Source organism: Oncorhynchus masou, chromosome 21 (genome assembly GCF_036934945.1).
Source record: "Oncorhynchus masou masou isolate Uvic2021 chromosome 21, UVic_Omas_1.1, whole genome shotgun sequence".
Classification (NCBI taxonomy): domain Eukaryota; kingdom Metazoa; phylum Chordata; class Actinopteri; order Salmoniformes; family Salmonidae; genus Oncorhynchus; species Oncorhynchus masou.
In genome coordinates, this window is record NC_088232.1 from 29,167,454 (window position 1) to 29,311,632 (window position 144,179).

General features: G+C 43.3%; 2 protein-coding genes and 2 long non-coding RNA genes across 5 annotated transcripts; 2 read left to right on the top strand and 2 right to left on the bottom strand.

Annotated features, from left to right (window-relative positions):
- Positions 1 to 818: 818 nt before the first annotated feature.
- LOC135508063 (phospholipase DDHD1-like) lies at positions 819 to 43,822 on the bottom strand. Of its 2 annotated transcripts, XM_064927989.1 has the most exons (14): positions 42,568 to 43,822; positions 40,086 to 40,265; positions 33,571 to 33,672; positions 28,748 to 28,876; positions 24,936 to 25,083; positions 11,131 to 11,240; positions 10,332 to 10,438; positions 7,682 to 7,944; positions 7,427 to 7,502; positions 7,149 to 7,298; positions 6,786 to 6,850; positions 6,508 to 6,680; positions 5,798 to 6,007; positions 819 to 5,472 (listed from the first exon to the last, which is right to left on the bottom strand). In XM_064927989.1, the coding sequence occupies exons 1-14, from the start codon at positions 43,400 to 43,402 to the stop codon at positions 5,291 to 5,293; spliced, it is 2,730 nt and encodes a 909-aa protein (XP_064784061.1). In that variant the 5' UTR covers positions 43,403 to 43,822; the 3' UTR covers positions 819 to 5,290. The 2 variants fall into 2 exon arrangements, with proteins under 2 accessions (XP_064784061.1, XP_064784062.1); XM_064927990.1 differs by lacking the exon at positions 33,571 to 33,672.
- Positions 43,823 to 47,528: 3,706 nt separating this feature from the next.
- LOC135508066 (uncharacterized) lies at positions 47,529 to 57,099 on the bottom strand. The gene is made up of 3 exons (XR_010450749.1): positions 56,995 to 57,099; positions 48,261 to 48,442; positions 47,529 to 47,854 (listed from the first exon to the last, which is right to left on the bottom strand). It is a non-coding gene; the product is annotated as an uncharacterized LOC135508066 (long non-coding RNA).
- LOC135508065 (uncharacterized) lies at positions 56,394 to 116,238 on the top strand. Its single transcript, XR_010450748.1, has 3 exons — positions 56,394 to 56,672; positions 110,590 to 112,324; positions 114,847 to 116,238. It is a non-coding gene; the product is annotated as an uncharacterized LOC135508065 (long non-coding RNA).
- A 10,944-nt stretch (positions 116,239 to 127,182) lies between these two features.
- On the top strand, positions 127,183 to 140,481 carry LOC135508067 (bone morphogenetic protein 4-like). The gene is made up of 4 exons (XM_064927991.1): positions 127,183 to 127,481; positions 131,936 to 132,058; positions 132,746 to 133,110; positions 138,777 to 140,481. The coding sequence occupies exons 3-4, from the start codon at positions 132,753 to 132,755 to the stop codon at positions 139,640 to 139,642; spliced, it is 1,224 nt and encodes a 407-aa protein (XP_064784063.1). The 5' UTR covers positions 127,183 to 127,481; positions 131,936 to 132,058; positions 132,746 to 132,752; the 3' UTR covers positions 139,643 to 140,481.
- The last annotated feature ends 3,698 nt before the right edge of the window (positions 140,482 to 144,179 follow it).

Sequence of the window (144,179 nt, forward strand, 5' to 3'; positions counted from 1 at the left end):
TTGCAAATGAGAACTTGTTCTCAACTAGCCTACCTGGTTAAATAAAGGTGAAAAAAAAGGAGTTAGTACTGGACAAAATAAATGAAGGGTCGATCAAGTACATCACTCTATAAATCCTTTGTAATAGCTCAGATATACAGACCACTGCAGGGCTGATCAGTAACTGACTCATGCTAATTCTTGCCTCATTGTTAGTGGAGAGAGGAAATGGACTTGGGAGAGGTCTCTGATGACCAGATGGTCAACGGGAGTCATTGATTTAGAGGAACTCATGGGGAGGATTGCCATCTTGTGGCAAAACCTAGAACCAATGGTATTGCCAGGTTTTTTGCCATGGGTATTGCAGTCCAGTGTTTGTTGCATTCACTTAACTTGTAACTAATCCCAACTCTGCTTTCAGATATTGTTTAAGTGCACTTGGATTCAACTACTGTACCAATCTATATACATAAAAAGTGTTACCCAATATCTTCAATCACACAAAACTCTATTCATAAACTATCAATCAGCTATTGTGGTGTGGTTGGGAAGTCTGTGCAGTGCAGAGGAAAGAATTTGATCTAAGGTTCAAAGAAAACAAATAGCAGTATAGTGCTCCAACAGAACCTGGAAACTAGCGAATCGTTCCTGCTTAATATTTTGACAATATCTTCCTCCCTCAGCCTCGTCCCAGACCCCCCTCCCACACATTTTAGCACTTCTCATTCAGGCAGACAAGACAGTCCAGAAGTCAGTACAGACCTTCCTCTCAGATATCATCATCATCATTGAGACATGACAGAACAACTTTAAAAAGAAGCAGATGGGAGAGTACAGAATAAAATAAGAAAAATGTTTTAATAAAATAAAATGTTTTGGATGGCAGTTTGATTACAGGCATGGTGGGTTATTGAACAGCTCTAGGGAGTCACTTTTCCAGCAGAAAGTCAAAGTCAGTCTTACTGAAAAAGGTTGAGTTCATACAGTCGACTCAGACAATGCAGACATTCCAAGATGGTACTTCTCATTCTGCGGACATAATCTGAAAGGCGAGAGCTCTGGGGCATATCATTAGGTGGAAATTGTTTTGTAACAGGAAAACAAGGCGGTACTATCAGAACTTATCTAATAAGAACACTGACGTCTATATTTCATCCCAAACATACTGTATTCTACAGTGTGCCCTACTGAACACAACCGGTTTGACAGATGATACCTTAGGGTTCAAAGGTGAACCAAAGCTCTCAAACTGTGGGTGACTGTGATAGACCAGCTAGCAACTGTACTTTGACTTCCCTGTGGCTTCACTAAATGTTCAGAGCTGAGATGGTCAGACAATATAACAGACATATCCCTGAGGTTTGTGAAACCTCCCTGACAAGAGAGTCCCAAGACCATTATCAAAACAGAACCTGCACATCAAACTATTTAAACTAATTTCTTCAGCCAATATATTTCCGAACACAGTTGACATTCGGTGCTTGCCTGTATTTGAATAAGGTTCACCTTGTGATAGCTGGCCTGATGTATCAGAACTTTAACCAACCACAATTATGATAGCCCCCTCCAACCATCATTCTAAACCCCATACCCAGCAGGTATCATTTTAGCATGCAGAGACATCAGTTCAACTGTCCTTGACCAGTATACTTAAAACAACATGTTGGGGAGTGTTCAAAACCTTCATAAGAGAGAATTAGTTGCATGACTGCCCAATGTGGAAACAACTTGATTTAAATGGCAGAAAAGAGGCATAGTCTTTCACCTCTGTCAGACATTTAACAAACACACAAAAGCAATAAGATCCATGTCTAAAGCGCTCCTGTGACATTTATAGCCATTGAGAAAGTGTATCCACCATCCACATTCATTCTGAACAACTCCAAGTCATTTTCCCTTACTGCCCATGACATCAAGAGTTGTTATCTGGTCCTCTTCAAGGCAGCCTGGTCTGAGTCCATTTGATTTGATTCACAGAATAGGCCCCACTAACATTCACGCCACTCTTCTGCAATGATCCCAAATGAGCACATTCAAAATAAAAAATAAAAGAAATCCATTGTGTGGATGACTAGACACCAGCCCTTAGCAAGAGTGTGTGCTATACATATTATTATACAATTAATTTGACTGTTATTCGGATAACAAAGCATAGGACATACAGGGAACGCTACAAAGACAATGTGCAGTGAGCAGCACACAAGTTGATTTGAGGTTAGTTCCATTTCATCATCCCGCATCTTATTGCAAAAAACGGTTTATTTAAAAACATGCCGTGTGTTGTTTTTTTTAGATAATGAGCAGCCAGTGCCAGACCATTTGAATGCAGCTTTAGGATTTCAAACATCTGTTGGCAACACTGCAATAACCCAGATGAGACACATTTACATTTAAAATGACCAGATGGGATGCAAAGTGATTCAGGCATCATGTTTCTCTTTGAGCCATAAACAAATGTACTGAGCTTGTTTAGCTTTGCATATTGTTCTTGGAAAAAGTGACTAAAGCTGAATAACTAACCTGAAGCCCTTTTGTAGAAGGAAAACGCCCTTGTATTTCAACATGCTCTGTTCATACTGGCTTAGCCATTAAGAGTAAAGCACTCATAAAATAACAGTAATATTTGGCCACCTGCTGAATTCCCTGTTCCCTTAAAGGCCCAGTGCAGTCAAAAACTTAATTTCCCTGTGTTTTATATACATTTCCACACTGAGGTAGAACATTTTCAAAACGATGATAATGCCCTTTTAGTGTAAGAGTCGTTTGAAAAGACTGCCTGTTTTGGTTGGATTGAGTTTTGGCTTATCTGGTGACATCACCAAGCGGTAAATTAGTTAATAGTCCAATAAAAAAAAGAGTTCCAAACTTATCTGCCAATAAGAGATAGTTTTCAGTTTCCCCTCCCCACTAAGACCACTCACAGACAGTCCTTGACAAATTCTTGTTGAGAAATTGCTCTTTACTAAGAAGCAATTTTTTCCTTTTTAATTAACCAAGTACTTAATTTTTACCCCCAAAATTATTTGATATTGATAAAACAGCAGCATTGGACCTTTAAGGGATCTATGTTAACACTACTATATATTTGAAAATGATCATTTAGAAAAAATTGGATAAAAAATATATACATCCTCTTTCCATTTTATTGATCAGGGAATCAATGTAAATATTTTAGTGCCTGAAGGTCAATTCCTGTTTATAACCTTTAAGGTTTCTTAGGAGAGTTTCTACTGGCTCAAACCTGTGAGTGACAGCTACTCCTTCTAACCACAAAATTAACTTGGCAAGTCAGTTCAGAACTAATTCTTATTTACAATGACAGCCTACACCGGCCGAACCCAACCGACGCTGGGCCAATTGTGTGCCACCCTATGGAACTCCTAATCACGGCCGGTTGTGATACGGCCTGGATTAAGCATTGACATGATCTCTCTTTGACACTTGAATTGTATACATTAGGAGCAAATTAGACTTCAGACTATCCATCTGAACAGAACTGACTTCACCTGTGTTTTGGTTAGAATGAAAAGTTTCTCTGTAACATAAAATGGAGGGTACATTTCAGAGCTCCATACAGGGACCTAACATTGCTTCTCGGTGACTAAAAGAGAAACTAAATTACATTTAATGACAATAATGTAAGTTACTAGTCAAGGCTGGCTACAGGCAAAATGACACTCACCAAGCTTGACTTTAACATGGACGGATGTCTGTGTCACTTGAATGTCCTGCTGACATTGTATGAACGTCATCTGAAAATCAAGTGAAAGTCAAGCCAGTGCCACTCACTCCCTGGAGCCAAAGATGAGACCTTCAAATGTACCTCAAAGAAAACAGTTTGCCACACAGCACCATTCAGTTACTAAAACCAAAGACATAAGGTAATGCTGTTACACAGTTGAAGTCGGAAGTTAACATACACTTAAGTTGGAGTCATTAAAACTTGTTTTCAATCACTCCACAAATTTCTTGTTAACAAACTATAGTTTTGGTAAGTCGGTTAGGACATCTACTTTGCGCATGACAAGTAATGTTTCCAACAATTGTTTACAGACAGGTTATTTCACTTATAATTCACTGTATCACAATTCCAGTGGGTCAGAAGTTTACATACACTAAGTTGACTGTGACTTTAAACAGCTTGGAAAATTACAGAAAATATGTCATGGCTTTAGAAGCTTCTGATAGGCTATTTAACATCATTTCAGTCAATTGCAGGTGTACCTGTGGATTTCAAGGCCTACCTTCAAACACATTCTTAAAATAAAGTGGTGATCCTAACTCACCTAAGACAGGGAATTGTTACTAGGATTAAATGTCAGGAATTGCAAAAACTGATTTTGGCTAAGGTGTATGTAAACTTCCGACTTAAAATGTACGTCATCTAATAACTTTGTTGTATAAAGAAATGAAAATGTTTTTTTGCAGAGCTTTGTGTGAGGCTCATGCTCTCACTACTGTCACTCGATGGTCAAATGGTAATGAAAAGGAGGAACACTAACTCGAAGTACAGCGAACGAGTTCGCCTCACACTTCCACATTTCCAAAACAAATAAAGAAAAAACAAACTGTAGTATTATTTTCTTAGTGAAATATATTAACATTCTATTATAGAAATAACATTTAGACCCCTTTGAAAGTTGCATTGAGTTCGCTCAGACAGTAACATACTTTTTGAGACAAAGCTACACAAATTTAATTTCCTTCATAAGTCTTTCCATTATTTGAGGGTCCCAGTATCCAGCCCAGGTTCTTGTCGATGGAAACGTAACTCAGGGTAAGAAGATACAGACCAGTGTGGATGAGGGAGGTTACCGAGAGGTCCAGGCTGGCTTGTGCATCCCACAGCTCCATAAAGAGTCTGTGGAGGAGAGTAGAGCTTTGGGTTGGGCTGAACTATGGCTGAACCATGCCTGCTACACATGAGGGGGGGGTTGGAGATGGCGGGGGGAGTTCGAGACTGGTATATCTGAGAGGGCAGCAGTTTCAGGCAGAGACTGTGATCTTAAGAGGAAGAGGAGACGCCTTTGGGAGCGTGCAATGAAATAGATGGAGGACTCTACTATCCCCCATGCTTCACAGACCATGCATGGGAACTGGTCATCACAGTGACAGGCAGGCTGCCCCCTTAGGGGGCCATAATCCAATGTGTCACCCTTGGGTGAATGGGTATCCATCCTAAACAGTACGAAAGGAGGTCTGTGTGTTAGTAGAAGTGTGTCAGTATAACATTAGTTAGAGAGAATGGAGTAACAAAGGGTGATAGAGATGCTATGTGTGAGTGTGGACATGGCGAAGTCGCTCTGTGTGTTTACTCTGGGTCAGGACTGTCTGTGGGTGGCGGCACGTTGGCCTGCTTGTATATGAACGTCAGTAGGAAGAGCGCAATATCATGTGAGACCCAATAGGCTGTATGAGAGGTCACCGCTGACCAATAGCGGCTCTCCACAAGGCCCTCACGGAGTTCAAAGTCGATGCGGCGCTCCATTTCCACTGTAGAACAAAGAGACTCACTGTGAGAATACATTTTAGACTAACTACTGTATACCGCATTGGCCTAACTGCTACACATTCAAAAGGGTACTTAAAAGTTAACATGGACAGTGGCTTGCAACTGTCAAGCATTCTTATTGATGCGAATTAGCATGATGTATTCCTTCTCCACAATTTTTTAAATAAAACAAATAACTTTTAGGGGGGTTGAAAGGGCACTTGTTATTACATGGATCACGATACAATTATTCCTGAATCCGTAATTTTTTCCCCACTCAAAACAATTGTACACAAAACTATGGGATTGAAATGTAGTTCAACTAACCTGAGGGGTCTATGAGTGTGGAGGGGGACTGGGACAAGGTGGACGACAGGCCGTAATCTGATTGGCTATCGACGGTCCTCTTCGGCTCCTCCCCCTCTGGGGTCCCAGCCTCGATGGCACAGGACACTCCGGAGGGCGCAGACCGAGAGAACCGAGAGAACAGGATCCCTCCTATTCCCTTCCCTATACTGTTACCAATACTGGCCGCTCCTAGACAGACAAGACAGAGAGGGTGCAACAAAGGTGAGTGAAGTAGACCCAGTACTACAGCTCTAGTCTTTACATGCTCTCTCCACAAGATGGCAGTGTTACCAGTGTCATCTCCAATGATCAGTCAGGTGGGTCTGTGATGGAAATATTGTAGAGGGAGTCCAATAATAGATGTCAACTCCATCACAACAGCCTGGGAACATGCTGAAGCACATTTAAATGGAACCACCTGCTTTGTCTGCTCAGGACATGTTGTGCTGTCTACGAATACCTGCTGTACAAATGACTGGCTGTAAAATCTATGGGAACCTGCTGAGTGAGGTAATCTTACAATGAAGTTGATTCTTTCTGTTCAAGCTTTGTTTGAATCTGTGTGTGCAGGTAATGAAGGCACTCCTATTCAAGCGTTTAAGGTCAAAATAATGTGCATGCAACATGCATGGTTATTTGATGCAACAAAGTTCTATACAGAGAATCAACCAGATGACTGACAGATGTACCTAGTATGCTGGCCTTGCCCATGCTGGCAATAGACTCTCCATAGTATTTCCTGGCCAGGACAGGGGAGGTGGAGGGGCTGGGGATGCTCTCTGTGTCAGACGTCGGGTCCTTCTGCGGGTTAATGAAGGTGGGACGGATCTCATCGTACGGCGTGGGGTCTATAGCACTACACCTAGGACAAGAAAAACATGTCACTGTCCATAAAGTAAGTACTAGTTTCATAAGTTCATATGTAACAAGAGAATGAATTAAATTAATGAACTTTGTGAACTCTTACCAGTGTATCTGTGCAGGTGCAATGTTGCTGTAATGTTTAAGGATGAGGGGCTCCAGTCTGTAGGCCTGCAGAATGGACAAACCAATCACAGTCAGTCTAGCACCCAGTCTATTCTCTGGTCAGGAAAAATCCCTCTGTATAATCATCCACAAGATGATCAAGGCTCAGAGCCGAGGGTTAGGACAGGGCTATTCAAATTTGGGCTTCGAGGCTGGTTTTACATTTTTTTCCACTCTAATCAGGGACTGATTTATAATGCAATCAACTACCCGGTAGAAACAACTACCTGGTGTTTCAGCCCTCCAAGTCCAATAGAATAGCCCTGGTGAAGGGCATCGCGGTGTGTGTGTGTGTGTCTCTCACCACGGGGTCCGTGGGGTGGAAGATGTTGAATAGCCTCTGGCAGATGGAGCGAGGCAGAATGTGGTCCTGTTCTCCACTGTTCCCTGGTCTAATCCCTCTCAGGGCCAGGAACACTGCCAGGGGAGAGCCCATACAGAAGAAGTTCTCCACCTGGGGAAGAGGAAGAAACAGACACCATATCCTTCCTTCACATCTTTGCTAGTCATCTTGTTACTTTCTTACAGTAACACCATGGGTTCTGTGTCCTGGGTGATTGCTTTTGAGCAGTTAGAGTGTACCTTAAATTTAAGAGCAGGGAGTGCTAGTGGTTTGGAGGCCTCCAGGCCTTGAAGCTGATCCTCCAGCTCTCGTAACCTGAGGAGGAGAGGGGGAGTTTGAGTAATACTGTTCCTGTAGTATTCAGACCATTAACAAAACACTCATACCACACGCCTTCCTACACACACCCCCCAAGCTGTCTCTAGACACAGTCGAGATTGTAAACTGTGACAGACACCCATCCCATTCCTCCCATGACCCACCACCCTGCCTACCTGTTCCTGGTGAGCTGCAGCTGCTCCAGCAGGCATCTCTCCTCATAGGAGACCCATCTCAGGTCCAGCTCCTCCTCCAGATCCTGATGCTCCTGCAGACAGAACTTCACCGGGTCCCAGCCTGTCATGATGTCAAAGGTGATCACGCAGCCCAGGGAGTGAGACACGATGGACACCTTGCCCCCCTTCTCCTCAAACTCTGGGTTCCTGGAGCAGAACAGGGTGTAGAGGCGGTTCAGCTCTGACGTCAGGCCCTTGGTGATCTAGAAATCAAAAGAAGGTAAGGGGAGGGTCAATTCAAATCTAATTTTATTTGTCACATGCACCAAATACAACCTTACCATGTAATGCTTACTTATAAGCCCTTAACCAACAATGCAGTTTAAGAAATAGAATTAAGAAAATATTTACAAAATATTCTAAATCAAATAAAAAAGTAACAATACATTTACATAAGAATAACGAGTCTATATACAGGGAGTACCTGTACCGAGTCAATGTCCGGGGGTACAGGTTAGCCGTGGTAATTTGTAAAGTGACTTTGCATAGATAAAACAGTGAGTAACAGCAGTGTAAAAACAAAAGGGGGGGGGTCAATGTAAATAGTCCAGGTAGCCATTTAATTAATTGTTCAGCAGTCTTATGGCTTGGGGGGGTAGAAGCTGTTAAGGAGCCTTTTGGTCCTAGACTTGGCACTCCGGTACCATTTGCTGTGCTTTAGCAGAGAGAGCAGTCTATGACTTGGGTGGCTGGAGTCTGACAATTTTTTGGGCCTTCCGCTGACACCGCCTAGTATACACAGTGCCTTGCGAAAGTATTCAGCCCCCTTGAACTTTGCGACCTTTTGCCACATTTCAGGCTTCAAACATGAAGATATAAAACTGTATTTTTTTGTGAAGAATCAACAACAAGTGAGACACAATCATGAAGTGGAACGACATTTATTGGATATTTCAAACTTTTTTTTAAAATCAAAAACTGAAAAATTGGGTGTGCAAAATTATTCAGCCCACTTAAGTTAATACTTTGTAGCGCCACCTTTTCCACCTTTTGTGGAACTTGTTCAGTTTGTCTCAGTTGCTGAATATTGTTATGTTCATACAAATATTTACACATGTTAAGTTTGCTGAAAAGAAACGTAGTTGACAGTGAGAGGACGTTGACAGTGAGATATATAGTGTGAGATAACATTATATATATATATATATATATATATATATATATATATATGTTATGTATTTTTTTTTTTTTACGTAGCTGTCTATTTTATCACCACAAACCGATGCAGGCAATAAGACAGACAGCACTCAACAAGCTTTAAGGCCATAAGCACACAAGAAAATTCTCACCCAGAAGCGGCGCTCCTAGTGGCCGGGGACTTAATGCAGGAAAACAAATCCATTTTACCTCATTTTTACCAGCATTTGACATGTGCAACCAGAAAAAGAAAAAAAACAACTTTAGACCACATTTACTCCACACACAGAGAAGCTTACAAAGCTCTCCATTTGGCAAATCTGACCATAATTCTGTCCTCCTGATTCCTGCTTACAAGCAAAAACTCAAGTAGGAAGTACCAGTGACTCAATCAATATGGAAGTGGTCCAATGATGTGGATGCAAAGCTACAGGATTGTTTTTCTGCCACAGACTGCAATATGTTCCGGGATTCATCCGATGGCATTGAGGGAGTATACCACATCGGTCACAGGCTTCATCAATAACTGCATTGACGATGTCATCCCCAGTGACCATACGTACATACAGTGCCTTGCGAAAGTATTCGGCCCCCTTGAAATTTGCGACCTTTTGCCACATTTCAGGCTTCAAACATAAATATATAAAACTGTATTTTTTTGTGAAGAATCAACAACAAGTGGGACACAATCATGAAGTGGAACAACATTTATCGGATATTTCAAACTTTTTTAACAAATCAAAAACTGAAAAATTGGGCGTGCAAAATTATTCATGAAGCTAACATATCTGCTTTGCGTTTACCTCGAATTTAGAAGACACTGTTGCACAAACATGCTGATTTAGGTCTACACCATCACTGGTATTATCAGGCTGTATTTCTAATTACGCTTGCTCTTACTCAGTACATTTATTAGCTAGCCAGCTCGCTAGCGCTTAGCATTAGCAGCTAACAATCAGCGGCTTACAAGATTTAGGAACAACTTGCTAAGAAAAGACGAACTAGCTTTTCGCAGATGGAAGAAACACAAGCTAATAGTGTCATTATAGAACACTGGTGAATTTATATTAAGAAGCAAAGTGAAAACAGCATCGTTGTCATCAACATTTTTGCATGTGCTGTATTGACCATGCAGACTGAACGTTGAAAATGTAATTGAAGATACTTGCAAGTTGTTCCGCAAATGTTTTGAGTACACGTCCAGGTAATCAGTCTGGCCCCGCGGCTTTGTCAATGTTGACCTGTTTAAAAGTCTTGCTCACATCGGCTATGGAGAGCGTGATCACACAGTCGTCTGGAACAGCTGATGCTCTCATGCATGTTTCAGTGTTGCTTGCCTCGAAGCGAGCATAAAAGGCATTTAGCTCATCTGGTAGGTTCGCGTCACTGGGCTGCTCGTCAAGTGAGATGAGGGATTAAACCCACTGTGTGTGTATGTGTGTTTCAGTCTCACCTCGTCCCTGTACAAGGGGCTGGTGTAGTACATGATGTCCATGGCACTGCTGTTGAGCAGGTCTCTCAGTCCTCGCACCTTGTCTGGGGTGATGGAGTCTACTGTATCTGCAGGAAAACACACAATTCAACCACCAATACCATCTAGATATATTTAAGTATTTTTTATGGGAAAGCCTTTGTTCAGCCCCTCTCGGGGGGTAGCCTAGTGGTTAGAGCGTTAGACTAGTAACCAGAAGGTTGCGAGTTCAAACCCCCGAGCTGACAAGGTACAAATCTGTCGTTCTGCCCCTGAACAGGCAGTTAACCCACTGTTCCCAGGCCATCATTGAAAATAAGAATTTGTTCTTAACTGACTTGCCTTTTTAAATAAAGGTAAAATAAAATAAAATTTAAAAAAATGTATCTATTATATTCAGATCAATAAATCACCTATCAACTTGGCGAAAACAGTTAGTATCTATATCTATTCTATAACTTTACTATGTGCATCACAGACATATTAGGAAATTATAGGGAGTATGAGACAGGACAGGCAGAGGATAGCACATAGAAAAACAATTGTGTATGTTCCATCAGCGTGGGGATCTAAGATTGAAAATCAAAAATTTTCCTAACCCTAAACCCAAAATAGCCTCATCCTCATGGGGATGTTAGAAATGTCCCCACAAGGGAGAATTTTCCTTGTTATACTATCCTTGTGGGAACTTCAGGACCACACGAGGATAGAACAAGACCACACATACAGATATACACAACTCAGAACAGTCACACAATACACACACAAGCATTAACCTTACCCCCATCCAGTGCCAGTTTGGAGCGCCACTCTACAGGCAGAAACTCCACGTGCTCCTCTGTGTGCTCCGAAAAGTGCTTCTCCTCCATCTTCCTTACTGCCTCCCTTAGCCTGGACACACACACACACACACACACACACACACACACACACACACACACACACACACACACCTTAGTTGCCATGTGCACAAGGATTGACTCTGGCTGTTCGATCTTAAAAAGGTATCATTCTATAGATCGCATTTCATCTACGTTTTTCCTAATGCTCTGTGAAATGTTGAAAAATACACTAACAAACAAACATACCAACATCAACACATTTTATTCTGAGCAAACATCCTCGGCAGCAGGTTGTTACCGGTACATCATTACTGCTGGGTGAATGGCTTTACAATATGGTCCATATACACTCAAAGTCAACCAGGGAATCCTTTGTGCATTGTGTTTGCTCTCCCTTATGACTATGTATGTTTGAGAGGACTGACGTGCGTCCATTTTACCACTCACTGACACAGTCCATTCACTCACAATGGCTGCTAGCAGGCTACGTTAGCGTACTACGTTAGCTACACAAACAAAATTAGTGTGGCTGCTGTTGACATTGCAAGGGCGACCGGGGAGTGACTTCGGCCGGAAGGTGAACTGGTCTGTGACGCAACCGGGCGCTAATGCAGTCTATCATGAAGTCTGTCTGGTGGGCTTTTATGCACTTGTATAGTGGGCTTTTATGTTTAGAGGCTAGGTCACATATCATTGGCAAGCAGAATTGATCTTGAGTGGCTAACTGGTGAACGGGGTTGTAGTACTGGCTTTAATAGTCTTAACACAAACCCTTCTGACACATGAAGAGGATCGTACCGAGTGGCTGTCCTTAATGCCCTCAGAACAAGCAGCCATTATTCCTAAATTGAGAGGAGAAGTATGGAAGGAGAGATGGGGGAAGAGAGAATTGGCTGAGAAAGAGATAGAAAGGAAGGGTGATGTCGATTGAAAGCTTTTGAGTGTTGCTCGAGAGTGAGACACAGCCAAGCCTCCAGGGAGAGAGAAAAGGAAGAGAGAGAGGGGGGAGAGAGAGAAAGACAGCTGGCTAGACATGGCTGATCTTTCCTCTTGAGGCTTGTGAGAAAGCCAATAGCCTGATCCTAGCAGTGTAGGGAATGAGGCTTACAGTCGGGGCTGGCCTGACTTGGTCTACTTTTGCTACCTGCTAAGCGTCCCTAAGCCCCTGGCAGAGAGAGGGACAGCACCCTCTGTGTTACTGTAAAGGGCCGGCATTGAGCAGTTGTGTTATTCCAGAACCTTCTCGGCGAGATAGAGATATATATATATATCTATATATGAGCTATAGGAAGGTCTGTCCTTTGTCTGGGTACCAACAATAAGCCTCAAGTCGTAATCACACAGGACTGTAAGTACAGATTAATATTTATGAAACCATAAGAAAATACATAAACTCCAGCATCATCTATTTATATTGTTTGAAAATGTCAACCAAAATGCAGCATCACTTAAATGACTCAAAATACATTTATAAGAGTGTGCACTCCATTCAAAAAAATCATTACCAGGTATTTCATGTCAGAAATGAATGATTAACTGTTGTCTTGTACAAGCAGAGTCTCATTCCAAAAAGTGTCAGTGTGTCTCGTGCCCTGTCATTATCAGTCTGCACAAAATAGATAATTTACTTGATTACTGGGAGGAGATCAGATGATCTCCTATTGAAAGTGTAATTTCCAAAATGTTAGCCTTTTGAGAAAGCAGAAAGCAAATGAAGGAGAACACAAAAGATAGAGATAGGGAAGTTGGAGAGGTGGAAAGAGAGGAGTTGGTAGAGAGTGAGAGAAAGAGAAGATGGACATGGAAGAGCGAGAAGACAAATGAGACCCACCCCACCACCTGGATGCTGTCTTTCTTTTCTTTCTTTTTTTACATTGGATAAAAGACTCAAAGCTAGAAACAGGTATATCATACGTAGGGCTGTGGAGGTCACAAAATAGTCAGGCGGTGATTGTCAAGCAAATAATTGTCGGTCTCACGGTAATTGACCATTAGCACCACATTTAGCATCTCCTAGCTTCCACACATAGCCTACAAGCCAATGATGCAGACCTTTGGAATGTCTACATAAATCCATGTAATATAGCCTACACCTTCACAATAACTCCATTATTTACAGTTGAAGTCGGAAGTTTACATACACTTAGGTTGGAGTCATTAAAACTTGTTTTTTAACCACTCCACAAATGTCTTGTTAACAAACTATAATTTTGGCAAGTTGGTTAGGACATCGACTTTGTGCATGACACAAGTAATTTTTCCAACAGTTGTTTACAGACAGATTATTTCACTTATAATTCACTGTATCACAATTCCAGTGGGTCAGAAGTTTACATACACTAAGTTGACTGTGCCTTTAAACTGATTGGAAAATTCCAGAAAATTATGTCATGGCTTTAGAAGCTTCTGATAGGCTAATTGATATCACTTGAGTCAATTGAAGGTGTACCTGTGGATGTATTTCAAGGCCTACCTTCAAACTCAGTACCTCTTTGCTTGACATCATGGGAAAATCAAAAGAAATCAGCCAAGACCTCAGAAAAAAAATTGTAGACCTCCACAAGTCTGGTTCATGCTTGGGAGCAATTTCCAAATGCCTGAAGGTACCACGTTCATCTGTACAAACAATAGTGCAGAAGTATAAACACCATGGGACCACGCAGCCATCATACCGCTCAGGAAGGAGGCGCATTCTGTCTCCTAGAGATGAACATACTTTGGTGCATAATGTGCATATCAATCCCAGAACAACATCAAAGGACCTTGTGAAGATGCTGGAGGACAGAGGAACACAGTAAAATGAGTCCTATAAAATCGACATAACCTGAAAGGCCGCTCAGCAAGGAAAGAAGCCACTGCTCCAAAACCACCATAGAAAAGCCAGACTACGGTTTGCAACTGCACATGGGAACAAAGATCATACTTTTTGGAGAAATGTCCTCTGGTCTGATGAAGCAAAAATAGAACTGTTTGGCCATAATGACCATTGTTATGTTTGGAGGAAAAAGGGGAACGCTTGCAAGCCCAAGAACAACATCCCAACCGTGAAGGATGGGGGTGGCAGCATCAAGTTTTGGGGGTGCTTTGCTGCAGAAGGGACTGGTGCACTTCACAAAATAGATGGCATCATGAGGAAAGAATGTGGATTTTGTGGATATATTGAAGCAACATCTCAAGACAGTCAGGAAGTTAAAGCTTGGTCGTAAATGGGTCTTCCAAATGGACAATGACCCCAAGCATACTTCCAAAGTTGTGGCAAAATGGCTTAACTTCTTATGGCTGCAGGGGCACTACTGAGTAGCTTGGATGAAAGGTGCCCAGAGTCAACGGCCTGCTCCTCAGTCTCAGTTGCTAAGATATGCATATTATTAGTAGTATTGGATAGAACACTGAAGTTTCTGAAACTGTTTGAATGATGTCTGTGAGTATAACAGTTCTCCTATGGCAGGCAAAAACCTGAGAACAAATCCAAACAGGAAGTGAGAAATCTGAGGTTGGTATATGTTCAACCCATTTCCTATTGAAATCCCCTTGGGATATGAATGAAGATTCAATTCCTAGGGCTTCCACTAGATGTCAACAGTCTATAGAAATTTGAATGAGGCTTGTGCTGTGGGACTGAATGAGAGGGGAATGAGTCAGACTACTGGCAGAGAGACAGTTCCAGGTCATGCGCATACCGCATGATATCTTCCTGCGTTCCGTTCCTCCTCGAGACACAAAGGAATTCTCCGGTTGGAACTTTGAGGATTTATGATAAAAACATCCTAATGACTGATTCTGTACTTAGTTTGAAATGTTTCTTCGACCTGTAATATAACTTTTTGAAGATTTTGTCCGAAAAAAATGGTCGACCAGCACCAGCATTTGGATAGGTGTACCAAACACGCTAACAAAAGCAGCTATTTGGACATAAATAACAGACATTATCGAACAAATCAAGCATTTATTGTGGACCTGGGATTCCTGGGAGTGCATTCTGATGAAGATCAAAAGTTAAGGGAATATTTAGCATGTAATTTATGGTTGATGTTGACTACAACAAGGCGGCTAATTTGACTTGATTGTTCTGAGCGCCGTCTCAGATTATTGCATGGTTTGCTTTTTCCGCAAAGATTTTTATTTTTCTATTTTTTATCTGACACAGTGGTTGCAGTAAGGACAGGTATATCTATAATTCCATGTTTATAACTTGTATTATGATCTACATTTATGATGAGTATTTCTGTTGAATCGATGTGGCTATGCAAAATCACTGGATGTTTTTGGAAATAGTGAATGTAACGCACCAATGTAAACTCAGACTTATTTATATAAATATGAACTTTATCAAACAAAACAAATGTATTGTGTAACATGAAGTCCTATGAGTGTCATCTGAAGATGGTTAGTAATTAATTTTATCTCCATTTGTGCTTTTTTGTGACTCCTCTCTTTGGCTGGGAAAATGGCTGTTTTTAATCGTGGTTTGGTGGTGACCTAACATAATCATTTGTGGTGCTTTCGCCGTAAAGCTTATTTGAAATCGGACACTGTGGTGGGATTAACAACAAGACTACCTTTAAAACGGTATAATATACATGTATGTTTGAGGAATTTTAATTATGAGATATCTGTTGTTTTGAATTTGGCGCCCTGCACTTTCACTGGCTTTTGTCATATCATCCCGTTAACAGGATTGCAGCCCAAAGAGGTATTGAGTGGCCATCACAAAGCTCTGACCTCCACCCTATAGAAAATGTGTGGGCAGAATGGAAAAAGCGTGTGCAAGCAAGGAGGCCTACAAACCTGACTCAGTTACACCATCTCTGTCAGGAGGAATGGGCCAAAATTCACCCAACTTACTGTGGGACGCTTGTGGAAAGCTACCTGAAACGTTTGACCAAAGTTAACCAATTTAAAGGCAATGCTACCAAATACTAATTGAGTGTATGTAAACTTCTGACCCACTGGGAATGTGATGAAAGAAATAAAAGCTGAAATAAATCATTCTTTACACTATTATTCTGACATTTCACATTAAAATAAAGTGTGATCCTAACTGACCTAAAAAAACAGAATTGTTGCTAGGATTAAATGTCAGGAATTGTGAAAAGTTGAGTTTAAATGTATTTGGCTAAGGTGTATGTAAACTTCCGACTTCAACTGTATTTTGTGGGCATGCAATGTTTCAACTGTCTCTCATTCCCTGTAAAACGGGGTTAAGCCACATGAATCTTATCACACCAACGAGATCTAGCATACAAATTCACTGTGTCTGCCTTAATGTTCATAAAACTCCACGGACCCCCTCTTACGCACTGAAACCCAGAAGATGTGAACACTTGGTTACGGCGACAACGTTCTGCCAAGTACACCCAAACCAGTGTGGCCAACGCAAAGCCCAAGGAGCCTGACGCTCTCTGGAAGTTGCTGTAGCACTGCTTGGGATATGTAGCCTATATTGGCTGTTGGTTGAGACGCAGGGCCCGTTCTAGGTTGGTATGTTAGGGTGGGCAACTGGAAAGGTGAATTGGGCAGTTGGAGGTAATAATGTTATAGTTTATTAAGATGCATAAATACACCACACCAAAAGCTTGATTTTATGGCTGTTTTAAAATGAATTTCCTGCAATTCTACATAGTAATGATTTAATGTTAACTACTTGGTTAAACTTCTTTGGGATAGGGGACAGCATTTTCACTTTTGGACGAATAACGTGGCCAGAGTGAACTGCCTCCTAATCAGTCCCAGATGCTAATATATGCATATGATTATTAGTATTGGATAGAAAACACTGAAGTTTCTAAAACTGTTTGAATGATGTTCTAGTATAACAGAACTCACATGGCAGACAAAAACCTGAAATCTGAGGTTTGTAGTTTTTGAACTCAGCCCCTATCGAATTCACAGTGGGATATGGGTTATTTTGCACTTCCTAAGGCTTCCATTAGATGTCAACCATCTTTAGAACGTTGTTTCAGGCTTCTTCTGTGAAGGGGGGCCGGATGGGAGCTGTTTGACTAAGGGGTCTGTTCTCAGTCACGCGCATTTCACATGAGGTATCTCTCGTTCCATTGCTTTTCTACAGACAATGGAATTCTCCAGTTGGAACATTATTGAACATTTATGATAAAAACATCATAAAGATTGATTCTATACTTAGTTTGACAAGTTCCTTCGACCTGTAATATAACTTTTTGAACTTCTTGTCCGAACTGGACGCGCTTTTGGATTTGTTTACCAACGCTCTAACAAACGAAGCCATTTGGACATAAATGGACATAAATTATGGACATTGTCAAACAAAACAAACATTTATTGTGGAACAGCAATTCCTGGGAGTGCATTCTGATGAAGATCAAAGGTAAGTGAATATTTATTATGCTATTTATGACTGAGCGCCGTTCTCAGATTATTATTTTTACGTAAAAAATGTTTGAAATCTGACACACTTCTCCTAAATGCAACCGCTGAATCTAAAGTTCCATGCATAACACTTGAATTTACATCAACATTTCTAATGAGTATTTCTGTGAATTCATGTGGCTCTCTGCAATATCACTGCATGTTTTGGAACTACTGAACATAACACGCCAATGTAAAATAAAACTTTTGGATATAAATATGAACTTTACCGAACAAAACATACATGTATTGTGTAACATGAAGTCCTATGAGTGTCGTCTGATGAAGATCATCAAAGGTTAGTGATTAATTTTCTCTCTATTTGTGCTTTTTGGGACTCCTCTCTTTGGCTGGAAAAATGGCTGGGTTTTTCTGTGAGTTGGTGGTGATAATCGTTTTTGGAGCTTTTGCTGTAAAGCATTTTTGAATTCAGAAACTGTGTCTGGATTAACGAGAATCTTAACTTTAAAATGGTGCCTAATACTTGTGTGTTTGAGAAATTTCATTTATGAGATTTCTGATGATTTGTATTTGGCGCCCTGTAATTTCCGCTAACGGAACCCCAGTCCTAGACAGGTTAATTGATTTTATAGCATGTTTAATCTATACAAATAAATTCTATGAATTGATAGGTCCTCTGTTTTCTTTTATTCTGTAATAGGGTATATTGTAACCATGTGTTTAAGTTAATACATTCAAAGTTGATTTATGATGTAGTGTAAGCTACACAATACAATTAAAATGCCTCCTGGCAACTAAAGTTCTCCTCGCAAACAGTGCGAGAGCAAAAAGAATTAACATTAGGATATAGCCAACAAATATCTATATCACATATTCCTATTAGGCTGTACTGAAATGTTTTGTTTGTTCCTGAACTGGCTAAATGGCGAGATAAACTAACTTGTGGTAGTGAAGGATAACTTCTTTACCATCATTGCACAATCCGGGAGCTGTCCTTTCAACACCACAAAGGGCGCTCCAATGACTTAAAATAAATAACACTAATCAAGATCCATTGCCTATGCCTAATAGTCTTACTCATTACTTAACATTATTACTCATAGAAGATCACTTCTCACAATGGTGCAGTTAGATAAAGTTGAATCAATGTCTAAAGATCACACAATGATTCATTGGCATTTTACATAACAGGACCGAATATAATAGCACAGCAGGCCTATAACGTTACTACTATATTTAAAAATAAAATAAAAAATTCTAATGAGATTTTAGGATGGTTAGCTGAAGCCTAATAGTCACAAAAACGATTAAGCGCCAAAACTCAGAGCGGGCAAGATATACAGTGCCTTCAGGAAGAATACACACCGCTTGACTTTCTCCACATTGTTTTGTTACAACCGGAATTTAGACATGTTTTTTCACTGGCCTACATACAACACCCCATAACGTCAAAGTGGAATTATGATTTAACAAATTCAGAAAAAATCTGAAATGTCTGAAAAGCTGAAATGTCAATAAGTATCCAAATCCTTTGTTACGGCAAGCCTAAAAAAGTTCAGGAGTAAAAATGTACAAATTACATTGAGTCAATCTGTGCAATAATTGTGTTTACCATGATTTTTGAATGACTACCTCATCTCTATACCATGCACATACATAATTATATGAAAGGATGTAGCCTGAGAGAATGGCTGCAGTTTTACGGGCTCCTGCACAATTGGGCTATTCTGTGTGTTTTTTAATGTTTCTGCAACCGTCTCTTATGACCGCAAAGAGCCTCTGGACATAAGATCAGCGATTACTCGCCTCGGACAGGATGAAGATTTTTTATTTAATGAATCGGAGGCAAAGATTTACGGCTCCTCCAGGACCAGGCCCAAATGCCGGTCATTCGCATGAAAAGGAGATGCCGATACAGGGGGCGCAGATCCGGGTGATTAGTGAGAATTACTCGGCGAGTAAATAATCCACCTTTACCATCCACCTTTACCATCCGTCTTACTGGCGAACGTACAATCACTGGAGAATAAACCGGATGAGCTCTGTTCGAGAATATCCTACCAACAGGACATTAAAAACTGTAATATCTTATGTTTCACTCAGTTGTGGCTAAACAAGGACATGGATAATATACAGTTGGCTGGGTTTTCTGTGCATCGGCAAGACAGAACAGACACCTCTGGTAAGACGATGGGTGGTATGCTGTGTCTATTTGTCAAAAACAGCTGGTGTGTGACCTCTAATATTAAGGAAGTCTTGAGGTTTTGCTCTCCTGATGTAGTGAGCACGCGTGCACCCACACGAGGAAAAAAAGAAACGTCCCTTTTTCAGGACCCTGTCTTTCAAAGAATTCACAAAAATCCAAATAACTTCACAGATCTTCATTGTAAAGGGTTTAAACACTGTTTTTGCACGCCCAATTTTTCAGTTTTTGATTTGTTAAAAAAGTTTGAAATATCCAATAAATGTCGTTCCACTTCATGATTGTGTCCCACTTGTTGTTGATCCTTCACAAAAAAATACAGTTTTATATCTTTATGTTTGAAGCCTGAAATGTGGCAAAAGGTCGCAAAGTTCAAGGGGGCCGAATACTTTCGCAAGGCACTGTATCCCAACTAGAAGCAATGGATTTACAGGCAACATCCACACTGAGCTAAAGGCTAGAGCTTCCGTGGCATGGCTTGCAAACTAATACGGATTACAAGCTGAAATACAGCCGCAAGAGCTAAATGCTTTCTATGCTCTCTTCAAGGCAAGCAACACTGAACAATGCATGAGAGCACCAGCTGTTCGGGATGACTATGTGATCATGCTCTCCGTAGCCGATGTGATTAACACATTTAAACAGGTCAACATTCACAAGGCCACAGGTCCAGACAGATTACCAAGAGGCGTACTCAACGCATGGCACCATAGTTCTTTTGCCCAAGAACGCAAAGGTAACCTGCCCTGTAGCACTCACGTCTGTAGCAATGAAGTGATTTGAAAAGCTGGTCCTGGCTCACAAACACCATAACAACCCAAAAGATGATGCAATCTATTACACTACATACTTCCCTTTCCCACCGACAAAATAAATACCTACGTGAGAATGCTGTTCTGACTACAGCTCAGTGTTCAACACCATAATGTGCTCAAAGCTCATCACTAAGCTAAGGACTCTGGGACTAAAAACCTCCCTCTGCAACTGGATCCTGGACCACCCCCAGGTGGTAAGGGTAGGCAACAACACATTCGACACACATCCTCAACACGGTGCCCCTCGGGTGCATGCTTAGTTCCCCCCCCTGTACTCCCTGTTCACGCATGACTGCGTGGCCAAGCACGACTCCAACACCATCATTAAGTTTGCTGACGACATTGGTAGGTCTGATCTCCGACAATGATGAGACAGACGACAGAGGTCAGTGACCTGGCTGTGTGGTATCAGGACAACAACCTCTCCCTCAACATGAGTAAGACAAAATAGCTGATTGCGGACTACAGGAAAGGGGGGGGGGCAAGCACACCCCCATTCACATCAACGGGGCTGTAGTGGAGCAGATAGAGAACTTCAAGTTCCATGGCGTCCACATCACTAACAAACTATCATGGTCCAAACACACCAAGACGGTTGTGAAAAAGGAACCACAACACCTATTCCCCCTCAGGAGACTGAAAAGATTTGGCATGGGTCCCCAGATCCTCAAAATGTTCGACAGCTGCACCATCTAGAGCAGTCTGAGAGACAAATCTAGGTCAAAAAGGCTCCTTAACAGCTTCTACCCCCAACAAATAAGACTGCTAAACAGTTTATCAAATGGCAACCTGGACAATTTGCAATGACCCCCTTTTTTATGCTGCTTGCGGTTTATTTACTATGCATAGTCCCTTTAACCCTACCTACATGTACATATTTCCTCAACTAACCTACACCCACACAGACTGACTTGGTACCGGTAACCCCTGTGTACAGTCTCGCTGTTATTATTGTAATGTGTAACTTTTTGTATTTTTCTAAATTTTTTTGCTAATATTTTCTTACTTTCTTAAAATTCTGAATTGGTTAAGGTCTTGTAAGTAAGCATTTCATGCTAAGGTCTACCTGTTGTATTCAGCACGTGACATACAAATCAGGGAGACAATGAATATCCCTTTAAGGATGGTGAAGTGAACACTTTGAATGGTGTATCAGGACACCCACTCACTTCAAATATTCAGACATCCTTCCTAACTACGTTGCCAGAGAGAAAGGAAACTGCTCAGGGACAACACCATGAGGCCAATGGTGACTTTAAAACAGTTAGAGTTTAATGGCTGTGGTAGGATTAAACTGAAGATGTAACAACATTGTAGTTACCCCACAATATTAACCTAAATTATAGTGCAAAGAAGGAAGCCTGTACAGAATAAAAGTATTCCAAAACAAGCATCCTATTTGCAATAAAGCACTAAAGTAAACCTGTTTTTAAAAAAGCATTGTGTTTGGGGCAAATCCAACACAACAAAAACATCACTGAGTAACACTCATATATTCAAGCATGGTGCTGGCTCCATCAGGTTATGGGCATGCTTGTCATCGGTAAGGACTAAGGAGTTTTTCAGGATAAACAGAATAGAGCTAAGACCAGTAAAAATCCTAGAGGAAAACCTGGTTCAGTCTGCTTTCCAACAGACACTGGGAGACAAATTCACCTTTCAGCAGGACAATAACCTAAAACACAAAGCCTAATAGAGTTGCTTACCAATACACTGAATGTGGCCTATTTACAGTTGACTTAAATTGGCTAGAAAATCTATGGCAAAACTTGAAAATGGCTGTCTAGCAATGATCAACAACCAACTTGACAGAGCTTGAATAATTTTTGTAATAATTTCCAAATATTGAACAATCCAGTTGTGCAAAGCTCTTAGAGATTTACCCAGAAAGAGTCACAACATAATTGACTCAGGGGGTGTGAATACTTAGAAATATATAATTTTCAATACATTTGTCAATTTATTGGGACATGTTTTCACTTTGTCATTATGGGGTATTGTGTGGAGATGGATGAGAACAAATCCATTTTTAATTTAGGCTGTAACACAACAAAATGTGGACTAAATCAAAGGGTATGAATATTTTCTGAAGGCACTGTATATTGTCGCTGTCAGATTAAAACGTTGTCACTCAAAATGTGATTTAAAATGTAAAGGTTTTACAAGAATTTATATTATTGGTTCCCTTTTATGTCTGCAAGACCAATGAAATGTATAAAAAAATAGCTTGTCTTCAAAACTAAGTCCATTAGCTCTCAAAGTTGTTAGTCAAACCCCGTATCTCCACCACGGCTCTTGAAGTGCACGTCTTCACTCCAAAGGAGATTTTTGTTGGTGGGTTCAGAGGTAATTTGCACTTCAATAACCTTCTGCCTTTGTAATGTTATATATTTCATGGAGTAAGATAAGTATTTCTCAGATATACTTGTGCTGTTGAAATTGTTTTTTGAGGGGTGCAAATGAAATGGCTAGGCAGCTAACTAGCCCGTTTGCTTTGGCTAACCCAGAATCTAACAATGTTTAATCTCCTGTTTTTAGCTCCCTATATTATCTCTGCTTGTTGGCCAAATTAACTAGCCACCTTGTCATTGGCATAAAGAGTGACCTGATGGAGAATGGGGCAAGAAAATACCTTTCAAAGTGGAAAGGTGAGGTTCAGAAGAGAATGTGGATGAAGGTAAATACTACATTGGCAAGAAAAAGATGATTAAGTTGACTATGGCATTTGATATATGCACTGTGTGATTATTCCTTACATAATTCTGACCTAAATACTAACTTTGATGTTTAATTCCAGGTCGGCACAATGCATCACCGGCGGCAAACTACCTGCCCTCCAGGGCACCTACACCACCCGATGTCACAGGAAGGCCATAAAGATCATCAAGGACAACAACCACCCAAGCCACTGCCTGTTCACCCCGCTATCATCCAGAAGGCGAGGTCAGTACAGGTGCATCAAAGCAGGGACCGAGAGACTGAAAAACCGCTTCTAAGGCCATCAGACTGTTAAACAGCCACCACTAACATTGAGTGGCTGCTGCCAACAGACGGACTCAACTCCAGCCCCTTTAATAATGGGAATTGATGGAAATTGATGTAAAAATGTATCACAAGCCACTTTAAACAATGCCACTTAATATAATGTTTACATACCCTCATCTCATATGTATATACTGTACTCTATATCATTTACTGCATCTTGCCATCTTTATGTAATACATGTATCACTAGCCACTTTAAACTATGCCACTTTATGTTTATATACCCTACATTACTCATCTCATATGTCAGCATCGCCTACACATGGACCCAGACTAGGTCTCAGATGTAGATACTGTACTCTATACCATCTACTGCATCTTGCCTATGCCGTTCTGTACCATCACTCATGCATATATATATTTATGTACATATTCTTTATCCCTTTACACTTGTGTGTATAAGGTAGTAGTTGTGGAATTGTTAGGTTAGATTACTCATTGGTTATTACTGCATTGTCAGAACTAGAAGCACAAGCATTTCGCTACACTCGCATTAACATCTGCTAACCATGTGTTTGTGACAAATCAAATTGGATTTGATTAGAACTTACTTGCATTCCTAAGATAGCATCTGGTGAACATCATGACGATGCAATTATGTGAAAGCTGTGCCCTAACCAGTCTGACATGATAAACATCTCATAGAATGACATCAATGAGGGCAATCCAGTGTTTGACTTGGGCAGGAGCTCACCGGAGCGGAGTACGGCACCTCAAATGTTCTACTGCTTGAGCTCCTGTTACTCTTATAACATATTAGCTGAAGAGTATTGCGGAGCTCCTGCACCTAAATGTAAACAGTACCAGCACCAAAAATGAGTACAGGTACCTATTTCGGTCTAAGTCAAGCGCTGGGGCAATCGACCAAATTATGAACAAATAAGATCTAGGACAGGAACAGGACACATCCACGTTAAGATAGGTGTGCATTCTCAAACACACGTGTGTGTGAACATGTTCTCAAACTTTGTGGTACATTCCATACCGATTCACATCTCCATGGAAACCCACATCAAGACGTGTGGGCTGAAGCTTCATGCCACCCGATCAGCAGACAGCAGTGCATGTAGCTACATCATCCCACAGTAGATCAAACTGTCCCAGCCTCTCCACAAACAGTAGAAAATCAACATGGCTATGTCTCAAATGGCACACTATTCCATTTATAGTGCACTACATTTGACCAGGGTGAATAGGGCCATTTGGGATGCATACTATGTTACCTCAGAGCCATAGATATAGAGTTCAACACATGACCCTCCACGATGTTGGCAGCACCATGTCTCCCAGTAGAATAACAACAACATGCACACAGTGAATGAGAGAGCACTCACATGCCAGTGTTCTTGATGATGCGTCCTGTGTCCATCTTCTGTCCAATGCCGTGGACCACAAAGACGATGTGTGTGGTCTGGGGGGGCTTGTCCTCCAAGGAGGCTTCCTCCACATAGCCCCGGTGGAGCCGTGTACCACTGCTGGAAGCTACAGAGGGGACAGGGGATGGAGACAGGGTGAACAGGCAGTGGAGAGAGGGACAGTGTCAGGAAAATATCAACATACTGGGTGGCTGCACATTGCCCAACAAATGCCAACAATGTTTCGCTCATCAGCGTTTGTTCACTTGTGTTCAACATTGGTAAAGTCTTGATTCATGATTAAGGCTTGATAGACTCAAACCGTGAAATTACATTTCACAGAGGCCACAATGAAATGACCACACATTTACATTTAAGTCATTTAGCAGACGCTCTTATCCAGAGCGACTTACAACATGCATACAGTTATGGTGATGAACATCCTAGGCCATCCTATATCTGAAAGTAGCAATAAGGTGACTCTTTTGTGATAGTAAATTCATCAGGGACCCCCTCATAATCAGAACACAACTAGAGTGAGATAAAAATAAAAATAAATAGCATACAAGGAGTTTTACTATGACGTCGGCAGTGCATGGCCGGACAAACCAAGTCTCGGCCCTGGGAACGAACAATTTAAAAGGCCCACATTTCGTCATGGGGTTGAGTTTTTGTTGTTGCAGCTTTAAAGCTAATATCCTGCAATTCTACACATTTTGCCACAAAACAGAGAAAACATTGAAGTTTTAAAGCTTAAAATTGTAGTGCATTTATGAAGAAAAAAATAAATACATTTTTTGTCCATTAAAATCACATCAAATTGATCAGAAATAAATACAGTGTAGACATTAAATGTTGTAAATTACTATTGTAGCTAGAAACGGCAGATTTTGTTATGTAATATCTACAGAGGCCCATTACCAGCAACCATCATGCCGGTGTTCCAATGGCACGTTGTGTTACCTAATCCAAGTTCATAATTTTAAAAGGCTAATTGATCATGAGAAAACCATTTTGCAATTATGTTAGCATAGCTGAAAATTGTTGTTCTGATTAAAGAAGCAATAAAACTGGCCTTCTTTCGACTGGTTGAGTATCTGGAGCATCAGCATTTGTGGGTTCGATTACAGGCTCAAAATGGCCAGAAACAAAGAACGTTTCTGAAACTCGTCAGTCTATTTTTGTTCTGAGAAATTAAGGCTATTTCATGCGAGAAATTGCCAAGGAAAAGAAGAGTTCGTACAATGCTGTGTACTACTCCCTTCACAGAACAAAGCAAACTGGCCCTAACCAGAATGGAGAGAGTGGGAGCACAATGGTGCACAACTGAGCAAGAGGACAAGTACATTAGTGTCTAGTTTGAGAAATGTCCTCCTACAACAGGACAATGACCCAAAGCACAGCTCCAAACAATGCAATAACTATTTAGGGAAGAAGCAGTCAGCTGGTATTCTGTCTATAATGAAGTGGCATGCACAGTCACCCGATCTCAACTCTATTGAGCTGTTGTGGGAGCAACCTGACTGTATGGTACGTAAGAAAGGCCCATCAAGCCAATCCAACTTGCGGGAGGTGCTTCAGGAGGCATGGGGTGAAATCTCTTCAGATTGACAACTAGAATGCCAAAGGTCTGCAAGGCTGTAATTGCTGCAAATAGAGGATTCTTTGACGAAAGCAAAATTTGAAGGACACCATGACTTTTTCAATTAAAAATAATTATTTATAACCTTGTCAACATGTTGACTATGTTTACTATTAATTTTGCAACTACTTCATGTATATTTTCATGGAAAACAAGGATATTTCAAAGTGACCCCAAACTTTTGATATATACAAGTCAAAAGTTTCAGAATACCTACATTTTTCCAGTTTTTATTGACATTCACAGTTTAATGTACTCTGAAATTAAAGCATAGAACAAATAAACAATTGGAGACAAAACATAAATAACAGAATTGTACTGTTTATCAAAATGTAAATCTACTTTTGACTCAAAGTAGCCACCTTTTGCAGACATAACAGCCAAACACACTCATAGCATTTTTTCTACAATGGAAATCAAATATTGTTTACAAAGTTCTCCCCAACACTGTTGAAGATGTTACCACAAAACATGTGCACTTGTAGGTTGCTGCTTTGCTTTCACCCTTCTGTCCAGTGCATCCCAAACCAGCTCGATGGGGTTTAAGTCTGGAGACTGTGCTGGCCATTCCATGATTTGTAGCCTACCGTCTTGTTATTTTCATAAGGTAGTTCTGACATACCTCCAGGCTGTTTTGTGTTACTTCTTGCTGTAGGATGAACCCCTGACCCACTTGGCATACACCGGAGGGTATTGCATGGCGCTGCAAAATGCTGTGGTAGTTGTTTTGGTTCAGGGTGCCACTTATTCTGTTCAAGTCGCTGACTCTGGATCCAGCAAAAGACCATCACGTTTCCTCCTCCATTTTTGACAGTTGATGTAACACACTGAGGAACCATCCTTTCGCCTACTCTACAGGGTACAAAAACCCTGTGTGATGAACTGAAGATGTCAAATTTTGATTAATTGGTCCATAAGATCTTCTTCCAGTCTTCAGTAGTCCACTGGTGATGCTTCATGGCCCAGTCAAGCCTCTTTTCTTATTTTGCCATCTTAGCAATGGCTTTCTTACGGCCACTTGACCTGTCAAACCTGCAGCTTGAAGTCTTCTCTTCACAGTTGAAACGGGGACTTGCTTACTTCAACCAGTGTTAAGCTGTGCTTGAAGCGGTTGTCTTGTGAGCCACCTATCTCAGAAACTTGTCTTCTGATTCTGTTGTGGTTTTGGGTCTGCCATATCTCTTCCGGTCAGAGTTTCCTCCAGTTTCCAAGTGCCTTTTGATGGTCTAGGAAATTGTACTCACTGACACCTTGGCTTCTTTGCAATTTCTCTAAAGGAAAGAGCCACACTTTTAAGGGTTATAATTGTCTGTCTGTCTTCCTTCCTTTTTTATGATAGCAATATACTACTTCCTGCAGTACAATACTGTCAAAATAATGAGGATGTAGTAACAGTCTGTTCCAACACTGATTTTATAGTAATCAACAAAAATTGGGACACCTGTAGGAATTGTTAGCATCAACTTTCAAGGCTTAATTTAATTAATTGCTGCAGAACAGCTGTAAGTTGTTAAACCATAGCTTGTTCCCTGAAAAGGTTTTTTTTTTTTTTCAGTAACTGAAACTTTTTTTTTTAAACCTCTGGCAGTTTACCGCTTACCTTTGTACCATTTCATGTTATTCACTGGACTTGAATTGCTTAAATTTCAATAAAACCTGGAATAATGGGGGTGTTCTAAAACATTTGACCGATAGTGTATATAAATAGGGGAAATACTTAAAAGTATTGAGTTGTACCCTGACAGGGTACTGTGGATACCAATATCCGTTAGCCTCCCAGGCCCATGTTGCCCAGGGTTAAAAACATACATTGTAGAATAATATTTTATTGTATTACACCATCTAAACTTTCTCCACGGATCCCTTGTCCCTGTCATTTTTGATCTGGCCGCGGACCCCTACAGTACCTTCAGGGGTCCGCTGACCCCACTTTGAGAACACCTGCTCTACACAAAAGGCAAATAGGATGAGCTGCTTGCTGGCTGGCCGACACAGCCTTTAGGAGATTTCCAGCGGTAGTGGGTTTGTGTGTCAGAGGAGATTGAGAACTCATGCCAGATCCACCTCTTCATCTTCACTTGACTTGATATTGGGGTGGGGAAGGGGAGGAAGGGTTCAACAGAAGAGTGAGCAGTCAGTGACCTCTAACCTTTGGAGAAGCCCAGTTTCTGGGTGACAGTGCGGGCGATCTTGGAGGTGGTGGCATCGCTGTAGAGGTAGACCTCGTCCACACTGTGCCAGTCCACGTGGGTCCGACTCAATTTCAAACTGTGGACAGCTGCAGAGGAAGAAGAGAGATGGAGAAGTAGGAAAGGGAGGAGGGGGCAAAATGGAGGGATGGAAAAATTAGAACGCAAGGAAGGGGGGAACGAGATGTGAGAGCAAGCAGAAAAAGGACAAGAGGAACAATGAACAAATGCAGGGGGAAAGACAAAATACACTCATCAAAATTGTGATTACAAATTCCTCATGGTACAACTCAACAAGGACATAGTTTGGTGTAGTCTAGTGCTCGATCAAATACACCCTAGGGCATTGATCTGCAAAGGGTCACTAGAGAAACAGAAAAGTACGTATTGAAGAAGCACAAAGGTTCACAAAGTCTGCATATTTCAACTGTTACCCGCCCATTGATTGCTTGGGTGCCATTGAATGTGTACAGTAGATTGTGAAATAATATTGTACCACACAATTCCCAATTGGGTCTCTATGGTAAGCTCGATCACCAATGTGGATTGGCTACACTCAGATTGTGCAGATCATACAGAGGACTAGATTAGATTTCAGCCTCATTATCTTAGCGGGCAACAGCAACAGGGCAAGTAAGAGTGAAAACATGAACGATAAATGAAAACCAGTTGACTGGGTTGAGCTGGTCACATTGAGGTTTTATTGCCACAGATTCACTGTATGGTACAGTACGTGAAGAGGTGACCGGGTACTTTGGTATTGGTCCAGACCGAACCCTGGGGTGCATAGAGACAATCAGGAGGGATAAAAAGGACAGTGTTAAAATGTCCAGGACAAAAGGATTCCTAGAAGAGGTGGACATTAAAAGATGTCCTCCAGCGATTGTTTTTACTTATACTGTTGAAAAGTGATATCCCAAGTACAAATACAGTAAAGTACACATAGTAAAAGGGTTAAACAAATATCAAAAGTTTGGACACCTACTCATTCAAGGGTTTTTCTTTTTACTATTTCCTACATTGTAGAATAATACAATGTTGCGGCAGGTAGCCTAGTGGTTAGAGCGTTGGACTAGTAACACGAACGGTTGCAAGAGCTGACAAGGTAAAAATCTGTTGTTCTGCCCCGGAACCAGCAGTTACCCCACTGTTCCTAGGCCGTCATTTAAAATAAGAATGTGTTCTTAACTGACTTGCCTAGTTAAAAGGTTAAAAAAAGACATGAAAAATATGAAATAACATACGGAATCAGGTAGTAACCAAAAAAGTTTTCAACATATCAAAGTAGTCACAATTTGCCTTGACAGCTTTGACATTCTCTCAACCAGCTTCATGAGGTAGTCATCTAGAATGCATTTAAATTAAGAGGAGTGCCTTGTTAAATGCGTTTGAGCCACAGGAAAGGAAGACCCAGCGTTACCTCTGTTACAGAGGATAAGTTCATTAGAGTTAACTGCACCTCAGATTTCAGCCCAAATAAATGTGTCTCCTACTTGAACTCTGAAGCATCTCAACATCAACTGTTCAGAGGAGACTGCGTGACTCAAGACTTCATGGTCGAATTACTGCAAAGAAACTACTACTAAAGGACACCAATAAGAAGAAGAGACTTCCTTGGGCCAAGAAACACAAGCAATGGACATTAGACCAGTGAAAATGTGTCCTTTGGTCCAATGAGTCCAAATTTTAGGTTTTTGGGTCCAACCGCTGTGTCTTTGTGAGACGCAGAGCAGGTGAACGGATGATCTCCACATGTGGTTCCCACCGTGAAGCATGGAGGAGGTGTGATGGTGCTTTGCTGGTGACAGGGACAGTGATTTACTTAGAATTTAAAAGCACGTCTTCACTATTATTCTACAATGGAGAACATAGTAAAAATAATGGAAAACCCTTGAATGAGTAGGTGTGTCCAAACTTTTGACTGGAACTGTATGTTTTGGGTAAAATAGTATTTGTATTTTTATGCAAGTCTGGAGTGCTTTGTACTTGCGCAGGACTAATCATGTGTGAGTGAGAGAGCGAGAGAGGGGGGGGAGTCACTTAGCATGAGCATCACAACGGTATCACACACTGTCCAGAGCGCTCGCTTCCTCAGATCGTGTCCAGATTACTGCTGGTGCATTAGCTTGTTAATGCTCTGAAAACACTCAGCAGGTGTTCAGAAAACTCTTAACTAATGCAGTACAATCTACAGAGTAGGGGACATCAAAGCCTTCAATCACCTTCACTTCCTTCCCCCTCTTTCTCTCCTTCTCTCCACCTCCTAATTGGAGGCATCTGAGAAGTGTTGTAGAACCACCAGCGGGGAATAGAACAGTGTCTTTGTGAGAGTCACGTGGAGGGGTAAAGCAGGACGTCCCTGTTCTAATCTCATCAGCGCGGTGAGGGTTGAGGAGCAGTCATGGATGCTCCAGTTGATCAGTCTCCATTCAGGGCCCCTCAGGGGCCTGATGATCCAAAATGGCTTAATGGAATGACAAGCAGGAGCTCAGGACTTAACCCATGGAGAACAAGCTGTGTTAGATGGCAGACAGCATGGAATTGTTTTCCATTTAGGAGAGGTAACCCATTGGGGCTTAAGAGAGGAGGGATGTGTAGAAGGGATGGGACTGAATCCCAACCAAGCAGCTTTGGACAAAGTAAAAAGAAAACTCTTTCCAGTCGATGGTCATAAGGATCTATTGCATTGGAACACCTGAGGGTAAAGATTTGTCAGTATTGCAGAACTTTTCACCGGGTTAGAGGAGCATGTTTTCATTTATCATTGGAAATCACTTGGGATAACAAGCATGCTTCACAACAAGTATCACACCAAGGTTGGAATCAATTTCACTTAAATTCAGCCAAATCAGGTGGTGAATTTATATGGAATTGACAACCAGCACTATACCACACTACAGTACATCAACTTACGACAGTACTCTACAGAAGCGGTGGCATGCAGCAGGGATAGAATGATCTGTTCTAATGATCAGAGAAGTACAGTAGGGAAAGACAATCTCACCATTTCGCTTACACCTACTCTGAGTCCACTGTAAAACGGGATGTCTTGAGGAGGCAGCAGGTACTCAGTCTTACCCATTAGTCAGCCATAGGAATAAATAAATCATGGCTGACTGGGTGAGGAATGGGGAACGTGCTCATGTTGCCAAATGAGAAGGGAAATGAGATGGACAAGCTTCCCAGAGACAACATCCTGTTTTACAGGGGAGCCCAGGGCAGAGCAGACAAGCCAGCGAGGGGAAGAGGGGAAGGCCTGGATCAAAGCACACCAGAGGATCTAACAGTCAGCCACAGAGAGGTTAAGAGGTTTACATGGGAGGCTTTCCAACTATGCCCCGGAGAGCAAGAGAGGACGAGGGAAGAGGGAGAAAAAGTTGTAGATAGATTTAGAGACTGTGTGAGAGACCAAGAGCTAGAACTATAGTGAAAGAGGTAAGAAAGAGAGAAACAGAGCAAGAGAGCTTCTTGTAGCTTTGTTCCTGAGATAGGGAATTATGCCACTAAACCAAGGCAAAGCTCCTTTCCTCAAATGAATTACTGTTATGTTTAAACAGTGTTATTGTTAGGATGCTAGCTCAGAGCAGTATTGTCTCTTAATTGGCATGGGAGAATTAGTGTGACAATAACAGGATACGCCAAACATTTTAGATATGTTCCTAGCCTCTGAAGGGTTCCACATCATGTAGAGAGCCACAGAGGGAGTACTACGATCAATGCTAGGACACTAGGGTCACATTCATTAACCACAAGATGGAAGAGAACGTTTTGCGCCTGCTGAATGCAGCCCAGTCCTGAATTAGATTGGCCCTAGGGCAGGGGTCAGCAACAGTCGGCCAAAACTGGCCCGCGAGTGATCTTTTTTTGGCCCACCCAAACCTCTTTATAAAAAGGGGGGGATTATAGTTTTTGGTCAAAAGACAAATCGACATAAATTCAGATAAAAATGTGTTTAATTTGGAAATCTGTTCCCATGTACTCCTACGAATAAAAAAAGAGACATGATCATGTCTCAATGTAATCAAGGTATGAAATAATTATTTTGTGGCCTCCCAACCACCCCCGACAAAAATTGTCACTGAATCTAGTTGCTAACCCCTTCCCTACGGTGCTGCAGATATTACTGGCAATAGGAGTCTGCACTAAAAGAGCAGTTATTCCATCCATTGAGGCAATTCTGGAGCTTATAGTGCAGCATGCAGAGCAGTGTGCTATGTGGCCCTGAATGGTGCCTCTGTTGCCTCTAAACGAGAGCTTTGTTCATTCTCTTCAGAGCTGTGGTGGTGATACGGGAGGTTCATTAAGATGTGATCAAGCCGCTAGAGGGAAGGGGAGGCGGAGAAGGGCAGGCTTTTTGGAGAACCAGCTTATTGAGCTCAGATCCTTCGTTTTCCTATTTGGATTTAGAGAGACTGGAAAGATGTTACTAGCTAACTGACTCTCCCATTACTTAACTCTACCACCACAAACAGACAGACCGGAGCAAGACTTGCAGGTATCATCCAAAAGTCCAGAGAGCAGCAGCAGTAACAGTGACATACTCTGGAACACAGGAAGGGGGGCATTCTAATGACTAGGCCCAATATAAACTAAAGGAGTGAGAAGCCAACTAAACTAGAGACCAGTTCTACTAGAGCGGGTTGGGTTGTCTAACTGGACTTAGTTCTAGGGAGAGCTCAAAGGGGTGAGCGAAGATCTAGTTCAATCAAGACCTAAGATCTAGAGGAGAGAGGGAGCAAAGCAGATATAATGTAGGAGATAAAAAAGGCTGGCGTTACAGTACCTGAGCAGCGTTTGCGCTTGAGACATTTAGTTGTAGCACTCGGTTGATATCCACTCCATTTGAAAAGAAAGGGGAGGTAGAAAGGGGGCAGGTGGGAGAGAACTAACAACCAAGAGAGAGTGAGTGAAGGACATGACTTTGGTGTTTTGTCACAGAGGGCTACCCACTGCAATCACTGTTAGACTGGAGGGCGTTTGTCAAGCAGCGCTGGTATCAGGTAGCCACCCTGGGATTTGTGTGGGTGTATAGTACAGCTGTTGGTTAGAAGCTGTTGACTAGTATTCACATCAGAAAATGTCACAGAAATGTGCATTAGTTCAAATGTGATTAAAAAAAGAACTAAGAAAAGTCTGAAGCGTATAGCCTAACCATTAATACATTGTTACATTTCATTAGCTTCATTCAACTGACAAGCAAAGTTCTTCATTTGAATACAACCTGTCCATATGAACATGGCTCTTCATTGTGGTGGCTTAATTAACATGTCAATATTTGCTGTTGCATACAATCTTGAGCTGAGAGGGAACATTAAAACCCATTTGCAGCGCTGTTTGACATATGCCCAAGATGACTGAGGTAGCACCTGAACCTTATTCTTGTTTTCCTGCCTTTAGGGCACTCACGTGTGGACTATATCATGTGCTGGTAATGAAAAGATAGTTTTGCATAAAATCATTTTAAAACATGACAATTATGACTGTTTGCCTCCGACAAAATGGTTGGTCAATGGAGGCTACATGACAATGACATACGACATAACATATTCAGAGTGATAAGAGGGATACATGGTTGTATAGTACTTTCAGCCAGATAGCTGTCATTCATCTTGTCAAACAGGTCGAGTACAAATTGCAAAACAACATTCTAACATATCAAATTTTAAAGTATTTTCCTGAAAAAATGTTGGATGGCTATCAAAGTAAAAGCCAGACTTAGCAGCGTAATATTTTAAGAGGATTTCACAACGATCCAAAAGTGAGTAGGCCGCCTATAGAGAGGTTTCTTAGAAGTAGCCCGCCTTACAGCTTTTTTACCCCCTTGCTCATGTTTAGTCTAAAAAACTAAAGAGATAAATTATTTTAGTGGGTCAGAAAAACTTCAGGGAAGGATATCCACTCCTGAGAACAGAGGCGAGAACCATTTCTGAGAACAGAGAGGAGGACGTTGCCCTCTAAGATATGTCCTAAAGTCCAAGCAACTGCTCACTCCTTCCCACACACTGGCCATACAGTAAGTCTCGCTCTCTCTCACAGCTATCAAGCAACCAGGGTTTCATTTAGAGAAATGTCCTTCCATTAGACCATTGTGTCAGACTTGATATCATCACATAGACTATGGCTGCAGTCAGACTGTGCAGTGATAAGGACATTGGGAATCAGTCTGAGCCCTGACCTAAAAGGACCAGTCACCACTGTCACACTGACTCAGGTAACATGGCCTAGGCCTTGCCCTGTGACAGAGCTGTTTGTGGACCTTTGTGGGCCTTAGCTGATTGAACTGGGTTTATGTTTAAAGAGTGTTAGTCAAAATGAGGGTGCTCCTTATAAACCAGAAGAACCCTGAGCTGGGAGCTCATCTGGCCATGAAGGTATTATGATGTGCTGTGACTGCTTTCATATTTACTCACAGCTATAAATAGGCTGTGATCGGTCCAACAAGAACACCCAGGCAAGTTGTCAAGGGGGAGTTGTATTTGGATAATAATAAGCCTTTAGGATAACGTTGGTGTACTGGAATGTAAATAGTATCATAATCAGTCAAGCAGAATAACTATGGGTGTGGATATGGTATTGAGATGTCTCCAATCCTTTCAGGCATTTGATTACCAAATGAATGTGGATCTCCATTCCGGACAGGGCTATAATTGTACCATTTGAGCGGAAAGATTGTTATATAGAAAGAGAGAAACGCCACCCTCAGAGTGTCTGGAGACAGACATGAATCGGCTGATCCATCTGGGACCACATCACAACAACAGTGGCTGGAAACAAATAGGCTTTATCCTGTTTAACAACTTACAGTCTGGGGCTGTCCTGCTTTATGAAGTATATTACTGTATCATTTCAATTACTACTAATGCAACACTAATATATCCGACTTGTTTTCTGAACTGAAGTTGGCTTGTGTGGCCGTGATTAAATGCTAATCTTGGGTTTAGGGTTTCAATGCGGTACATTTCTGGATGTTGACAATTGGAGACAAAACGGCAGTGTTATGGAGTATAGATTACATTTTGACATGGCCTGCACTGAGCTTGTTTTGGCCTACATCTTGAATCAAAAGGTCCATTGGTGTGGACTTCTCGGTTTGAGAGAGAGCACCATAAACCTCTCAAAAGGAATGACATTCCAAATGCCATATTGGTTAAGAGCTTGTCTACTCCGCTGGGAGCTTTGGATTTAATTGGCCAGGGAAAAGACCAACACAACAGAATGCTACAGTATCTGGTCAAGCACATCACATCCATGCTATTCTCCATCAAGAGTATCCAGCCATCCACCCACATAGCGACATACAGCCTGAGGTATTCAGCCTTTAAATAAACATAAAAATGCATTACACTACTAAACTGTGTGTCTACAACTCTTATGATTAAAAAAAAGTGTATTTTGAATGATAGGCCTTCAAGCTATTGAAAGCTTAGAGAATAAGTATGCTAAATGTAAAATGTCAGTGTGCCATGACGATTGTCCTGGGTTGTAGACGAGAGCTGTGACTAGTGATGGAGGGAAAAACATCTATAGTTACATAGAGATATTACTTGTGAGAATATATCGTATTGCTTTGACAATATCGCAATATCATTTATTTTGCTAGTTGGATGTACCTGCAGCCTATTCACTAACTGCAGTATTTTTCCTTCATAGCTTGTTGTTCATCTTTTTAAATAGGGTGACAATTTGTTTTCAGCACTTTTATTTCAATGACGGATCAAACCTTGTTTTCTCATGGCTCTCTTTTGTCCCTCTACAGCAGACATGTGGTGAGCAATATGTTTGGAACACTGAATCACAAAATCACAGTATCGAATCACAATACCTATCGTATCGGCACCAAAGTATCCTAATAATATCGTATTGAGGTCCCTGGCAATTCCCAGCACTAGCTGTGACATGACATTATGTGATGTTCTGGCCTGTGTGTGTTGTTGACATATGACCCTGTTTGCCTGTGGGGCTTTGCTTGCCGTGACGCTTCAGGTGCCTGACGGACTGAAGTACACCCCACCGTCATGAGCCCTGGCCCAGCCTCCAGCCAGCCCACATGCAAATCTCTCTACTGATTCAAACGCCTTCAAAACACATCCGTATGATAGATTCTCACATCAGTACACAGTCCCTTCACATACCCACATCTCTCTGTTGCCATCACCCACCACTCCAACACAGACATATATACACAGTACACACATATCCACCAGGGATTCTTCCATAATCAGCCTCCCTAAGTGATACACAGCCAGTGCATCTTTAAACACGTCTGACAAACAAAAGGTGTAAAGTGTCCACAGCCAAAAAGACATCACATAAAGCTTACTCGGATCTCCTAACACCTGCCAGGGGAGCCATCAGGGGGTCTCTTGCTATTAACACCCTGCTCCTTAGATTATGGAATCACAGTGAGAGGGTCATGGAGCCCCAATGGGACTTTTCAGTCACAATGCATGGAGCAACTCTGTGCATGTGTGTGCGAGCGACTGAGCATACAGGCCTGCCCTACAGTATCAAAAATGTTTTTGCCAAATGACGGTTTCTGTACAACAAACACTCTCATAGTGATACTTTGTACTTTCTTCCTCTGAGAGGAACTTCCAAGCCAGGCTAGCAAGTAAGACAGACTCTCTGTATTCTGTGAACCAGCCTATTGCCAGCTTCAGTAGCTGCTGAAATCGGGAAACCCGTCCCCGTATAGCTGCCATGTGGGCCACCATCTGTGGCAACTGTCAATTTCCATCCTCAAATTAGATGACAGTGGCAGCCATCAACTACAAATGAAGTATCAAACTGACACAGTCACCCTTTCCCATAGAAGCATGAGGAACCCTTTTTGACTGACACAGCAGCAATAACCAAAGGCAGGAGAGAACAGAGCCCTCATGCCGTCTGCATTATGATGATCTCATGCCGTTTGCATTATGATAATCTCATGCCTACATAACATGCCTGCGAGCCATTGGGAAAAACATTGGGAAATGGCATAACTCCAAAATGTTGGGGGGTTATTTACACACACACACAAAAAAAAAAATCACCTAATCACACCTTTTCATTTTCGTCCAGGCAGGCTAACATGTTTTCGGAAGTTAAGCCTTGATCAGAGCATCCGATTCAGTAAGCTACTGTATATGGTACAATAGACTCTGTCATTTTCAAGACATTGACTTTTGCAGAATGTGTTGACAAATAACTTTGAAGTGAATCCTTGAATAAATTCATAAAATAATGTGGTGAAGCATTAGAACAGTTTTATATTCTCTCAAAGGGTTGACTCATAATGGAAATGATGGTATGTGGCAGTGCTTTCAAAGTTGGACTTGGAAAGGGCTTGGATGTGGGTGCCTACTCGGTAAGTGACACAACCGTTGCCGTAATCCCGATCCCATTTCAAACACACTGATTATGACTTGTGTCCTCTGTGTGTGTTGATATTTGTGTACGTGTGAGAAAGAGAAGGATAGGAAAGAGATGGGGCGGCAGTGTAGCCTAGTGGTTAGAGCATTGGACTAGTAACCGAAAGGTTGCAAGTTCAAATCCCCGAGCTGACAAGGTACAAAATCTGTCGTTCTGCCCCTGAACAGGCAGTTAACCCACTGTTCCTAGGCCGTCATTGAAAATAAGAATTTGTTCTTAACTGACTTGCCTAGTAAAATAAAGGTAAAAAAAAAATAAAAATAAAAATAAAATAAAAAATAGATAGTGAGAGAAAGAGGGAGGAGGAGGGGTAGTAAAACAAGGGAAATTCGGACAAGTGGAGACATTTGGCTTTAGGTTTACAAGTCGGGTTAGAATTACAGTTAGTGTTAAGTTTAAGGGAAAATAGGATTTTGAATGGGAATCAATTGTTTGGTCCCCACATGGATTAGTAGAGAGCAAGTGGCCTCTGTCTTTCCACCAGTTCATGTCTGTGATTAAATTTGAGTGGCGTAGCTAGTACCGTGCAGGTGCTTGAGAGAACATTGCATTGGCAATAAGGCAACCTCCAGTAGCCAGCCAGTCTACTCATGACTATATATACAGTCCCCTATTGCTCCTGAAGGGCGAGACTGTCCTTGTATGAATGAACAGACTGTACTGTTGGACGCATTCTGAACAGGTCTGAAATAGAGGCTAGATCAGGGACCCATTCAAGGACTAAACTTATGTTGATTAACACTGAGTCAGAGAAAGTCATGATCATTCACAATGGGAGGTTAATCACTGTGCAAACATTGTGTTATAGTCCAATTCAGAGTGCCACACACTGAGGAGATGGCGCTGGCCTTGGTTGGTAGGAAAGCAGCACTTATTCTCAGTTCGAGATAGAAGTTGTCTTCAAGCTTAGCATTGAAGTGTCAGATTATTTCTCACACAGATACAGCACACACACCAACACTGGTGGCATTTTCCCTTACACACACTTACACAGAGGCAAACATAAAGGTGACATTCTCCTTCTCCCTCGCTTTCCCTCTCTCACACACATACACACAATCTCTCCTGGTGACACACTGATTTAATACCTCTGGTATCGAAAGTCATTCACACACACATTCATCACAGAAGGAGCAGCCATTTAACAGGGCTGAAGACTGTGCATTCAGGAGGGAATTGCTGACTGAAAGATTCCATTTGTCACTTGTTTTCTGAGTGCACCAACAAGCTATTCCTGAAACAAATTGCTGTCTGAGCCTTGCATGAGAAATACAATTTTGCCTATAATACACTCTGGGCTAACAAAATACAATCAACATCCACATAAAGAATATCTGGTATGTTTCCCCTTTCTGGTCTACAGGGAGATCCTGATAGTTAATACGTTGTGGTTTATGAGTCCCAACAACACTTTTCAGTTGCTGATAAGGTGGGCGATATTTTTAATGGAGTCCATGACTAACCCAGACAACATCTAAAGAGAACCCCATTTGACAGCTGCTACCACACTACATTATCTAGAAGTTCTCTATAGATAAGTACCTTGGTGGAATTATAGTCAGGTTAGTAGTGATTGCCCTGGCAGAATGTTGCAGATTAAAATTGTGAGAGCATGGCAACAGCACTGGTATCCAACCCTGGTCCTGGAGTACAAGCCGATTCAGCTCATCAACAAATCATCAAGACGTGGTTAGTGAAATCAAGCGTTTCAGTTCTGCTCTAGACCAAAAGCTTGCCCAGACTATAGCTCTCCAGGACCAGGGTTGGAGACAACCAGTATTCAGTCTTTAGAATAATGCATTATATACTTGATATAAGCCTACACTTGATAAATATTTATTTAGGCCTAAACCATATCTCCCACAAGCCCTGGTGTTGTCTCACCATCTTTGCTGTCGACTGTTTTGGCCACCACAGAGTCAGAGTCGAAGCTGTCCTGCATTTGCTGCCCAAGGAAACGGGTCAAGTGCTCCACCTCAATGAGGTCACTCTCCTCCTCCTCCAATGGGAGCCAGGTGCCGTCGATGAACCACTGGCCCCTCATGACAGGAATGCTCTCCTGCTCTGAGGGTGGGAGAGAGAATGGAGCAGGGGGAAGTTAGAGATTTACAAAGCATTCCATTTTTCCCCCTTTTCTTTTCAATGTTCCCCTTGATTGTTTACGGGGAACAAAATGCTAGACAATAGACAAAAATTGGTAATGTAGCATGAGCCAGCAGTGAGCCAGCAGGTAACAACTATGTGTGTGTATGTGGTGCTGACACCAAATCCAAATCCATCTAGGTAGTTGCTTTGTGAAGGCTGCAATGACAGGTAGGCCTAATTAGGCACCCTATAAAGCTAGGCATTGGCAATCTCAGTGGAGTGTGGAGGGAGGCGAAGTTGATTACAGAACTGATTAGTTTAGAATTAGTAGTCGTTGGTGAGAGCATGACCACAACACTTAATTCTGTAATGTGTGTTTTTCTATCTAATGGCACAGAGCTTGGGTGTGACTGTTCCTACAAACATGTAGTAACCAACACACACCGTCTATAGTAAATAGCAGCAAAGACAGAAAAAAGCTCTTACGGAAATCACTTTTACAGTAGCCTACATTTGTATTCAGCTTTAATTTATCATTGGATGTGGTACAGAGAGTACAGATGTAGGATAATTAAAATACCAATGGACCCTTAGAAATGTCTTACTCAACAAAACAGACTCTAGTGAGAAGATATAGGCCTGAGCTAGCTAATGCATGTCAAACAGTGATATTACAGGCACAAACATAGTCAGAGCTTCAAACTGACTACAACATTTAGCTGGAAGATCCTAGTAAACCAACTGTCACTTAGTGTTGCCTCAGGCAAACTCAGCGAGATATTTCCTTTTCCCTAAAGGGATGCAACCAGCTATACCACCATGGCTGACTTTTTTGTAAATCTCCATGAATTAGTTGGCACAGTCCAGATACATTCATTTGAGGCAGTGCCCGGGATGGTGGCTAGACTAATAATAGGCCACTTTTGTGGGTTTGTGATAGGTAGCACAAATAAACTTTGGCTTCATTAGGTTGCTTAAAGGCAATGTACTAGTCAAAAGTTGACACCTACTCATTCAAGGGTTTTTCTTTATTTTTACTATTTTCTACATTGTAGTATAATAGTGAAGACATCAACACTATGAAATAACACATATGGAATCATGTAGTAAGCAAAAAAGTGTTGAACAAATCCAAATATATTTGTTATTTTAGATTCTTCAAAGTAGCTATTGGCTCCAATGGCTCCAACGCATTAAGAAGGAAAGAAATTCCATAAATTAACTTTAAACAACACTCATCAAGGCAAAGGAGGAAAAATCCTGGAATGCCTTGATGACAATGCATTTCATTTAACAGGTGTGTGTTGTTTAAAGTTCATTTGTGGAATTTCTTTCCTTCTTAATGCGTTGGAGCCAATCGGTTGTGTAGTGACATGGTAGGGTGGTCCAAATTTGCAATAATTCGGTCACCTACTCTGCGTCTCACAAAGACACAGCAGTTGGAACCAAAAATATCAAATTTGGACCACCCCTACCATGTCACAACCGATTGGCTCAAACACATTAAGGAGGAAAGAAATTCCACAAATAAACTTTTAACATGGCACGTCTGTTAATTGAAGAGCATTCCTGGTGACTACCTCATGAAGCTGGCTGAGAGAATGCCAAGTGTGCAAAGCTGTCAAGGCAAAGGGTGGATAGTTTGAATAATGTCAAATATAAATATATTTTGATTTGTTTAACACTTTTTGTTGGTTACTTTGTGATTCCATGTGTTATTGCATAGTTTTGATGTCTTCACTATTATTCTACAATGTAGAAAATAGTAAATATTAAGAAAAATCCTGGAATGAGGTGGTGTCAAACTTTTGACTGGTACTGTATATATTTTTTAACTTTAGTGTGCTTACTGTATTTGTACTTGGGATATCACTTTTGACAGGTACTGTATGTGGCCTATATTTGTACATTAAAGCATATTGTAGACAGACAGATTGCGTAGTAGGCATGAATGAGAGATGGTGACACCATGCCATCTCTGATCTCGTGAGTGTATACAAGGTCATCTCTGTCGTGACCTGGTAGTGATTTGTCCATGCAGTCTCTCATTGGAGAGATACGCAGCAGGAATTAAGACCAGAGATTATGGGCACCACTCAACATCTGGCACTGATGCGTTTGCTTGCCAGTGGCAGATGAATAGCACTTGGCAACATGGGTTGACGACTAAAATACTTTAAAGTGTAACCCTCTTGCACACATTGGCTTGCAAGCAAAACATACATATACAGGAATGCTGGGTATATAAGGAGGAAAGAGAATGCTTCCTATTGATACTTACGATTCCAATACACAGGATAGCATTCTCTGTCTTTGACATCCACCTCATACAGCCCACCCCTGACACATACAGCCTCTACGTTGATGTTTATTGAATCAAGGTGTCTTTCGTCTGAGGAGTCCGTTCTCTCCATCGAACCCCTGTTCCTATTCACCGTAGTTCTCGGCGCAGGCACTGGTCCAGCTCGCTCGATTCCGTTCGACACCCCAGTTGTCGCTTCCACCCCGCTTGCATTATCTTCCTCGTACGCTTCATCCATTCCCAAAGAACCCTGGCGCTTGGTCGTTTCAGGGTTCAGTTCGCAGAAATTACGAAACATGACCTCAACTTTCAAAGAGTCGTGTCCAATGAAAGGCTTCCACGTTTTTTTGTCCTCTTTGTAAAACCACCGCACTTCTTCGGGTCCCAATTCTGTGACAACCTCGTTATACCGGTTCCTTGAACTACTGCTCCGAGTCCTCTTTCTGCTTTCCAACACCGGGGTGGCGTTCCGGTCATTTTCACTGAAGGCCAGAGAACCGGTGTCGAGGTAGGCTGCGGGAGGACTCCGGTTGTTGTGACAGCCGGGGTAAGGTTCTTCTAGGCCCAGTATCATACAGTCCGGAGGAACCCGGTGGCGGCCTCGCAGCAGCGGCATGTGCCTGTCCAGACCTGGCTGAACTGAGTGCATCCCCGCCAGCATTGTTTCACCAATAGGCTCTTCATAGCAGCATACAAATACATCTTTTTCCAAGTCCCAGTCTCTGTTATTGTTGCCGACTGACGAGACCCTATTCTCAGGGCTCTGTGGAGAGCTGCTTAGCAAAGACGTTTTATTTGTGAAACTGCTCGACATAACTATTGAGCAAGCTATCTTGTCATTAGCTCGGTAGCTAACCGGCCGACCCGGCCGAACTATGTTTTGCTATGCAGCAACTACTGGCAATCCGTCGTATGTTTGACGAGGTAAAACTATTTTATTAATTGACAAGAAATAAACTAGCCCTAGCCAGCTTCCATCCGAGAAACCTGCTATTCTCTCTTCGGCACAACCACCTGACCTACACCTTCTGCAGCGGTACACAGCCCCTTTCCTGCTGGAATCGGTCACTGATCCACTTGGTCCAGTTTAATATTGATACTGTCCTGTAACAAGTTGATATCTCTTTCTTTCCTGCGAGTAGAATTGCAGATTATTTCGTGTCTAAACAACTCGCCGGCTAGCATGGAGACACAAGCGCGTGCGTCAACTAGCTCTCTCTCCCCGTGACAGCTGACGCACGTATCACAAGATTCCTACGCCCAGATGTGAACGCGCACGTAGAATGTACGCGAACCTTCTTCTTCTTCTTCTTCTTCTTCTTCTTCGATTTCATGGCGGTCCGCAAACAAACGTTTAAAGTGCATGCAGGCACCTACTGTGCTGGAATGTACGATCACTCATGATCTGCCCAAAACTGTACTGCCATTGAAATAGAATTCCAAACCAAATAAATTCCCAACTTCTACTACACCCTCCCCAACCCGATTAAACTTTATATAATCCACCCTTAGGATAGTTCAGCATGTCAAAAACCATTTCAACAGTATTTGTGTTTATTATGGATCCCCATTAGCCACTGTCAAGGCAGCAGCTACTCTTCCTGGGTCCAGCAAAAATTAAAGCAGTAATATACACTACCGTTCTAAAGTTCAGCGTCACTTAGAAATGTCTTTCTTTTTGAATAAAAAGCAAAAAATGACCATTAAAATAACATCAAATTGATCAGAAATACAGCGTAGACATTAATATTATAAATGACTATTTTAGCTGGAAACGGCAGATTTTTAATGAAATAGACGTACAGAGACCCATTATCAGTAACCATCACTCCTGTGTTCCAATGGCATGTTGTGTTAGCTAATCCATGTTTATCATTTTAAAAGGCAAATTAAAGAAGTAATAAAACTGGCCTTCTTTAGACTAGTTGAGTATCTGGAACATCAGCATTTATAGGTTTGATTACAGGCTCAAAATGGCCAGAAACAAAGAACTGTCTTCTGAAACTCGTCAGTCTATTCTTGTTCTGAGAAATGAAGACTATTCCATGTGAGAAATTGCCAAGAAACTGAAGATCTCGTACAACGTTGTGTACTACTCCCTTCACAGAACAGCGCAAACTGTCTCTAACCAGAATAGAAAGAGGAGTGGGAGGCCTCGGTGCACAACTGAGCAAAAGGACAAGTCCATCAGAGTGTCTAGTTTGAGAAACAGATGCCTCACAAGTCCTCAACTGGCAGCTTCATAAAATAGTACCCGCAAAACACCAGTCTCAACGTCAACAGTGAAGAGCCGACTCCAAGATGCTGGTCTTCTAGGCAGAGTTTCCCTGTCCAGTGTCTGTGTTCTTTTGCCTCCCTTTATCTTTTCTTTTTATTGGCCAATCTGAGAAATGGCTTTTTCTTTGCAACTCTGCCTAGAAGGCCACCATCCCGGAGTCGCCTCTTCGCTGTTGACATTGAGACTGGTGTTTTGCGGGTACTATTTAACGAAGCTGTTGTTCGAATACCGGAGCCGACAAGGCACTTATCCGGTGTATGTGACAATAAAAACATGTTTTTTTTTTGTTTATTAAAGCTGTTACAGACATCTTTGAGTACAGAACAGATTTTCTTTTTACCCCAATTGTTAGTAGCTACTATCTTGTCTCATTGCTACAACTCCTGTACGGGCTTGGGAGAGATGAAGGTTGAGCTGCAACCAAGCTGCACTGCTTCTTAACACATTGCGCATCCAACCCAGCCTGGCAACCTTGGTTAGCGGGCAACGCTAGGGCATTTGTGCTTCGCATACAATGGAGCCTGGGGGTGAACCCAGGGTCTCTGGTGGCACAGCTGGCGCTGCAGTACAGTGCCCTTGACCACTGCCCCACCCAGGAGGCCCTTTAGAGCAGATATTTAACAGTTTTTTGGATAACGTGGTCACATAAAAAACATTGATATTTTACCTAACTTTGCATCTTCACAGTTCTTCCAGTAAATGTGTTTTTGAAAAATGTATGTGTAAATTGTTAAAGGGCAACTTAAATTCCTCATTTGGCCACGTCTTAGATTTTTTTCAAAAGCTGACGACCATGACTGAATTCAAACGTGAGTTTGTTTTGGGGTGTGTTTTGATATGGGTGTCTCTTCTGTGTGTTCACAGGTGGTAAGAGTTAGCCAAATTATTTCGGCAATTATCTTCAAAGGGCTGGTGTGCAACCGTGGCAAAATTGGATTGACTTTGGATAGCCTCTCTCTGGGGATAGTTAGGGACTGTCAATAAATTGCACAATGTAAATGCACATATTTCAGTTGTCTCATTAAATGCTTTCAATATTTGTATATGACTTCCTTGAATTTAAAGTTGGTTTGAGGTTTTTAAGTCATAGAAAGTTGGAGCTGTTAACCTTTTAAAATTTTGCCCCATCCCACTGGGCACAGACATCAGTTCAACATCAATTCCACATTGGTTCAATGTAATTTAATTGAAATTACATGGAAACAACATTGATTCAACCAGTGTGTGCCCAGTGAGATGTACAAATAGCCCCATAGGGATATCGAATGTCAAACCAAATTGACCATGAGCATTACAATCGGGTCCTGTGCAGCTGCGTTCAGAATTGATGATTACTTGCCAGCTGTGGGCATGTGGGTAGGAATAAAATAAACCCAGCCCACAGAAAACTGTTATGCACCCTTCATTCTGTGACATACATTTTCCTATCATCTCCTTTTTGGAAGAGACTGACTTTATGACCAAAATTATACTATTTACACTTCACAATTTTGACACTAGAATATTATGTACAGTATATAAATATAACAAGTCTGTAGAGCAGTAGTTACAGTATATAGGATGAGCCTTGACTAGAATACAGTATATACACTGAGTATACCAAATATTAGGAACACCTTCCTAATATTGAGTTGCACCACCCTCCCCTTTTGCATCCGGTTAATAAGGACCAACATCACATGTGCACTACTGTAGCACTCACTGTGCACAGGGAGCAGCAACGAAGTCATCATCACATCATCCAAAAACATGGCAGGCATTGAATTAATATAAAATGCTAATATCTTCAGCTGTGAGTGATTCAATTTAAATAATTCAATGGATGTTATAAGTGTCTTATTAGGAATTTTCAAATCTGACTTCTCTATGTGGCCGTGTATGGAAATTATCATTCTGGGCCGGGAGGGTAGCCTAGTGGTTAGAGCATTGGACTAGTAACCGAAAGGTTGCAAGTTTGAATCCCTGAGCTGACAAGGTACAAATCTGTTGTTCTGCCCCTGAACAGGCAGTTAACCCACTGTTCCTAGGGCATCATTGAAAATGAGAATTTGTTCTTAACTGACTTGCCTAGCAAAATAAAAATAAAATATAAATTGCAGTACCAAAGCAAAACTGTAGGAGCAGTCAAAATTGTGCTTCAAGACTGGAACCCTGCCCCCTTGGATTGTTGCTAAGCCTAACCCTTTTCTTAACCTCGTTCTCTTAACCGCCTACGTGAAGTCACCTATGCTGCTGCATTAGTTCAATCAATCAAATGTATTTATAATGGACTTTTTACATCAGCAGATGTCACAAAGTGCTACACAGAAACCCAGCCTTAAACCCCAAACAGCAAGCAATGCTGATGTAGAAGCACGTTAGTTAGTTAGTCCCTGATGTTATGGAAAGATATGCTGGTGTTCCGTTAATATATTCCCTTTAAAAGGCACAGGTTTGGGGTGAAGTTCTTTGTTATATGCGAAGTGAAGGCAGGATTTGTCAAAGACTTCATAGTCTACACAGGGTCCACCACTGACATCCAACGTTATGAGGGGCTTATGAGGACCATGCTTATGAGGACCATGCTGGTCCCTCATCTTGGGAAGGGCCACACTTTGTATTATTTCTTAATTTCTTTCTTTACATTTCTTGGTCTTTGTGTGTATTGTTAGGTATTACTGCACTATTGCCGCTAGGAACATAAGCATTTAGCTACACCTGCAATAACATCTGCCAATTATCTGTACGCGACCAATAACATTTGATATTTATTTGAATTGGTACAACAATCTTCCAGCTTCTGCTCTCCAACAGCACTGGGACCTGTGGCACGGTTTGGTAGAAGAGGAAAGGGATGCCGGCATTCGGAGGCAGGAAGATGCAGAGGGGGAGGTGGAGTTCCAGGAGAACAGGTAACGGTTGGCAGTAAAGTGACATGGCAAACGAGACATCCATGTCCTTTCCACTGTCCATACAGCGATCATGTCGGCCACAGGGAAGGTGGACCACCTGACGGGAGAGAGAAAGATCAAACCAGACTGTGTGCTTGACTATAACCTCAAAATGGGGGCAGTGGATAAGGCGGACATGATAAACAGCTTTGTGGAATGCACTCAGAAAACTGGTATAAGTGATATAAGAAGATATTTTTTAATCTGGTCAACACTGCCGTCCTCAACGGCCACATAGTTCACCACCAGCTAATAGGTGAGAAGATTACTAAACAAGATTTTTTGTAATTGGACATACAGTTCACATACAAATATATTGACAATATCTCACCCACCTACCGACTCCCTCATCATCCTCTCCACTCCCTCATCCTCTCCACTCCCTCATCCTCCCCACTCCCTCATCCTCCCCACTCCCTCATCCTCCCCACTCCCTCTCCCCTATAGGTGAGGTGATTACCTACCAAAAGAACAGAGAGAATCTCATGAGAAAGCTGCTGGAGGAGCACCACACCCTCGGCGTCCATCCACTGAGGGTCGTCCTGCTGCAGACAATCCCCTACGCCTTACTGCACGGCATTTTGCCTGCAAAGTCCCTCAGACTGCTGCTCAAGGCAGTCGCACACAGATGCAATGCAAAGTCTACCTGTCCGGCACAAGGAGAAGGAAGCAGAGGAGTTTGACAATGTACGTGTTTAGTTTGTGACACACCCTTGTGTGTTGTGCCATGCTTTGGGGAGTACCTTATGCTTAAGCACTACTGAGCACCTCTGCAGCAATTACTGACTGACTGACTTAACAGGTACTAAGCCATTGGGGCTGTGGGGTGGAAAAGCAGTTGTTGTTCAATCCCCATATGAATACAGAAATATAAGTTATGCATGTTAATAAGTTGTTAGTCTTATCTTGCTGTTTTTTACCTCTAGTAAACCTAGTTTTAGTTTTTGTTGTTCAACCACTACCAATACTTCAATTGCTTCAATACTAAAGTTGGCCTCAATCTTCTGCAAGAAAGATATACTGTTCTAGTCATGATGTTGTCAAATAAGGTTCAATGCTGTTTGTGTGGTTGGTTTCTGAAAGTACAGAATAAAGAGGAAATATTTGTAATTAGAATACAGTATCAGGATATAGCAATAAAACAATGTTACAATGAAGTAACATAACACTGCTATAAAAACAATAGGTTGCATTGACAAAATGACAATTATGAATGATATAAGAAACAGTGACTGAAGAGCTCCACAGAGGAGCATGGCAGGGAAAAGCTATGCTAAACGGGCCAAATGAAAACACAGGCCAATATAAGGCCAGGGCAGCATAAGCATAATTGAGTACAACACCATAAAGGTTATGAAATTAGTAGCTGTGGTTATAAAGGGGTGCACACAGAATACATTATGCTGCATACATACATACATACATACATACATACATACATACATACATACATACATACATACATACATACATACATACATACATACATACATACATACATACATACATACATACATACATATGGTGTGCTACAGTAGAAACAACATACCACGATATACAGAAATGATTATAATAATGTAATAAGGCACTTACTTTGATAGGAATGCACATGTCTAAAGTTATTATTAGTAAGGAAAACAACAATGAAGACAATTTGGGCACCGGCTGGAAAATGTGCTGGAGGGAAATATTTAGTGCAGTTTCTTTTCTGACTTGAGATGTGCAACTGTTTGCATATTTGATCTGTGGAAACACTGGGGGAGTGCTTGGGCTCTCATCGAAGAGAGAAGTTTGTCCGGCTCATCTAGCTAATCCTCTACTTATATTAGCATAGCATGCCTCAAACGTAAATTGTCCACCACAGTGAAATGGGCTACTTCAATGTGAATTAATGAGGAGGCGGAACACATCAATATTCAGGCTGTTGTTTGAAAATAAAAGTGGTTTGAATACAACTAGAAATTGACAAGTTGAAACATAACCTATAGACAGTGGCGATTTTAGCATGTAAATCTTGGTGGGGCAAACTCCCCCCCCAACATTTTTTAGCTGCATTCCAGCAAAGCCACTGCACAACATAACACTAAACAATACATTTATTGCACTATAACGGCGACAAGCGGTGCCCATAAACTGTTGGGGCCTACATAAAACATAAAAGTAGAGCTTTCCTTTCAGCACCATGGAGTGAATCCTTACCACCGCTGCACCTGGCTGTCAGCGGAGCCTTGTCTGGCAGCGAATCAGTTCATTCAGCCTCATTTACTGCCTTTTAAAAAACATAGCTGATATGGCTGACCATATCTCCCTGGCATAGTACATCATTTCTGCAGCAGTGTATAAGACATTTTTGGACTCACCTAGGACTCACCTAGTTGTGCGCGGCGGTCCTTCGAAGGCAAATTTTGTCATCAAAGAAATTAATTACAATTCCGAGTCGGTAGACTGTTCAAAACATATTTTCCCAGTCTGGCTTCCCAGTTGCAATGCTTGCGGTTAGCCAATGTCACCGATTCCTTCCATACAACTTCTTGTTGAATTAGCGATTTCCAACTTGTTGTGTAATGTTTATGTTCAATGGTCGATGAGCACCGATACGTTTTATCTACAGTTTCTCTTCATTATTTCTCTTCATAGGACAATAATTAAAAAGGATTTGCCAGTAGACTTGATTCAGGAATCATGATGATGACTGCTAGCTAAGATTGTGAAAGTAAGATGTTGACATGATCAGTCCAATCAAAGCTACTGTACATATAACGTGATTTGACGTCATTTCTGTGGCCAATGACCTTGAGCCTTCTTGAAAGGTCACTTCTAATCTAAGTCTATGGCAGGACACAGGAGGGCTCACATTCTTGATGTCTCCCCTTACTAAAAGCAGGTGACGGCGTGTCCCATGAGTGACAGAACACTGAGCCAATCACGGTGCAATGCTGAGTCAATCATGGTACAATGCTTCTACTTTCTGTTGGCCTGCCCCAACACCATAGAAAACACTGAGCTAGGCTGAAACACCTGCATTTTGGAGCTGCCTGTTTGTATGCGGCTTTATTAACTCAATGATATTGTGACACGTATTAATGCCAAAATAATATTTATATATACCAATCATAAAAATAAAAATAAATATGGGGCTCAAAACAGTTGGAAAGCTGCCCTACCTGCTCTGAATGACGGGTCGCCACCACCTATAGATAATTAGCAGGCAGCGTGCCTTGGTTTGAGGGCAGCGCAAGTTAACTGTCCTTTCGCGTAACAATATAGTTCTGGAACAGTGAGTGCCTTCTGACATCAAGCGTAAAACAAACTCACGCTGGGGGGGGGGGGGGGGAGGTTTGTTACAGATATTTAGAACTTGCATGTGAAAAGGTTAAAAGTCAAAGAAGTACAGGCCATGACTTTTTGTTAATTAAAGGTTTGTTAAAAGGTGGTACAGTCTACGTCCATTTAGTAAGATGGCTACCACGACTCACAAGGGTGAAATCTGTGGTGAATCCATATCTAAATATTTTTAAGGTACATCAAATATGATGTGTATGTGTCAAAATAGGCCTTCTGAACTGTAAAGTTGTTTTACTGTGTGTAGACATTTCATTAGATGACTGCCAAGGCCCCCAGGGATCAAATCTGTGCTGGCTCCATATCTAAATATTTTCAGGGTACATGAATCTACATCTGTGCCAAATTTGGTGTATTTATCTCAAAAAGTGCCTTCAGAACTTTAACATTGTATTACCGACAGTGGCCATTTTGTAAGATGGTCGCCTCAGCACCCTGGAGCCAAATCTGTAGTGGCTTCATGTCTAAATCTTTTCAGGGTCCATAAATCTAGCTCTGTGACAAATTAGGTGCCTTTGCCTCAAAGCAGTCTTTCTGAATTGTAAAAAAGTATTTGTTTTTTCTGGGTACATAAATCTACATCTCTGCCAAACTTGGTACGATGTATCATCTTAACTGCCCCCACTACACCCCAAAGTGTATAAATATGTGAAATTTGTCCAGCTGACCCATGTACAACATAGTCTACTGCCACTAGATGGAGACAAACTCTTTTTCTCTGAGTAGGAATAAGAAATTGACTGAGAAAGAGCTCAACAACAGTTTCTTGTAAGTGTTCAACACACCACAAGAAGGCAACGTATGTCTAAAGAATTATTCCTTCCCAAATGTTTCTTGCTCTTTCATTTGGAGATGTTTAGCTTCATTGTCAGTTGTAATAACAGTCACTACATGTACATACTACCTCAATCAGCCTGACTAACCGGTATCTGTATGCAGCCTCGCTACTGTATATAGCCTGTCTTTTCACTGTTGTTTTTATTTCTTTACCTACCTATTCACCTAATACCTTAATTGCACTATTGGTTAGAGCATGTAAGTAAGAATTTCACTGTAAGGTCTACACCTGTTGTATTCTGCGCACGTGACAAATAACCTTTGATTTGACAAACATTGATTTGATTTGACATCGAATTCAGAGATTTAATAAATGTAATACATGTTGTATGTAGTCTGTAGGTAGTCAGACCATAATATCATACACTTATTCAATACTCTGTTCAGCTGTAATAATGTTCCACTTCACTTTGTAATGAATTGTACACAAAAACCTATTTGTCCATGCTTTGTGTGTGTGTGTGTGTGTGTGTGTGTGTGTGTGTGTGTGTGTGTGTGTGTGTGTGTGTGTGTGTGTGTGTGTGTGTGTGTGTGTGTGTGTGTGTGTGTGTGTGTGTGTGTGTGTGTGTGTGAGTGTGTGTGTTTGTGTACTGTACTAGTCATAGTAGTCTACAGGTGAACCCCAGACCGGGGTCTGGTTTGTGGGGAGAGCTAGCATAGGACACAGCAAGAGAGAGAGGCCTGTGCAGCTGTATTTTGAATAAACAAAGATTACCCCGCTGTGTTCTAATTTACTGCAGAGTGGGAATCAAACTCTAAACATGTCCCACCCCTCTGCAGTCAAACACGCCAGTGTCTGGCCACCAGCATCCCATTGCACAACCAAAGCCAAAGAGGGACAACCACAGTCACCTCCTAACATACTCTCAACACTCATAAACTTACGTTCAAGCTTTTTCTCTCTTTTTTTTACACCAACTTAATTTGAATAGTGCTGTTTTTGTTTTAGGAGGCTTCTAGATTCAGCTCTTGGAGCTGTTTATTCTGAGGCCATATGTCTTGTCCTACAAAATCGGATTTTTGGGGGGATACTGTTGTTTTGCTTTAGGAGACCTTAGAATATTAGACTGTCAGAGTCCTTTGTTTTGAGGCCATATGTATTTCAGCAATGTTATCATGTTGAAACGTCCCATGCCAGAAATATTCTTTTTAGTAAGTGTGTGGTGAGTACACAGGAACTCGAGCCAACTCATGAATCATATTCATATCCTCTCTTGAGGATAGCAACACAAGATTGTGGTGAAATTTTCTGAGTGGAAGCCTAATCCACATGAACATCTCTCGCTGTATGGTCTGAGCACTAACAGGCTAAATAGCTATGGAGATGGCCTCCAGATCTTTCCTCTCCCTTATTCTCTCCTTCTCTCTCTCTCTCCCTACTCTCCTCTCTCTCGCTTTTGCTCTCTCTGACTCCTGCTCTCGCACACTAGTTGAGGGCTTCCATTTGGGGATGACATATGGCTTTTATATAACAATTAGTCAAATTCCTCATTCCTGGCAAAGTCAATCTCAAACAGGTTGGCTTGTTTTCCCCCCCCTCCCTCCCTCCCTCCCTCCCTCCCTCCCTCCCTCCCTCCCTCCCTCCCTCCCTCCCTCCCTCCCTCCCTCCCTCCCTCCCTCCCTCCCTCCCTCCCTCCCTCCCTCCCTCCCTCCCTCCCTCCCTCCCTCCCTCCCTCCCTCCCTCATCTCTTTCTCCCTTTCCCTCCCTCAACCCCCTCCTCTCTCTCTCTCCCTCCCCTTCTCTCCTACCACCTGGATGAGTGGATGACGAACAAACTGCACATTTTCCTTCCAGTAACTGACCAAATAGATATTTATAACCAGCTGGTCACCTCCCCCACCCGCTGAGCCCCCCCTCCACCGCCGTGGCTGCGAGAGCTCCTTTTAAAGACCAGTTGTGTCACTCCTGGCTTTGTTCTTAAACAAAGAGAACTGCCCCTCATCTGTCCGTAATTGGACCGACCCTTGGAATGTGCTTGATGTCTCCGAGTGGCCCATTGCCGCTCCAACAGACAGGCAAGGGCCACTCGGGACAGGGAGATGGAGGAGTGGAAATCCCGCTCCCTATCTCTCTCTTTCTGTCTTTCTTGCTCTCTGATCCATTTTGACATAACTGGGAGATCTCTGTAGAAAAGATGACCCCGTGCTAAGTGATAAATGGAACAATCTGCAGCCTCTTCCTGTTGGAGTTGTTGGGTCTTGCTGGGCTGCACCACTATGCTGAACTGTAGGGGGGTTGTGTGTCACTAGTAATTACTAGCTACGTGAGGTTAAAAGGGGATTGAATTATGTTTTCTAGGCCCCCTTTTTTTGAAGATTGCGGATTTAATTGCTGGTGATTTGGTAAAATCACAACCAATACTGAATATTACAGGTTGTTTTGCTAAAAAGGTTAATTTCGTACTTTCATAACACAGCCTGGTCTAGAAATAAGTGAAACGTTGTACTTTGTATTGATGCCAAAAATCCCTCAATGTCATGTTAGTGTCTAGATTTTTTGCTTCTATCAATGCTATAGCGAGTGGTGTGAGTACCCAGGTTTTTTGAACACCCCCCTACCCCAGTTTCTAACCCACCACTTTGGTCATGACTCATTTATTCTCACATCCTTCACCTTTCACCCAAAACTCCCCTCCTCCATGACACGGGCAACACTAGCTAGCTACCCTGGATAAGTAAATAAATTATGTAATGTGTGACTTTCTTTTCTTGCCCCCTCCCCCCCTCTCCCCACCCCACTCACATTCAGAGGTGATTACACCAGAGTTAGAGCAGTTGAGAGCTGTGTGTGGGGGGGGGGTTGCTAGTTTGAGAATGAGGCGGGTGGTGGGGGGGTTGTAGATAGAAGGAAATAAAATGGTGGTGCGTGGGGGGGGGGGAGGCACCGGGCCCACAGGACCAAACCTTTGGGTTTGTCTAGCGCTTCTCCAGCCCAACGGCTCCTCTCTCCCCCCAGGCACCCTCTCCATCCCAGGCCGTCTGGGATCCATGTGCCAGGTGGGTGATTGGGGGGCTGTTGACTACAGCGTGCCGTAGCCACTGCCTGGACCTCCTCCAGGGCTGCCAGCCCTATTGTGATTCAGCTCCCCCTTCAATTCACAGGTCTGATATTCTCCGCCCCGGAGACTAGCTAGGTGAGTGTGTGTTCTTTTAGGGCGGGGGGGGGGCTTCCTTTTGGTTGCTTGGAGCAGACAGACACTAATTGAGGGAACAGCACTGTATGTTGTTACCCCATTAGACACAAATAAAGATGCACTGGTAGATATGTACACGGTATAGCCAGGCTCTGTCTCTTTTGTACTGCTCTTCTGGAACTCTCCTTCCCTGCAGAACAAAGAACCCACCAACCACGCTTTCTATGTAAGCAGGACAAGTCTGTCCACCACCTGGTCTACGTCCTAGCAAAGTGTCCCACCAACCACACCTTCTATGTAAGCAGGACAAGTCTGTCCACCACCTGGTCTACGTCCTAGTAAAGTCTCTCTCTCTCTCTCTCTCTCTCTCTCTCTCTCTATCTCTCTCTCGGCTACATTTACATTTACATTTAAGTCATTTGGCAGACGCTCTTATCCAGAGCGACTTACAAATTGGTGAATTCACCTTATGACATCCAGTGGAACAGCCACTTTACAATAGTGCATCTAAATCATTTAAGGGGGGGGGGGTGAGAAGGATTACTTTATCCTATCCTAGGTATTCCTTAAAGAGGTGGGGCTAAGCATAGCAAGTGGGACCATCATCACAGGATGAAACAAACTTAAAAAGGGAACCTGAGGGGTATACCACAAAGGTAGCTAGATCTACTCAGCTCTGGCTTCATCCATACTACGACAGGGGATATTGCTTGTCCGCCTGCCCTTAGATTTAGCAGGCTTATAACTGCGCAATCATGTCGCACATGGGTATTGGAACGCCAAACTCTTCATTGAGACAATGCTGAAACATCAATCCATGGACGAGTCAGTGCTACATTTGAATTTGTGCTGAAGTAAAAAATTAAAGAAGAGTTATCTTGCAAATTCAGCAGGCTATGGTGTGAAATAGGCTAAAAGTGTCGTCATTATTTGATTACTTATCGTTAATGCTGTCTTTGGTGTTCACAAGCCCCTTTTTCCCCAGTCCTATCGATAAAATAAAAAAAATGTCATACAGAAGTTTTACTGTGCATGAAGTTTCAAATGCATTCTGTCCTTACTAAATGTGAAATGTGATAGATATTTTAACATGACTATTTTATAACACACAAGAAAACATTAGATGAATAAAATATTTAATCAGTCACCTTCCTCAAATGAAGGGGATGATGACACAATATTTGCAAGAGAGAGGGAAGCTGATATCAACTCTTGGCTCAGACCCTTAATTCGGAATAAATGGACTTTTGCCCCGGAGAAGGTTAGTTCTGAAGGATTCGTTGCCGTAGAAATGTACCTGGCTAAAAGAGGAGCAACTTTTTTTGGTAGCAGTTATCCTGAGTTGAACTCAGAGTTGACCAAAGGTTACCTTCGTAACTCCTCAAACCTGATTCGTGGAATAGGGCTCAGTCAGTATCTGTACATGTCGGTTTTGATGTGCACTCACACTGCATGTACGGCAGGTACTCCTTAAAATATCAGCCGTGGAAGAAGAACTATGCATCCGAACTTATTACAAATTCAATTTCAAGAGACAAGAATGAGACACAGTGCTCAAGAAAGGTAGGAAGAAAATAGGCACGGAAATGACCAACTGTAAATGATGACTTGTGGGTGACAGGGCTGCTTTAACAGACAGCGGCGGAGTGGAAAAGTGTCAAAGAGATTAATGAAGTGTGTATTTTCTCTCCTTCACGCCATCCCTCTCTTTCTCTCTGTCTGTTTGTGTGTGTGTGGGATGGGCCGCCACTGTGGTGTAGTTGGCTGAGGTAAGTATGGTGAAGAGACAAAATGGTGACATTAGCAGTACCTAACTTCGTACACATCAAACCGGGCTTTTTGTAATCCTGTTTGGACAAAAACTCTCTAAAAGCCATTTTCTCACCATGTGGTCTCCTCAATCTGCCATTGTTGTGACATGTCTGTCCTCTTCTCTCCACAATTCAAAATGCATCCTCCTCAGTCCTCCATGAAAGTTTGTTTGTTTAACTGCTGTGTGTTTGCCTCACAGTGACCTATGGATTGATGCAATGAGTAACTTTTTTTATCTTTCATTAGCCAGTGAACTTTTGATAGTTGTTTAACAAGGTTGAGTAAGAAACTGACCTGTAAGCAGAGTGGAATTGTGGGAATCAGTGTGGTAGAATTAGAGGGTCCACCAGCACTGGGAAGACCTGTGAGTTTGGCCCCTCTGTAAGGATGTTGCTGTGTGTGTATGTTTGTGTGTGTGCGCACCCGCAGGCTCTGTGTTCTTTGCCTCAATAACCTCCACAGCCCCAAGTGGTCCTACATGTCCAACAGGGGGCCCAGCCCCGGTGTGGATGGTGTGTAATAGATTCTCCATGAGTAAGCTTTCTCCTTTAGATCTGCCTGCCATTTACAGGGTGAATGTTCTGCCCTCCCAACCTCTGTGGCCTTGCGTGGAGACCTACATGTGTCGGTGTCAGTCCGCAGTGTTTTTAGAGCTGTTTAACACTGTCAGGGTTGACTTATCTGAGTGGGGAAAGTTTCAGAGGGAATAGAGAGACATCTAGAGTCGGCCTTGGAATGTTGTTTCAAAATGGCCAGGGGACCCCCAAAAATGCCCCTATGGAACTTCATTTCAGGCATCCACTGTTAAAACTATAGCTACTTAAATGGGTCGAGCAACGCTGACTAGCGGTCTTGCAACCTACATGCTTTTTCAATGAAAAGGTTGGCAGTGTTGGCAGCCCCCTTGTATGATGCTTTGAGATGTAGGCAAGTGTATGTGCTTTTCAAACCCACCTGTGGCTCAAAGTATGGTTGGTCAAATCTCCCCCCCCCCCCATCTATCTCTCTCTCTCTTCCACCCCTGTGTCCTCTCTTCCTCAAGCTTCCTCCCTCCTATCCCCCTCTCCCTCCTTCTCCCCCAAGAGGACAGACCTGAGAGATGGGACCACAAGTCCCCACAGAGGCTCTCAGTCCATCCTCTCTCTCTCTCTCTGTCCCTAATGGCTGACAGATGTTTGTGAGAGAGAGGAGGCTGTATAGCGTGAGTGTGTTTCATGTTAGCTCACAGCGTGATGAGCAGAGAAGCAGCTGGAGATGAACAGAAACCACCCCAGCCTCCTCACAATGCCTCCATTTTTTTGCCCGGCGCTCCTCTGTCTCTTGATTGTAATGCACTCCCGGGCTTTTCCAGCGTAATATATTGCTATTAATAAAGGCAAACAAAGGCTAACATTCTGGAATGGGAGTAGGGAAGGTATTGGATGGAAGGTATGCGGGCTGCTTCTCAGAGAAACAGCAGTCTCTTTAGTTATTCTCACAATAAATCTCATGGCAGTTCGAATAGTTGGATGGGCTTGCTCTGTGGTAACGTTTCCTCCAGTTGATTACAAACAAATTCTCCTCGTTATTGCTTACAGACATGGTACCTTAAGGGTATATGGACGACATAAATCATATGACATGTCATACAATATCAATTTGGACCTTCAGAGGATTTCTTTTTCCACTGAAGCAATAGGAGGGCAGAAAGGGTTCTCTATGTAGCTTGTGAACTCAACTCAGTTCTCTAGTGCTTGTGAACGCAACTCAGTTGCCTGATGCTCATGAATGCAACTCACTTCCCTGTTGCTTTTGATTGCAACTCAGTTGCCTATTGCTCATGAACGCAACTCGGTTGCATATTGCTCATGAACGCAACTCGGTTGCATATTGCTCATGAAAGCAACTGAATTCCCTGTTGCTCAATGAGAAGTTTTGAAGGCTTTGGATTTAGACCAAATTTTTTTTTTCTTATCCTGCCTACTTAATAACATTTTATTTGTGTTCTTGTGAGGGTTTGAGCAATATGGGTCCTTGGAGGGTTTAGGGGAGAAAAGGACAGTGTTGAGTTATTAAGCATCATGAGTGATTAATATTGCATGACGTCGTGTGTTAACCACTTTTACGAGGTGACTGATTACCACCCCGTAGCACTCACGCCAGTAGCCATAAAGTGCTTTGAAAGGCTGGTCATGGCTCACATCAACACCATCATCCCAGAAACCTTAGACCCACTCCAATTCGCATACCGCCCCAACAGATCCACAGATGATGCAATCTCAATCGCACTCCACACTGGCCCCTTTCCTACTTGGACAAAAGAAACACCTATGTGAGAATGCTGTTCATTGACTACAGCTCTGCGTTCAACACCATAGTGCCCTCAAAGCTCATCACTAAGCTAAGGATCCTGGGACTAAACACCTTCCTCTGAAACCGACAATGATGAGACAGCCTATAGGGAGGTGGTCAGAGACCTGGCAGTGTGGTGCTAGGACAACAACCTCTCCCTCAATGTGAGCAAGACAATGGAGCTGATCGTGGGCTATAGGAAAAATGAGGGCTGAAGAGGCCCCCATTCTCATCGATGGGGCTGAAGTGGAGCGGGTCGAGAGTTTCAAATTCTTTGGTGTCCACATCGCCAACAAACTATCATGGTCCAAACACACCAAGACAGTCGTGAAGAGGGTATGACACCTTTTCCCCCTCAGGAGACTGAAAAGATTTGGCATGGGTCCCCAGGTCCTCAAAAAGTTCTACAGCTGCACCATCGAGAGCATCCTGACCGGTTGCGGCACTGCCTGGTATGACAACTGTTTGGCATCTGACTGTAAGGCGCTACAGAGGGTAATGCGTATGGCCCAGTACATCACTGGGGCCAAGCTTCCTGACATCCAGGACCTACATACTAGGCGGTATCAGAGGAAGGCCCAAAAAATGGTCAAAGCCTCCAGTCACCCAAGTCATAGACTGCTCTCTCTGCTACCGCACAGCAAGCGGTACCGGAGCGCCAAGTCTAGGACCAAAAGGCTCCTTAACAGCTTCTACCCCCAAGCCATAAGACTGCTGAACAATTACTCAAATTGCCACCTGGACTATTTACATTGACCCCCCTCCCCCCCTTTTTTTCACTGCTGCTACTCGCTGTCTATTATCTGTGCATAATCACTTTACAAATTACGTCAACTAACCTGTATGTACGCACATTGACTCTACCAGATGATCCAAGATGGCTACTCTGTCCTTAGTAGAAAAAGAAACGCACACCTATTAAGACAAGGTGCTGGCTAGCGGAGTAGAAAACTTGAAAATAAAAGAGAGCCGCACACGCTAGGAGCTCAGACGCAAAAATGTAATTACCAACGTTTCGACAGCCAAGCTGTCCCCATCAGGGTATACCTGATGGGTAATTACATTTTTGCATCTGAGCTCCTAGAGTGTGCGGCTCTCTTTTATTTTCAAGTACTCTGTCCTTAGTAACATACTCCACACACCACACCCACATTAGAAAACCAGACTACATAATACAAGGCGTAAGTTTACATACACTTACGTTGGAGTCATTAAAATTTGTTTTTCAACCACTCCACACATTTCTTGTAAACAAACTATAGTTTTGGCAAGTCGGTTAGGACATCTACTTTGTGCATGACACAAGTCATTTCCCCAATAATTGTTTACAGACAGATTATTTCACTTATAATTCACTGTATCACAATTCCAGTGGGTCAGAAGTTTACATACACTAAGTTGACTGTGCCTTTAAACAGCTTGGAAAATTCCAGAAAATTATGTCATGTTTAGAAGCTTCTGTTAGGCTAATTGACATCATTCGAGTCAATTGGATGTGCACCTGTGGATGTATTTAATGGCCTACCTTCAAACTCTTTGCTTGACATCATCATACGATCACCATCAAGTGGTGATCGTAACTGACCTTAAACTATTTTTACTCGGGTTAAATGTCAGGAATTGTGAAACACTGAGTTTAAATGTATTTGGCTAAGATGTATGTAAACTTCTGACTTCAACTCTACACCCCTATTAGGAAACCAGACTACTACTCGAGAGAGAGCGGCAGAGAGCGAGCCAGAGGGAGAGAGAGGGAGAGCTACACATCACAGGGGGAGAGAAAGAGCTAAAGCAAGCAAGCATCCCACTGAGCACACACTGATTGAATCAACATTGTTTCCACGTCATTTCAATGAAATTATGTTGAACCAACCTGGAAAAGACGGTGAAATTACATCTATGCACAGTGGGATGTTTGAGTAAGAGAGTGAGATAGAACCAGTGCATGTACAGATGTATGTGATCTGTGTGTGTTTGTGAGGGACAGCGGTGGGTTAGTGTGTGAGTCTATAAGGGCAGTGCCTGGGGAGATTGATTGGCTGGCCTCTAAACAGGGAACAGGGGCTTGATGAGAGATGGAATAATAGTGTGGGTTTTGAAGTGGGCAGGCCAGCAGCGTGTTGGTAGGCCTCACTCTGCTGAGCTGAGCAGAGCAGAGCGGGGGACGGGTGGGGGGGCTCATTATCTCTCTCTCCATGTCTGGCCCTTAAGTCCATCTCCTCAGCGCCTGTTCTGTTTGTTTAGAGAGCGAGAGCCTTTTAAGCTACATTTGCCCTAATGAGCCCATTATCTGCCAATGATCCACAAAGGGGGCTCTCCTCTCTCTGCCCTAGCTGTCTCTTTCTCTCTCTCTCTCTAACTCACCTGTGTCAAGCTCTGTCTTTCTCTCTCTCGACCTCCCCTGTGTCGAGCTCTGTCTTTCTCTCTCTCGCTACCTCTCCTGTGTCGAGCTCTGTCTTTCTCTCTCTCGCTACCTCTCCTGTGTCGAGCTCTGTCTTTCTCTCTCTCTCGACCTCCCCTGTGTCGAGCTCTGTCTTTCTCTCTCTCTCTACCTCTCCTGTGTCGAGCTCTGTCTTTCTCTCTCTCTCTACCTCCCCTGTGTCGAGCTCTGTCTTTCTCTCTCTCTCTACCTCCCCTGTGTCGAGCTCTGTCTTTCTCTCTCTCTCTACCTCTCCTGTGTCGAGCTCTGTCTTTCTCTCTCTCTCGACCTCCCCTGTGTCGAGCTCTGTCTTTCTCTCTCTCTCTACCTCTCCTGTGTCGAGCTCTGTCTTTCTCTCTCTCTCTACCTCCCCTGTGTCGAGAGCATCCTGACCAGTGCAGAATTCTTCATGCAGAGTCTCAATTCGGTGTTTGTCCCATTTTGTGAATTATTGGTTGGTGAGCAGACCCCAGACCTCACAACCATAATGGGCAATGGGATCTATAACTGATGCAAGTATTTGTAACCAGATCCTAATTGACATGTCAAATTTTATGTTCCTTTTGATTGCATAGAATGCCTTGTCTCTCAGATCGTTCACAGCTTTGTGGAAGTTACCTGTGGCGCCGATGTTTAGGCCAAGGTATGCATAGTTTTTTTGTGTGCTCTAGGACAACGGGATCTAGATAGAATGCACCCTTGTGTTTTGCATGTCCGTTTTTCCGCTGTCATTGGAATAAAAGATCCACATACGGAACTACCTGCTCTCTGCGCTTGACTTCTCCACCCACCATTCATAGAAGTCATAACAAAAGCCCGCAACAACTGAATGGAGTCAGCAGGAGCAGCGACCACCCCTCTACCAACTATGGAAGAGCGTGTCCATCATCATACAGCTGTCCTCCATCGGATCGGATCAGTGATGGACCAGATGATGGAGAGGATGGAGCAATGGGAGAGGACTGGTCTACCCAAGCTCCCTAAAAGATGACGCCACCCACTCCACCTACGTCGTCGTCTGGGTCCAGCACATTGCGTCTCTCCCCCCCGAGGGAGTATGATGGAGCGGCGGCTGGGTGCCAGGGATTTTTGCTCCAGTTCAAGCTCTACCTGGCTACTGTGCGTCCGACTCCCTCGGGTGAGGAGAGTGTGAGCCTCCTCGTCCCCTGTTTGTCGGGTAGGGCCCTGGACTGGGCCAACGCTGTCTGGAACAGCCCAGACTTGGCTCGGGACCACTACCCGGAGTTCACCCGCCATTTACGAGCTGTGTTTGACCACCCACCAGAGGGCAAAGCGGCGGGTGAGCAACTGTTCCACCTCAGACAGGAGACGAGGAGTGCGCAGGACTTGGCGTTGGAGTTCCGGACCCTGGCTGCTGGTGCGGGGTGGAATGACAGGGCCCTGATGGACCATTACCGATGCAGCCTCCGGGAGGACGTAAGCCGGGAGCTAGCTTGTCGGGACACCACACTCTCCCTCGATTAACTTATAGACATGTCGATTCGACTGGACAACCTGCTAGCTGCCCGCGGGCGTTCAGAAGGGGTCCTGTCAATTCCACCTTCCAGCCCTCCCGCTCCAACTCCGATGGAGTTGGGAGGAGCTGCATCTAGGGGGACCGGAGGAGGAGGCTCCTCCTGCGCCTACTGTGGCCGGAGAGGACACACTTCGGACCGGTGCTGGAGGAGTCCCTCTGGGAGTCAAGCTGGCAGGCGGAACACTTCTCGGCCACCCCAGGTGAGTAGGCACAAAACTCAGCCAGAGCTCCCTGTTGGTCACATGTTTTTGTTTATTTTTTCCCCTGCGTTTTTCCCCTCTCTCCAGCATAAGGCCAGGTCGCAGTTGCAAATGAGAACTTGTCCTCAACTAGCCTACCTGGTTAAATAAAGGTGAAATAAAATAAATAAATAAAAGGCGCTAGTTGATTCAGGCGCAGCTTGGAGTTTTATGGATCGCGGACTCGCCCATAAGTTGGGTATTCGGTTGGTGCAGATAGACCCACCTTTCCCCGTGCACTCCTTAGATAGCCGACCGTTAGGGTCAGGGCTGGTCAGGGAGGCCAGGATTCCGCTGGACATGGTAACGCAGGGGGATCATAGGGAGCAGATTAGTTTCTACCTTATTGATTCACCTGGGTTCCCTGGCTAGCTATTCACAATCCCCTCATTTCCTGGAGACAGGGGGCTCATCAGGGGTGGTCAGACGAGTGTTCAGGTAGGTGTATAGGAGTTTCCATTGGTGCCACGACGGTGGAGAGTCCAGGCCAGGTTTCCACTGTGCGCATTCCCCTAGAATATGCTGATTTGGCTATCGCTTTTAGTAAGAAAAAGGCAACCAAATTACCACCCCATCGACGGTGAGATTGCATGATTAACCTCCAGGAGAACGCTGCACTTCCCCGGAGTCATGTGTACCCATTGTCACAGGAGGAGATGTTGGCTATGGAGACATATGTCACGGAAGCTCTGAGACAGGGGTACATTCAGCCCTCCATGTCACCCGTCTCCTCGAGTTTCTTTTTTGTGAGGAAAAAGGAGGGAGGACTGCGTCCGAGCATTAATTATCGAGGTCTCAATTCGAACACAGTGGGATTTAGTTATCCGCTACCTCTCATCGCTACGGCGGTGGAATCATTCCATGGAGCACGTTTCTTCACAAAACGGGACCTCAGTAGTACCACTCATGTCTCCCTGGTGCGCAAGGTCCTTGGGCGACTGCTGGAGCATGACCTATACGTCAAGGCTGAGAAATGTGTGTTCTCCAAACAAGCCGTTTCCTTCCTGGGTTATCGCATTTCCACCTCGGGGGTGGTGATGGAGTGTGACCGCGTTAACGCCGTGCGTAATTGGCCGACTCCGACCACGGTAAAGGAGGTGCAGCGGTTTTTAGGGTTTGCCAATTACTACCGGAGTTTTGGCCAAGTGGCGGCGCCCATTACCTCACTGCTGAAGGGGGAGCCGGTGCGTCTACGGTGGTCGGTCGAGGCCGATGGAGCCTTCAACCAGTTGAAGGCGCTGTTTATTGAAGCTCCCATGTTGGCGCATCCGGACCCTTCGTTAGCGTTCATAGTGGAGGTGGATGCGTCCGAGGCTGGGGTTGGAGCCGTGCTGTCATAGCACCCGGGCACGCCACCGAAGCGCCGTCCCTGCGCTTTCTTTTCCAAGAAGCTGGGTCCGGCGGAGCGGAACTATGATGTGGGGGACCGGGAGTTACTAGCTATGGTAAAAGCCCTGAAGGTGTGGAGACACTGGCTAGAGGGGGCTAAACACCCTTTCCTCATCTGGACTGACCACCGCAATCTGGAGTATATTCGAGCAGCAAGGAGACTGAATCCGCGTCAGGCTAGGTGGGCCATGTTCTTTACACGCTTTAGATTTACCATCTCTTATAGACCAGATTCCCTTAACACTAAGGCCGACGCGCTGTCCCGTCTCTATGACACCGAGGACCGGTCCATCGATCCCACTCCCATCCTTCCAGCCTCTCGGCTGGTGGCCCCGGTGGTATGGGAGGTGGACGCGGATATCGAGCGGGCGTTGAGGGTTGAACCTGCGCCTTCACAGTGTCCGACCGGTCTTAGGTACGTGCTGCTTGGTGTCCGTGATAAATTGATTCGGTGGGCTCACACACTACCTTCTTCGGGTCATCCGGGGATTGATAGGACAGTGCGGGATCTTAGGGGAAATACTGGTGGCCCACCTTAGCTAAGGATGTGAAGCTCTATGTCTCTTCCTGTTCGGTATGCGCTCAGAGTAAGGCTCCTAGGCATCTGCCTAGAGGGAAGTTACAACCCCTCCCGGTCCCACAACGGCCATGGTCTCATCTCTCGGTAGATTTTCTTACTGATCTTCCCCCATCTCAGGGGAACACTACCGTTCTGGGGGTGTGGATCAGTTCTCTAAGCCCTGCCGTCTCCTCCCATTGCCTGGTCTTCCTACGGCCCTACAGACTGCTGAGGCTCTATTTACCCACGTCTTCTGGCACTACGGGGTTCCAGAGGACATCGTATCTGATTGAGGTCCGCAGTTCACGTTCCTGGGTTTTTGGAGGGCGTTTATGGAGTGTCTGGGGGTCTCGGTCAGCCTTACCTCTGGTTATCACCCCAAAAGTAATGGGCAGATGGAGAGAGTAAACCAGGAAGTGGGTAGGTTTCTGAGGCCGTATTGCCAGGACCGGCCAGGAGAATGGGCGAGGTACGTCCCGTGGGCAGAGTTGGCCCAGAACTCACTTTGTCACTCATCCACGAACATGTCGCCATTCGAATGCATACTGGGCTACCAGCCGGTCCTGGCTCCGTGGCATCAGAGTCAGACCGAAGCTCCTGCGGTGGAGGAGTGGGTACAGCGCTCTAGAGAGACCTGACTAGCTGCCAGGATTCTCTCAGGCAGGCCAGTGAACGGCAGAAAAAGAGCGCTGACCGCCACCGCAGTGAGGCCCCTGTGTTCACACCAGGGGACAGGGTCTGGCTCTCGACCCGAAACCTGCCCCTCCGCCTGCCCTGCCGGAAGCTGGGCCCGCAGTGTGTGGAGCCATTTAAAGTCCTGAGGAGGATAAACAAGGTGTGTTATAGATTGCAACTTCCCTCTTACTATCGCATTAACCCCTCGTTTCATGTGTCTCTCCTCAGGCCGGTGGTAGCTGGTCCCCTACAAGAAGGTGAAGTACTGGAGTCCCTCCGCCCCCTCTGGACATCGAGGGGTCCCCGGCGTACACAGTACAAGCTATTCTGGACTCGAGACGCCGGGTGAGGGTCCTGCAGTACCTCTTGGACTGGGAGGGGTACGGTCCGGAGGAGAGGTGCTGGGTACCGGGGAGGGACATTTTAGATCCTCCCCTCTTGAGGGATTTCCACCGCCTCCACCCGGATCATCCCGTGCGTCGTCCTCCGGGTCGTCCTTGGGGTCGGCGCGATGTGGGAGCCGCATGTCAGGGGTGGGGGTACTGTCACTAATCCCGCCGAAGATGGTGCCTCTTCCTGTTCGGGCGGCCCTCTGCGGTCGTCGTCGCCGGCCTACTAGCTGCCATCGATTCTCTTTCCTTTTGTTTCTGTTAGTTGGGTGTAATTGGTTACACTTGTTTTGAGTTTAGTTTTGTTTGTAGGCTCTTTAAGGGCACTAGGCCCTCTGTATATTGTTCTTTGTTTTATAGTGTTGGTTGATTATTGTGATCTCTATTTTTCCAGACAGTTTTAGTCCTGTTTATTTGGACGGGTTGTTTCATGCCTCCTTGTGTTTTGCATGTCCGTTTTTCCGCTGTCATTGGAATAAAAGACCCACGTACGGAACTACCTGCTCTCTGCGCTTGACTTCTCCACCCACCATTCATAGAAGTCATAACAGTGACGGCTCAGGTTTTCTGGGTCTCTATGTTTTTGGTTGGACAGGTTTCTCAATTTCTTTCTTAGGTTTTTGCATTCTTCATCAAACCATTTGTCATTGTTGTTCATTTTCTTCGGGTTTCTGTTTGAAATCTTTAGATTAGTAGAGAAGCTGACACGTCAAATATACTGTTAACATTTTTTAAATATTTTATTTTAACCCCTTTTCTCCCCAATTTTGTGGTATCCAATTGTTAGTAGTTACTATCTTGTCTCATCGCTACAACTCTGTACGGGCTCGGGAGAGACGAAAGTCAAAAGCCATGCGTCCTCCGAAACAAAACCCAACAAAGCCGCACTGCTTCTTAACACAGCGCGCATCCAACCCGGAAGCCAGTCGCACCAATGTGTTGTAGGAAACACCGTGCACCTGGCGACCTGGCGACCGTGCACTGCGCCCGGCCCGCCTCAGGAGTCACTAGTGCGCGATGAGACAAGGATATCCCTACCAGCCAAACCCTCCCTAACCCGGACGACGCTTGGCCAATTGTGCGAGCGTACATTTTACTTTATTTAAGAAATGACGCCGACAAAACAATAAACAATACAAAACTAACTGTGACGCTTAAGGCTATGTGCCATCAAACAAAGTTAACCTCCCACAAACACAGATGGGAAAAAGGATACCTAAGTGTGGTTCCCAATCAGAGGCAACGATAGACAGCTGTCCCTGAATGAGAACCATACCCGGCCAAAACATAGAAATAGAAAATCATAGAAACATAAAACATAGAATGCCCACCCCAACTCACGCCCTGACCAAACCAAAATAGAGATATAAAAAGGATCTCTAAGGTCAGGGTTTGATACCTGCTTAGTCCAGGAAGTTGTCTAGAAGGTATTGAATTTGTTGTTGCCTAATAGTTTTTTGTTAGGTTTCCACACTACATTCTTCCATCTATAGCATTTCTTAATATTACTCAGTTCCTTTGGCTTTGATACCTCATGATTGAGTATTGCTCTGTTCAAGTAGACTGTGGTTATGCTGTGATCTGATAGGGGTGTCAATGGACTGACTGTGAACCCTCTGAGAGACTCTGGGTTGAAGTCAGTGATAAAATAGTCTACAGTACTACTGCCAAGAGATGAGCTATAGGTGTACCTACCATAGGAGTCCCCTTGAAGCCTGACATTGACTATGTACATACCCAGCGTGCGACAGAGTTGCAGGAGTTGTGACCCATTTTTGTTGGTTATGTTGTCATAGTTGTGTCTAGCGGGGCATATGGGGGAGGGAATGCTGTCACCTTCAGACAGGTGTTTGTCCCCCTGTGTGCTGAGGATGTCAGGTTCTTGTCTGGTTCTGGCATTTAGATCGCCATGGACCAGTACATGTCCCTGGACCTGGAAATGATTGATTTCCCCCTCCAGGATGGAGAAGCTGTCTTCATTAACATATGGGGATTCTAGTGAGGGGATGTAGGTAGCACACAGGAGGACATTTTCCTCTGTTAAGATCATTTCCTTTTTAAATATCGAGCCAAATGTAAAATGTTCCTGTTTTGATTAATTTATTGGAGTGAGTTAGGCATGCTCTATATCAAATTAGCATACTCCCTGAGTCCCTTCCTTGTTTCACACCTGGTAGTTTGGTGGATGGGACAACCAGCTCTCTGTAACCTAGAGGGCAACCAGTGGGTCCATCTCCTCTATACCACGTTTCTTGTAGGATGACAATGTCTGTATTTCTGACTTCTTTGATGAAGTCCAGGTTCCTGCTCTTTAGGCCAAAGGCAGATGACTTCAGGCCTTGGATATTCCAGGATGAGATAGTGAAGGCTTTGTGTTCCATAAAGTGTCCAATGTTGTTGGTCGTGTGGTTTGGCCTCGAGCACTCTCTCTCTCTCTACCTCCCGTGTTGAGAACACTCTCTCTAGCTCCACTGTGTAAGTATGAGCAGAGCCTGCTGAGCAACTGGTACAATCTCATTGGCTTGGGCTAGTGTAAGAGTGGGGGTTGGGCCTGTTTGCCTGCTCACGGCCTGGGCGTATGTGTGACTTCCATGTTGAGGCCCTCTTGGCGGTGTTGGGGTGCATGGGGTGGGCAGGAGGGGAATAGGTCTGATCTGAGGGGGCCTAAATGGGGTGTGGGCATGGTTGACTTCGGGGGGGTTTTGATTGGTTGGGGTGGGGGTATGGATGTGGCTGGTGGTGTTGTGGTCTGGTTGTAGGTCCTCTCGGTATGGGTCCTCTATGTGTAGGTCCGGGGGGGGGGTCTGGGGAGTGTCTGGGGAGTGTCTCGCTGGTCTTGGCGGAGTGTCTATTGATCTATTGCTGCTGTGTGAAGTGTCAGGGCTGTGTTTGAGAGCGATGTCCTTTAGAGTCCGGGCGAAGGTGGACACTGCTGCCTTGTATAGATGAACCTAGTCATAAAGGCTGTTCAAGTCCAGGATGCTGTGGTGGGCCATGTAAACATTTGGTTTTGAGGCACAGTCACGGGAAATACTTGCGTTTACCCGCTCTATGGTAGCAGGGTGGATATAACCACTTGTGCATTGGGGAAAGTCGAAGAAGCTTTTTCAATCACTCTCGAGTGCTGTCGCCACCCTTTCCTGCTGTGCTCTCAGGTCGTTTGTGCCTGTGTGTATTATTATGTGGCTGGGTGACTCTAGTTGGTCCTCAGACAGAAGGTCAAGGGGTGCGCTGGGTGTTTGGACATCAGAGTTTAGACACACTGTGTTTGGGAAAATGATTTTTTCTTGTATATAAATGTATTTCCTGTCCTTCCTGTCCTTCCCTGTGTGGGGCACGCTCTTGCTAATATCTCTCTTTCTCTCTTTCTCAATTCAATTCAATTATATTTCAGTTTAACCTCTTGGAACTCCCCATCCCGGATCCGGGATCGTGACTGAAGCCTCAGGCTCATTAGCATAACGCAACGTTAACGATTTCTGAAAATCGCAAATAAAATGAAAATAATGCATCTGCTCTCAAGCTTAGCCTTAACAACACTGTCATCTCAGATTTTCAAAATATGCTTTTGAACCATAGAAATTGACTAATTTGTGTAAGAGTATGCAAAGCTAGCATAGCATTTTGAGTAGCATTTAGCACGCAACATTTCCACAAAAACCAGATAACCAAATAAATAAAATCATTTACCTTTGAAGAGCTTCTGATGTTTTCAATGAGGAGACTCTCAGTTACATACCAAATGCGCAGTTTTTCCTGAAAGCGTCTGTGTGTAGGAGAAATCGTTCCGTTTTCTACATTGCGTCTGGCTACCGAAACGACCCGAAAATTCAGTCACCTACAACGTAAAACTTTTGCCGGATTAACTACATAATATCGACCGAAACATGGCAAACGTTGTTTGGAATCAGTCCTCAAGGTGTTTTTTCACATATCTCTTCATTGATATGCAGTTCGTGGAAGCTTGCTTTCCTCTCTGTATCCCATGGAAAAATACTGGCAGCTGAGTTTTGCGCACCAATTTCGGCGCAGGACACCGGGCGGACACCTGGTAAATGTGGTCTCTTATGGTCAATCTTCCAATGATCTGCCTACAAATACGTCACAATGCTGCAGACACCTTGGGGAAACGACAGAAAGGGCAGGCTCATTCCTCTCGCATTCACAGCCATATAAGGAGACAATGGAAAACAGAGCCTCAAAAATCCTGCTCATTTCCTGGATGCCGTCTCATCTTGGTTTTGCCTGAAGCTCACGTTCTAGGGCACGCACAGAAAATATCTTTGCAGTTCTGGACACGTCTGAGTGTTTTCTTTCGAAAGCTATCAATTATATGCATAGTCGAGCATCTTTTTGTGACAAAATATCTTGTTTAAAACGGGAACGTTTTTCATCCAAAAATGAAATAGCGCCCCCAGAGCATCAACAGGTTAAGGGCTTTATTGGCATGGGAAACACATGTCAACATTGCCAATGCAAGTGAAGTAGACAATGAACAAAGGTGAAATAAACAACACAAATTAACATGAAACATTACACTCACTTAAGATCCAAAAGAATAAAGACATTTCAAATGTGATATTATGTGCAAATAGTTAAAGTACAAAAGGGAAAATAAATAAACATAAATATGGGTTGTATTTACAATGGTGTTTGTTCTTCACTGGTTGCCCTTGTCTCTCTCTCTACCTCCCCTGTTGAGAACACTCTCTCTAGCTCTTTCTTTCTACCTCCACTGTGTCGAGCACTCTCTCTCTCTCTACCTCCCATGTCGAGAACACTCTCTGTAGCTCCTTCTTTCTACCTCCACTGTGTCGAGCTCTCTCTCTCTCTCTACCTCCCGTGTCGAGCTCTCTCTCTCTTCTACATCCCGTATCGAGCTCTCTCTCTCTACCTCCCATGTCGAGCTCTCTCTCTCTACCTCCCGTGTCGAGCTCTCTCTCTCTACCTCCCGTGTCGAGCTCTCTCTCTCTCTCTCTACATCCCGTGTCGAGCTCTCTCTCTCTATCTCCACTGTGTCGAGCTCTCTCTCTCTACCTCCACTGTGTCGAGCACTCTCTCTCTCTCTCTCTTCCTCCCGTGTTGAGCTCTCTCTCTCTTCCTCCCGTGTCGAGCTCTCTCTCTCTCTCTACATCCCGTGTCGAGCTCTCTCTCTCTCTCTCTCTCTCTCTCTACATCCCGTGTCGAGCTCTCTCTCTCTCTACCTCCCCTGTCGAGCTCTCTCTCTCTACCTCCCGTGTCGAGCTCTCTCTCTACCTCCCGTGTCGAGCTCTCTCTCTCTCTACATCCCGTGTCGAGCTCTCTCTCTCTCTCTCTACATCCCGTGTCGAGCTCTCTCTCTCTACCTCCCGTGTCGAGCTCTCTCTCTCTACCTCCCGTGTTGAGCTCTCTCTCTCTACCTCCCGTGTCGAGCTCTCTCTATATCCCTTGCAGGGCCGGATTACCGAACGGGCATATAGGGCACGTGCACTGGAGCCCCCGACCACCGTTTTGGGGTTGGGGGCCTGTCGTGCCAAATAATGTCCCCGGGCCAAATAGTGTCCCCATCTATGTCACAATGGGATTCAATAAACTATTAGCGTCCATCGCTATATCAACGGTGTGATGACCTAATGATTAGAATTTTGGATATCATTACAGCCTAAATTACTTTCTTTTCATCATCGCTATGCAAACAAGGCTGATTTCTGCGACAATTTCACTGTTTAAACAAGTTTTGTTTAGATAATAAAATGAAAACATTAATTCTAACTACTTTTTGGTACCATGTTAACATTACAACATGAAATCCATGTCTTAATGGCAAAGAATGAATGGCAAAGAAAATATGTAATCTTCTTGACACATTAAAGTTACTTACCTTACAGATCACGAAGTCAGCTAATTTCCACTCCAAATCATATGCAAATCCATCATACACTGGTTCGTCTGGCTGTCATGTTTGTATTTGAACTTGCCCTTCTCTTATCTACACTGAAATAATATAATTTCAGTAGTCCTCTATTGTGATTAATTTTCTATCTCGCATACCTCATTAGTACACCCTTGTGGTTGAATATATATGTATCTATTGTAGGTCCTATTATACAACAATGAATAATGTGGACCAAATAAATACCATCAAAGGATACTTTACAATTTACAATGATGAATACCTTGTGATACAGCTGTGAAAACCAACCTGGCAATATTTAAGATTTTAATACATTAACTTCGATCGTTGTTTGGTACAGTTGTGTCATTAATTTATTTTGACTGATTGTTTTTTGAGCACTCACGTGGCAATCAGACTGAAATACTACTTTCTGGTGTGTGGAATAAAGAGGTGGGTGCTGTGTGGTTGGGAGGTTCTGCCTATCACTTGTTCTCAACAGGCAGTCTCAGAAGGTGGACTTGAAGAGGGAGAAGTCCAGGCACTCCTGCTCTCTTTGTTCTGAGTGTTTGCAGTGCTAGTGTTTTTAGTTCATCTGTGTATCTCACATATTATGTGCCCAGTATGATACGGCTATCAAACTTTATTAGCAGATAATGACATGACAATAACAGTATCTTTAGATGATGTAATGAGATGGAGGTGGGGATGGGATGAGTGGGCAGATAGTTGGGCAATCAGTAGTCACGAGATGCAGAATTTCATATGGAGGGAGTGTGCTTGGTCGGTGAGCACGTTCCTGTAAGACGTAGAGTCACAAGCTAGCGTGAAGACGTGCTCTCTGAAAGGAGAGAGTAGTGTATCACCCTGGGTTTATAAGCAGCAGAAATCACACTGCGACACAGTCGATAGCGCGCTGGACTTCGGGCAAGAAGGTTGAGGGTTCGAGGTGGCCTGCTCCCTGCTGTTTCATTACAATACTTACCAAACAACTTACCAACTTCACAGCCAATGTCTGCAAGAAAACACATCTTTATACAAATGTAAAACAATATTATAACAGGTTATTAAAGTTATTTACAATAACATACAATATACTACAAGATGCAATATAGTAAAATACCTACCGTCTTGAGGTGGTGTGCCCCATTCAAGCAGTGAAAACAAGGGTGGGAAAACATCAAACAAAACAGATGACGGATGATGGACAGACAAATTCACGCACATTGACCACATGAGACAAACAAGACACCTGAAAACGCTTGCCGCATCTCCTGCACTGGGACACCTCCTTACCTTCTCTCACGTCTTAACTGCTTAATGTTACCTTGAATTGTTAATTTCTCTGCCCCCCTACGAATGTTGAGCCTCTTGTCTAGATCAGTGGTGTCTTCAGCCTCTTGTCGAGGTCAGTGGTGCCTTCAGGTTCTTGTCGAAGTCAGTGTTGCCTTCAGGTTCTTGTCGAAGTCAGTGGTGCCTTCAGCCTCTTGTCGAGTTCAGTGGTGCCTTCAGCCTCTTGTTGAGAACAGTGGTGCCTTCAGCCTCTTGTCGAGTTCAGTGGTGCCTTCAGCCTCTTGTCGAGATCAGTGGTGCCTTCAGCCTCTTGTCGAGTCAGTGGTGGTGCCTTTAGCCTCTTGTCGAAGTCAGTGGTGCCTTTAGCCTCTTGTCGAAGTTAGTGGTGCCTTCAGCCTCTTGTCGAGTTCAGTGGTGCCTTCAGCCTCTTGTCGAGTTCAGTGGTGTCTTCAGCCTCTGATTGAGTTCAGTGGTGTCTTCAGCCTCTTGTCGAGATCAGTGGTGTCTTCAGCCTTTTGTCGAGGTCAGTGGTGCCTTCAGCCTCTTGTCGAGGTCAGTGGTGCCTTCAGGTTCTTGTCGAAGTCAGTGTTGCCTTCAGGTTCTTGTCGAGATCAGTTGTGCCTTCAGCCTCTTGTCGAGTTCAGTGGTGCCTTCAGCCTCTTGTCGAGATCAGTGGTGCCTTCAGCCTCTTGTCGAGTCAGTGGTGCCTTTAGCCTCTTGTTGAAGTCAGTGGTGCCTTCAGCCTCTTGTCGAGTTCAGTGGTGCCTTCAGCCTCTTGTCGAGTTCAGTGGTGCCTTCAGCCTCTTGTCGAGATCAGTGGTGCCTTCAGCCTCTTGTCGAGTTCAGTGGTGCCTTCAGCCTCTTGTCGAGTTCAGTGGTGCCTTCAGCCTCTTGTCGAGGTCAGTGGTGCATTCAGCCTCTTGTCAAGGTCAGTGGTGGCTTCAGCCTCTTGTCGCGATCAGTGGTGCCTTCAGCCTCTTGTCGAGATCAGTGGTGCCTTCAGCCTCTTGTTGAGATCAGTGGTGCCTTCAGCCTCTTGTCGAGTACAGTATGTCGTCGAGGGATACCATTAAAGTGCATGCTACATAAACTGAAAGCAGCAACAATAACAGTTAGCTAGCTAACTTAGATAACGTTAGCTCAATAAAACTGTCTGGCTGAGGTAAATAATTAGCTAGCAATGTCAATAGAAAATCAATCTAAAACAGCTTGAATTATTTTCTTAAAAAATAAAAATATTTAGTAAAGAAATAGTGTTCTCTTTCCAGTCGTTTTGGTCCTCTGAAGCAGCAGGTAGTCAGCAGGTTGTCACCGTCAAAATCACCCTCCTTGGAGAGCAATTCTGAGGTAATGATTTCAAGCGGACTGAGCGCGCATTTCTGAGATGAAATAGAACTAGAACTACCAGCGTCCTCCTTTATCACGACCTCTACGAGGTAACCAAGCAACCAGCATAGAAACTGACACTTTGGTTCATTATGTAATTCTACCGATCCTCGACTTCGGCGATGTCACCTACAAAATTGCTTCCAACACTCTTCTCAGCAAACTGGATGCAGTTTATCACAGTGCCATCCGTTTTGTCACTAAAGCACCTTATACTACCCACCACTGCGACTTGTATGCTCTAGTCGGCTGGCCCTCACTACATATTCGTCGCAAGACCCACTGGCTCCAGGTCGTCTACAAGGCCATGCTAGGTAAAGCTCCGCCTTATCTCAGTTCACTGGTCACGATGGCAACACCCATCCGTAGCACGCGCTCCAGCAGGTGTATCTCACTGATCATCCCTAAAGCCAACACCTCATTCGGCCGCCTTTCGTTCCAGTACTCTGCTGCCTGTGACTGGAACGAATTGCAAAAATCGCTGAAGTTGGAGACCTTTATCTCCCTCACCAACTTCAAACATCAGCTATCTGAGCAGCTAACCGATCGCTGCAGCTGTACATAATCTATTGGTAAATAGCCCACCCATTTTCACCTACCTCATCCCCACAGTTTTTATTTATTTACTTTTCTGCTCTTTTGCACACCAATATCTCTACCTGTACATGACCATTTATCACTCCAGTGTTAATCTGCAATATTGTAATTATTCGTCTACCTCCTCATGCCTTTTGCACACATTGTATATAGACTCCCCTTTTTTCTACTGTGTTATTGACTTGTTAATTGTTTACTCCATGTGTAACTCTGTGTTGTCTGTTCACACTGCTATGCTTTATCTTGGCCAGGTCGCAGTTGTAAATGAGAACTTGTTCTCAACTAGCCTACCTGGTTAAATAAAGGTGAAAAAAAAAAATCTGGTCAGAATGTTGCAGGTTCTAGCAACAGCCCCAGCAAGAGAAGCTAGAACTCTTCGAATCCCATAGTGACAGTAGAGGGGGACACTATTTGGCATGACAGGACCTCCAGATACACTAAATGACCAAAAGTTTGTGGACACCTGCTTGTGGAACAACTCTTTCCAAAATCATGGGCATTCATATAGAGTTGGTCCCCCCTTTGCTGCTATAACAGCCTCCACTCTTCTGGGAAGGCTTTCCACTAATGTTGGAACATTGCTGCAGGGACTTGCTTCCATTCAGCCTACCACTTTGAGGCTGAGCCGTTGTTGCTCCTAGACATTTCCACTTCACAATAACAGCACATACTTGACCTGGGGAGCTCTGGCATGGCAGAAATTTGGCTTCATGACAAAAGCTGTAGAATTGCAGTGCAACCTCCTTACTTTGAACATGACCCCCCCCCCCCCCGCTCTGAGGCTGTACATTTTTATGTTGTTGGGAACTGGCTTTGGTCTGGTTTTAACTGCCTCACACCTGCGCATATTGTAGCTCCCCCTTAACAGCTGACAGTATAATGTAGTGGAGGTTGCTGTGTGTATTACCAGGAGGGAAAGAGAGGGCTTTGCGGCTGATGGCAACATGGCAGCTCCTTGTAAGACCCTCCTCACTGGTTGAAACAGATGCATTCTGTATAGGGATTTTCCTGGAAGTAGATTATGATATCATATTCTAAACATTGATTGACTGAATTGATGCTTAAACTGAGCTTGGTTAACTCTTGCAGGGAGGCCCGGGTTGTGTGTGTGTGAGTACGTATGTGTGCGTACTGTATGTGTTGGCTCAGACAGCCCCCCCCTCCAGTAGCCATAGGAAGCTGCAGTAGAGTAGCTCTCTCCCTGGTCGGGCCCTGCTGCCCTGTTAACACTGAAGACTTAATTACGGTGATCAGGTAATACTGGAGAAAATAGCAGGAATGCTGTCCACATGCCCTTGCTCACAGTAGGATTAGCTGCACGAGCTGCACTGCTCAACATTGGCCAGCTCCCTCTCCCTCCTCCAGAACTTCTCTCACAGCTGCTTTTGTCTCATGCTCCGAAGAGGTGAGGGGGGGACGAGGTGGGGGGGCGCAAGTGAAAGAAATAAAAAAAATAAAAGAAGACAAAGACTAAGAAAATTAATCTTCTGGGTGCTGGATCTTAATTCGATTTAATGAAGTGGGCTTGAGGTTTGAGAGGCTTTGAGGTCTGAGCGCTTTGACATACACACACACATACACACACACACACAGACAGAACTCCCAACTTCTTTAGGTTCCTATTGATCTGTTGGAACAAACCCTATTATGAGCAATTATGTTATTCACCAGCCGTGGCAAATCAATCTCTTTGCTTTCATTAGTAGCTAATAAAAGGAGTTAGCAAATCTGTTAAGCTTAACAGGGATGTTTCCGGGATCTTTGAGTGTGAGATCGGAAATCTCTGTTTCCGTCCCGTTAGTGTTCAGAATGCTTTTGTCTCAACTGATGTTTCTCCCCCAGCACTAAAGCTTGTGAAGTACGGGTTTAAGACAAACTGTATTAGAATCAACATCTGTCCATGTTGCTGTCCAATTCTCTGTGGGTATAGTTGATCTTCCAAACAGAGGCCCTTTTGGGATCCTTTTTTTGGGGGGAAAAACCCTGAATTAATGTGTCATGGCTGTTTTCCTATGGGACCTGTGGGATCTGAGCATCTGTAACTTTCTGGGTGTACTGTAGCTCCCAAAGCATTGACACAGACCCTATATGCTGCTGCAAAAAAAGAAAAACAATCACAAAAGAAGGCCCCTCTTCAACTGTACCCTCTACCCCACCTCCCCTCCATCTTCCTCGCCCCCAAAAAGAAAACCTCCACCACCACTCCACCATTGGCGGAGAAGCCCATTAATGTGTTCATCTTCTCAACATTTGACAGGTGGAAGTAGAACTTTGGGGTTTATGTTTTAATTATAAAGAATTCCAGATGTGGAAATGGGCTCATAAATTAGAAGCAGAGCTACTCAAATATCTTCTTTCAAAGGCACCAAGCGGGTCAGCATCTGCTTCTCATTGCACACAATGTTATTAAGGGCCCTGACTAAAGAAAGACCCAAAGTCCCCTGTCTGGCCCCACAATAATTGACACTATTAAATGTGCCTAAACAGATTTAGAGCGTCCAGAAAAGTTACATTTGTCTTGAAATGCGAAGGGAAATGGAAGAGAAGGAGGAACCAAGCACCTAATCTGTTACGTATAAAATATAAATTTTTAGAAGAAGGGGAAAAAAAGGGAGGGAGGGCAGAAAATGCACAAATACAAACAAATTAGCCAGGTGCCTGTGTGTAGGAATGTTGGAAGGAGGTAGGGACAGGAGAAGAGAGGAAGGGAGGGGTACGGAGGGAGGCAGGGAGAGGAGACGAAAGGGAGGGGTTATGGAGGGAGGTTTGAAACGTTGTGTTACCGCTCTCCAGCCCATGTTGTTGGTACATGAGCACATGCATGAAAAAAGCATCAGTCACAACAGACCAATCATCTGCTATTCTGGTTCTATCTGGTGATCTTTTCAAAACACTATAATGCATGTTCTCTCTTGGATAGTGAGATGCATTGAGAGGAAAGTGTTTCTCTATTCTCTCCCATGACTGATTCACTGGCTCTTGTTTGGGAGTGTATTCATTTACTAAGGTATGAGAACACTCGGGGGAGGTTCTCTTCTGCACTGTTCAACCAATCCAGTAAATGCGGAGGAGGAGTTAAGATGGAGTGTCGCCTTGTTAACTTCCAAAACCGGAAGTCTCATCTCATCACAGGTTCTCTTTCTATTTCTCCTTAAACCGGAACATCCGGTTGTTGAGGACTCGGCAGAGGCTATGGACAGCCATGCTTGAGGCTTTCCCTACCTTTTCATTGGCAGAAAGGAGAAGTAAAAGGGAGGTCCTTGCAGAAGATTGGCTAAGGTGATTCTGTTTGTAGTCTGCGGTTGCCCAGTGGGTGCATGGACGGTGCCGGGGGTTGGGGGGGTTAGGGTCAGAGGGCCTCGCTCGGATCAGTTGAGGGTGTGATGTCTCTCCCCGGCATGGTACCCCAAAAAAAGAAAAAAAAGAGGAAAAAAAGAAACACTCCCCCTTCAAAAAGCAGAGCCGGATCGGCAGAAGTAAAGTGGGCAGGAACTCTCAGGGGTGTGATTGAAAGGGTGAGAAGTTAATTTGGCAGCTTTTCCTTCTCGCTTTGCTAATGTTTCCTCTCAGGACTAAACACCCCTACTTCCCCCCCACTCACCCTCCACTTTCCCTCCCTCCAGCCCAGACACCCCACCAATGTCATGGCTCTCTTCTCCCCAATGTGCAGCAGATTCCAACACTCACCCTTCCCCTCCTCTCTGCATGTCCTGACCTTTACCCCCCTCCCCCTAACCACCACCCTCCCCAAAAGCACCCTCCGATGCAGCGGTACACATTGACCCGAAACGAAACCTTCTCTCCCCAGGAAACTTCCTGCTCTGAAACACTTTGGCTCAAGTGTGTTTTCTCGTGGGACGTTGGGGGAGCAGGAGGGGGGAGAGGAGTAAGAGGGAGGTGGTGGTGATGTGGTACTTGAGCTAAATGGAGACTATGTTGGTGTATCTTCACGGCCTGTCAATCAGGGACCCCAGGGATTCTGAGGGGGGGAGGGTCTGCTACAGCTCAGGGGAGGATGGAGGGGATGCTGATGGTATGGGGAGCGTATGGTATGTATGGTGTGGTGTGTGCGTGTGTGTGTGCTGGGTCAGAAGGCCACAAGGTGTCCTTGCTCTCCTCAGTCACCACGTCCAGGATCACTCCCACCAACAGCAACACTTTCCTGAATCAACATGGACCTAAATATGCTCGCACACATTTCTCATTGGCCAGATCCCCACATGGCTCTGTATAGGCCCAGAGTAATCACAATCATAGACGCAAACCCATGAGTCTCACACAAACCTCTCCTTTAGATCACACATAACACACCCACATTGTTTTACTGTCCTGAAGAGGCCACATAAAGACTGACCTCTAGGATCATGGGCATACCTGATTTGAAGTTTGAGGGATGATATGAGAGAAGATGGAGACATTAACATGCCATAGAGCCATAGGAAGCAGTCCATCCATGTGCTAGAGTTTAATGGTATTCTAGCTTCTCCTTCTGGAGGCTCCTAGCATAATGTCTCCTAGCCTACAGTATAGTGTGAGGGTGGAGTAGCCCCATAGAGTTCCACTGGGGCTGATGTCACTTTGGCTCTTAGTCATTTCTCAGGCAGGAACCAGCCCTGTTACATGTAGCATTAATCAAAAGTTGTTAGCTGAGGCCATTCACTCCATGTGTCCATGATCTCACACACACATGACCTCACACACACACGCACACGCGCACACGCACGCGCGCGCGCGCACACACACACACACACACACACACACACACACACACAGGACAGCTTTCCGTAAGTATTGTCCCATCCTTGCCCGTAAGTGCCATTGGGGTCCCCATCGCGTGAGCAAACCCTTTTGGACAAATTGAGTCCCATCATTCACAGACGGTCTCTTTGGAACAACAGCAGGAATCTCACTCTTTTAGTTTCTGATGTAATTTGATAAGACGTGTTGTCATTGCTGAGAGCATCGAGTAGTTATCTCTATCATGGGGTGGCAGGGTAGCCTAGTGGCTAGAGCGTTGGACTAGTAACCAGAAGGTTGCAAGTTCAAACCCCCAAGCTTACATGATACAAATCTGTCGTTCTGCCCCAGAACAGGCAGTTAACCCACTGTTCCTAGGCTGTCATTGAAAATAAGAATTTGTTCATAACTGACTTGCCGAGTTAAATAAAGGTAAAATAAAAAATATCAGAGCCTCAGATGCTTAGGTGTCCATCTGATGTGTTGTAAATGATTTAGGTCTTATATGTTGTATTTCTATACTGTTTTTTTATGTGTATGAGTGTATATTTTTATGTCTTTACGTGCGTTAGTTAGTGTGTGTGTTTAAATGTGTGTATATGTCTGTGTGCGCATGTTGCCCTGTGTGTGCCTGAGAGAGAGTTTAAATGTGTATGTACGTATGTATGTATGTATGTGTGTGTAGCCTCTATGTGGTCCTGTCTGGGCCAGGCAGGGCGGTGGGTGCCGGATGGAGGCACACACGGCTAACACACTGCTAACACGCGGCTAACACGCGGCTAACACACTTCTAACACGCAGCTAACACACAGCTAACACGCGGCTAGCACACTGCTAACACACTGCTAACACACTGCTAACACACTGCAGGCAGCGGTGTGAGACAGGCCAGGTCGGCTGGTGACAGTGTGCAGCCCCTTCTCCCACCTCATTTATCTGCTGTGGCAGCGGACAGAATGCAATTTCCTGAGAGGGGGAGGCCGGGGGGACGGGGTGGGGGGGGCCTAGCACATCAAAGGGCCCACTGAAAGCTATCAGGAACTTGAGTACTGCCAGCGCTGCGTGCCAACCCGCCAGCCCTCTCCTTTCCTCTCCCTCTCCTCTCCTCCTGTGGCACTAGGCCCAGGCTCGGGCACGGTGTGGATTGGTTAAAATACCCATTCATTTACTAAATTAAGACACCTTGAGTGGGCAGCAGCTGGTGCAGTGAGGGCAACCATTAAGCTCACCACAACACCAGGGGAAGATCACAGTTTAACAGACACAGTACCAGTCAAACGTTTGGACACACCTACTTATTCCAGGATTTTTCTTTATTTGTACTGTTTTCTACAATGTAGAATAATAGTGAAGACATCAAAACTATGAAATAATATACATGGAAGGGTGGAGGGACAGTGTATGCTTGTTTGTGTGTGTGACAGTGTGTCTGCGCGTGAGTTTTCGCTTGTACAGCATAAAAATAACCAAGAAAGTGTTAAACAAATCAAAATATATTTTCTATTTGAGATTCTTCAAAGTAGCCACCCTTTCCATTTGTGTTTTTTCATAGTTTTGAAGTTTTCACTATTATTCTACAATGTAGAAAATAGTACAAATAAAGAAAAACCCTGAGTAGGTGAGTGGGTGTGTCCAATCTTTTTTATGGTACTGTACAAGCGCATACTCATGTGCAGACACACTGTCACACACACAAACAAGCACACACTATCACACCCACAAAAACACCCATAAACACACACGCAGCACAAGGTCTTAAACACAAACAAATACCCCTCCACCCTTACATCTCCCTTTTGCTCCTGTGGTGGATGGAGAGGGCAGGGCACAACTGGCAGCCTCTACTAAGACCATTTTGTGTGTGTGCGTATTTGTGTTGAGCGCTTAATAATGGATGCATCAAATGCACTAAATGAGAAGCAGCTTGAGCTGAGATGCCTCGGCAATAGGGTGCGGAGCACTTCTGCACTCCTCTCTGCATCTTCCTCTACCCCACCCCTCTCTCTTTCTTCATCTCTCTTTCTTTTCTCTCTTTCTGATTCTCTCGTTTATGTGGATTGAGTGGGACAGGGGCTTTGGGTGGGTTTTACACATGTGCGTGTGTTAGAGATAGGAAGTCATAAGGCACCCTTTGAATACCAGCTCTCCAACCACCCCTTAGCCCGAACCCCCGCTCCTTTCTATGTGGCGTAACAGTCCTTTCCTGAGGACCCCAGGAGGAAATGGGTCTATCCATGTCATCACACCGAGAAAGAGTTGCGGGGCCACGTTGCGGGACCTGTACCCCATAGCCTGCTGGGATAGGGCCCACCCCACCCTAACCTATAGCCTTCCTTCAGTTTTGGGGAAGCTGCTATGAAAATATTGTTTACCAAGCTAACAATTACTTCACACTGGAAGATGTTAAGTTACACTAAAGCAAAAGAAAAAGTACCTTTGGAATTATCTGGATATCTGCATAAATTGGTCATGAAATGAGATCTGATCTTCATCTAAGTCACAACAACAGACAAACACAGTCTGCTTAAACTAAAACACACAAGTTATTGTATTTTTCTTGTCTATGTTGAATATATCATTTAAATATTCACAGGGTAGGTTGGAAAAAGTATGTGAACTGCGAGGCTAATGACTTCTCCAAAAGCTAATTGGAGTCAGGAGTCAGCAACCTGAAGTACAATTATTGAAACGAGATTGGAGATGTTGGTTAGAGCTGCCCTGCCTTATAAAAAACACTCACAACATGTTTTGTTTGCTATTCACAAGAATCATTGCCTGATGTGAACCATGCCTCGAACAAAAGAGATCTCAGAAGACCTAACATTAAGAATTGTTGACATGGATAAAGTTGGAAAGGGTTACAAAAGTATCACTAAAAGCCTTGATATTCATCAGTCCACGGTAAGACAAATTGTCTATAAATGGAGAAAGTTCAGCACTGTTGCTACTCTCCCTAGAAGTGACCGCCCTGCAAAGATGACTGCAAGAGCACAGTGCAGAATGCTCAATGAGGTTAAGAAGAATCTTAGAATGTCAGTTAAAGACTTAAAGAAATCTCGAACATGGTAACATCTCTGACGAGTCTACGATACATAAAACACTAAACAAGAATGGTGATCATGGGAGGACACCACAGAAGAAGCCACTGCTGTCCAAAAAAAACATTGCTGCATGCCTGAAGTTCGCAAAAGAGCATCTGGATATTCCACAGCGCTATTGGCAAAATATTCTGGGGACAGACGAAACTAAAGTTGAGTTGTTTAGAAGGAACACACAATATGTGTGGAGAAAAAAAAGGCACAGCACAGCACACCAACATCAAAACCTCATCCCAACTGTAATGTATGATGAAGGGAGCATCATAGTTTGGAGCTGCCTTGCTGCCTCAGGGCTTGGACAGCTTGCTATCATCGACTGAAAAAAATTAATTCCCAAGTTTATCAAGACATTTTGCAGGAGATTGTTAGGCAATTGAAGGTCAACAGAAGTTGGGTCATGCAACAGGACAACGACCCAAAATTCTGAAGTAAATCAACAACAGAGTGGCTTCAACAGAAGAAGATATGCCTTCTGGGAGTGGCCCAGTCAGAGTCAAGACCTCAACCCAATTGAGATGCTGTGGCATGACCTCAAGAGAGCGGTTCACACCAGACATCCCAAGAATATTGATGAAACAGTTTTGTCAAGAGGAATGGTCCAAAATTACTCCTGACCGTTGTGCAGGTCTGATCCGCAACTACAGAAAATGTTTGGTGGAGGTTACTGCTGCCAATGTAGGGTCAACCAGTTATTAAAACCAAGGGTTTACATACTTTTCCCACCCTGCACTGTGAATGTTTAGACGGTGGGTTCAATAAAGACATGAAATCATATAATTGTTTGTGTGTTATTAGTTTAAGCAGACTGTGTTTGTCTATTGTTGTGACTTAGATGAAGATCAGATCAAATTATATGACCAATTTATGCAGAAGTCCAGATAATTCCAAAGGGTTCACATACTTTTTCTTGACACTGTACATTTTCAGATATTAAACACTACCGGTCAAAAGTTTTATAACACCTTTATTGTAACGCTCGTCTGAAGAAGAGGACCAAAGCGCAGCGTGGTACGTGTTCATGATCATTTATTCAAACTGACACAAAATAATAAAGTGGAACAAAACTAAACACTTCTGTCTGGTGCAGACAGAAAACAACTACCCACCAACCCAGGTGGGGGAAAAAAATCTACCTAAGTATGATTCTCAATCAGAGACAACGATAGACAGCTGCCTCTGATTGAGAACCACACCCGGCCAAACACAAAGAAATAGAAAACATAGAAATAAAGAAACTAGAATGCTAGAATGACATAGATTTTTTACTCTTTTCTACATTGTAGAATAATAGTGAAGGCAGCAAAACTATGAAATAACACATGGAATCATGTAGTAAGCAAAAAAGTGTTAAACAAATCTAAATATATTTGAGATTTGAGATTCTTCAAATAGTGACCCTTTGCCTTGATGACAGCTTTGCACACTAGCTAACGTTAGCTGGCTGGCATTACATATATGATCTGTGTGGTAATTTTATTCATATCTCAGAGCCATTTGCATTTCTAATTATAGCCTAATATTAGATAGCTAGTTAACATTGAACTTAGCTAGTTGGTTAGCTTTAGCTACCTGTAGATTAATTCTAGGTAGGAATGTTATGAGTTGGGATTATGGTTAATTGTTGTCTAAATAAAAGACTCCACCTTGCGAGTAGCCATTTCACTGTGCCATTTTCATCTTTTAACAAGCTAGAAACCAACCAAAAACATTGTTTATTTTAGTTGCCTGGTTTGCTATATTGACATACTGTGTATCCAGAAAGTACTCAGAGCCCTTGACTTTTTCCACATTTTGCTACGTTACAGCCTTATTCTGAAATTGATTACATTGTTGTTCCCCTCATTAATCTACACACAATACCCATAATGACAAAGCAAAAATAGTTTTTTAGACATTTTTGCAAATGTATTAAACATTTTAAACTGAAATATCACATTTATGTGATGTATTTATATTTATGTACTCAGAACCTTTTACTCAGTACTTTGTTGAAGCACCTTTGGCAGCGATTACAGTCTCAAGTCTTCTTGGGTAGGACGCTACAAGCTTAGAAGCTTAGCACCCCTGTATTTGAGTATTTTACATAAGTATTCAGACTCTTTGCTATGAGACACGAAATTTAGATGCATCAGGTGCATCCTGTTTCCATTGATCATCCTTGAAATGTTTTGACAACTTGATTGGAGTCCAGCTGTGGTAAATTATATTGATTGAACATGATTTGGAAAGGCACACACCTGTCTATATAAGGTCCCACAGTTGACGTTGTACGTCAGAGCAAAAACCAAGCCATGACGTCAAAGGAATTGTCCATCGAGAAGACAGGATTGAGTCGAGGCATAGATCTGGGAAGGGTACCAAAAAATGTCTGCAGCATTGAAGGTCACCAAGAACACAGTGGCCTCCTCCTCATTCTTAAATGGACAAAGTTTGGAACAACAAAGACTGTTCCTATAGCTTACCACCCGGCCAAACTGAGCAATCGGGGGAGGAGGGCCTTGGTCAGGGAGGTGACCTTCCAGAAGGACGGGAGAACCTTCCAGAAGGATAACCATCTCTGCAGCAATCTACCAGTCAGGTCTTTATGGTAGAGTGGCCAGACGGAAGTCACTCCTCAGTAAAAGGCACATGGCAGTCCGCTTGGCTTGCCAAAAGACACCTATAGGACTCTCAGACCACGAGGGAAAATAATATCTGGTCTTATAAATCATTCTGGTGGAAACCTGGCACCACTCATTACCTTGCCAATACCATCTCTACGGTGAAGCATGATGGTGGCAGCATCATGTTGTGGGTATGTTTTTCAGCAACAGGGACTGGGAGACTAGTCAGGATCAAGTGAAAGATGAACGGAGAACCTGCTCCAGAGCCCTCGGGACCTCAGACTGGGGTTAAGGTTCACCTTCCAACAGAACAATGACCCTAAGCACACAGCCAAGACAGCACAGGAGTGGCTTCAGGACAAGGCTCTGAATGTCCTTGAGTGGCCCAGCCACAGCCCGGACTTGAACCCAATCAAACAATCACTGGAGAAACCTGAATATAGCTGTGCAGCGCCGCTCCCTATCCAACCTGACAGAGCTTGAGAGGATCTGCACAGAAGAATGGGAGAAACTCCCCAAATACAGGTGTGCCAAGCTTGTAGCATCATACCCAAGAAGATCTGAGGCTGTAATCGCTTCTAAAGGTGCTTCAACAAAGTAATGAGTAAAGGGTCTGAATACTTATGTAAATGTTTTATTTTTAATAATTTTGCTAATATTTCTACCATTCTGTTTTTGCTTTGTCATTATGGGGTGTTGTGTGTAGAATGATGAGGATTTTTATTTTATTTTCATTTTAGAATACGGCTGTAATGTAACAAAATGTGGAAGTAGTGAAGGGGCCTGGATATTTTCCGAATGCAATGGCCATCTTTGAATGCAAAGTTATTTTCTCAAACTCTTTAGGGATTATTGTGATGAGTCCAATGACCAAATTGGGAGTGATTCTGACTTTTAGTCCATGAGAAGATTTTTAATGATTTGTTAAAGTATTAGCATTACGTAGTTAAAGAAGGGAATTGTTCATAATTTCATACTTTTTCAAGATATCAATGCCAAATTTAAGATGGTTCATCATGGTAATGTCTTTGATGAACCTAAACAGTTTCAAGTTGATGGTCCATTGTGTAGTGGATTTACAAAGGATTGTACATATCCATTTCAATCTGATTTACTGATTCATTAATAACTCAGCCATCTCTTAACCAATCCCTTAGCTCTTCTCAAACTAAGTTAAGAGATTTACCATGTGCATACGTACCAAATGTTGTGTTATTATGGGTCACAATAAGTTTTTCAAGGGTTTTCTAAAATGTACAGGATGGAGGAAAATCTATCTTGACTAACCTTACGGATCCTTGAGACAAATGTTCAGCATAAGGAAAGACACTTACGTACAAAGTTTTAAGTACATAGGTCAAACAGGAAGGAGGATAAGTGAGTCTTTAAGTGAGACCGCTTAAAACTGTGCCACCTATAGGCCAATCTGTGCAATTATATTTGACCAAGTTACTCATGGCCATGGTTTCTGTGAACCCTTAATTATTGCCTACTTCACACATATTTTATTTTATTTTTGCAAAAAAGAGGATTGTGTACTTCCAGTAGTTAGCTACACCAATACATGGCAAAAAAAGGCACTGAAAACAATAGGTAGATTTTACTTTAGTTCTACTACCACCAAGCTCCTGCAAAATGTAGTAAAATTACTAGGTGACTAGTTCACTACTCCCCAACACTGCCTTCCTTCATTGCCAAGCCTCTAACATGTGAAGAGCAGTATAACCTAATTGTTTCTATTTAGATTCCTGGAGATCTTATGTAATGTTTCCACAGACATTAAACAAGCAAGATACTGTGCTTTTAGGTAGACAGCTGGTGGAGGTGACAATAGGGTCTCTTTCATTTGCATGCATATTTCCACCCTCTCATAGCCTCCATGTAACACGTCCGCCATGATGGTGAAGATGGTCAACAGCTTTTGAACACCATCTGTATCTTTTTAGTCATCATCCCAAACATTTTCTCAACATTTTTGCAACGTATGGTAACCCTTACACGCAGCTGTGAAAACAGCCAGACCAAACCTCTGTAGATTCAAAATGGCCTCGTCTTTATGACCACTGAGATGGCAGGGCTTCCGCTGGAACATTCTATAGGATTGACCACCAGCTGCATAGTGGGCAGGTCTATCTACAGGGTAGCACTAACAGGATGGCTGGCTGGCCTGGGGAATGCTTTTGTCTTAAAGGCCCAATGCAGATGTTTTTTAATCAATATCAAATCATTTCTGGGTAACAATTAAGAACCTTACTAGCCTGGACTTCATCCAGTTTGCGACATATTATATGCTATAATATTATAATCAGAATATTCTAAAATATGAATAAACAAATTACGTGCATTTTCACACCAGTCTTGTGTTTCCACCAAACGGACTTGTTGCAGATAAAAATCAGTGGGTGATGACGAAGTGCAACAACATTAACTTTTTTACTTCAGTTTTCATGTACCAAATAAAAATGTATGTTTCCATCACATTTTCAACTCCATCAATAGTTGTGTCACAAAATTGGTTGCGATAAAGAGCAAATGTGCCTGCTCTGGTCTTGGTACGTGTGTTCTCAGATACAGCTCTCAGATACAGTGCAGGTAGGCTACTCTACATGATGACATTATGAATAAGAGCAAGAATATATATATATTTTCTTCAGAACAGCAGTCAAGCATCGATCATCATGTCACCAGAGACCCTCGGTATTTATTGGAAAGGAGCATCAAGCTCATACCATGCATTTTCACCACCCTGTGATGTTCATTATAAATTATTTAATTTGTAGCCTAATAAACTGCCTATTTTCCAGAGTTGTAGTGGGAGGACCACACACCATGTCATCGCGTGACTCCAAGTTTTTATAAGGTATGACTTTACTCGCATAAAAACTGTGATTGGAAACGTATTCAGTGTAATAGATTTCCATTAAAATTGGCAAAAATAGCTTTTTAGCAAAAAAAAAGTATTAATCAAGCAAAACCTTTGCTGGGACTGTCTGGGAGTGTTCTGAGTCGGGAGGGTAAAACTGAAAACTAGCTGTTATTGACAGAGAGGTTTGGAACTCTCTTTGTTATTGGTTAATTAACCAATTTACCGGATGGCGATGTCGGCATGGAAAGCTGAAACTCCCGCCCATGGAAACCTGCTAATTAGAAGGTCCTGTGTAGATTAGATTTTTAAGAGGCAACTATCAGGAAATATCACAGATGAAATGTTTTCACACTTTTACAGTGTTAGTTTCAGCTGTTGTACAATATGATATAAAACATGATATCAAAATGTTGATTCCACTGGACCTTTAAGAGATCCAGACCCCACATTAAAGTGTGTGTGGGGTCATAAGTGACCTCCCCCCTCTCTCTTCCTGCTTTCCTCTCCCCATGCATTTCTGCTTTTCATCCAGGACCACCTTTTCATGTCTTTCAGTGCCAGCTCTCAGAGGTACTCAGAGGCAAGGTTAACCGGGTTAATTTAAGGGAAGGGGGTTAGGGATGGAGTTGGGTTTGGTACCAAGGGATGGGGCTGGGTGGGGAGTTAGTCGCTGGAGGTGGGATCCCTTATCAAAGCCATCAGAAATGCCTTGTCGACAGCCATTCATTGGGCTAGGGTGAAATAAACTAACCCGCCCCCACAATGACTGAGTGTTGGGCAGATAACAGTGGGCCGTGGGGGTGCCCTCTCTCCTTTCTCTCCACGTCTATCACTCCTTACCCTGCCTCTCCATCTTTCTTTCCCGCTCCCTCTCTCTGCCTCTTTCTGTCCCTCTCTCTCTCTGGCTGGTTGTGTGACTGACGGTGGAAACAGAAAGCCTTAGTGTGGGAAGTCACTTGTTATCTGAGAGTCTTGGGAATCAAGCCCTCAGCAGAGGCTTCACTCAGCGCGCTAATGAAAGGTGGACAATTTAGGTGCTTTCGTTCCCAACATAGTTAGACCCCCCATCTCTGGTCTTCCTTCCACTCCGCCCTCACTCTCCTCTGCAGGCTCCCCCTCTGCCTTTCACCCCCAAACATTATTGCGATGCCATACCATTAGTCAGGCAAATTGTTTATCATTTTTTACATTGTGGAACTCCATACAGGGCATTCGGAAAGTATTCAGACCCCTTGACTTTTTGCACATTTTGTTACGTTACAGCCTTATTCTAAAATTGATAAAAAACTGAAATATCACATTTACATAAGTATTCAGACCCTTTACTCAGTACTTTGTTGAAGCATCTTTGGCAGCGATCAAAGCCTTGCGTCTTCTTTGGTATGATGCTACAAGCATGGCACACCTATATTTGGGGAGTTTCTCCCATTCTTCTCTGCAAATCCACTCAAGCTCTGTCAGGTTGGATGGGGAGCATCGCTGCACAGCTATTTTCAGGTCTCTCCAGAGATGTTAGATCGTGTTCAAGTCCGGGCTGTGGCTGGGCCACTCAAGGACATTCAAAGACTTGTCCTAAAGCCACTCCTGCGTTGGCTGTGTCTTGGCTGTGTGATTAGGCTTGTTGTCCTGTTGGAAGGTGAACCTTCGCCCCAGTCTGAGGTCCTGAGCGCTCCAGAGCAGATTTTCATCAAGGATCTCTCTGTACTTTGCGCCGTTCATCTTTCCCTCGATTCGGGCTGGTCTCCCTGTCCCTGCTGCTGAAAAACATCCCCACAGCATGATGCTGCCACCACCATGTTTCACCGTAGAGATAGTATTGGCCAAGTGATGAGCGGTGCCTGGTTTCCTCCAGAGGTGACGCTTGGCATTCGGGCCAAAGGGTTCAATCTTGTTTTCATCAGACCAATCTTGTTTCTCATGGTCTGAGAGTCATTTAGGTGCCTTTTGGCAAACTCCAAGCGGTCTGTTGTGTGCCTTTTACTGAGGAGTGGCTTCCATCTGGCCACTCTACCATAAAGGTCTGATTCGTGGAGTGCTGCAGAGATGGTTGTCCTTGTGGAAGGTTCTCCCATCTCCATAGAGGAACTCTGGAGCTCTGTCAGAGTGACCATCGGGTTCAATTCACCTCCCTGACCTAGGCCCATCTCCCCCAATTGCTCATTTTGGCCGGGCGGCGAGCTCTAGGAAGAGTCTTGATGTTGGCGTGATGGAATGATGGAGGCCACTCTGTTCTTGGGGACCTTCAATGCTGCAGAAATGTTTTGGTACCCTTCCCCAGATCTGTGCCTCAACACAATCCTGTCTCGGAGCTCTACGGACAATTCCTTCAACCTAATGGTTAGGTTTTTGCTCTGACATGCGCTGTCAAATGTTGGACCTTATATAGCCAAGTGTGTGCCTTCCCAAATCATGTCCAATCAATTGAATTCACCACAGATGGACAATCAAGTGTAGAAACATCTCAAGGATGATCAATGGAAACAGGATGAACCAGAGTTCAATTTCGAGTCTCATAGCAAAGTGTCTTGAATGCTTATTGTAAAGGCTCTGCCTACTTACGTCAGAAATGTCCAGATCAACTAACATTTTTTTAAACTAGGTTTTTAGCCAATAGCTTTTGTAGTAGTATTCAAAAGTCACTTAAATATCTCATGAATGCACATTAGACATGGCCAAATGTATATAATTGCAAGAAAATGTGTTTTAAAACTGCAAAATGTTCTCTGCACCCCATGAACAAAATGTATAGAATTGCAGGAAATAAGCTTTAAACATGCAACATTTCCTCTCCTCCATCAAGAGGTTGTGTGAACAGTTGTCATGAACAGTGCTTGTGCCCATAGAAATAGACGCGGGATGTTCCCCAATGCTGGAAGGGGAGGCCTGAGTGATACATTTTGGGAAGCCCTGATTTACATAACAATGGCTAACTGTGAACATTTTACATTTAAGTCATTTAGCAGACGCTCTTATCCAGAGCGACTTACAAATTGGTGAATTCACCTTCTGACATCCAGTGGAACAGCCACTTTACAATAGTGCATCTAAATCATTTAAGGGGGAGGGGGGTGAGAAGGATTGCTTTATCCTATCCTAGGTATTCCTTGAAGAGGAATACATGGGTTTACATCTTCAACATGGGTTTACATCTTCAACAGTTGATAACACCTTCTCACAAAGCAATTGTCTTGATTGTGTAGAAGTTGTTGATTATGCTCTTCAGAAGTACTCATGGTCAGCCCTAGCTATGGAAACACAATTTCCCTAGAATAACATCAGGATGTATACACTAGTGTAACACTGGTGTAACACTGGTGTTACAGTCCAACAGCAGCAGCAGTTCAGGGGCAGAACGACAGATTTGTACCTTGTCAGCTCGGGGGTTTGAACTTGCAACCTTCCAGTTACTAGTCCAACGCTCTAACCACTAGGCTACCCTGCCGCCCCAAATCGATAACCTGGCTATATAGAGAGGAAAGGGACTCAAATTCTTGCAGTGATAATTCAAATAGAACTGCAAAAGGCATTTGATCTGATGTATAATGGAAACTTCATGACTGGAACACACATAGAAGCTACACATAGAAGCTGAAAATGATATGCATATCTGTAAAACTCACGTATGGCCCTTACACTAAAGGGATTATCTCTATTCACACTTAATTTTCCAAAAATAAACGAGTCCACGAAGTCCACCTTTGATTGCCACGTTGAGGTTCATCATCTGCAGGTAATTGACTTCTCTCCATGTGTTGGTTCTAACAGTGGAGTGGAGTCCTACACAGCCGCAGCAGGCCTTGTGAATGCTGTAAGGTAAGACTTCGCCATTGGGCATCCGGTAATGGCTCAGCTCCCTTTGTGGTGGGACTGAGACAGGTTTGGGTGATGTGCAACGGCCCCTCCCATCCACTTTCACCTGTGATATTGTCTGGTGAGGGGTCGGTGAGGTGGGGGTGAAAGGGGGCATAGATGGGAGGGGATGTTTGAAGAGCAGGCAGTGAGCTGTCCCCACAGGGCATGGGTTCCTGTAGCTCGATATCTCAGCGGGCTTTGCAGGCCTCCAGAGAGGGGTTAAATGAAGCTGGGGCTGTCTGATGGACAAAGGCTGCAGGTCAGCGTCAAGCCCTTTGATCCAACCCTGGCCTCTTCAGGCCCCAGAACAGACCTTTTTGTTTCACCTTGCCTTTCTTTCTTCCCCAGGCTAGCCCCTTTTTCCCCCTCTCAATCTGCCGCTGACAATAGAGTCACTTACAAAGCATTGAGCGCTGTATGGTCTGCCAGTCACCAGAGAGAAGAGGTTTCAAAGAGAAGGCAGAGGGGGCTCAGTGTCTCCCAGGTCCCCAGTGAGGAGATAGATACAGACTCTTACAGTCCACAGGACCGAGCTGCAGACTCGCAAACGCTTTAGAGGACACAACAAAGACAGGGCATTATGGGGACCAAAGGCCACTGGTTTTTGGGGACCTGTGGAGGAAAAAAGAGTGGAATCAATCGACATATGCTCAAGTCACCCCCTATTGTGAGAATATTTAATATTTTCCCCCCTTTTCACTCTTTCATTTTGATTTATGTTGGAAGTTTACCTTAATGCAAAGTTGACGTAAAGAAAATACACCAAAGTATTTAGGGTTGTTATTTGACGAGGTAAAAAAAAAGGGGTATGAAGAAATACAGCTTTCAAAGCATTTTTTCTTTTGACGCTCTAAAGGGGGGAAGAATTTATCTTGGATCCAAATGCAGCTCTTCTGCAGGTGTAGTTAGACAGAGAACAAACATGGTTTGAGTTTGCTTCCCGCCCGCCTGTCCTGTCCCCCTAGCCAAGACATTCAGGTGGAGCTGGGCTCACTCCAGGCTCCCAAGGCCTGCTCGCATAAATCCCGAGAAGCACCTGACACTCCAGCCTCCTCCGGTCCCACTGTGCCTAAAGACCCTGAAAGTGTGAGACGATCACAGCCTCATTGTCATGGCAGATTTGTGTGCTGGCTGGGGCCCACAGAAGGAAAAGGCCATTTCATTTGAATGGTTGGCTTTCATAAAAGTGATCAAACTCAGTGGCTTAAAGCTAACTATTAGGTCCCTTGGCTGCCCTCTCTTGAACTCCACACGACCAAGACATGTCAGTGGACACATCAGTTAGTGTGGGTGAAAATAGAGACAGAAAGAATACATTTGCTTGTGTGCTTGTTGAAAGTTGACTTCTGCAGCAACTGCATTAGCAGACCAAAACTATGGTGAACCTGCCACATGTGAATCAGCATTCCTGAGAATGTGAGTTACGACGACTGGTGGTTGGAACCAAAACGAGCACCTGATTCGTGAGCCACCAACTATGAGCCTGTCATGGGCCGGAACCTTTATTTAACCAGGCAAGTCAGTTAAGAACAAATTCTTATTTTCAATGACAGCCTGGGAACAGTGGGTTAACTGCCTGTTCAAGGGCAGAACGACAGATTTGTACCTTGTCAGCTCGGGGGTTTGAACTCACAACCTTCCGGTTACTAATCCAACGCTCTAACCACTAGGCTACCCTGCCACCCTATCAATAGTGATGGTTAAGGATCTCGCTCATATAGCTTGGTTCAGAGATATCCACTGTTGTTGATAACAATGCATGTAGGTGTGTGTGCTTGCACGCATACGTGTGTGTGTGTGTGTGTGTGTGTGTGTGTGTGTGTGTGTGTGTGTGTGTGTGTGTGTGTGTGTGTGTGTGTGTGTGTGTGTGTGTGTGTGTGTGTGTGTGTGTGTGTGCTGGGGGGTAGAGAGAGGCTGGGGGCCATAGGGGTTAGCTGGAATGCGAGGCTTGTACTGGAGGCCTCTGTGGCGTTAATGGATTAACAGCCGGGCCTGGCATGCTAATGGAGATTGTCTATGATGTAATGAGCTTTTAATTAGGTCCCCTCTAAGCTTGACCCTCTTGTAATGAGGGGGGCTGGAGGGGAGGGGGGCAGAGCAGGGCTGGGGGGGCTGGTGATAGCACCCTGACCTGCAGGTGTGAACTGGCCGAGGCTGTAAACAGGGCTGGACATTCCAGGCATTCTCAGCTCAGCATCCCCTCTCCCCCTTCTCCCTGCCAATAACCCTTCACTGGCGTTCACTATGGGTGGACACACAGAGAAACAATTGGAGCCACATTTCATGCTCCCTCCAAGGTGCTTTTGCAGTTTGGCGAAATTAAAGGGGGAACAAATAAAAACTGTTTCTTTGTTTGTCTGACAGAGTTTTTCATTCCTTCATCTACTTTCAAAAGGGCAATCAATCTGCTGTTCTTGGACCTGGATTCAAATGCTGAAGAGATCAGCAGGAGGGGAAATATCTTATTAAATGTGTAAGATTCTAATCAGCCTGTCTTATTATATAACCTCTCTTCTCTTCCCCTCTGACTGCTCTCATCTGGGGGAGAATAAGGCGTCATTCATTTTACTATTACTCATGCACTCAGCAGCCTTAAACCCCTTCTCCCTCTCTCTGTTTCTCTCCCTCTTTGTCTTAATTTCTCTCTTCTCTCTCTCTCTCTCTCACTCTCTCTCTCTCTCCAGCTGAAAGCTGCCGCTTTGGCACAAAGTGGCGCACTGATACCACCCTTCAGCCCGCTTTTGACAGAACAAAACGCCTCTTTATTTCAGATGAGAGAACAACACTCACTGTGCCACTCAGCTTGCGGACTTGTAGAGGAACAAATCCATCTGCAGTCATTAGAAGTGCCCTGTGAAAGGATTCCAGGACTAATGCCAACACTTTTATTGCACTATTTATGGGCACTGCATTTGCACAATTATTTTAACAGGGGTTTTACAACGTGGCACTAAATGTGGTGTTGGACAAACTGTAAATGAGGAATGCTCTTAAGCTTGTTTTTCTTTTTTTCTTATTCTTGTTCCGTTGTTCTCCAAACATTTCACAATGAAACATTCGGTTCTAATTAAGAACAGTTGAATGGATGTACTGTAGGATGGTTGGTATTATTAAGCAATGGTCTTAGTCTTAATCAAAGAGAACGCAGAATGTCACAGTTGGCAATCTGAGGCAGCAGGTGTGGTTGGGTTTGGGGGACGAGGCTGCAGGGTGCAGGGGTGGGGGGTGGTGTATGGACTACCTGAACCAAATGCTCTGTAGTGAGGTGAAAAGATGCTCTGCACTGGTTGACACCTCTAATTCACACTGTTGAGCAGATTATGTTCCACTTACAGTGCATTCTGAAAGTATTCAGACCCCTTGACTTTTTCCACATTTTGTTACGTTACAATCTCCACACAATACCCCCTATTGACAAAGGCTTTTAGAAATGTTTGCAAATGAATAAAACCTTAAAAAGTAAGAAATATCACATTTACATAAGTATTCAGACCCTTTACTCAGTACTTTGTTGAAGCACCTTTGGCAGTGATTATAGCCTTGAGTCTTCTTGTGTATGACAGTACAAGCTTAGCACACCTGCATTTGGGGAGTTTCTCCTATTCTTCTCTGCATATCTTCTCAAGCTCTGCCAGGTTGGATGGGGAGCATCACTGCACAGCTATTTTCAGGTCTCCCAGAGATGTTCAATCAGGTTCAAGTCCAGGCTCTGGCTGGGCCACTCAAGGACATTCAGAGATGTGTCTTGAAGCCACTCCTGCTCTGTCTTGGCTGTGTGATTAGGGTCATTGTTCCTTTGGAAGGTGAATCTTCGCCCCAGTCTGAGGTCCTGAGGGCTCTGGAGCAGATTTTCATCAAGGACCTCTCTGTACTTTGCTCCATTTATCTTTCCCTCGATCCTGACTAGTCTCCCTGCTGCTAAAAAACATCCACACAGCATGATGCTGCCACCAACATGCTTCACCTTAAGGATGGTGCAAGGTTTCCATCAGACGTGAAGCTTGGCATTCAGGCCAAAGAGTTCAATCTTGGTTTCATCAGACCAGAGAATCTTGTGTCTTAAGGTCTGAGAGTCCTTTAGGTGTCTTTTGGCAAACTGAGTGTCTTCCGTCTGGCCACTCTAACATAAAAGCCTGATTGGTGGGGTGCTGCAGAGATAGTTGTCCTTCTGGAAGGTTCTCCCATCTCCACAGAGGAACTCTGGAGCTCTGTTAGAGTGACCATCAGATTCTTGGCCACTTCCCTGACCTAGGCCCCCCTCCCTGCGATTTGGCCGGGCGGCCAGCTCTAGGAGGGAGTCTTGGTGGTTCCAAACTTCTTCCATTTAATGATGAAGACCACTGTGTTCTTGGTGACCTTCAATACTGCAGACATTGGCTTGGTTTTTGCTTCGACACGCTCTGTCAACTGTGGGACCTTATATAGACAGGTACAGTATGTTCCTTTCCAAATCATGTCCAATCACTTGAATTACCACAGGTGGACTCCAATCAAGTTGGAGAAACATCTCAAGGATGATCAATGGAAACAGGATGAACCAGAGCTCAATTTCGAGTCTCATAGTAAAGGGTCTGAATGCTTATGTAAATCAGGTAAATAAGGTATTTCTGTTTTTTTATTTTTAATACATTTTCAAAAAAAACAAAAAACTGTTTTTGGTTTGTCATTGTGGGGTATTGTGTGCTGACTCATTTTAGACCAAGGTTGTATAATGTAACAAAATGTGGAAAAAGGGAAGTGTTCTGAATACTTTTCGAATGCATGTACAGTGGGGAGAACAAGTATTTGATACACTGCCGATTTTGCAGGTTTTCCTACTTACAAAGCATGTAGAGGTCTGTAATTCTTATCATAGGTACACTTCAACTGTGAGAGACAGAATCTAAGACAACAATCCAGAAAATCACATTGTATGATTTGCATTGTATTGCATGACATAAGTATTTGATACATCAGAAAAGCATAACTTAATATTTGGTACAGAAACCTTTGTTTGCAATTACAGAGATCATACGTTTCCTGTCGTTCTTGACCAGGTTTGCACACACTGCAGCAGGGATTTTGGCCCACTCCTCCATACAGACCTTCTCCAGATCCTTCAGGCTTCGGGGCTGTCACTGGGCAATACGGACTTTCAGCTCCCTCCAAAGATGTTCTATTGGGTTCAGGTCTGGAGACTGGCTAGGCCACTCCAGGACCTTGAGATGCTTTTTACGGAGCCACTCCTTAGTTGCTCTGGCTGTGTGTTTCGGGTCGTTGTCATGCTGGAAGACCCAGCCACGACCCATCTTCAATGCTCTTACTGAGGGAAGGAGGTTGTTGGCCAAGATCTCGCGATACATGGCCCCATCCATCCTCCCCTCAATACGGTGCAGTCGTCCTGTCCTCTTTGCAGAAAAGCATCCCCAAAGAATGATGTTTCCACCTCCATGCTTCACTGTTGGGATGGTGTTTTTGGGGTTGTACTCATCCTTCTTCTTCCTCCAAACACTGAGCAGTGGAGTTTAGACCAAAAAGCTCTATTTTTGTCTCATCAGACAACATGACCTTCTCCCATTCCTCCTCTGGATCATCCAGATGGTCATTGGCAAACTTCAGACGGGCCTGGACATGCGCTGGTTTGAGCAGGGGGACCTTGCGTGCGCTGCACGATTTTAAACCATGACGGCGTAGTGTGTTACTAATGGTTTTCTTTGAGACTGTGGGCCCAGCTCTCTTCAGGTCATTGACCAGGTCCTGCCATGTAGTTCTGGGCTGATCCCTCACCTTCCTCATGATCATTGATGCCCCACGAGGTGAGATCTTGCATGGAGCCCCAGACCGAGGGTGATTGACTGTCATCTTGAACTTCTTCCATTTTCTAATAATTGCGCCAACATTTGTTGCCTTCTCACCAAGCTGCTTGCCTTTGTCCTGTAGCCCATCCCAGCCCTGTGCAGGTCTACAATTTTATCCCTGATGTCCTTACACGGCTTTCTTGTCTTGGCCATTGTGGAGAGGTTGGAGTCTGTTTGATTGAGTGTGTGGACAGGTGTCTTTTATACAGGTAACGAGTTCAAACAGGTGCAGTTAATACAGGTAATGAGTGGAGAACAGGAGGGCTTCTTAAAGAAAAACTAACAGGTCTGTGAGAGCCGGAATTCTTACTGGTTGGTAGGTGATCAAATACTTATGTCATGCAATAAAATGTAAATTAAAAAAAATGTGATTTTCTGGATTTTTGTGTTAGAATCCGTCTCTCACAGTTGAAGGGTACCTATGATAAAAATTACAGACCTCTACATGCTTTGTAAGTAGTAAAACCTGCAAAATCGGCAGTGTATCAAATACTTGTTCTCCCCACTGTATATTGTATATTCTGCTAGACATTGAGTGCTATAGGGACACAGGGCTATAATCCTAAAGTTTATGTTGTGTTGACAGTTCAGTTCTTGTGGTTGGGACTACGCTATCGGCATTATGATAAAACATTTTTTTTGTGGTGGCCGTTCATTATTTATGACTGATAAGATCATTTGTAGTTCAAATGTTCACTGTGCAGTACTGTACCTCCATTCTGTTGCCCCATCTTTCAGGATGGTGTGACTGATAACTTAGCTGTGGGTTGAAAGACAGAGAGCTTTGAAAGGACTGGGGGGACAGTTAGTGACCCCAAGGTGGTAAGACACTCTCTCTCTTTATTCCTCTCCCTCTCTTTCTCGCTCTCTCCTAGTCCTCTCTCTCTCTCCCTCCCTCCCTTCGTTCTCTCTCTTCTTTTTGTAGCCTAGACTCATTAAGATCCTATAAAAGGGCTTGTCTTAATGAGGAGCTCTTTATGAGGTTCTTGTTGGGCCTCTGGGGGATAACCAGACTGCAGTAGGAAGTCATCTGTCTAGATGGCCTGCCCCTTTCCTCAGCGGTGGTCTGGTGAGCCGTAACCCCCCCCCTCCCCCCTCCAACATACACCCTCACCTCCCTCCTTCTCTCTTCCCTTCCTCCTCTCTCCTCTCCTTCAGAATTTATCCTGTGTTTAGTTATTCCTTGACATGATAAAAGTCAGCTGGTGCCTGTTGTGTAGGCAGGCGACTTGTAGTGGGTCTTAATTGCCTTCTTCCTCCCCTCGGCCCAGCCGGCTGCAATCTTTTACGAGGTCTGGGCCCGGCTGCGCTGTGTGCTCCTCACCCCTGGGTCTTCCTCCTCTTCTCCCCAGGCAGGTCATTGTGCCCCTGAGCTTTACGCCTTTTCCCCCCCTTATTCCCTCCTTCTGGTGGCTCGTCTGGGAGGGATCCATAAGGTGAAGGTGGACGCAGACATTGAGAGGTCCCCAAGCAGGCAGCTAATTTGGTTGTCTCACATGTAGTTGCTGTGGTGTGGTGGACCTGGCAGCCTGTTGATTTGTGTTTACTTTCTATGTAATTGGTACATTAGTTGAGACAGATGCAAGCTTAAACATAAGCTCTGCCAATAAGTCTAAGGACGAGGGAATCGGTCAATGCTGTTGGCCATTCAAAATAAGCATCAGTTTCAGCTTTATTAGAATCAATACTGTTTGATTGTGTGTGTAGCCTTGCTAGCAGCTATGCAGACAGAACTAGAATGTTTACTTATTTACTTAGGTGGCCAATGAGATTAATTGTATGTGTTGCTTCTAGCGATTAAAGCAGTGTTTATCAATGTCATGTCAGCCTCATTGAGAATGAGGGTGAAAACCTATTCCTTCAGATATGTTTATTTCTTGTTTAGAATTGGAAATGCTGCTGTGGGCAATTGCTGTAATCAAATTACTTTTCTCTTTTCCCTCTTTCTCTCTCTCTCTCGTTTTTTTTGTTCCTCTCCAAAAATAATTTGAGCCAGATTCTAAACAACTCCTGCTTAGCGTCATGGAGCTGATGTCACTTCCTGCCTGAGGCTGACTGTAGCCACTCAACTTCCTCCATTATTCATTCCTCCACTGCTCCCTCTGCTCTAAGCGGGTAGAGGAGGGCTCTGTTCTGGCCCCAGGGCACCCTAAATGGCCTGTGGTTTGTGATTAGGAATAGATACTGAATGTAAATGTGGGTATGTTTGTTGGAGAAACTTTAATTGGCCAGCTGCTTTGTATAACAATGTCTAAAGTTGTGCCTTTTATTTCTTGGCAAGAGATGCAAAGAGGGGCGGAAGAGAGAAGGGAGAGGCATAGCTTTTGGGAAATGGAATAATGGTTAGACCAAAACAAATTGTCTCTGGTTTCACTTGGATGCGTTCCTATTACCAGCCTGAGAGTGTCAGACAACAACAGCAGTAGAAATAGAGTCCAGAAACAAGGAATACAAAATAACAACCGTAGTTGAACTAGTAGATGGTGGTATAAGAAGATGCAAATGTATACTTCTATAGTGTGTTTTTGTGTGTGTTTGCAGACGTGCGTGTGAGTCATTTGGCTGGGGTCATGAGGTTGAAGGTCAGGTCTAAGGGTGCTGGTCCTAGATGGGGGATGTAGCTATAAGCTCCGAGACACGGACCTGAGTCAAAAGCTAAATCTACTCTTAAGTCGTAATTATGTTTTCTTTTGGAGGGAGAAATCTAAACATGTCCGTTGCTCAGTAAGGTGACCCTAGGTGGGGTCACGGTCTGGTCACTACGGGAAAGTCTTGTGTTTTTGTTACTGAAGCTTGAAACAACACATTTTCACTGGCTAAACTGGAGAGAAAAAGAGAGAGAGAGAAAGAGAGAGACAGAGAGAGAGAATGTTCTCTCCATGTTTATCACGACCACCAAGAGTTAATGACCTCTGGGGATTTAAACCAGTCTGGCTCTTCTTCCCAACATTACTTCTTCTCTCATAAATTGAAAGAGGGAGGCAACATTTCCTTCCAAGTTTTTCCTGCTAGGCTACTTCTCTAATTATTTATAAACTAGGGAGAGTTTAACGCAAAGGTTAGACATTCGGTACTGAAAACGTTAGACCATTGTTAGGTCATACTGTACAGTAGTAGTGACAGTTATTCAAAAGACAGTAGTTATCTAAGAGGTTACCAATTATACACATGAAAAGGAATACCAGAGTGCCTTGGTGAAGGCAAAACATAAATGAGACATATATATTTAGCGACGGGTGGGGCAGAGCACAACAGAGCAGCAAGTTGCCTCAAATGTTAAGCATTTTCATTTTGGGGGGGATCTTTCCACTAACACCTCCATGATTGTAATTACATGATACTTAAGTAACAAAATGTGCCACTTGAGTTTTTTTCTTCCCCCTTCGAGTATTTGACTCAAATTACATAATCAGTTTGTGTCTCATTCTCCTCTGACACCTCTCCCTGCCTGTAATAGCAGCTTGGTGTTATTACGGCTCCCTCTTTGTTGTTGACAGGATAGCTGTGATTAACGTGCCTTCTCCTGACCTCAGCTGTAGCCTCAACCTTCGTCTCATGTCCCCAGTACCTCTAATGGATCAACCTGTGGCCCCGGAGACAAGCCCTTGCCTAGCTCTTACCTAGCTCCGCTCGCTACCACTGGAAAAAGGAGAGGGAGGGGGAGCAGAAATGGGTGAGAAAGGAGGGTGGGGTATGGGGTGGCTAAGGTAGTTTAATTGTCAACTAATCACTTCCTATAACTTATTAGAGTTTCCACTGTTTCATGGAGAATTGTTTTGTGTTTTTTTATATTCATATGGAATTTGTGTAAACGGTGTGACGTCACCTTCTCCCACCCAATCCACCCCAGGGCACCAAAGAGGAAGAAAATTAGAGGGGAACTATCACATAAAAGACAGAGGCTTGCCTGGTTTCAAACAGAGTCAGGTGACACAAAGAAAAGCAGGTATTTATGGATACAGTCCATTTTGGTTGCTCAGTTTCCCGCAATGCCAACAAATTCAATTTCAATTACAGATAAGATATCCTGGAAGTAATTTGATTTTCCAACCAGGAGCTGTAATCAATTTCTCTTCAGCGAGGGCCGTTTGAATGGTAGGTGACCACAGAGCATGCTAGTTTGTCGACCGCACTAAAAGCTCCTCAGACTTCATACAGGATAAATTCTCCATTGAGAGATGGTGGATTAAAGAACAGGCCTGAAGCAAGCTCCCCATCTCAGCCCTTAAACCATCCACTGTTTTCTGTGATAACGTGTGGATGGGGACATGCGTGCATTCAAGGTGTGTGCCTAAGTGTGTATGTGTATCTGTCTGAGTGTCTGGTTGTGTGTACCCAAGTGTGTGTGTGTGTGTGTGTGTGTGCATCTATTTGTATTTGGCACATGTACATGCATATGTATGTGTTCATGTTTACCAAAAATAGCCCCAGCTCAAAACAAAGCTAGCGAGCAGCAGCCCCACAACCATTCATCCTTCCTTTCCATCAACCCCTATTGTCAGGTCTCCCTAAACACCAGCCCATCTTTACTTCAGAGCAGAAAACAAATATTAAACGTATGTTGGACTCACCCACCTCTTGCTAGCTACTGTGTATCTGCCTGCCTGCATGGTTTCCTTCCCTCACACACCCTTCTGTTCCTTCACGTCCCAGATATAATTATAGCCGTCCGAGGGATGATTATATGTTTACCCTGGAAGCTGGCCGGCTGCCTGTCCCCAGTCCCACTGGAGCTACGTGTCTCAAAGGGGTTCCTCTTGAAAAGCACCACAGAAAGAGGGACCAGTCAAAAATGAAACACATGAGTGAGTGCAGAGATGGACAGAGAGCAGCGAATCGTCCATGACTTTGATATAATATCTATTTTTATATATGGGCGGCTCTGAGCTACACTGAGCTGTCTGCTGCTTCACTTGAGGGAGCTGGTTAGCAGAGTCTCACCACAATACTGTTGGGAGTGGAGGACGAATAGGAGGATTGGGAAGGGATGGGGGGCGGCCTCTAAACTATAATACCAATGAATGCCCTCTGAAGACTAGAATACACGTATGTTGGTTCATTTAGCAGAAGGTTGAGATCAGATCAGAAGCCTGACTTACAAATCTGCTATAGTTAGCACATGGGAGTGAACACTGAACAATAGCATACATATATTGTAGACTTCCAAGTCCCTAAAAGGTTCAATGTCTCCTCCAACCCTGTTTCTATGCTATTTTTGATATACAGCTTTTTTCATAACCACAATCCACAATGAACTGTATTTTTTCCATAACCCACATAGCTGAATGCTAAGATGTAATTTAAGTTATATGTATAGATATATTATTATATTTTCTATTTAAACGGATAATAATATTGTTTCGTTGAGCCTTTACATTGTTAATGACTCGGCATCAAGGCAGAATTTGCAGACCGCTCTTTCACGTTGCCCAGCAATATCTATTAATCTGTCTATAGCAGCTACAGTGTGTATGAAGGAGCCTTTAGAGGGCGTTCAAAAGATCTTCATTCCATAACTAATTAACAACGCAAACTCTCCACAAGCAGAGGCGGGTAATAAAAGTCTAAGCCCCGGGGGGGATGTTTTACGACGGTCATACCATGGATCATTTTGCTATTGATTAAAAATGTTAGGACCCCTGTGGGTATAAGAAAAAATAGGAAGCAATTTCATTCAACTTTGAAATTTGCCTTTACTCTCAGCCTATAGAAACACATTGAATAACATATTCACACAAACAAGTTTGTTTTGAAGTATCTGTCCTATATCTGAAAGATATAAGATAGATCAAGAAAATATATCTATTTTTTCCCCATATTTAACCTCTTTTTTGAGCACTAAACTACTTTCATATACACTGAGTGTACAAAACATTAGGAACATCTGTTCTTTCCATGACAAAGACTGACAAGGTGAATCCAGGTGAAAGCTATGATCCCTAATTGGTGTCACTTGTTAAATCCACTTCAAACAGTGTAGATGAAGAGGAGGAGACAGGTTAAAGAAGGATTTTTAATCCTTGAGACAAATGAGACATGGATTGTGTATGTGTACCATTCAGAGGGTGAATGGGCAAGACAAAAGACTGAAGTGCCATTGAACAGGGTATGGTAATAGGTGCCAGGCGCACGGGTTTGTGTCAAGAACTGCAACGCTGCTGTTTTTTTAACGCTCAACCGTTTCCCATGTGTATCAAGTATGGTCCACCACCCAAAGGACATCCAGCCAACTTGACACAACTGTGGGAAGCATTGGAGTCAACATGGGCCAGCATCCCTGTGGAACACTGACGACACCTTGTAGAGTCCAAGTCCTGACAAATCGAAACTGTTATGAGGGCACCTCAACCAAAAATGAAAGAATATTACTAAATCAAATCAAACTTTATTTAAAGGGTATTTAACGTTTGATTTGATTTGATTTTGTCCTATTATTTAACTTTTGGGTAAGATGGAGACGTGAATCCAACATATGAATTATTCATTTGTAGACAAACTGGAATTAAAGCCAGACTAAGTCAGTGGCACAGACGTTGTTGTACGATTCAATCTTAGTCCTGTATTGACGCTTTGCCTGTTTGATGGTTCATCGGAGGGCAAAGTGGGATTTCTTATAAGCTTCCGAGTTAGAGTCCCGCTACCCCTTAGCTCAGTGCAGATGTTGCGTGTAATCCATGGCTTCTGGTTTACAGTTGAAGTCGGAAGTTTACATACACTTATGTTGGAGTCATTAAAACTCGTTTTCAACCACTCCACAAATTTCTTGTTAACAAACTATAGTTTTGGCAAGTCGGTTAGGACATCTACTTTGTGCTTGACACAAGGAATTTTTCCAACAATTGTTTACAGACAGATTATTTCACTTATAATTCATTGTATCACAATTCCAGTGCGTCAGAAGTTTACATACACTAAGTTGACTGTGCCTTTAAACAGCTTTGGACAATTCCATAAAATGATGTAATGGCTTTAGAAGCTTCTGATAAGCTAATTGACATAATTTGAGTGAATTGGAGGTGTACCTGTTGATGTATTTCAAGGCCTCCCTTCAAACTCAGTGCCTCTTCGCTTGACATCATGGGAAAATCAAAATAAATCAGGCAAGACCTCAGAAAGAAAATTGTAGACCTCCACAAGTCTGGTTCATCCTTGGGAGCAATTTCCAAACGCCTGAAGGTACCACATTCATTGGTACAAACAATAGTACCCAAGTATATACACCATGGGACTATGCAGCTATCATACCGCTCAGGAAGGAGACGCGTTCTGTCTCTTAGAGATGTATGTTCTTTGGTGCGAAAAGTGCATATCAATCCCAGAACAACAGCAAAGGACCTTGTGAAGATGCTGGAGGAAACAGGTACAAAAGTATCTATATCCACAGTGAAACGAGTCCTATATCAACATAACCTGAAAGGCCGCTCAGCAAGGAAGAAGCCACTGCTCCAAAATCGGCATAAAATAGCCAGACTACGGTTTGAAACTGCCCATGGGGACAAAGATCGTACTTTTTGGAGAAATGTCCTCTGGTCTGATGCACAAAAATATAACTGTTTGGCCATAATAACCATCATTATGTTTGGAGGAAAAGGGGAGGCTTGCAAGCCGAAGAACATCATCCCAACCGTGAAGCACGGGTGTGGGAGCATGTTGTGGAAGTGCTTTGCAGAATGAGGGACTGGTGCACTTCACAAAATAGATGGCATCATGAGGGAGGAAACGTATGTGGATATATTGAAGCAACATCTCAAGACATCAGTCAAGAAGTTAAAGCTTGGTCACAAATGGGTCTTCCAAATGGACACTGACCCCAAGCATACTTCCAAAGTTGTGAAAAGTGGCTTAAGGACAACAAAGTCAAGGTATTGGAGTGGCCATCACAAAGCACTGACCTCAATCCTATAGAAAATGTGTGGGCAGAACTGAAAAAGCATGTGCGAGCAACAAACATGACTCAATTACACCAGCTCTGTCAGGATGGATTTAGGCCCATTCCTCCTAACTTATTTTGGGAAGCTTGTGGAAGGCTATCTGAATCGTTTGAACCAAGTTTAACAATTTAAAGACAATGCTACCAAATACTAATTGAGTGTATGTAAACTTCTGACCCACTGGGAATGTGATGAAAGAAATAAAAGCTGACCTAAGACAGGGCATTTTTACTAGGATTAAATGTCAGGAATTGTGAAAAATTGAGTTTAAATGTTTTTAGCTAAGGTGTATGAAAACTTCCAACTTCAACTGTAGGTACATTGGGGCAAAATAGTATTTAGTCAGCCACCAATTGGGCAAGTTCTTCCACTTAAAAAGATGAGAGGCCTGTAATTGTCATCATAGGTATGACTGACAAAATGAGAAAAAAATCCAGAAAATCACATTGTAGGATTTTTAAAGAATTTATTTGCAAATTATGGTGGAAAATAAGTATTTGGTCACCTACAAACAAGCAAGATTTCTGGCTCTCACAGATCTGTAACTTCATTTTTAAGATGCTCCTCTGTCCTCCACTCGTTACCTGTATTAATGGCACCTGTTTGAACTTGTTATCAGTATAAAAGACACCTGTCCACAACCTCAAAGAGTCACACTCCAAACTCCACTATGGCCAAGACCAAAGAGCTGTCAAAGGACACCAGAAACAAAATTGTAGACCTGCACCAGGCTGGGAAGACTGAATCTGCAATAGGTAAGCAGCTTGGTTTGAAGAAATCAACTGTGGGAGCAATTATTAGGAAATGGAAGACATACAAGACCACTGATAATCTACCTCAATCTGGGGCTCCACGCAAGATCTCACCCCGTGGGGTCAAAATGATCACAAGAACGGTGAGCAAAAATCCCAGAACCACACGGGGGGACCTAGTGAATGACCTGCAGAGAGCTGGGACCAAAGTAACAAAGCCTACCATCAGTAACACACTATGCCGCCAGGGACTCCTACAGTGCCAGACGTGTCCCCCTGCTTAGGCCAGTACATGTCCAGGCCCGTCTGAAGTTTGCTAGAGAGCATTTGGATGATCCAGAAGAAGATTGGGAGAATGTCATATGGTCAGATGAAACCAAAATATAACCTTTTGGTAAAAACTCAACTCATCGTGTTTGGAGGACAAAGAATGCTGTGTTGCATCCAAAGAACACCACACCTACTGTGAAGCATGGGGGTGGAAACATCATGCTTTGGGGCTGTTCTTCTGCAAAGGGACCAAGACGACTGATCCGTGTAAAGGAAAGAATGAATGGTGCCATGTATTGTGAGATTTTGAGTGACAACCTCCTTCCATCAGCAAGGGCATTGAAGATGAAACGTGGCTGGGTCTTTCAGCATGACAATGATCCCAAACACACCACCCGGGCAACGAAGGAGTGGCTTCGTAAGAAGCATTTCAAGGTCCTGGAGTGGCCTAGCCAGTCTCCAGATCTCAACCTCATAGAAAATCTTTGGAGGGAGTTGAAAGTCCGTGTTGCCCAGCAACAGGCCCAAAACATCACTGCTCTAGAGGAGATCTGCATGGAGGAATGGGCCAAAATACCAGCAACAGTGTGTGAAAACCTTGTGAAGACCTCTGTCATTGCAAACAAAGGGTATATAGCAAAGTATTGAGATAAACTTTTGTTATTGACCAAATCCTTATTTTCCACCATAATTTGCAAATAAATTCATTAAAAATCCTACAATGTGATTTTCTGGATTTTTTTTCGGTCATTTTGTCTGTCATAGTTGAAGTGTACCTATGATGAAAATTACAGGCCTCTCTCATCTTTTTAAGTGGGAGAACTTGCACAATTGGTGGCTGACTAAATACTTTTTTTGCCCCACTGTATGTATGTACAGTCACTGTGAGGACGACATCATCGATGCACTTATTGATGAAGCCAGTGACTGATGTGGGGTACTCCTCAATGCCATCGGAAGAATCCCGGAATATTTTCCGGTCTGTGCTAGCAAAACCATCCTGTTTCTTAGCATCTGCTTCATCTGACCACTTTCTTATTGACTGAGTCACTGGTGCTTCCTGCTTTAGTTTTTGCTTGTAAGCAGGAATCAGGAGGATGGAATCATGGTCAGATTTGCCAAATGGAGGGCGAGGGAGAGCTTTGTATGCTTCTCTGTGTGTGGAGTAAAGGTGGTCTAGAGTTTTTGTCCCTCTGGTTGCACTTTTAACATGCTGGTAGAAATTAGGTAAAACGAATTTGAGTTTCAAGAGCGCGAAAAAAATTGTTCCTCCAGTTCAGTGTGAGTAATCGCTGTCCTGATATCTAGAAGCTATTTTCGGTCATAAGACACGCTGACACAAACATTATGTACAAAATAAGTTACAAATAACGCAAAAAAAATACACAATAGCACAATTGGTTACGGGATTGTAAAACGATAGCTATCTCCATCAGCGACACTTCGTGGCTGAGCCACTGTTACTCCTAGACGTTTCCACTTCACAATAACAGCACTTACAGTTGACACAGGGCAGCTCTAGCAGGGCAGAAATATGACGAACTGACTTTTAGAAAGGTGGCATCCTATGGCGGTGCCACTTTGAAAGTAACTGAGCTCTTCAGTAAGGCCATTCTACTGCCAATGTTTGTCTATGGAGATTGCATGGCGGTGTGCTCGATTTTATACACCTGTCAGCAATGGGTGTGGCTGAAATAGGAGAATCAACTCATTTGAAGAGGTGTCCACTACCTTTGTATATATAGTGTAGGTTGTAATCTCATTGATCAACATCTCAACCAAATATTACCCAATTGTCTACTTTGAAATGACGTGGTGTGCCCAGTGGGTAGTGTGTCACTAGATACTGCGATTTACATTGAACCATGAACCTCACATGGTTCACATGTTTTGGGTCTCAGCCTTGTCCAGGTTACATATTTGGATCTCCACTGCTTGTATATTTGTGAATGTTTGGTTGTAGACCGCTCTTGGTTTCCAGTTACCTCATTTCCCGAACAAGAACAAGTCAATAAATAGACACTCATACTGTATATAAAGAGACTTTAGTGCATGCAGAATGGTCACACACACTCACACAGTGTCTGTTTAGCTGCGGATATGCTGAAGCCCACGCATCCACACTCGCCTCAGTGCTGTCCTTGTAATGGCTAGTATCTCTAGTCCCTGAGCCCTGGAGGGACGATAAAAGCCAGGCTGTTGTGTTTTATCTGTCCTGCTGAAAGTTAGCCATTGACACATGCACTTTAGAGGAAGTGTCACTCACTGGGAGGACTTACCCATACCACGCTGCCCTGGGAGGGACAGACTGCAATGTTTCTGTCCCTCTTAGGGGTGAGCTCACCACCGACTTTGCTGGCATGGGCAACTGTTGCTCAGCAACATGATTTTTTTAAAGGGGAAAGTTGAAATAAAAAGGGGGGGCAACAATGCTAAATTTAAGTTTTTACCTCGGTCAATATTTTTTTGTGAAATCCCAATATCCAGTCCTCCCCATGCACCCTGCCACTTCACTTGAGCCACAATGACTCAACGTGTCTGTCCTGGTCTCTTTGCTTTTAAAATTGTTTCTGTATCCGTATTGTCCGAATATGATTCTTTCACAATCACCGACTTCACCAACGGCAACCTCACAAAAGTCAATCATGGAGAGCACTCTGCCTAATTTTACGGACAGACAAAAGGAACAAAACCAGAGTCAGTGGGGTTGTCTGCTGTAATTTGATTGCCGACAAGTGAGGGGAAAAAGGTCTGTCAGCTTAGCGACGATACCCAACAAAGTGCAAACTCATTGTAACCATCATAGTGCTCAATTGCTGGGTGACGGGCATGGGACAAAGGAACAGCAGGCTGCAGCGAGCATCACTGGGACCCTCCCTGCTCCCTCCACAGTGGTAATGACAGCCTAAGTGCGAACAGCAGGTGTCTTCCATTCAAGGCCGGGCAGGTTAATAAAGTTTCCTCAGAAAGTCAATAAACAAGGGCTTGTTCACACACTGGCTAATTGTTTTTTTCTTTTTTCCCCGTTTCACCCAGCTCTGTGTGGACAGCCGTGATGAAGGACACTGGCTGGTTCCCCTGGAGTCTCCGTTGAAGGCCCTCGCCATTTCAGCTCCCAGGGACCCCCCAATGAGCTCAACTGGGGTCCCTTTCGTGTCATTGCAAAACAGAGGTGTTTAACTTCCAGATATATCAGACGATGTTGAGTTTGCTAGCTGGGTTGCTGTTAAAAGAATTGGAATAAATAGAACTGTTTAGAAGAAAGAAAGTCACTTGTTAATCTGTGACTTTGGAGGGATATGTGGCCCCTTTGTTTATTTCAATGGAAATTCTTATAAAACACAGATTATCCTTCTTCCTCTCTGGTCTGGATACAGTTGTGATTGATAGGTATATTTACAGATGGTATTTCTTCCCTCTGTCACAGGAGGCTGCTCAGGGGAGGACGGCTCCTAGTAATGGCTGGAATGGAGTAACTGGAATTGTATCAACCACATGTAAACCATGTGTTTGATGTGTTCGATACCATTCCATTTATTTCGTTCCAGCCATTACTATGAGCCCGTCCTCCCCAATGAAGGTGCCACCAGCCGCCTGTGCTCTCTGTAACTTCGTAAAGTCGTCCGGCTTGTGTTCCATCCTTAATGAGAGCCAAGTAAACTACTCCTTATGTTTGAAAAAGCCAACAAAGCTCAGTACGTCTGTTCATGTACAGCCTTTATGAAGTCAAAGCAATATGCTCTGAGAGAATACCTCCGACACCACAACCACGCAGCAAATTGGTTCAGTTTAGTGAACCCTTGTTTGAGCAGGCAATAAGCAAAAGAGGAATATGAAATGATTTCTCAGCACATTTATCTTGATAAAAATAAAAGATGTAGAGGCGTAATAGGAACAACATGTTGGGTAATGAGGGGAACAGGGGATGATGGAGGAGTAGGACATGGATTTCCAGACATTCCTCTTGATGGGATTTCATGAAGAAAAGAATACAGCTCTCTCGTTTATTTGATTTTAGAGGTTGTGGTCGGGGAGAAAAAAGCAGGATAAATGCATGCTTCATCAAGGATAAATATTTCCACCCCGTGAATAAATGCTGGGAAGTAAACACAGGCCAGATTGTGACCAGCGGTAGGACGTTTGTGGGTATATCTGTTTACACGTTGCTTTGTGTGTGTGTGTGTGTGTGTGTGTGTGTGCGTGCGTGTGTAAACAAACAGAGAGCTTGACACACAGTGGACAAAACAGGTGCTTTAAAGAACAATTGTACTGTTTACGGTAGCTGTTACTCATCTTTATACAGATGTAAGATCTTAATCTGAGGCAGTTTGCAACAACAGAAAAGTAATCCTGCAGCAACAGGGAATGTGAATTATAATTATTATAATTAATGAATGTGTTTGTAGGGGTTGATCCATATTTTGTTAGGGCAAATCCAGTCTAAAATTTCAGTGGGATTTTTTTTCATTCAGCAACAAAAGATTGCCTAAATGAAGATCCTACATGTGTACGTGGATTGACTGTCAAACAGAGAGAAAGAGAGAGGAAAAGAGAAGGGGAAGAGAGAGAGAGAAGAAAAATGGTGAAGAAGTGGGATGAGTGGGAGCCTGTCTGATGCAAAAATGAACACATTTATAGCTGACAAGTTTGCTAAAAGGCTTCCATCAAAGTGAGTGATTTCCTCATAATCTTTCCTCTCTCTTCACATGCCAGAAAATCTGGAGCTCCTGCTGTTCTACTCTTCTCTTTCCAGTGACTGCTGACCCTCAAGGTAATCAACAACTCTCTCCCTTGCTTTGTGTGCGGAGTTGTTGCCAGAAGAATCTCTCATCCTTATTCTCACTCGCATTCAGAAAGCCATATGCTTTTGATACTGTGTGTGTGTGTGTGTGTGTGTGTATGTGTGTGTGAGAGAGAGAGAGAGAGAGAGAGAGAGAGAGAGAGAGAGAGAGAAGGGGGCTGTGTGAGGTACTTAGGGCAGAGCAGAGAGACACAAAGATGCAGATCAGCGGGTCAGAGTTCCTGGTGTTAGGTTTGGTCAATCTCCCGCTGTATCCACAAAGCCAGCAGCTCCCTCGCATTTCTGGAATGTCTCACATTTCTCGTCTCTCTGTCCTCTCGCTTATTATTGTTGAACTACTTAAGGTTCCACAAGCAGAGCCAAGATGTATTCCCTCCCTCTCTAGCCTTTTCTGCAGTGTCATTATCAGAAAAAGAGGTGAGATAAAGAGACAGTACAGATATAGCGACCTGAGGGAAAATTGAGATCCTCTCGACCAGGTCAGTGCAGTCAACTGGCCTCCATTTTGAGGCTGTATGATGTTCGGGCTATCCATTTTCATTTTGGTTTGAAATCAAGCAGCACAGGCACCAGTTCAAATGAATGATTTACAGAGGTGTACCTCTACATTTGGGAGGTAAAAGACAATGATGGATGATATTAAAAAATTATGGCTAACCTTCTGGTGATACTACAACTAAACTACGGCTAACTAAAGTTAGCTAGCTAGCCCTCTTTACCTCTGGTACTACTACAGCTAAACTACTGATGGCTACAGCTAGCTAGCCTGCTATTCCCTGTGAACACCCTGACTAATGGGGAATGTTAACGTGTCATCTGCTTCTGGGCTATTAGGAAAAATACCCTTCATCCCAGCTCCAGATTTATTCTTGGGAAGCTGAAAGTGGGGACAGAAAGTAACTCAACACTTTAGTGCATTATCCTTATCACCTCAGCTCCAGCTAAATCACCACAGTAATGGCTGCCATGTTTTCTTGCCCCACCACCTTCCTTTGTTATCTCCTCTCTCTTTCTCTTCCCCCTTCTGTCTTCCCCCCTGAGTTCCTATTCCAGTCTGCCCCACAGAGACTGAGCCGGAGCACCTGCAAGTGCTCACTTTGAAAGATGTTGCAGGCCCAAGAATGTGCGCAGTAAACACACGAGAGCTGTATTTATAATAAATCAGCTTTATGGCTCTCTGATGGAGGTGATATCAGTGAAATTTATGCAGAGAGACCTCACCGTCCTCAGCAAACAGCTGTGAGATAGCGCAACTGAACGGTCTGGGCTAGCACAACAGAGTTCTCTATGGGTGTAATTATCTGTACAGTTATCTGTGTCTGTCTGTGTGTCTGTGTGGGGTTGCAGAACAGTATTGGGCAGAGTTTAGAGAAAGACAGTTGTTTGAGGATAGATCAGCTCTCAGTGACCTTAGCTCCAAATGATCAGTGTCTGTGAATCCAACGATTCTCCACCTCGTCCTTCAGCGAACCCCTTAAACTACCACGATAACTGTGAAATGACAGTCAGGCAACACGCATCTCGAAAAATTGCCCTGAAACCCAAACAAAACACAGGCATGTAAACAAAAGTGGACTGAACCATACCCCAAAGCCACGACCCCCTCCAGCAGCCACAGATGGTTTGCTTCACCCCTGGCAAACGGACCGAAAACAAGTATAAAAGCAAATGATGTCACTTTTCTCGAAGCTGTTGTACCGTTTCCCATTACCAAATACATTCCCATTCCCATCATACCATGATGAAAGGTGACCACCCGCCATTGTTTGGTTTTCAGCAGATGCAGGCAACAACAACAACGGCTAACGCCCAATAGATGGAAGAATGTCCTAAAACACTGTGGAGTTACAAATAATCGAGTCAAAAATAACCACGTAAACAGCATATTACTGTGCTTCCCTGACGGCAACAAGCCTCATTTCCATTTAAGGTCAGCAGAGGGGTTTCTGTTGATGTATTGTCAACACCAGTCTCAGGGATCTCAAATTGAGGTTAATTTCACTATTTTGGTATCTCCTTGAAAATATACCAAAGACTTAGCTGTATCTGGAAGTTGAGCCAGATTAAAGGAAAGCAGGCGTCTCCCTTGGTTACCTCTGGTCAATTGTTAAGAAAGAAGGCTAATTGACCGAGCTGCTTTGACGAATAGGCTTCAGTGGTGGAAAGTCATCTTGTGGTTGAAACCTGGCAGCTCGTCCCTCTCTCTGCCAGGAGACTGTGTGTACTGTAGCTAATTGCTTGTGTTTCTTACTCAGGAGTGATAAATAAATAACAGATACACTGTCATAAAACGTTGGTTTTTTTACAAGCTGCTAACAGCTGGAGCCGTGCTGGGAGAGACACCATGGGGAACGCTGGTGTGTTCTGGATCCAACCAGCGTACACGTGGTGGGTTGGAGACCTCAGAGAAGGTCCTGGGTTGCCCCCTTTTCCCCCTCCTATCCTTCTATCCATCCTTCTTGTCTCACCTCCTCTTTCCTGCTGTGTTTCAGGCTCCCCACTGATGGCGCAAGGTACTGGAGGGGTAACCGATGGAGCAATGCAACAAATTTGGCAGTTAACCCAGCACCAACCGCTGCCATGTTTGAACGGTTGCCACAGTGACCAGGAGGCCCACACGGTGAGGTTTGGGCTTTCTGTTTTTCACACCCGTGGCACCAAGGGAGGAAAAGCAGATTGGGAAAGGAGGTGTTGGTTACAGTGGAACCGGAGACCTAGAGAACACAACACAATAAAACATGATGGGGAGAGGTGTTTCCAACTCTTAAAAGGAGGATCCAAGATTGGATAGCCTGTCCATCATTTCATCCAGCATGGTACCCTATCTCTACTCCCTGTGCTGTGAACCTTATCCAGAGTACTGGGATTATTTCAACTCATCCAAATTGTTTAGTATTGCCATGAAATACCACATAAGGAAAGGGGTGTCTTGAAATTGTATGTATGAAGCTGAAAAAGCAAAGCTTAGTTTGTGATATGCAGAAGACATGGTGGATCTATTGGCACAGATAAGGCATATAGTACATAAACCTATTAGTCCACACACACGCGCACGCGCACGCGCACACACACACACACACACACACACCTGCTCCCAGGCCCCTCAGCCGCTGCCATAGTAAAAGTGCATGATTTCTAGCTGCAGCCCTCTTAAGGGTCCTTCAGTTTAAAAAAATAATAATAATAAAACAAGCCTAATGCTTGTGAGTCATTTTGAAATCACCATTTTATAATTTATTTATCTTTTTATTGACAGCGGAAAATTTGTGTCATGTCAACTAGCCCCAGGGACCACTGTGAAAGTGCAGAGAGCAGAAAATGTGGCTTGAGTTAGCCAGGCGGATTAGCACTGAGTGCCTGACGAGGAAAACTACAATGCATCACTTGAAGGTTTACGTTTTTTCTAAAATGTTTTCATGTTTTTTTGCGGTTGTGCTTCATTAGGATGACCAACATAACATTCTGGGATTTTACATTGTGTGGCATGACAGCTCTAAGACTCATTCTGTGGTAAATGTTCAGCAACATGATGATTTTGACTGTGAATTCCAGGTAATGTGACTAAACCATGATGTTAAGGGCTTCTCAGTACACTTCAGCTCAGGTTGCAAAGTGCTCCCTAACCGCAGATTTAAAATCAGATGTATGCAATGTCATCAAAAGTCTAAATATTTAGTACGCATGGAAAGGGGGAATTTGTGCATGTTTAGAGCACCACCATTAGGTAAATGATCTGAGAATTTGTTATTGTTTTTGTTTTGGGAACAGTAATTGGTGACATGTTTTATCTGAAGCCTTTCAAATCTCTTATTCCTCAACATGGGGACAATTGTGGGAACTCCAACCCTCCAAATAATTTTTTACATTAAAAAAATGGTACATTTCAGGTTTGTTTGGTCTGCTGTATCTCGGCCTCTGTGGAAGTCACACTGTTTTTTGACACTTTTATCTGAATCCCACAGTTCTTACCTGTCTAAGAGTACTAAGCACGTGTTTATAGTTTTAAAACCAAAATGTACTTTATGAGGGTAGTATACAATATTATGTGTTGTTTAGAAAATGCCACCAGATGGAGGTTTTAACCTACACCGTTACTAGGTAAACTAAATAAACTGGAGGTGGACCAATTGTCATAGCATACCTTATAAGTGCAATAAATACATTTAAACATGGAGGCTGAAGAAATCACATACAGTAGAAGCATCGTAAATAAAACTGGATTTAGAAAAAAGTCAGTAGCGACTTGTACACATTTGCACTTATAACATAACTACACTCACGGTAACCACCTTAAAACTTGAAGCCTTTCTAGTGCTGTGGGGTGAACTCCACACTACAGTAGGGATCTGAGCTGTCTGTCAGGGTGCCATGCCCCAGGTTAGACTCAAGCAGGCAGGCAGGCAGGCAGGCAGACGTGTGGGGTAGACTGGATCCCACCCCTGAGCTGCAGCTCTCAAATCAACCCACAGAAAATAAACGCTGCACTGCCAAAGGGACTCGTTTATCAAATCTGAAATTGCACTCATAGGGCAAAATAACCTACAATTACCAGCTAGAAATTAACTTTTCAGTCAGCCATCCAGAAAAAGATCATAGGATATCCTACAAAAGGGAATTATTGTGAACCCCTGGCCTCCCCCTCCCACAACCCCATACATTCCAACAACTCCCCATTTACTTAGAATGTCACAAACCTGCAGTCCCATAAAAGTAGGGTGCATGTTTATGCATTTAAGAATCTAGTTGTAGATTCTATAGGCAGTCGCAGGATGTGTTTAGTTGGTTGCTTTCAAGGGCAAATCAGTGTGTGTGTCCCTTGGTGCTTTTATCTGAAAGTTTTCCTCCCAAACAACTTCAACAGACCCATACTTACATGGAGAGCTCTGTTGCTACCAGTTTCACCAAGATATTTAGACCGCTCCCCAAAACTTCAGCTTTTCCAGCAAAAGCAATTACGCGCTGTTGGCCCAAAGTAAAGTGGAGAGGGACTCTCTTTAAAGTGTGTAAAATTCCCTCCTTGTTTAATTATGTAGTGCTGGGTGGAACCTGGGGGCCTGGAACTCCATTCTACTTGCAGTGCTTTTTCCATGGCACACATATGCAGGGCATTGGTTCCCACGGAGAGATCGGAAGCATAGCGGATCCCAAACAAGAGGCTATGGCATTTCCCAAAGCCTTAGCTGCACGGTGACCTCATCGCCTGACCACCTACATCTCCACAAAATTCCAAGCATGAGGTTGGGCATCCTGAGTGTGGCATCCGACTGTAAACTGTGATGTCACGTGTGAGTCATCCACATCTGAGGCCTAGCTATGGGGACTTTACATTTTGACAAACCCAAGTCCCTTTCTCATGGTGGATTAAGGCTTTCCATTTAATTGTGTTGGAGGGGAATAGTTGACTTCTAGCTGACTTGGCGGTCGAACCTCATTTTCTTAGCACAATTTCTTATCAAATAATGGTATAGTTTTCAGAGGACCTGCAGCATATGAAACACACCCTGTAACAGCGCTATACTTACACACATACACACTTTACACAGTATATGACATATATTTCCTTTTGAGTCTTTCAAATAAAGCTGTCGTGCAATGTTGACATTTCAAACAAATTTGATTAAACAAATATCCAAGCTGGAGACCGCAAGTTTGATAAACAACTCAGTCACTCCTTATAAATGAATAAATGTATTGCTTTTACTACTGTTTTGATATATCCGTCGAGCCCCCGATTAATCACCGCCAGCTGCTTACACAATGTCTCTGTTTTCTGGTTTACAGAAAAATGAATGATCTGTAACTAAATAGAAACTTGATGTGTACATAGTCTCAATGCAGTTTTGCCAATATTCATTTTCACATTCCACGATCATCTTACAGAAAACGTTAGACATATCAAGAATGTTATAAGTATACAACAACGCACATTAGACAGTGAGCCAAGCCACAAGTCGATGTATCTAGCAGCAGTGTCTTGCTAACCTTGCTGACAGAACCAGAACAAAGGGTGACAATAAAGATGTCATCCCTTCAACTATTCAAAATCTGCAGGTCACTGACTCTGATGTTGAGGCCTGAAAACCCTGCTGAAAAAAAAACCGGCATAGACCACTGGTCCAGCATAGGTGCTGGTTTTGCTGGTGACCAGTCTTCACAACATTTTTCGTGGTGCCTTTGTTATGTTTCTGATGTGCCTTCGATGTGTTTTATGGTGACCAGCCTTTGCTGTGTTTGCTGGTGACCAGCCTTTGCTGTGTTTTGCTGGTGACCAGCCTTTGATGTGTTTTGCTGGTGACCAGCCTTTGCTGTGTTTTGCTGGTGACCAGCCTTTGCTGTGTTTGGCTGGTGACCAGCCTTTGCTGTGTTTGGCTGGTGACCAGCCTTTGCTGTGTTTGGCTGGTGACCAGCCTTTGCTGTGTTTGGCTGGTGACCAGCCTTTGCTGTGTTTGGCTGGTGACCAGCCTTTGCTGTGTTTTGCTGGTGACCAGCCTTCACTGTGTTTTGGACACTGGTGCATAAACTAGTCACCAGCAAAGCCAGCATCGTCACATCCCAGCTAACAGATAACTTTCTGAGAACCATATGTTTCTTTAAGATTGGTGAGAGTGAGGTTGTCCTATGGTTATTTTGCACACAACCTTCCCACAACATTCTAGAAATAGTGCAATATATTTGCTTGGCTTTGGAACATTCTCAGCATATTTAAGGAATTTGACAAAATAATGTTATTTTCTTGATATTTCAATACTTTAACACAATGTTTCCTAAACGTTCAAACATGGTTAAATTTATTAAAAAATGTGGTAATGTTCTAGAAACATTCTCCAACTGGTTTGACATTGGAAATGTTCTCAAATAGTTCAGAGAATGTAAAGAAACAATGTTCTCCTGTGGGAATGTCAATACTTCAGCATAACATTTCCACCAGGTTTCATCATGGTTCTAATGTAAGTGATTTTTTCAAATTGTTTCGAGGGCGTTAAGAAAAAACCTTATTCTCTGGCAATTTCAGTACTTCAGCATACCATTTCCTACAGTGTTCCTCGTGGCTCTATTTAAAGTCATGATCTCCGAACATTAAGAAAACTTTCCATATAAACCACAAGACAACATTAGTAGCATAAAAAAGTGATACATTACTCTATCAGCGTCAACAAAACTCTCTCTATCCCCTATCTTGTGAAGTGTGTTCAGGTGTGTTGGCCGAGCCTACTAATTGGCCACCCCTAATCTTGATGAGTGCTTGTTTCCTTTGAAATGGGGTCTGTTTGAACAGGCTAAATAGAACCACTTTGCATGCTAGCTCTATCCTGGTGGCACAGTGGACTAATTCCATGGATAGAGAAGATTATACGGTTTGAATCTCAATGACGCCGTGCCATTATCATTTTTTTCATGTATTTGCATGATTAATGCCTAAGCAAATTAATTTCCATGTGCTCTATCTGTGCTTGGAGTTAGAAACAGTTAACCCAAACTAAACTAGAAGTGTTTTTAAGTCTTATTGAAACATTTAGTGAAAGTTTTAAGGAAGATTAAAAACCTCCAAATAACCTATTATTCCCATTCTCAGAACATGAATAAAACATCCCATGAAAACGTTCAGGGAACCATAATAAAGCTTTCTCAGGACCTCATAGCAGTCTAAAAATGTACGTTCCCAGAACAAGCAAAAATGTCACTTTCTGGTTTACCGGTCAGGAAACTTAGTGTATGGCTTTGTTCCCAGAACCAATAGGAAACCAAAGATGTACGTTCCCACAACTTCCAAGGAATTAAATGTACTATCTTGGATCCTACTGGCTTGCAAAGTGATGTTTAATTCCTATTGGAATCCAGCCAGAGAGGGGATATCCAACAATTGGAACTTTTCTTCACCCACAATATGCATTCAGAATGACTGCCAGGGCTAGAAAAATATATAAATGATACTACCCAAACCAGATCAACTGGAACAGCCATTTCAGTAAGGGGTGCAATAAATCCAACTAAGAGATTGGATTAGTTTAGAAACATGTATGTTATTGATCTTGTGTAGCATAAGATTAATTAATCCATCAATGTACATGCAAAAACACAATAAACAAAACATATATTGAAACAAACAATTACAAAAATGAACTGCAATAGAGCATGCTGGGAAAAATGATGTCGGTGGGCATGATCAGACTAGCTTGACCAGCTAGATCAGCATTCTCCAGCATGGACCAGCTGGGTCACCAGCATACCAGCATCCCCAGCACAATGTGTGTCCAAAACAGAGTGAAGGCTGGTCACAAGTATCCAAAGCACAGCGATGACTGGTCACCCATGTCCAAATGACATCAAAGGCTGGTCACGAGCAAAACCAGCTAGACCATGCTAGTAAACCAGCATAACCAGACAGACCACGCTTGTCAGACCAGCTTGACCAGCTAGACCATGCTGAACAACCAGCACAGACCAGCAAATACCATCATGGACCATCTTGAAATGAATGTTGATCTATGCTGGGGGTGTTTTCAACAGGGAACTGAACACTGAAACCCATGAAAATAAAAATGGAACCGTTCCTGGTGCTGCCCATGAGTTTGACAGGCCCGGTCTAAATTGACAGATGGTTGGTCCCCTACAGATGGAAGTAGCAAGTTCATATGAGCAGTCCTCCATGTCCTATCCCAATATCCATGATGACCCAACTTGCTGTTCTTCTCCTCTCCTCTGATCTTCTCCTCTTTCCCCTATCCTCTCTGCTTTGTGTCCCATCTTCCTGCCCACGGTTCGCCCACACTGGGATGTTAGCATATTCTGACTGCTTGGAATTCCTTCCTGCCATCTTAGGAGCGCACACTGCGTTTTAAAACTTGCTGGGCCCTTTCAAGTTTTATTTGAAAGTATGTAGTTACATTCTTGAAAGAATAACAGGTCCCCGGAGTGATTTATACAGAGTATTAAATGTCAAGGTTTGAAAAGACATAGTTAACACTCGCTCATCCACTTAAGAGCTTCTCAATGGCCTAAAATGTTCAGGGGGCTTTAGGCTATTGATGTGCAGTAAAAATGAATATGCAGAGAACAAGAAAAAGAGGGAGACAGAACAGAAAGAGGGAGTATGAACTGACTAGCTTTCATGTAATATCTTACTCAACCAATTTGAGTCGCTGAAAAGTCCATGGGGTTGGTCCACGGTCTATTTTGGATTCAAAAGATTATATGCTTTTCCACAGCCAGTGCTTAAACTATAACATAGATGTAGTGTAGAGTATATCAATACCGTAGTTCCTGGAACTAACTGAAGTTCAGTTACTTAAGACGTCCTACCTGCTGCCATTGCTGTTCTGCTGGCGCTCTAGGTCAAAAGTCAAGTGCCATGTTTACTTTTGATGGTCTGTGACCCTCTGGTAATTCGATTAGGAAAACTTTGCCTTTGGAATGGAACTCTGCTTAGCTTTTGTCAGTGAGACAATTCTGCTGGATGTATGAACAGCTTTTTGTGCTGAGTTACTTCTCTTAAGAAATCTGATTGGTTGACTATGAGACCCTTTAAGTAAGTTGATTGGTTGACTGACTAGGATACTCCAGAGATCCTGCACCGTGTAGGGCCGTGGTCACAAGGCAATCTGTGTTCTAAGCTATGCTAGCTACTCCATTCTACTTTACTCCCCTCTATCCCAGTCTATTCTACTCCACAGTGGACAATAACACCATGGCTCTTTATTACAGAACAGTAGGACTCACTGGGCTGTTTGTTCTACTCCCTCCTGGCTTAGCTCTGGCTCTTAGGACCCCAAGTCTAGGCCATTTCAATTCCCCTCTCTGATTAAAGAGGTATCTCTAAGCGCCAATCCAAGGCCCTGATAAAAAAAGCTTTTTAATCCATTGAGAAAGTCTCCAAAGCTCACTAGAGCTCTGGCATCAGGCGTTGCCCCACTCAGCCAGGGTCTGGACAGTGTTGTGGCAAAAGTGTCTCATCCCTCTGCACTGAGAGACGGACCTAAAAAAAGGCTAGGGCTGCCACTCACTTGAGCGGTTGCCTTTGATAACATCTGCATGGAGGAGCTTTGAACCAGCGACAACAGGAGATGGAGGGACATTAAAGACCTGTCACTCACTTGGCAAAAGAGTGGCAAACGATTCCAATCATCTACTGACCCAAGTTCAGTCACAGTACCCGAGTTTGACTGTTGAACATAGGGTGTGACAGGGGTTATAAGATATTTTGGGGTATTTCGGTAAACACTTACAATACTTAAAATGATTTTTTTTTAACAATACAAGCTGAAGCATCTGTTCGATTTCTGACAAAACATTTCATTTTACTTTCTTTTGACTTGCATGTCATCGAAACCTTTAGGATTTCAAAATTCCAAATTCTATTCAGTGCAAGTGACCTCAAGCGGAAAACATTTTCCACGTTAGCTCGACGATGGAAATATGTTTATCAAAATAAGGCTTTCTTGCTAAAACTATAGTTTCAAATTTACATTCACGTGGATAAAACATTTAACCGTGACTTAAAACTTCAACATTCAGTGTAAAAGCAAACTGATGGTGTTTATTAAACAGTGTTTTTCAGCTGAAGTAGACAGGCCGGAAGAGGCAGTGACCTCTCTTTGTTCTAACCAATCCAACATCCATCCCTCTTCATTTTCTTTGTGTTTACTTCTACGTTCATGAGTTTACATGCCAATTCCATTATAGGGATTAAAATAGTTTGCGCAATCCCTCCTCAACTCCTCACCACCACCCTCTTTCCCTCCCTTTAACCCCTCCCGCCACTTACTGGCTTTCAGATCCATGGGTTGAGTTAAGGGATTACTGGCCAAACGCGCTGTAGCACAGACCATTACCCAGAAATAGGAGATGGCTTGGTTGAAGAATGTTCCAGCGAGAAGCCTGGGACCTATAGTGAAAGCTATGTTTGATCAATTGCCGTGGCACGTGTCTGCACTAGTGAATACTTCACTAAACATCTGAAAAAAAGAAAGAGAAAACTAAGGTGTGTTATGACACGGGGCCAGGGGTCTGCACTCCCAGGTTACCTTTGAGCTCCTGTTGATTATGGGCTGGCGTTCACAGGTGAGTGGCTCCAAGCGGGATTTAGAGACTCATAGCCGTGGAGGTGAAATCATCCACTCTCTCACCAAAAGCACCGGCACAGGACTGTTGACCTTTTCAATTGCCCAATGGCAGATGCCACCTGATGACTCAGCTCAGCATGCTCACATAAAAAGAGGAATGCTACTGCAATAAGCGAAAAGTAAAAACAAGCATGACCAATCTTTATAAAGAACAGAAAGTACAAAGTATGGCTAATGGGGTATTTTCCACATCAGTTTGGGGGAGAAAATTGACTGCGGTCCCCTCCCTGACTGTGCAATGGGTGATGGTTCAGCCAGTGCCTGTAGGGCTGAACCACCTAGGGTTGGTAATCTCAGAGGGATCTAATGGGGCTCAGTGGGGCTAAGCCCGGTCAATGCCTGGGAGTGGACCTCCATTAAAGACCCACAGCCAGGTGCCCTCAGCCCCATCAGGCCTGTACTGTGGAGAAATCCCACCCCAGCAAAGCTCTTATCCCTCCAGAGTGGGAGGATCGAGGATCCCTATGGTCATCTGAAGTCCCCTGTGGAACCAGAACATCTAGTCCCTCCACTTCTCTCCACTCTCCCTGCCAACTGAAGGAATGGGGTTACTTTATTTTCTTTTGTTTCCTCTCTCCAAGCATGCTTGTCTGCATTTCATCAGTTTGTGTTATTGTGTGATACACTTGATTGACTCATCAAGCTGAAAGGTTTCGGAGATAGGATTGATCCCAAACAGGTCAAATGTTCTGGAAGAGCCCGTGCATAAGGAGGAAATCATTCACAAATAATGCACGGAGCTGCTCTTCCTGCTGGGGAAGGCCTGCCCAGTCCAAGACCTCTCCATCATGGATGACAACTCCACAGTGTCCCCCTCCCAGAGTTCAAAGAACCTTGGCGTGACCCTGGACAACACCCTGTCATTCTCTTCAAACATCAAAGCAGTAACTCGCTCCTGCAGGTTCATGCTCTTCAACAGTGGTCACCATCCTGTCGATTGCAATCAACTGGTCGATCTCCAAAGCATTTGTAGTCGATCACCAAACATTTCTGTAAAAAACAATAACAATAAAGTCTTGCGTACCTATTTTTTTTTTTAATTTGGAGCTGTTGGCGGTAGGTGTACTTGATTCAGCAGCCCTAGCGCCGGGAAGGCAGTGTTCCCATTTTGAACCATTTCATGTGCCTGAAGGTAGAACTTTGCATACCCGGCAGGCCCAGAGAGCAAATCAAGTGCACCTATAGACCTACCTCTGGCCAATCAGATAGCTGTTAATTTTGGCAGCTTGTGTCTTTTTTAACAGCAAGGAATATTTCCCTTTCTCTGGTCATAAGAGTAACAACATGAATTGGCGCATGTGGCAGAAATAATGCAGTGTGACTTGAGTTTCGCCATCAACTGGAAGACTGTGTCCCCTTTTCTCAGCGGAGGGAGAGAGAGTGGAAGGTCGGTGAGTCGAGTGAAAGGCAGCTTCACTGCTGCTCTCTCCCTCCCTCCCTCCCCTCAGACTGACCATCAGATGCAGGCCATCAGTCCAGTAAAATCAAATCAAAAACAAATCATTATGTTAAACTGTGCCTCACAAGTAATACAACAAATTACCTATTACCACTGCGATCATATATCTACAATTTGAAATATAATTTCAACATGAAATGGCTGACAATTTCTAAATGGTCTGAGAAGAACAACATTGGCAGGGCAATACAAGCATAGTCAATATGCAGTGATAATGTATTGAGCATTTAGCCTACTGAACAAACCTCATTGCCACAGAACTATTTTTAATGGGTTAATGTTGCATTAACATTAACCCGCTCAGGTCCTAATCCAGGCACTTCTCCTCTCCTGTCTGGACTACTGCAACACTCTGTTGGCTAGGCTCCCTGCTTGTGCCATCAAACACCTGCAACTTATCCAGAACACCGCAGCCCGCCTGGTGTTCAACCTTCCCAAGTTCTACCATGTCACACCACTCCTCTGCACACTACACTGGCTTCCAGTCGAAGCTCGCATCCAATACAAGACCATGGTGCTTGCCTACAGAGCAGCAAGGGGATTTGCACCTCCCTAATTTCAGGCTCCGTGCAAACCCTACACCCCAACCCGAGCACTCCTTCTGCCACCTCTGGTCTCTTGGCCATCCCACCTCTACGGGGGTCAGCTCCCGTTCAGCCCAGTCAAAGCTCTTCTCTGTCCTGGCAATGGTGGAACCAGCTTCCCCCTGAAGCTAGGACAGCAGAGTCCCTGCCCATCTCCCAAAAACGTCTGAAACCCTCCCTCTTCAAAGAGTATCTTGAGTGAATCCCACAGCCCTCTGAGTATGTCCCAAAAACACAGCTTACTGCACCGATTAGCTGCAGATGTGCATAACCACTTCGCATGGAGATTTATGTCTGAGGCAAGACATTCATTATTTAACCGTGCAATAAACTTTACATACAAAGCCACAAGACACTGGATGCATACAAGGCAATATGTAATAACTGGGCAAAAGTCAACGGCACGCCAACAGAAACCACTTGGTCGACTAATGTATGACTACAGGGGAAACTAAAGTAAATGCAGCGTGAGAAACAACGGCGGCCATTTGCATTAGTTTCTCTCGCCAGCATATCCTGTTTAGACCACTGTTCAATCTCAGCCTAATCCCCTCGGTCAGAGTACATTTCTCAGGATGCTTACGTGACCCCGGCCAGAGAACCAGAGAGATCCAGAGCAGATTTAAGGCTTTAAGATTAATTATTGCCAATTTCTCTGCCCCGCAGTCTTAAAAATATGTGTCTTAAAGACTTAACTGTTATTGAAGGGCTGTGGGGTAAGGTGTAGCAGCAACGCTTGTTTAACAATTACCCAGTCAACAAGGATTTTTCAACCATGGAGATTTTAATGTGAGGTAGCCTACATCTTTTTTTTCTTTTTTTTATCACACCATCTTACAAGCTTTCATTCATTTAGTCTGAGGGTTTCTTAATATGTGGAATATTTGGAAGAAGAAGTTGAAAGGAGTATTCAGGTGAATATTCAGGTGAAAATGTAGCAAGACACTTCCTATTCCACTGTCCATGGCACGCACATTTTGTCACTCCACACGGTAGTCCTATAACGTAGCCTATTTCAAAACCATTTTAGAAGACCTGTGGAAAAAAGCTTCCTTGAACCCCAGATGATCGTTTCCATAGGAACACAGTAAACAGATAAACTGAGGAAAGGGAACAGATAGTTTATCCATTGGCAAGGAAAGACATTGAGATTGAGGAAGAAATAGAAAGGCGTAATGGACACGCAATTGTGCCGTTATTAGCTATGTGATGGGTCTAATGTGGAGTGGAAGTGTATTCATGCAGCTCCGCGCACATCAGTCAAAAAATACATATTGAATGGACAATTTAGGCTATGTGGGGTGGTGTGTCGACCAGATGCAGTCAAAACATAATAACGCGCTCATGCTTTTAAAAAAGAACGCACTAAAAGGTTTGGCATTAAACATTTATCTGAATAATTAGCAGGGTAGCAATGTTGTATTACATATTTCAGACAAATTACAGGTCGAAATGCAATTTAAAAAATAATATTAGAAAGTTTCAACTCATTATTAGTCTGAAACATATTGCGCATAATGTGTTTCTCTTCGAGAGAGTGGAGGGGGTTTATCTTAGGTGTTTGAAACAGCGGAATGGGGCGGAATGGGGGTGGGGGTGGAGGGGGTTGGAGGAGGCATGAAGGCTAAATAGGGCGGACACATAAAAACGGCAAGGGGCAATAGATGCATGATCAGTTGGAGAGTACGCCTGTCCTCGCAGTGTTCCGCCCTCATGAACTTCTGGAGATAGGAACCCCGCTGCAAACATACATCTACCGCTTCGGTCATCGTCTCGCCTCTTGTTTTTTTTAGAGTGGTCGTTCAGGAATTAATGTTCCGAAAGCACCACCGTACCTCTCCATAAATTAATTCGGCGTTTGCAGTACATGCTTTACACCTGGACTTCCATTGCGTGTGGAGAGCTCACACTTTCTTTTGTCGTATTTACTTTTCTCGAGGATACTACCTGTACCCCTACTGATGGTAAGCCCCGCTCAACTTCATATCTGTAGCATGTTCGATAAATTGACATAACAATATATCCTAGAACATTACATCTGTCCATGTACCGTACAGGATTAGGCTACAAAATTGCAGAAGGCTCAGACGGGCCACATTTAAAAACAAATGTAAAGCCATTTTACATGATTGAAATAGCAGAATTGAGAATGTTAGCCTATCAACAAAGTATAATGTTCGTGATACTGAACATTAAATGTATCCCATTGCATTTAATCGGATTACTGAAACTACTTCATGAAAATAATTTGATCCGAAGTGAAATACATTGATTAAGGTATACCTGACGCACGCTAGGACAATGGTGTCAGTAAGTGTTTAACAGAAACAACTAATGAGGTACTTTTCTGTTAAAGAAGGTTACGAATACTTACTTTTTGAGTTTTTAACTGTTGTAACTTGCATAAATAGATTATGATATTTTTTGTGGTTGTTGACAAATTGGCTCTGGGTTAGACACCTGCACGAACAGTATTGTGCGCGTATTTTCTATTTTGTAACCGTTTGGAATGGCTACCCGCATGTTTTCATCAAAACATTTATCTCTAGGTTGTTACTGATTTGTCCGTTTTTGGACTGAGTCCATATGTAGGCCTATAGTCGAAGCCTACTTTTATTGATTAGACACCCCTGGACAAAGAGACACTGGTCTTCCATGCGTAAATTTAGCTAAGTTCCTCAGTTCAATTAGGCTATTAAAAAAAATATTAGGATCATTTCTATACCCAATGGATATTTAAGAACAAATGCCTGGATTTAAAACGTAATGGTAACGTAGGACGAAGCTATGTAGGACCATTAAAAAAAAAATCTATACCGCTACTACAAACACATGGCTTACACACACAAATTCATAAAAGTCTATGTAGCCTATCGAATTTAGACGTTTTTGTAGAAAATCTCATTAATACAATGAGGGACAGCAGGTTTACCGTAAATATTTACAGGACTACAGGCTCAAACTGACCTCTTCGACGCATGTAGCCTTACCTTCGCACTGCTCAATCCGCATCCATTTACACTAGCCTATTCCAAATGTTTCAATCATTACATTACTCGTTTGTTTGAATTAATGATTTGATGACTAATGGCTCCACCAGAATTCCACAGTTTACAGCAAGTAATTCTAAGAGAAGATTTGGGCATGGAGCTGACAGTAAGAGTAAACGTATCTGTTCTTAATTTTGAGAAGTTGGCCTCTTTGCTAAGTACAAACAGACCGATGCTTAGGCCTATTGCTTAAAAAGAAGAATAACAAACGAAGAAAGGGATGAATACAAAATGTGATCATTAGCGGTTATAGATTTATCATTCAACGATGAACTATGAACCTGCCTTGGCACAAGCTTCAATAATTTTGCTGTCACATCAAACTGTTTCTTGGCCCTAAAGATATGGCCATTCACTTTCATTACAACTTCAATGGGGAAAAACACTACATAATGTTTAATGAACTGATAAGAATGTTAAAATATAAAATGCTAATTTGACAGATCAACTGATAATTATTGACTGTGATTGGAGACACAACTGTCTTCAAAACCATGTTGCTGCTGTTCTTGTACACAACTTATTGTCAGAAATGAGTAGAGCTATCAGGCTTTACTTTCAACCAAGTATGTACCTACCCATCGAGTGTACCATGGTTTTTAAAATGAATTTTTAGAAATCCACTCTACAAAAAAGAAACATGGAATATGAATGCTTCTGTGAACTTAATGGCCCCCCTGTCAAATTCCTCAGGAAACACATCTAAAGGGCCATGTGCATAGTCTGATCACATTATCTCTGGTTAGAGGGAGAGAGAGAAAAAGAGAGGGGAGAGGAGTCAAATAAAGGCCTAGGGAGGAGGACTATGCCAGACCAGAGGAAGCAAACTGCCCAGGCTTAATTGCACCCTGGGCAACAATACATTCATTGCAAAATATGGCGCTGTCCCTTGTTCGGTTCAAAACTCAGACTTGGAATTTTGCGCTTTCTCCCGGACTGTCCCTCTCCGCTACTTTAGGCCTGCCTCACAGCTGATGAGCTGAATAACCCAACACAATAAAAGGGTTCAATCATATAGTTATTTATCCTTTTAGACACCCTCTTATACAGTAGTTATTACAATATACGAGCAGAACGAGGAAAAATGTGATGAGCATCATTGTTGGTTACATCCCTATATGCTCTTTAGATCAGCTGGCACAGTAATTTTATTTTACATTTGACTCATTTAGCAGGCGCTCTTACCCAGAGCAAATTACAGGAGCAATTAGGGTTAAGTGTCTTGCTCAAGGGCACATCAACAGATGTTTCACTTAGTCGGCTCAGGAATTGGAACCAGCAACCTTTCAGTTACTGGTCCAACGCCTTTAACTGCTAGGGTACCTGCCGTAGGTTGTCAACATACTTGGGGAATACACCGACTTAATACGTGGCTCTGTAAGAAGTTCTGTAGTCACTGTTTTGTTTTTAGCGGTCTGAATCGCTGTAATCATGGGAGAGGCCCTCTCGGCACAATGAGCGTTTGTTGTCAGAGATGCACACACACGTTATCCCTCCACCCCATGGGTAATAGAGCTGATCATTTTCAGAACCCTACTGCCTCTTCGCCATGGTTCTCACGGGTTGGCAGACACACACACACCAGTCAGCACTCACACAACACAGGACCTTGTGTCACGACCAAGAACACAAGGTCGCACAAAGGTCAATGTCTAATTTTGTTACAAAAAAAGTGAAAAGATTTCCTTGATTACATGTACAGTGAGCCATGGAGGGAAAAAGATACACACTGAGATATGAACCCGGACACACACACACACACACACACACACAGTGAGTGTGGACATGACGTTATTGTTAATGTGCATCTTTGCTGTTGTAGCGCTTGGTCCAGTTCCAGTGGAATGGGCTCCAAACTGATGACGAAATGCTCACAGAGTCGCTCTCACCCATTGAGACGAAGTGTCTGCTCTGTGGTACTGTTTGCCCAGGCCCTATTTTACAAACACTCGTTAATTTTATTAGTGTGATTCAGTAATGTGTGTTTAAGCAAGAGATTCATTAGGGCCAAGTCCCTCTTGTTGTGATGTCATAGATCCACAGAATGGGTGTAAACCATCTACAGGACAGAACACTGTGTATAGAGGGATTGGAGAGAATTGTCTCAGTTCTAGAACTGCCTCGCCGTGACAATCTGGAGTGAATTGTATTGGATAACACGATTCTTGTTGTTAATATACTGCAGTGGCAAATTCGTGTGAAGTCTGGCTGGTCTGGAAAAACAAGGTTCTATTCAATTCAATAGATCTTTATCATCCTCGAAGTGCTACTCTTGTGCAGCGTAAAAATACATGTACATACCGGTACATAAAAACATTCACACAGCAAATAATGCTTTTGATCAGGTTGGAAAACAAACCGCCAGGTGCAACAGACTCATATCACACAGGTTTGAGACTACAGTATAAAAATGCAGTGATCTTCTTCAATGTGCTAAAGATAAAGATAGGCATACTATATGTACCTACACACTAACTTACACTTTTGCAGGCAGGACAGGAGGACAGCATATAGAAAAGCATTAGTACTTGGCTGAGTCCATAGTGGTTGGCCTTGGGCCTATTGATGCCGGTCTGGTCAAAGAGCAGAGCAGCAGGCCTGTCATCAGCGGCTCCACATATCTCAGGACAACTGAGGGAAGGAGGGTGGGGGGACCAAGGGGGGGTCTCTTTTTGATGGGTGCTCACACAGGTTGGGGGGGGGGGGTGCTCTTTAAGTTTCTTGAAAAAGCGCTTTTGGCCTCCTTTGAGGCCATTGGGATGCAGATTAATTCACTAATCAATACAGAGCTATCATGAACCATCTGATAGCTGGCCTTAATGAGGAGGGAGGACAAGAGGGTCCATCTACTCTGTCTGCCTGTCTGTGTTCTGCATAGACATGGCAGTGTTTATGTAAATGTATGCTTTCTATAATGACTTGGTCCTACTACCTCAAAAAAACAGCAAGACAGTATTGTTTTTCAATTGACAGACAAATTGCTTATGAAGTGTGGATGGGTGTTGTGGCTTGATCTCTTTTAAACATATGTCTGCTAAAGTCTGAAGATTATGGAGTAGAACGTTTAAAAATCATATTGTTACATGAAGTGTTTTTGCTGTTTCATTTTCTGGCCTATTTAATGTGTGGTGTCTGAAAATGCATCACACTTCTGGGAACTGCTTTTCGTCAGTTTCCCTGCCCTTACTTGCCAGTTACAGAAAAGAGAACATTAGCGTAACCTTTTACCCCATGTGTCTGTGTGAAAATCCTTAAAGAGAGACTGGGTTACACATACATACATGTTAAGTCAAAGCCAGAAGTACTTTCCTCTACGCTGGCTAGACTACAATGACTACAATGTCCCTTTTCTCTTCTGCAAATTTCAGGAACAGGGTCACTCCAACGCTCTCAAGCAGCCCCCCAGCACCACGTAACATTTCCTTGAGGAACGCGTCCATTGCTGGCTCCCAACAAACATGGACTGTTTTCCCATGCTTTATTTTCTGTCGGTAAGTGGACCACGCTTATTCAATTCATGCCATGTGACACCATTGCCACAGCTTTTTGCATTTCTCCCTTTCTTTTTCTTAGAACATTGATTTGAGGTTGGTCATATTTTTTATATGAAATAACTCTGTGGCACTAGTGAAAAGGAAAAGCATCTAATCTCACCTTTACAGAGAAAATGTTGGTGGAATGTGCGGCACATGGTCCTTTGACTCCTTGGTTGGGTCAGACTTATGAGGGACTCGGCTACTTAACGAATTAAGACTTTGCTTTGACCCCAGGGTTGTTTCTCCTATGTGTCTAATCATAGTGGAAGAGGGAGAGGGTAACAATAATGGCCCCCAGATTCCATTAAAAAAGCGGTGTTTTTAACCAGCTGTTAACTCTTGGAGGATGTCGCCAGAGATAAACTGCATAGGGAAGATATCTGATCGGAGGCCATTTTACTGTAAACAAGCTAGACAGGACAATTATAACCAGTTAGAGGACATTTACAGTGAGAACATTAGTCAAGGGTCCTGCGGGGTGGATGTTATGTTAGAAAAAGGAGATTTAGGAAGGGTAGACAAATGTTGAATGTCACTTTATAACAGACTCTCTCTTTCTATTCCCTCTCTCTCTCACACACTCCATGTCCTCTTTTAAACTCCCTCCCTCTACCAACCACTTGTTTATTTTTGCCTTCCCAGAGACATCATGATTCCTGGTAATCGAATGCTGATGGTCATTTTATTATGCCAAGTCCTGCTGGGAGAGAGCAACCATGCTAGTCTGATACCTGAGGAAGGGAAGAAGAAAGCCCCGGGCCTGCAGAGCCGGACTGCTGGTCAGAGCCATGAACTGCTGCGGGACTTTGAGGCCACGCTGCTGCACATGTTTGGGCTGCAGAGGCGACCGCGGCCCAGCCGCTCGGCCACCGTGCCACGCTACCTACTGGACCTCTACCGACTGCAGTCGGGTGAGGCCGAGGAGGCCGGTGCCCATGATGCCGCCTTTGAGTACCCCGAGAGGTCGGCTAGCCGCGCCAACACCGTGAGGGGCTTCCACCACGAAGGTAAAGAGAGAGTGGGTGGGTAAATGTCTGTCTGTACAGAGGGGCCCAGGCCTATGCCCCAAACCTAATCAATATATTGATCAGAAAGAGCGATCTGCATGGATTTTGAGTACATGTGGATATCCAGAGGTGATATAACCTTTCCTCTGATGAGTATGGGAAAGGTGCATATTTCATAGTGTACAGTTACAGTGCATGTCTATGACGTATGCCCCATTATAGAATCCAAAGTACAGAGCTCGATATAGAAAATCTACTGTAAGTCAAGGTAAATGGCCAACCAGCACCTGAAACAGCAAATGGTTTGGAATGAAGCACTGCCTTCCCTAAAAAATAATCTTGAACCATTTTTATTTTCTGGACATCAACAATCCACCCCATTCAATAACATTCCAATAGTGATGGCAGCAACACATATCTCCCAGAACTTATTTTTTTTAGCCTGGGTGTGGACCCGTAAGCAAAGAATCCCCATCTCTCATCGAAAAAAATAATGAGAAAATCCGACATTTCCTACACCACTTAAACATAAATGTAAGACATCCCCTCCCACCTTTAACATAAACTATGAAATCTAAGGATGTGGTCACAAAATGGTGGCCAAAGAGGGGGCAAGAATTCAGTCAGACAAGTTCCCCTACTCCTGAGAGAATCTGCGGTCCGACAAAGCCAGCCGTGTGTTTGGTTAGCAGCTCAAGGAAAAGCATACCATCATATTATTGAGTTACACTTCTCACCCCACCCAGCACAAGGGCTTAAAAAAAGCCCTTGACCAGCAGTAGTGTGCCTCTCTCTCATGTCTCCACCAGTTAGATGGAGCTAGGGCCCTTTAAGAGGGACCTTCCTCCACATGCAATTATCTTTAATGCTACTCTGTAGCCTTCTAAATAAAGTCCCTCCTGCCAACAATATGTGCACTGGGAGCAGAGCAGACAGACTGGAGAACTCTGGAGAGCTGGAGTGCAAACTCTAACTTATCGTTAAAACCATAAGAAAAAAAATCATACATTTCCACGTCAATTCACAACACAGAATAATGGTTATATCTACCACAACTATATACCCTGGAAAGCGCATCGACTACGGCATGTTTGTTTCTCTGTAAAGGTACACTACTGTTTTTAAATGCAGACACAAAATCCTCTCTGGAGATAGTTTTGAAGCACCACTTCTCTGTAAAGGAATGCCGCTTCACTAGGCGACCAGAACTGTCAATCAAATAATCTTGAGCTGCCTGCACGCTGACCACTCTCTCCTAAAAAACGTACTTTCAAGTTGATTAAATACCGTGACTTACCAAGACATTTAGTAGAAATAAAAAAACATCTTCTGCTAGTAATCAACTCCTGTATTTTTGGAACGGAGGAGACTGATTCGTTTCCGTACTTCCAAGAACACAAACACTCATTTTTCATAGCTAGCTAGCAAGGGACAGAGAAAGAGGTGAGGGACACAGTGTGTATATATAGGCAGGTCAGCCACCAGGCAGAAGGAGTCAGAACCGTGCGCTAGGCCGACCTATCACCAATCAAAAGCTACAATTGAAGTCGGAAGTTTGCGTACACCTTAGCCAAATATATTTAAACTCAGTTTTTGTCAAGCAAAGAGGCACTGAGTTTGAAGGTAGGCCTTGAAATACATCCACAGGTACACCTCCAATTGACTCAAATTACGTCAATTAGCCTATCAGTAGCTTCTAAAGCCATTACATCATTTTATGGAATTGTCCAAGCATTTTAAAAGGCACAGTCAACTTAGTGTATGTAAACTTCTGACCCACTGGAATTGTGATACAGTGAAATAATCTGTCTGTAAACAATTGTTGGAAAAATTACTTGTGTCATGCACAAAGTAGATGTCCTAACCAACTTGCCAAAACTATGGTTTGTTAACAAGAAATTTGTGGAGTGGTTGAAAACGAGTTTTAATGACTCCAACCTAAGTGTATGTAAACTTCTGACTTCAACTGTGTATCTCGCAGTGAAATGATATATTTTGACATTTCTTGGCTTGCAACTTTAGTAAAGCAGGGCCTATCATCAATGAATAGGCTAGGATACTCTACACACAACAGACCGGAGACTGAACACATTCTCGCATCATTAGTGAAGAGAAAGAGCAGGTGAGCCAGCTGCACTGTGATTGAAATGTTCTTAAAGTTAAAGATCGTTCACGCTCCTTGGTTATCCACAGTTTGTGTAAGAGAGATATGTTAGCATGGATGCTAAGTGTATACTGACAACTATACAAGATGTAAGTGTAATATGGATAGCTTAGTCAGAAAGAACAGTTTTAAAACAGGCTTCATGTAAAACTGAGGGAAAGAGAGGTAAACATGTAGGCTATGTATGTGCAACAAGGACCTTCCCATAACATATGTGGATAAAGTATGTGCTCTAAATCAGATATTTGTCTTGTGTAATCCAGAGATCAAAAACGGTGTGACAGTAGTCTAGTGTAGTGGATGGACGAGCAGGCAGAGCTGAAGGGCTGAAGAAGAACATGTCTGCCCTCAGGGGAGTAGGGATTAGTCTGCCTTAATGGGGCCTGTCTAACAGACTGTCTAACACGGCACAGCACCAAGGCCACTCAGGCACAAGGAGGCTCAGCCGCCTGTCTATGATGCAATGTGTGTGTGTGCTATCTTGAAGATCTGTTTCTACTGCTCTCTTTGGGTGTTTTGTTTCCCTCTGTCAAACTATGCTAATAACATGCTTGGAGACTTTTTTTGAGCTGGATAAATAAGATCAAACTAAGTTGTTTATTATATAAATTTCATTATATGCCGCTTCAATTTAGTCAATTTTTTTAGAATCACTACAAAGTAATAAGATACAGCTGAAGTCGGAAGTTTACATACATTTCAAATACATTTCAACTCAGTTTTTCACAATTCCTGACATTTAATCCATATAAGAATTCCCTGTCTTAGATCAGTTAGGATCACTGATTATTTTAAGAATGTGAAATGTCAGAATAATAGTAGAAAGAATTCTTTATTTCAGCTTTTACTTCTTTCATCACATTCCCAGTGGGTCAGAAGTTTACATACACTCAATTAGTGTTTGATAGCGTTGCCTTTAAATTGTTTAACTTGGGTCAAACATTTCGGGTAGCCTTCCACAAGCTTCCCACAATAAGTTGGGTGAATTTTGGCTGATTCCTCCTGACAGAGCTGGTATAACTGAGTCGGGTTTGTAGGCCTCCTTGCTCGCGCACGCTTTTCCAGTTCTGCCCACACATTTTCTTTGGGATTGAGGTCAGGGCTTTGTGATGGCCACTCTAATACCTTGACTTTGTTGTCCTTAAGCCATTTTGCCACAACTTTGGAAGTATGCTTGGGGTCATTGTCCATTTGGAAGACCCATTTGCGACCAAGCTTTAACTGCCTCACTGATGTCTTGAGATGTTGCCTCAATATATCCACATACTTTTCCTCCCTCATGATGCCATCTATTTTGTGAAGTGCACCAGTCCCTCCTGCAGCAAAGCACCCCACAACATGATGCTGCCACCCCTGTGCTTCACAGTTGGGATGGTGTTGTGGTGTTGTTTGACTTGCAAGCCTCCCCCTTTTTTTCCTCCAAACATAACATTTTTTTTTTTTTTTTTTTTACCTTTATTTTACTAGGCAAGTCAGTTAAGAACAAATTCTTATTTTCAATGATGGCCTAGGAACAGTGGGTTAACTGCCTGTTCAGGGGCAGAACGACAGATTTGTACCTTGTCAGCTCGGGGATTCGAACTTGCAACCTTTCAGTTACTAGTCCAATGCTCTAACCACTAGGCTACCCTGCCGCCCCAAACAATGGTCATTATGGCCAAACAGTTCTATTTTTGTTTGATCAGACCAGAGGGCATTTCTACAAAATGTACGATCTTTGTCCCCATGGGCAGTTTCAAACCGTAGTCTGGCTTTTTTATGCCGATTTTTGGAGCAGTGGCTTCTTCCTTGCTGAGCGGCCTTTCAGGTTATGTCGATATAGAACTCAATTTAATGTGGATGTAGATACTTTTGTAACTGTTTCCTCCAGCATCTTCACAAGGTCCTCTGCTGTTGTTCTGGGATTGATTTGCATGTTTCGCACCAAAGTACATTCATCTCTAGGAGACAGAATGCATCTCCTTCCTGAGCGGTATGACGGCTGCGTGGTCCCATGGTGTTTATACTTGTGTACTATTGTTTGTACAGATGCACATGGTACCTTCAGGCATTTGGAAATTGTTCCCAAGGATGAACCAGACTTGTGGAGGTCTACAATTTTTTTTCTGGGGTCTTGGCTGATTTCTTTTGATTTTCCCATGATGTCAAGCAAAGAGGCACTGTGTTTGAAGGTAGGCCTTGAAATACATCCACAAGTACACCTTCAATTGACTCAAGTGATATCAATTAGCCTATCAGAAGCTTCTAAAGCCATGACATAATTATCTGGAATTGTCCAAGCTGTTTAAAGGCACAGTCAACTTAGTGTATGTAAACTTCTGACCCACTGGAAATGTGATACAGTGAATTAAAAGTTAAATAATCAAATAATCTGTCTGTAAACAATTGTTGGAAAAATGACTTGTCTTGCACAATGTAGATGTCCTAACCTACTTGCCAAAACTATAGTTTGTTAATTAATAAGAAATTTGTGGAGTGGTTGAAAACAAGTTTTAATGACTCCAATCTAAGTGTATGTAAACTTCCGACTTCAACTGTACTTATTCAAGGCACCAAGTTCAAGTTTACTATGACGGAGCTATGGAAGGAAAACTATGTGATAAGCTTAACATGTTAGTTTCTCATTGGGAGAAACTGTACAGGGAAAAATGCAAAGACACCTCTTGAGGTTAAAGATGCAATTACCCATGGAATACTGCAGGAATTTGAACTATGGTAAAAAAAACTGTTTTTCAGGCCTCCACTTAGTCTTAGCTGCCCCACCACCAAAGGATTGTCTGTGGGAATCCGTAATGATTATTCATGATGAAAATGATAAATGTCCCCAGTTAACAAACTGCAGAGCCAATCAAAAAACACAGCAGGTTTTAATAATGCAAACCACCTGGGTAAGATTAAGGCCTCGGTGTGAAATAACAGGGCCAGATTGAGCAGAAAAATAGTAGACACAACATTCCTTTCCCAACAATGGTGATCTTGCCAGAAATCTGCAGACTGCATGGAATAGCTACCCTCTACTATGTTTATACTGTAGCTCCTGTACGTTAATCACCACCCTCTAAGTAATGCATGTTTCATCAAAGCGCTCAGAGAAAGGCATTGTGGGAAGTCCTGGAAGGTCCTTATGGATAGATAAGGAAGTATAGTTAAAGCATGTTACACTGACGATTGACAATTGACAGAAAGGGAACTGCTTTAAACAACCGGGGGCGTAATCGTTTTGGAGGGAACAAGTAAATAGTAACGAGAGAAGGGATGTGAAATTCAATATTTTCACATTTTACCATATTTGTCATGTAAGGTCTTTCCTTTGAGAGCTCACTTAGGTTAACAGTTTTTTCCTATTGAACTGGATTCTGAATTGAAGCAATCACTTCACTCAGTTCAAGGATGAACTCTTAAATCAAACCTATAGATGCTTTTATCAGAGTCAAGATGGCAGCTCGTACAGACTCCCTTGATAAAAGTGCTGACATTGACTGTGTCCGGTTTTCTTTCTCAGAGCACATGGAGCGGGTTCATCCGGGGGATCTTCAGACGAAAAATGGCGAGGCCGCCCCGCTGCGCTTCCTCTTCAATCTCAGCAGCATCCCAGAGGACGAGCTGCTCTCGTCGGCCGAGCTGCGTCTGTTCCGGGAGGAGATCGATGAGGCCATTGCGGGGAGCGGGGGAGACAAGGAGGGGCTCCACCGGATAAACGTGTATGAGGTTCTGAAGCCCCCGCGGGCCGGGCAGCTAATCACGCGGCTCTTGGACACGCGGCTGGTTCGCCATAATGCCTCGCGCTGGGAGAGCTTCGACGTGAGCCCCGCCGTGCTGCGTTGGACACGGGAGCGCCTGCCTAACCACGGGCTGGCTGTGGAGGTCCAGCACCTCAACCAGACACCGCGCCACCAGGGCCGCCACGTGCGCATCAGCCGCTCACTGCACCAGGAACCCGGGGAGGACTGGGAGCAGCTACGTCCCCTGTTGGTCACCTTCGGCCACGACGGCAAGGGCCACCCGTTGACGCGCCGGGCCAAGCGCAGCCCAAAGCAGCGGGGGCGTAAGCGCAACCGCAACTGCCGCCGTCACGCGCTGTACGTGGACTTCAGCGATGTGGGCTGGAATGACTGGATAGTGGCGCCCCCAGGGTACCAGGCATACTACTGCCATGGGGAGTGCCCCTTCCCCCTGGCAGACCACCTGAACTCTACCAACCACGCCATCGTGCAGACGTTGGTGAACTCGGTGAACACCAACATTCCCAAAGCCTGCTGCGTGCCCACGGAGCTCAGTGCCATCTCCATGCTCTACTTGGACGAACATGACAAGGTGGTCCTAAAAAACTACCAGGAAATGGTAGTGGAAGGGTGCGGTTGCCGCTAACACTGACTATGGGCAACTTTAGGCAGGCAGCACAGACGCTAAGAAAAGACCCTACTTTACTCCCAAAAATGTTCACTTGGACCTTTATTTATAACTTTTATGTTGCGATGTATGTTTGTCTAATTTTTTGGTTTCCTTGACAATATGATCATATATTTTGACAAAATATATATATATATATTTTGACAAAATATATATATATATATATATATATATTTATATCTACATATAAAAGTGAGTCCTTATTTTAAACATAAATAAAAAGCTGTACAACTTTTCATAATGTATATTAGATTGTATAAGGTTTTTAAAATGAGAAAATAGTATAAAAAAAATAAAAAATAAAAATAAAGTTTATTTACTGGTAATATTTATTGCGTTTATTATACATTTTAAATAAAAAATTCAAACACAAATTGCCTTCCAATATTACATTTGAGCAGATCACAAGAAGCTCAAATTGTGTACTTAAACAGAGCACTGTGTGAAATTATCACAGCACTGATTTGTTATGAATCAATCGAAGTAATCAGAAATGTGCATTGATTTTAATTCACCTCTTTACATAGATCTTTAAACCAATGATTTTATTAGATAAGTCCCTTGAGTAAGAATTAGATTTTTTTTATGTATAAATCTATCAGTAAATCTATCAGATAATATGGGTTGTGAAAAATGAAAAGTTGACAGCAAAGGTCCATGACTGTTTTGAGTTTGTATTAACATGTTTGGGTCTGATACTTTTGAAAATGTACTCAAGTAATTGTTGCAATTCATTATAACAGAGGAATCTTTCTGATGCTCTGTCTCTCCCAAATAAAATAATGTTCGGTCTGGCATTATCCAACTTGGATTGATTCACACTTGAGTAAAGGACTTTAGTAATTTCTCAACATAGCTGTTTTGTAAGATGAAGATCACCTTTTGCCATTTATAAGCATAAAGAATAATGTAACAATTAGAGACCAAATAGACCTCGGCATGGGATACTTGGGGATAGGCTACACCATGCTCAAATTTCACTTTTATGTCAATTAGTTTAACATGTGGGGTGGTTTGACACTCGCTAATCCAATTGCCATCTGGGCGGATAGTTGAAATTGATTGTTGGAGACAGTTGAGAAGTGATCCAGATGTATCCGACGGTTTAGCGTTCGGGGCACGACTGTGGACGATGGGTTATACACTGACACATGGCGATACCCGTTCTCGGAAGAATCAAAGGTTAGACCGTCTGTCTCCATCCTTTGTCTTCGGCGGCTCATGCCGACAGAATAAAGACGCCCGTCTCCAACTTGTGCCCCATTAGACAATGCACTTCTACATCACTTATTTACAATCGGATGACTGCACCAAATTATGTGATAAGGTTTGGAGAGGGGAGTCCTTTGAACTTTTCAGGACATCCCACTGTATGTCGCATTCCCCCCATGTCCCTGCACGAGCTTTGTATAGGCTAGGGGACATGTCGTAAGATAAATACATTTGGCATTATTGGAGAAATTATATTTTTCATCTTACCTTGGAAATGTTTTAGGCCTGCGTGCTTGGAAAGAGTAGAAAGCATACTTTTCCTCCCCCAATGCGCAACAGACTCAGAAAAAGCAATGTCTCCAATCCGCACCAAATGCATCACCACGGGAGTCACACAAACCCAAACAAGCCTTTTTGCCATGGTTGAGGTCAGCCGGTTGTTTCTGAAGGGTTTGACCTAAAAAATCTAAGGATTTTCAATTAACCTCCCAATTTCTAAAGTAATGCAAATTAATGTGCCAATATTTTGGGTTTACTCAATTAGCATTTTAAATCACAGGTTGACGGGTGGAATTATGTGGTAGACCTGTCTATATTCCAATGGAATGTGTGTGGCATGGTTTTGTTGGTGTTATTTCGTCTTTCCATCTTAGACCATGATTTCTGCTCACCTCAGAGAAGTTTACCACAGTCAACCTCAGGCTCTCAGACAGCTGTTGGGCTTGCCTTTGATGCCCGCATATCAGGCGTAGCCTCATCAAAAAGAGAGGCTGAAAATAATTTCATTTTGAAGTGGCTGAAGGCAGAGGGGAGTTCTTCTTTTTAGCAACTTGACAGCGCAGTTACACACATTTCAACTGATCTCCTGAGTTTAGATAACATCAGCAACTTATGGTAATTGTCTGCCTGGTCATTATCCCACCTACACTTAAAATTAAGTGCTTTGTAACACCAAAACTTGAGGCAACTGAGCTGCCACCAACTTGAAGGAGATGAAACCTGAACTGCTGGAGTATTGAAACACATCATCCTGAGATGTTTCGAAACATTACATGGTGTGTTGTAACACCACAAAATCATCAAGTGTTGTGTAACACCTTGCTAGGGACTGGGAGCACTAACAGAAAAGATTGAAAACATTATTTTGGTTATTCAAGTCCTGTTTAGTGCAGAATTAGATACCTTCTCTTTTGGTGTTGTTTTTTCACTCTAAAGCTTCGAAACACCATTATGATGTTTTGAATTCTGTCTAGTGCAGAATTTGATCCCTTTTTCTTAAGTGTCATAATGTATACCATTGTTTTAAGTATTTTATAAGTGGACATTTTACATCATTTTGTCAGGCATTATCAAACAGTTTTCAAACCACCAGCACAAACAGGCAGGTGTACTGTAAAAATGTAAGATTCTTACCTTACCTCTTCTCTTAATAACCATGACATTCTGTGGGAATTCTCTGCTGTGCTCATTGAATGTCAATTTGTCTAACGGTTTTGATATTCATTCATTATGATCCATTACACGTCATGGCACAACAAGCTTAATACTAATATATACATATAATTTTCTATCTTCAAACTTCATATACTGTGTGAAAAAATCATAAAGTCCCATTTTTGGGAATTACCAACAATCCTTTAAAAACAGAGTCACTTGGAAAGATAGGAAATGCAAGGTAATTAAAACCAAAGACTTCCAATAAGTTCAATCACTACATTTTCTCTCTTTGGTTATCCTCATGAAAGATACTTACATTTTGAGCAACATATTCAGTTGGATTTATTCCTACATTAATTTGGTCAAATTGAATTAACAAATAGTTTAAGCAACTTACATACATTTACTTTAAAGATATTCTGAAACTTTATTGAGACAGTTCTGAAATGACAGAGGGGATACAGATAGGTGGGAGAAACAGATTGAAGAGTTGGAGAGGGGGGGACTAGGCCAGGTGAGTTATCGCTAGACCACAGGCTCTGGACTACTTGCATTAATTTTGATTAAGTATATGTTGTTGTTGTTTTGTCACTTTCAATTCAACCCATAATCATTTCTTGCTGTGTGGTTGAGTGGGTAAAATTCCAACGAAATGTACCATCTTATTGCCCCCCCTGTTTCCAATCTGTCTAAATAAAGCGTTGAAAAAATGAAGGTGGAATTCCACAAAAAAATATTCTCCATAGTCCCTTATCAATAAATATTTAGGCTATAAACCATTTGTATTTATAAATCATTGATTGTATGAGAAACACTGTTTTTGTGTTTTGATGCTGCCTTTTACATGCACTGAAACCCCAAAAAGGGTTTTCACAACACTCTTAAAAACACAGATATTCAGGTTGAAGAACCACTTTGGGTGTTTCAGAGTAATTAATTTCTCTTTTAAAACACATTCTGTATATTAAAATGCTTACATTGGGTTTCACAGGAGGTTGGTGTCACCTTAATTGGGGAGGACAGCCTCGTGGTAATGGCTGGAGTGGAATCAGTAGAATGGTATCAAATATATCAAACATGGTTTGATGCCATTCCATTTGCTCCATTCCAGCCATTATTATGAACCTTCCTCCCCTCAGTAGCCTCCTGTGTTGGGTTTACAGCCAAACACCAGAGCTCAGCTTTTCAACTTTTCATGACACAATCATGGTATTTTCAGACTTTCTATTTGTATTGTGTATAGCCTACCTTCCACAAAGACTATGCGTGTTTATTAAAATGCCTGGAAAGCAACGTATTATGTAATGAGCCAATAGTCAACAACCTACTATTAACTTTGTCAGGACCCGGTTACGAACCTGGGTCTCCGGAGTGAGAAACAGTCACTTAACCAACTGAGCCACGAATAGTCAGCAGAACCCAGAAGATGAGGCAGACACAGCAGTACTTAAGACGGTGTATTTAATAAAGTAAAAAAGGAGAAGTCCTTCAATACAAAAAAATGGCAAATCCAAAAGGTGGTAGGAATAGCACAAAAAAGCCTCAAGAGATACTCAAAAATAAAAACAGAATTCCACAAGAGCATCCACCGGAATCGACAAGAATACACAGAACACTAGGGCTGGGTGCTAACATACAAACACAGAGCACAGAACTGAGGGAAACTAAGGGTTTAAATACAATCAGGGAAAACGAGGCACAGGTGCAAATAATGGGGAACAAGGGAAAAAACATGAGGTCAAAAAGCACAATGGGGGCATCTAGTGACCAAAACCCGGAACAACCCTGGCCAAATCCTGACAGAATCCCCCCCCTAGGAACGGCTCCTGACGTTCCTACCAGCTCT

Excerpts from the sequence above, each read along its gene's own strand:
- LOC135508067 (XM_064927991.1), top strand. The coding sequence starts at position 132,753 with ATGATTCCTGGTAATCGAATGCTGATGGTCATTTTATTATGCCAAGTC. Across the intron at positions 133,111-138,776 it reads GAGGGGCTTCCACCACGAAG|AGCACATGGAGCGGGTTCAT; the intron begins GTAAAGAGAGAG and ends TTTCTTTCTCAG.
- LOC135508063 (XM_064927989.1), bottom strand. The coding sequence starts at position 43,402 with ATGTCGAGCAGTTTCACAAATAAAACGTCTTTGCTAAGCAGCTCTCCA. Across the intron at positions 40,266-42,567 it reads CTATCCTGTGTATTGGAATC|AGCAGGAGAGCATTCCTGTC; the intron begins GTAAGTATCAAT and ends TCCCACCCTCAG. Across the intron at positions 6,681-6,785 it reads GCACCTGCACAGATACACTG|GTGTAGTGCTATAGACCCCA; the intron begins GTAAGAGTTCAC and ends TTCTTGTCCTAG.